The following is a 121,454-nucleotide window of genomic DNA, read 5'->3' on the forward strand; positions in this document are numbered from 1 at the left end:
TCTACATGTACTAATATTTACACCTCAACTTCCATTCCTGAAATGAACTGCCTTTCGGCAATTGCGTTCATCAATCGATGAACGCAACATCTTCGGATATGTTCGGATCGTAATTCATTGCATAACAATATACATGAAAGCTATTGATCTTGTTATTGGTTGTATTGTGTCTGCAGGTCCCGTAAAATATAGATCAACATTTTTAAAAGTGTTATTTTATTATATTTTAAATGTATTGGTACCAGAAGTGTTTCAATTTTACGTTTTAAAGTGATTTCAAGTGGTTGATCTTTTCCCGCGTTATTGTGACGTCATTTGAAAACTGACAAAATTGTATTTTCTTTCGCTTGCTCGCTCAATTTTCTTTTTGGCAAAAATCCGAAAAACGAACATTAATTTGGTGTGGCCTAAATTCTGTTGTACGTTATATGGAATATCATTGATTTCATAACTTTCGAAAGCTTTAATCAATATACACTCTTTTATTTCTGATACTGTTTGCTTGAGTTGTGAATTATTGAATTCTGGCAGTATGGGTTTTACAACGGTTAGAAAAAATGTCTTTTAATTATCTTGTAAAGAAGGAAAATCCTACTTCTTATGCATTTTGCCTTGTTTATGGGCTGCGATTTATTTTAATTCAAAATTCATCCACAGTCTTTATAGACAGTAAGTTTTAATGAGGATGTTACATGCTATTGCAACATTATGCACAAAATAGTGAAAACAAGATATACGCAAGTCTCTGAGCAAAAGCTGTAAGCTAATTGATGAACAAATGAAACATTTATATACTTTGGGCCGAGTGTGATCCGAATTATTGTTTTTATGCGTATTTAATTCACATTGTTCGTCCTTTAATGGCGGGTAAAGAGGCTTATTTGTGCAATTTGTCAGCAATTATTTTTGACATGATTGATTGTAATTGTCATGATTGATATGCTTTTTATTGAATACGTCTTATTTTATCTGATAAATACATACTAATACTGACAATAACCGACTTAGTATTCTAGATGTATAAAACAATTTAGATCTGTTAAAATTATGAAAAGTCACAATATTGAAATATTGAAGCTGTTATGACCATAACTTTATTCCAATCTAATGTAATGAATTAGTAAATGAAATTAGTTGTTATGATGTATGCATGTATTTTTGAGCAGGGCAGTTAATAAGGATGTTCTTAATATATTTAGAAATAAATGGTGCGTTTTAAAGACAATATTAGCTACTTGCTATAAGTGTGTGTCACTTATTCTTAGATATTGGGCTATTTATTAAGCAAGTCCTCAAAAGGTAAACTCACATTTGTCCAAACAGATTCGCAGGGCACTCAAAAGTGGCTTAACAGCTTTAGTTCAGTTAAGTCACAAATAAAGATGAAAAACGAAAGCAACACAAAGAATTTTTCCAGGGAATATAAGATGAATATTTATTTGGACATTTGACAAGATGGAACCAGAAACTCATTCCAGAGAATTACTTTTAACCTCATTAGATCTTATTGTCACAGGAATAGTAAACATTGAAATATTCGATAACATTACATTCATCCCCCTTCTGTTGCCGATCTTGTTCCTTTAACTGAGTATCCTTTTGATGTAACATTAACAAGTCACATTGACACGAATGTCACTATAACTGATGGCGCACACACAGGGATCGATTCTGTTTCCGAAATTTGATATCCGAAATAAGTCATGTTAAACCGTCATACAATTTCTTTTAAAATATATTTGGCATTTAGATGTATTGGTTCTTCAGATAACGACACGAGGGACTGAATTTTTTTTATTTGAAAGGAACTCTTGTGTGCTAAATTAGGCCGAATAGCTAAATAAATATTATATTGAATCTTGTGAAAGTTGGGGACCTTAAATATATACGTAGTGATGATTGTACTTTCAGAGCAGAACAGACAAATTGCTGAGGCAAATGCTAAGAAGAATTTCCGCCTTATGAAAGCATCATGGCATTATCGAATTATCGATTATTACCAAGATGGCAGCTCCTTTGACCCTAACAGTAAGACAAAGGATAATGCAGCGAAGGCCCTGGCGATGGCACAGAAAAAAATGCGTAGGTTGTGGGCCATGATAACGCATTTTCATTGAATTATTAAAATGAAAAAATACTTCTTTTTGCAAATGATAAAGCGTATAGTTTGATGTTGTTTGATTCCTTTGTGGTAGAAATTCATTAATCACGTACTTTTTGCCCGCGTCCTATTGATGCTGACATCCTTTACACATTATAACACAGAAAATGCTGAAAATTATAACATTCAAAAGGGATTAAGATAGATGCGTTTATCAGAAACATACTTTCAATTTTGATGCTTGCTATCTAGAAATTGAACAATCCGAAGCCACAGCATTCATATGAAATAAACAGAGATATTTTGCTGCCGTTTATAAACATTCGTGGTATTAAAAGTTGTATGACTGCCCCGGCCGTGAAGTAATTGATATTAATGTTTGATAACCTTAATGACATTAACAACATGGACGGAATGAAATGGGAAAAAATAAACCTATTATTCTCTTAATTGCTTTTAATTCCAATTTATCGGAGAAGAAATACATAAAAAGGCAATAACAATATATATGATTAATCACATGACTAGTGTTATCGAAGTCTTCATAGGAATATTTTGGGTTAAAACCAACGAAGTAATATGCTCGGGGTATTCTGCCGCCGGCTAAACAAATAAAAAAAAACATTATCTAGACTTTTAAATGACTCTGTTATGATGGCTTTGATCCATCAATTAATGTCTCTATTGTATTGGTGTTGACACTGATTGAGATGATATTTTTTGAATTTCGCATTTCCGCATAATATATATCCGCATAGGCTTAAAAATAACTTTATTCAATTGTTCACTAATCATTTTCAAGACTTATTAATCTGATAATGAAGTCTGGTCACATTAAAGGAAGCATTTCTCACTTATCTGTTCTTCATTGTAATGGCTTTGGTGTTATCGTCATACGAAAACCTTAATCTTGGTATTGACTGAAAACGTTAATGTAAAATGTAAAACGAATTCGGTGCACGTGTTGCCAGAGACAAAATCCACACGTAGAACAATGCTTATAACTATGGCTTATATAATATTCAGTAATATGCCCAAAGTTTTACTAAACAAATTCATATTTCTTCTGAAGAGACAACTGTTTCATCTTTTCTTGTTTTGTTTTTTTATTTATCAGCACATCATATACTTTTGACCTTTGAAAGCAAACAACAATGCCATTAAACACGATATAAACCGTAATAAATTGCTGTCCAATTCAGATCATTGTAAATAAACAATTTGTGCATTAAAGGATTGTGAAAGATTCTGATTCCGAGCCTAAGACCTCTCCTGGACTGTCCAGTCGTAAACGCAAAAAGAAAATTAATCAAGGTATTGAGTGTTAACAGTTCAAGTAAAACAAAAACATACCATTTTCCCCAAATAAACAATACACTGGGTTGATGCAAAAAGTAGTGTTGTTTTTAATTTTAATGCATTATAAACGCATTTGATTTCGATTATCAAAACCCAAAAAGCATATAAGTTTATTACAGATAAACAAGATAATCTTTATATATGAAGTTTCATTTCTCATTTAATAGCTAGGTGGCCAGCGATTCCACAGTAAAAAATTGCAAATTTACGTAAATAGTTTTATCTGTACCTAAAGCATATGCTTTTTACTTCGATCTTTAAAGTCAAATTAGTTAAGCATAATAGTTTATTAAAATTAAAATAAATGTTCAAACGTTTGATTGAGATCATATTTCTTGTCATCTCTTTAAAATCTGACAATATTCTTCTTCAAACTTTAAAGCTTCATTCAACAAGAAATCTGTAAGATAACGGTTTAATATGAAATAATTAACACAAGATTTAGACCACTTTTGTAATCACATGTTGTTTTTCAGGGACAAAAGTTAAAGTCTTCAAAGAAAAGGAAAAATCACAGGCATGATCGATAGGTTTTGGGAGGTGTGGCTAACGTGACTATGAATAGTACAGACCATGTGACCTTGCTTATTGTAACTTACAGTCGGTTGTGCGATATGTTCACCCACAATTAAGTTGCTAATGAGACTGCAGTTTGATTGTGGATATTTTGTATGATATGAGCAGTCATATGTCGTTTTCCGTTCTGGAACATTAATGGCATTGTCACGTCGTTTTCCGTTTTGGAAGATAAATGACAATGCCATGTCGATTTCCGTTTTGGCAGTTAAATGGCATTGCTATGTCGCTTTCCGTTCTCGAAGATTAATGACATTGTCATGTCGCTTTCCGTTTTGGAAGTTAATTGGCATTTTTGACATGGGGCTTTCCATTTAGAAAGTTTAATGACAATGCCATGTCGCTTTCCAATTCGGAAGTTAAATGGCATTGCCATATGACAATTCCATGTCGCTTTCCGATTTGGAAGTTAAATGCTATTGTCATGTCGCTTTCCAATTTGGAAGTTAAATGACATTGTCATGGCGCTTTCCGATTAGGAAGATAAATTGCATTGTCATGTCGCTTTCCGTTTTGGAAGTTTAATGACATTTTCATGTCGCTTTATTTTCCGTTTAGGAAGTATAATAGCATTGCCATGTCGCATTCCGTTTAGGAAGTTTAATGACATCGTTATACGCTTTTGAAGTTTAATGTTATTGTAATCACATTGTTATGATGTTTCCTGGTTTGGAAGTTTCATGGCATTTCAAATTACATTTGCCGTATAGATATTTCTACGGATACCGTTTATACCCGGTTTATGCACCAACATTACTACAAAGACAATCAATACTCGGGTAGTCTGATTTTCAGTTACGTTGTTTTCAACCAGGAGGGAAACTGTTTAGGTGAAGCTACGCCGTGGGGCGAAAAAGAACTACACTGTTTATTCAATTTAAGTCGTAAATCTTTAAGGACACCTTATGAAACTGCTAATATCTGAGATGAATAACATATAAACATTCATTTTTATTTACTTATTACTAAATTTATGTGTTCATAAACATGTTTTACAACAAACCTTTTATATAGAAAGAAATATAGCTCTCCTGAAGTATGGTTTATGTTGATATTGATTGCATTTAGTTTGCAACCCCATTGTTGATATATTATATTTTCTACGCTATGAAAGAGATTGAACGCGGAAAATAATATGAATCTTTATTGCATGGTTTCCTTTGAAGGTATTTTCATTTGGTGTCTGTGTGTTTTATTTGTTTATTTTTTGTTGAGACAATCATGTCAGAGTTCGGCCATCAATTTTGTTTAGGGGATAACTTTGCAAATGGATCTTAACAAATAAACTTGCCATGTACATGCGAATTGTAAAAACACTCAGGTTACTTAATTTCATTAAGGGAAAAAAGGGGGAAATTACCTGACAAACAGTTGATCACAACCAGGTTTAGGAATGTTAATTCAGGTTTCAATAGCGTTAACTACTAACGCTGTTAATAATTGTTCGGCAAATGAAGCATTTTATGTCTCATTTTAAAATATTTCGTAACACTAAAACTAAAACATTCATTGATTCAACATTTTTTTTCACATTTGAGGTGAAATTATTGATTTGACCTCATAAAAAGTGCATAAGTCAATTTTAAACTCAGAACTTTATACAAGACGTTTGTCGTTATCATCACAAACATATACCATATAGAGAGAAATATGAATTATGTAAAAGGAAATGGGTTAAAGCCGAAAGTATAAATCTGAAATCTTTTCAACATCACAGACTTATTTTTTGCATTGATGTGGACGAAAACGAACCTTAAAAATCAACAACACTTTATATCCCATATGTGACTTGCTCCAACAGTGTTGACAGACAGGGGGCTGCTAATAAGGGAGTCGGGCTTCTGTGAATTTTTAGACTGTTTTACAAGCAAATCTCTTTTAAATGATGTTATGTCATAGCTACTGTTCCCGCAATCTGAGTAAGTGATTTGCACAAGTTGTATAATTTAAGTCACGAGATTTGTGGGTGAAGTAGTGAATTTGTACCTCGTTGGCATGGGTCAAAAGCCATCGTGCGTATAAGTGAATAGTATTGTTTTTATGGACATTATAAGTATTGCATGATTTAACTCCGCTTATTTTTCACCATTCCGCTAAAGTAATTAATGTAAAGGCAAAACGCTCCTAAATAAGATATAATAAAACATTTAAAATTATAACGAAAAAACATATAAATGATAGAACATATGCAGTGAAACAATGAAATCAGTATGGTAGAACATATAAAATGACTGTTTTTCTTTTTCTTTCTTACAACGCTAGTATCATGTCTTTAAATAGTAGAATTTGTATTTTTTAGTTCTAGTCAATCAGACCACAAGCCTAGCAGCAGATCAAAGCCCGACCAGGATCGGTCACAGTCTCGCAGAAGCGACTTTTCGGGCTCTGACAGTAGAACTAGGTCAAGGGATCGTTAGTCTAGAAGCCCGTCCATTTGACGACGTAAGTGCTCGCCAAGCTTAGATAATAAAGATAACTAGGTTCCCCTTGGATGGGATAAGATTAGAGTGATCATGTCAAACATTTTGGTATAAATATGTGGTTTTTCATAATCATATAATGTATAAAATTTAAAAATATTGAGGTCATTTTTAAGGGTATTGGGTTTTAAAGTAATTATTTTATGAAAATATTATAGTGACAACTTATACATCATTTAAAATATTTAAGAATTTGATCGAAAGCTAAGAGGTTATAAAGATCATCTTCTGTAGAAAGAAGTTCAGTATACTAATGTGGTAAGTGCAATGATTTTATGAATAATACATCAAAATACATCATAAATGTATATATCGCAATAGAACGAAACGAATGTTTTATATACGTAAATGGAAAAACATATATGCAGATCCATGAAGTTTATAATATAAGAAATAATCATTGAGTGAAAGAAAATGTTTTGTGTCTTTCAGTAAACAGATGAATTTTGAGTCACATGTAAATCAGCAAATTAACTTGTACTAAGCGATACTTTTAATAGAATCAATGTAGAAATGTTTCTGACAGAAAACGTATTTTCAATCAGTTACGGCAGTTTTATATTGATCAGAAAAAATAACCTTAAATCATAGTACAAAATAATCAATCTTTATACATGTATATTATTGATTGAGAAAATGAAATACAAATAATAAGACACCATTAATGTGCAACTGTTTGCTGTCTTTTTGCAATGAAATCTAATATATCTTGTCAAATTGTCTTATATTGGTGCAATATTTAGGATATATTAACGACAAAACCACTTTTAGGAGCTGCTGGTTAAGGGTACAAACTATTGTCAATCAAGTTTCAAAAGTCTTTCTACAACAACACGTTCCTGTTTATTCGAAAGCTTCTCTATACATTAATAAATATCCATCTTGTGAATGTTCATAATATTCGTGGTAAATTATGATGGGTTACCTGTCTTAAATTAACAGCAATAATTTTCAATAACAATTACAATGCGGTTTGGAGCTAACCTATTCTGTTATGCATTGGACATGCTCTGACGCGTGTGACGTTGTAATGTTTATGGGTGAAAATAGACGGTTATCTTATGCTTTCTTTTTAGAGACTTACACGAGAAAAGATGGGGCAATGTAGCTCAATTTTGTGACCGTGTTGTGCCAATGAACAGGTGATTGAGATACCAATATAATGTTATGATGTGCATGTATTGGCTTGTTAGCTATGGTTATCTTTAATCTACTTGTCTGTTATATTTTGTGTGCATTAAATGTCACAAATAAGAAAATACCTGTCCCTTCACATGGTCTTTTGCTTTATAGCAATTTTGATATGCTATTTGCTATGTTAATAATTTGGGAAACTAAATCCTTCTCTTTACTTGAAAAATAAACCGGAAAAAAAGTTTGCTATATTTTCCGAAGACTGCATAAATCAAAGCACTGAAAGTGCTGATACGGCAATGCTTTGATTATATCAGTTGTTTGTTAACTAAAAGCGAAAGAACATAATTATCTCTTTTGGTCAAATACTGTCTAAGTATCTTAAGAAAGGGACAAAATACAAAAATAACAATGTCGCTAATTACACAAATATTCCTAATATAAATGTTGTATTTGCAACATGTTTTTCAATATGTCATGCAGAGACAAAGCTTGATCCAGATTTTGAAATGTTGTCTGTCGTGCCAGCTCATATTTCATATACCAGAAACAAGAGCGACAAAACGGCCCTATATCGCTCACTTTATAAAAATGACCAACACTTCAGTGGCTATTAAGGATGTTCTTGCTTGCGTAGGAAGTAAGTGGTTGCCGTTAAGTTCATGAATGATATGGTACAATAATTGTATACTTTAAGGAAGAAAGTGGATGCTCGGTCATTTTTTGGCTGCTAAGGAATTCACTTGTTGCTAAGGAAGTCATTTATTGCTTTAAATGTTTGAAAATTGCTTAGATTATTAGTTGTGCATACAGTTATGGTTGCTATTGTAAATGTAGCTGCAATGGAAGCAAGTTGCTCATAAAGTCAGTGGTTTTCAAGTATTTCAATGGTTGCCAAGGAGGCCATCAGATTCTTAAGAAGTTTTAAGTTGCTAAGGAGGTTATTGGTTGCTAGGTTAGAAAGTGGTTGCTGAGGAAATGATTGGTTGCTTAGAAAACCATTGGTTGCTTAATCAGTAAATAATTCATAAGGAAGTGATTGGTTGCTCAGGATTTCATTGGTTACTAGGAAGGTCACTAGCTGCTTAAAAAGAAAGTGATCGCTAAGGAAGTATTTGTTTTTAAAGAAATCATTGAATGCTGTTAAAGTTTGTGGATGGAAAGGTAGTCAATAACTGCTTAGGAAGTCACTGGTTGTTGAGAAACACATGGGCTGCATTGGTTGTAGTTAGTTGCTAAGCAAATCATGAGGCTTTAAACCAATATTTAGGTTTCGGCCTTGTGAATTTAGATGAGATACATTTTGGATCCCTGGGTGGCGTTCATAAAACATATTCAGTCATTCCCACACATATATCATTTCAAAGTTAAGTATATTACTGGTCATAAGATTTTTATGAATACCGGCCCCTTGCCAGGTCAGCTTTGACTCCATGGGCATTATTTGGACAATTTTGGTAAGAGGCTGAACTGGGGATGAAGTTTAAGAAAATATTTTTAAAATAAGACTATAAAAGTATATGGAAAACCTTGTACCACACAGGATCAGTCTGGACAGTAACAACTTAATTTAACAAACTTGGTACAGCACCATTACATAATGTTTCATACCTTATTTCCAGTGTCTGCGCCTTGCGGTTTCAGAATGAAAGTTTTTTTTAATTTTTACTCCAGACGCGAACTGCTGCAACTTAATGTAATACATGCATATAAAATATAATTTATTATTATGTATTTTGACTAATATTTCAGATGCAATTAACAAACTTACAGATTGTTTCACTATGACCCTTGCTTACTACTAATAAACTAATAAACAAAAAGCATATGTGTAGAAATAAAGCATGTGCAATTATTTTGTTAAGTACTAGGGCTAAATATAAAATGGTGATTTAATGTGATCAAAATAAACTGTTTTATTCATTATTTTTAAAAATATACAGAACAAATGCTATACCGACATAAGTTATAGCATACAAACTTGATTATCTTACATTCTGATGATGATAGGTTTTGACATGAGTAATTAAAACTCTTGCTAATTATATATCAGTAGCAAATCTTACGCCCTATGATAATCTTGCAGTGCTCGTAAACGCACCGCTGTACAGCCCCACTTAGCAGTTCCGATCGTAAATATGAACGTCACAATCACCGCCACCGGCATCGCAGTTATTCACGCACCAGTAGTCCCGACACAAGACATCACATGGACACAGCAGCGGACGTCGTCGTCATAGCAGTAACAGCAGTCAGAGTTATAGATGATATGAAATAATGATAAATAAAACGCATCTTTATTTTAACCAAAAAGGGTAGCCAAAAGTATGGGAAATCGTTTTTAGTCTGGTAAATGCTGACAGCTAATTGAGATGTCAAATAAAATAAGTTCGAATGATTGTCATATATCTGAAAATAAATCTGCAGTAAAGGAAAATGTTTTAATCACACTGTCGTTACATGTAGGACACAAATACAGTTATCACCAAAAAAGGCATGTGTTTGGCATTGAAAAACTACACATATTGCCTTACTTGTTAAAGTCTGGGTCATTATTCAACATACGCATTCTTCCCATCGTAAATAATTAATGTCCTGTTGGTGTGTCAGTCAATATTTGTCTCGTGTATTTTGCGGTATCGGGGGACAATGTCAAGCAGAGGAATGGAAGACTCTTTAATTATTTTGGCACAGTACTACTGTATACTATTACGAAGTTGCCTGATTTGAACACAGTATTTTACTTAGTTAAATAATTTCATTAACAATACATTTATTTAATTAAAAATTGAGTGAATTTCATCGGAGGGATATATTTGCAATAACTGCACGTTTTTCATAGTGTTTAGATAAGGTTTTTTCAGTGCATCAATATTTTCAAGCAGCTCTTTTTAATTCAACGTATCAAGGTACTAATTTTGATGTCATTATGAACTTATAAAACCTAAGAATGGCTCTCCATTTTAACAGTGTACATACCTTTTTCTGGTAATTGTGTGTGTTAGCCTTTTATGATTAGCAGAGTAAATAAAAATAATCGTTCATAATGAGTCCTCAGTCTGTATTTGATTTTGTTATAATTGCAGGACTTTATCATTTTAATCTGAGAGACATACTCACTGATCGTTGAACTTGTGTTGGACAGTGTGTGTGTGTGGGGGGGGGGTGTATGGCTGATTAAATCAGCCTCATTGAGCAGAAATAGAACATTAAGAAAAATGGAAGAAATCATTAACCCCGATCCATAATCGCTCATGCATGGAAATGTAGAGTGAATGGGTTTTTTTTATATTGCATTTTTTGTTTAAGTGTGTTTTATATAACATAATATCAGATCTCGTATGAAAAATGTCAACGGTACATGTGGATAGATCGTCAATAACAATTTATGTTTTGAAAAGCTATCATTTGACCTAAAAAAAATGATGAAATAATATTTTTGTAATTATGTGTCTGTACTTCCTTATCAAATGTTGTCATGTTGTGCCTAAAGATGAAAGATATGTTTTTTTGTTTATCACAATTTTTGCAGACATATCCATTTGTACTTTTACAAATAAATTAAATCCAAATCAAGGAGGGAAAACATATGAATAATACAATCTTTGTCGCGTAGAAATGATACAAATTTTAAGCTTTTCAAAACATAGCAGTAATCAGGCTCATTCCTTCGCTACTAGCTTCAAATATTTTTCTTTTCTACTCGACAATGATAAGAAAGCTTTACAAAACCTAGTCGTGCCTCCGACAATGTCACTAGACAGAACCACACTTGATTATTTAGAAGTGCGCTGGCGACCAAAATCCATTAAGAATATTACGACTGCCATCTTTACATTTAGTAACAAAAACAACAGCCATATTTTCATTTAGTCATTGAATGTGTCATTTGGTGAGTTATTTAGAAGCTCCATCATGCATACTATAGAAAGTATAGAGCCATTCCATTTGCGATTGTCACTATTACCGAGTAAATACAGAACTAACACAAATATCCATATGATGCATGTCTAACTAGCATCTAGAAATGGGAGTATTATTCAAATATTGCTGTTATATCTTGCATTTAAGAGACGACAATATATACTTGATGTCCTGTCTTAGTGATAATGTTCATGTACATTCATGCATATATGTTTGTGTAAATGTTTACTTAAAAACTGTACTGTGTTTATTTTTTAAATATTGAGCATATCTGGGTCAGGGGCTGGAGGCCTAAATCACAAAATAAATGTCTTGTCTTGTCTTGTCTAAAGGCATTTTACGCGGAGGAAGTAAGCATTAATTTAGGTATTCTTAATGACTATTCGGTCTTGGGCTGTGTCTGGGCTGACAATTATATCGTTTAGTAAACCAAAAATAAATATTCAATATTAATTTAATTGCTCAGTTTGGGAGACGTTTTAGAAATTCAAAAAGAATACTCAAAGATACAAAAAAGCATTCATTGTTCTGTCTGCCCAAATTTTGAACGTGTCTGACAGACACCAACTCTAGAAATACGAGAAAAATTGAGATGTTCGTGACAACACTCCCAATAAAATGCCTTTTCCAGAAAAAGAGTTGTCATGCAACATAATGTGAGAATGGTGTTTTAATGCGTTTAAATATTGCTTTTCTCTGCTTTTCTGATCCAAGCAATGATATGTGAAATATTTCGTTAGTAGAACATTAAAGCCAAAAAGAATATCAAGCTCGGAAAATAGTTTCGGGATTTTGCTTTTGGACATTGAAAGAAATTCGGAATATAGAAGTATACTGAAGTTTTAGCACTTTCCATATGGATCAATCGAGCATATCGCTTTATGTCATTTAACTAGCAAGATATCTGTCTTTCTAAATGATTAAGTTAGAATGTGTTGATCCCATTAAAGGTGGCATTTTACCATTGGCTCAAAATGACATGATCACTAAATCCTACATTACAGTGTTTTTTACCACCATTTTGGGAATAGTGCTGGGGGAATTTTGTCATTTTGACTAAAAGCTTGTTTCCATCCAAACAAGTCCAGAAAATATGTGAGTAAGCGAGCCTTTGTTATTTTACACATGTGTTATACAGAAAAATAGGGAAAAACACGGAAACAAAGTGTAGCATATGATAAAAACATATAGGTTTCAGCATTCGTACCCAAATCGGTTAGAAAAACAACAACTCCGTTTTATTAAAACAACAAGAAAACACTGTTTGATTAATTGCTCAGACATACATTAATACGAGTTTTACAAGCATATTAAAAGGATTTTGAAAGTGAAATATAAATTCCAAGCTATTGTTTGAAAAACAAAGGTTTAGTATTCAGTTGCTAGGCAGTACATCATTATTATGAAATTATTGTCATGATTTTAATTCAACTACGTCTGCGTTATAACAGCGAAAATAATACATTTCCCTATCTATCTTCACAAATGCGTTTCCATTTAATACTTTGTTTGAAAAACGATTTTGTAAATTAAATATACGTCCTCATCTGGTAAAGTATGTATAGAATTTCACAAAGTGAGAAACGCGTTTTTGGTAGTTCTTGTAAATGGATATTACTTTTATTCCCTGTTGAAATTTTAATGGTTCACCCAAAACTAACCAATCATAATCAGAATAATGCTGATCCTTCTGCTTATGTCCTTCTTATGATAAAAATAATCTGTAGTTTTTCTATCAACATTGTAATCAAATACATGTCTTGATATTTGTCTGTGAAATAAAAAATGCCAGTTGGCGGGGATACATTTCTTTTGAGAAGTGTGCATTTTTCACGAAAGAAAAAGGGAGGTATACTATCAACCACGCGATGTTTGAAGATTTTCCTATGCTCCGCGTTTTTTTCCTTACCGTGGATGTACTCTTAAATATTTTTTAACAATACCCCGCGATGTAAGCATATCACATTCCGCGTTCATAACTATGATTTGGCTCGCATCGAATCAATGCTATACGTATCACTACGAATTTAAATTAACAGGCATTAAGATAGCTCTTTTTAATTATCTGTATGCTATTTTATGAAATATACTTTAACTGTTATATTTCTACTTGTCAATCATACCGCATAAATATTGATGAATACATTACACCAGATACAAGCTTTGTTACTTTTTAAAGATTTTTGGAAAATCTCGATTGAAAGTGACTGGGGTCAAACACGCTTTCATCTTTCACAGCCCATGGCTGAAGGCCTTCCTGCCTCGTTTTCTGTGGAAAAATCAACAGCTTTTGAACCACCAATTGTAAAATTTATACAATTATTCGCTACACTGTTTTGATGACGTCAGAGGACATGGTTCAGAATAGTGAAAAATGTTGGCTGTTTTACGATTATATACAAATGCAATACATCAATGATTCAGTGTTCTTTTTAACATGTCTAGGCAATTTTTATTTGTCATTTACACACACATATACAAATAAATCGCTGGTAAGAAATTCATGCGATTAACAATGTTCTAAAGTATAAAAACAAATATCTTGTGAACAAGAAATAATTATCGGTATCAGCAGATTTGACGCATTGGTACCACTGCTTTGACTACTGCGGAATATTTTCCCGAGATTAACCGCGATAACCAATATCTCGTGCGGCGGCAATTCATGTTTTGAGTAGTGTTACTTGATAATCCGTACTTGATATAAAGCGCGAATAACAATTTTTGTAAACCATGATCTGCAACTAAATTTTATTATGATGCAGTTGCACCTTTTTTAAATTGACTGCAACTTATTGAAATCTGAAAGATTAAAGTCACTTTGTGTAGAAAGTGAGCATGATAGACACAGATGCATTTTTGGAAGATGTCATCATGGTGAAGAGAGAAGGGACTAACATGTAAAATTTAAGGTTTGAATGTAAGTTACTGGCATTAAACACTGATTTCAAAACAACAACCGACATTCCAAACTTACTCACTGTCAACGTTTTTGTTTGAATCTACTGGCGGATTTCCGGCGCCCGTTCAAAGTTCCATCCCTAAAGTCGCACCTTTAACGCCAAATCGTGGATGTGCCGCCTGGAATATATTTGATATTTTCTCGGAATATAATTTCCTTAGTCAAGTTTAGCTTCTAATGTGGCCAAAAGTAAATACTTAAATGCCAGCAGTATTAATTCATATGTCTGAGAAAGTCATCGTCAAGAGAAAATCTAATAAAAGTTGGCCTTGTATTAGAAGAAAGATAGGGGTGTCATGTTAGTAACATTGTAAATACAAGTAAATACAATTACATAAAGCAATCAACAGAACATGGCTATTTTATCCTTGGAGCTAAGGTTTCTACTTCGGAATATTTATTTTTTAATATGTGATCAACTTTGTATTTCAATGTTCAAAACAATTGGGTTTAGAAAATTATCAAGAAATTGCATCTTTGGACCGACATGTTCATGAAATTTTGAAATGAAGTTTATATCTCTCAAACAAACACGTAAAAATAAGTCTTACAGTCATAATGACATTGTCAATTTCAACATTGGCTGAATGAAGCATTTAGGCGACTAATTTTCCGCTTGTTTTCTCAATATCTAAAAAGCAAGTGTTGAAAACTCTAAGGGTTAAATGTTGCTTTCAAATGAAATCAGTTCCAACCTTCCTGCAATTTTTCTGTATTTTCAACGGGACTGTAATAAAAGAGACGAGACTTTACAGCATATATATTCTTGAACCCCTTGTGTGCTGGGTTTGGGGTGGGTGCAAGTGTCAGTGAAAAGGACGAGCAAAAAACAGACCATGGTTGGAACAATTGATACCAATGGTTTTTCACTATGAAATACAGTTATTGCCAAACAGATTTTTCTTAGGTTTATCACACTATCGAAATCGACTGTTTTGATAAGAGATCTAAAGGTACGATTCAAGTGGCAAAAAACATATATATATATATATATATATATATATATATATATATATATATATATATATATATATGGTATATATTATATGGTATATATTTTTCACTAAAACAATTATAGCTAACAGCTACACGGGTAAATACTTCGGCACAAAGACTACCATGGGAAACAGCTATCCGGGTATATATTATGGCATAGAGGCTATTATGGCCAACATCTAACCAGGTATTTATTTTTGCACTACGACTATTATGGTCAACAGCTTAACCAAAGTATATATTTTGGCATAAAACCTGTTATGGACAGTCTCCATGTATATGTTTGGCACACAGATTTGTATAGCAACAGCTTAACCCAAACACTATTATGACCAACAGATATGTTGTTTTGCATAACATTATAATGGCCAAAGCTACCCGTATTTATGTTTCAGCAAAGACACTATTATGGCCAATAGCATATTACTAACAATGCTATCTAACTAAGCATCAGAAAGTTGAGACAATCAAAGGTTTGTGTTGATCTTTGATTACAAGACACAAATATCAATATATTTCACCTTAAACGATTGCCTTAAGAGAAAAGAGAAATTACTTTTACCTAAAGATGTACATTGTAGGTACATTCACTTTGTACAGGCGATTAAATGATTGATGAAGAGTGGAGAAATAGTTCACGACCACCAGTCATTAGAATATTTATCACGGACGGTTTTAAGCCAGTGAAGCTGTATTGACTTTGGAAATTGGTATATCCAGAGGGTTGAAAAGAATTACTTTTGAAAAAACAGGCTAGATTTCTTCTTGTTTTTTGTTTTTTCCTAAGAAAATGTTTGCTTTCATTTTTTTGCGCATTTTCTTGCATATAAGATTTTATTACGTTAAACTTTCTAAGAAACCTGCTGTTTCGCAAAACATACTCGACAGCGCAGCCACAACTTTAGAGCGTCATCACTAGATCAACAGCGCCAGAACTTTTATAAATATGTGCATATTTCCTTTTCAAGAAGTGCTTATAAGTGTTTTTGTGTTCCCGCGTAAGTACTGTACATAACATTTATATCTATATTCTTACTGTGTTAGAAAGCAATAAAGTGTACTTGAAACGCTAGCAGATCTCAATATATGCTCCGGCTCGGGAGAAAAGGGTCTGGCACCACATTTCGCACACTATTGAAACGAAATTATAGACAACCTGCAGAAAAAGTGTTCTAACACGGTACCACTTTTTCAAATTTTCGAAATATGTCCATTTAATAAATTTATCAAATAAAATATAAATCATACTCCCGTAACGACAGCTCAATATCTTTCCACCACCGATAAGTGTTGGAGCTGGTGTTTATTGGCTGTGAAGTTATTGTAGAGAGAGTAATATATAGAAGCGATGTTTCTCATTGTGAAACAAGGAGATGATTGTATGTCAATTAGCGTCTTCAGAATTGAATTAGCTTTGTAATAAAGTAACTTTATTAGGTTGTAATAGAGATTAACTGAGTCAATTCGACTATAAACAGCTGTAAATCAGAACGTTGCTTAGAAGAAGTCACAGTGGAACTCTCCTCATTTACTCCAAAGTCATTGACCACAGGTTTCCTCCGGGGTTAAAACTGTTTCCCTTGCAGTTTCTCGGCGTCGCTTCTTTACTGAGTTAAATATGAAGGGTAGCGTTGGAAATTGTCCGATTTTATTACCCCGCGTCTGATGAGATTGGCAAGATATATTCCATATCAATTAAAACTGGACAATTTGCCATTCTAGACCGATTCACCACGGACAGATTTCAGTGACAGAAAGTGGTTCCATAATTTGTCTGAAATTTGTTCTTTTTTCAGTCCAAAACGGCTAATTCAGTAAATATTGCATTAAACAACCCTGGTTTGTCATTCTACAATACTTATTCAAACAAACAAAAAATGAGCGCAGATTCTTATTAAGTGTCAGAGAAAATTTGCGGAGTTAACACCTTCAAGGAACGCAAGGTTATTAACTCTGCTGTCGACTGATCACTCTCCGAGGGCCAAAAATCCAAACTGTTAAAAACGCCGACAGTCGACAAATTCATTTTGTTGGGTGCGATAGAAAGGAATCTGAGAGTGAGTCTAACTCGTTGAGTGGACTGTATATTCCCTTTTCTCTATTAGTTTGCATTGTCCCTTACTAATTATATTGTAACATTTGTGCAGGTATATTTTTTAAGCGGGATTGGCTTTACATCTTCGTTTTTTACAATTCCAGGTCAACTGGTCCTACATGATCCTTATTCTTATATTTGGCAATATAAGGAAACCGCTAATAGAGAAACCGCTCGAAACAAAGAGACAATATTACAGTTACTGTGCAATTGACATTTATTGTGTAACAGTGCAGTAATGTTTGCTTTATGTCTGGAAGAAAAAAGTTGGGTATTTCTATTTGAAAATACCTTACTATTTTTGCCAAATGTTTGATGTTTAATAGAAAAGAACGAGTGCTGAAAGGGTTTTCCTCACACTAATTCTGTCTCATTTTATGTCTCAATTTATTTTCCTTATTGGGGCAATATTCTACCTAGAGCACCGGCTTTCCAATATGTTGATGGCTTGAAGCAGTGAAATAAGTTAGGATTTTGTTTGGATATTGATACTCTCGTGTGACGGTTACATGTCTTTAATTAGTTCAAAATATATTGTGTATTCATCGTTCGGAACGGATGGTTGTCGCAGTTGTCGTATGAATGATGTCTACATTTATTGTGCATTAAGTGTTTTCAGATTGTTTACTTTTTATTTTCATTGACTTGTTCTTAACAGAATCTTATATCATTTTCTCAGATAACTTTGTAGCTCTATTGTGTTATGCATGTATAAAACATTTTCAATTCCTTATTAATGATCTGTTTCTTTTTAAAATAAATATTGGCAGTATATAAAATACTAGAAGAACTCACACTCTGAACTAATTCGTCGCCAAGATTTTAAATACAGATTCTCTAGAGAGGTTTTTGATTCAGAAATTCATTATTGGGATAAACTTGAACTCCAGAGTGACGCCTCTTTTAAATTGAAATACAGTTGGTTTATTTTTTGATTGAGAACAATCATGTCAAAATAAAAAGTTTTAACCTTTCAATACAATATTGCATCATTTACATTACAATTGGTATCTTATTTGGTTTGACAATGATCAAAGTTCAGGCGACTTGTCCAAATCTGCTTAAATATAGTACGGGGTTTCCAAAAAAGTTGAGAGATTGTTAAACTGATAACTTTTTTGTTGTACGTATTGTCATCATGGAAAATCTAACCATTGCGATATCTCAAAAAATTCTAATTCATCACACTAATTAATGTTACCAGGGCATATGTATAGCAAGCCTCATAACTCTGGATTTAATTGCTGTAAAGTTAAGCCTTTTAATCCACTATGGAAAAGAAAATAAGATTATTGGAATCCACTTTCGATGCCCTTGCTATAGACAATCTGACAATATTATACAATTACATCCTTGTTGAACCAGACATTATGTTCTTCATCTGCTCTGTCATTTAAGATAAAATCAAGTAACATAAGAAATATTGCTGCTAATTTGTCGATTAAATTTGGGCATTTTCGTCGTCCATTTACCTAGGACATTGTCAATTATCCTGGGAAGTGTCGTAGTGAATAAATATTCCTGGTGCCATACAGCTTTCCTAGGAGTCATTAGGTGAAAGATCAATTGGCAAGATCCTGAAATGCATTTTTTCTGTGTCTTAGTAATTGTCAAAGGCATCAGTTTGTTCGATTATATTCATTTCATTTTGCTCATTTTGAAATGTTAGCGTGCTCTAGCAATATTATTTTGTGGTGTTCAGATTTTTATATAGGGTATGCTTCTGTAAAATTTGCTGATGTGCCATACAGTTTTGTTGTGAGTCATTCAGCAGCATGAAGGAGTGCTCAGACCGTGTAAAGGAATTTGTTTGAGGTTTCGGTTGCATTTATGATAAATTGACCAGTCTATTTGGTGAATGATCAAGTACCAAGATATTAAATGGCATTTTCATTGTGGCTTAGTACTTGGCTTAGGCATCAGTTTGTTTGATTATTTTCAAGTTTTGCCCTTTTAAACTTTTAGCGTGCTCTTGCAATATATATTATTTTGTTGCATTCAGATTATCATATATGTCATGCTTTTGTTAAATTTGCTGATGTTATCAGTGAAGTACAAATAATATGTATACGATCGTAGACGTTATTACACCGTGAAGTGCGAAAACCTTTACCTTGGCTGGAAAAATGTTTTAAATTCATACATTCTGTGATGTTCAGATTTAGATGAATTTGGTGCTGACGTTTTAACAATGGAGGACCAATACTATTTGTTAACTTTTCAGCATTGTCCTCGTAATTCAAAATATCAAAACGGCCATAAAAAGATGGTAAACTTGATACACAAGTTTCCAGACGAATGCACGTGTACAACAAAGCTTGAATAACTCTGGCAGTAATAACGCGATGCCCCTAAAAGATCAGTGCTGGTGTTCTTGTTATTATTTGTGTGACTTCTATAGGACACATATTAGGAATTGTACACATTCACCAGGTGAAATCATTTTTACCATATCCATTATGTGTCTGCTAAAATCATTGAATTCATTCTCGGTCCTCTTGAAGGAATAGTCATGTTATCATTACATCTATCTGTTTAATGAATATTACTTCTAAATGGTCATTCAATGACTTAGGAGAAGACTGTGGGTACAGCTTTGGCCCATGTTTTCCCCAAATCAGCTCTGGTCATGCAGCTCTCTCTACTAGGGTTCCTGTACCTCTCTGCACTGACAGCATTTTATAGGTATTGAAAGTCTCTGCTACAAGTAGATACGCCAGTTATGGTATCTGCGAGGTTTTCGTTAGCTTAGTATGAGACTTCTTATAATAAAGCTGAAATCCCGATCACCATTGTTGGTTTCTACATTAAGATGCTTATTGCAGGTTTCCCTAACATATGTGTGACCTTTGGTTATGTCTAAAATGTGTTTATACGCTTTATAAAACAAGTCTTTTATGCTAACTTTTTGGTGCCACTGGCTTTAGCTTCAGCATTCACAAATCTTTAACATTGACTGTAATTGAAACACTGTTCCAAGATATTCATATATAACTGTGTGTCCTTGTTGGGAACAGCTGCTGATAGTGTTTTACAAGGCATAAACATTTAATAGTAATAAAGAACATGTGACTTTTTCAGGGGTAATGTTAAATAAGAGTGATCCATTTCTTTGTTACAAATTCCAGCGACAAAAAACTAGTCGACATCAAATTGAATAGAAGTGTCTGAAAAAATGCTTTGCATTTTGATGAATTTAATGACTGCCGTTTCCCCCCAAAATTGACATTTGCCATTTTACAACAAAAAACTACCACAGAAGCAGCATGAGGGTGCTGTTTACCATTTACTATCCACTTATGCCTCATAAATATTTCACATGGCTGCATTCCATTTATTACCAGTTTGTAACATGCATTTTGGGTCTCTGCGACAAACGCAATTAGAAACCATTTCACAACAGGAATTCAGATCCAAATTGTTGATAAGAATGTGATTTGTACTTAATTTTCGGATAGTTCTTTTTAAGGTGGCCCATCTTTAGAATTTCTCAGGATGCAAAACCAGCTAATGGTTTATTGAAACGTGGTCGTTATAAACTGCCATGAATCAATGCAGCATGCAAATATGCTTCATTGTTTTAAGTTCTTGCGAACATGATGCTGTTTTAGGCAGTTGCTAATATTCTCTAATGTGTTAAGCTTTATTTGTACAGAGTTTAGCCTAAGGTAAAACAAATAAATTACTTGACATAAAAATCTGAAGCCTAAAATCTGACGTAAGATTTAGATTTTCTTGTAAGCATGACGGAGACAAATTAAATTATTTGAATTGTGGATGGATAGCAAAAACTGTCTAAATAATGTTTTTAATTTCTATTTGAATGTCCCTGGAAGTTTTAAAACTATGTCCAACTTTTACGGACATATCTTGTTTGTTTTTTCTTTGAGCTGTTTCATTTACAACTTAATGCTTGCGAAGACATATTAATTTTAGTTTCTGATGCCTTGTCCCAGAGCCTTTAAGTTTTGAGTTATGAATTGTTGCTTATGAAAAACGGTTTGACAAGAAGTTAAATTGCTTTTACTACCGAACCGTTTCTGTTATTTTTCTTGTTGAAGACAACAAATACTTTTTGTAATATTTTTTATGATGATGTTTATGGTTATGTTTACGTGTGGACTACTTTTTGTGTTTCAAGTCCAGAATGACCTCTACGATAGCACGGGGAAAGGATTTACGCGAGTATCTCTGAGCTTACAAGTGCACGCTTAAAGGCACATTTCGAAAAAGGCTTTCAAGTTAAACTGCAACTGTAACATTTAAGTGAAGTGACACTTACAAAGTGCCTTTCGCCCACTATCGAATAACTAAATTTCAGTATTGAAGTCGAAATTCAGACGAACATTTACAACGTCATGATGTGCTTTGTTTCATGATAGAAAGTATTACCATCATTTCGTGATTATATCTTTGAAATTGAAGTTTTATGAGAGGATTTACTTCTGTAGATTATGTAGGAAGAGAATGATGAGTTTTGAATCCAATCCTGATAAATAAATGAAATATCTGATTAAACAGTTTAATTGCATCTCTTCTTTGTTAATGAGACTTTGATCGATTATAATTATTCTGTTGATGATTGGTATATGATTCAAAAGAGAAATATCTCTTTAAATCTCACTAATTGAAATAAAACAAACTATGCAGAATTCTTAATGTTTGAAATATATTTTGAAAATGTATGTTAGTCTATGCTCTTACTGCATTAAGGCCCATGTGAAACTAAATGTAAGTGCTTGTATATTTAACATTCATAATTTGGAGAAGAAAATCATTTCGCAGAAATGTGAGCTATGTTTAACAATAAGACAAAACCATGCGACAGTTATGGAGTACTAATTCTAGAAAAGGTGTCCTCCTTGTTAGCCAATGGCTCTGCCCGTTGCTTGCAATCACATGATCATCATGTTACTCTAATTATAAAAAGAAATAGATATATAAGACAAAGACAGCAAAGATATCAATGCACAGGTAAGAGGTCCATCTTTGACATAGTTTGGGAAAAGTTCAATGCTCCTTTGGATAAAAAATGGTAGCTATATTTTTTAGCCATTTTGAACAGCTCATCTCAGGGAGAAACACTCTATCTAGCTGCAGCAGCAGAGTTATGGAGAATTGTGGCAATGCTGCCGAGAAGTGGAACCAATCAAAAAGGTGGGAAGTCCCCCTTGAATGTTTCAACGTATACTTGTAAGTAATAGTGAAAGAAATTTCAACTTTGCTATTGTGACAATGGTTTTACAATGCAATAAATTCCTTATTCATAAAAAGTAAGAAACTTGTGTAGAATAGGCCAATTTCAACTATAACTCCACCCCAACTGTCCTGTTTGTTATTGTCACTTGTTTGTCCATGTGATTCTCATGTTTATGTAAATGAGTGTATGAGGTTATGTATGAAAGTGGTCAAACGGGTATATTTATATTTAACTAACAGTTTCATTGGCTCTCCTATTTTTATCCCACCGCCCTTACTAATTTTCTAGGTTTCTCTAATCATTCCCAACCTAAACGCACAACTGCAAAGTTGTCCGTATATAGTTTTTATACATTCGGTTTCAACATAACTGTCTGAATCTTATTTAAACGATTGTATCGTTTCACAGCCTGGTGAGTTATTATATATAATTACATAGATTACTATTAGTCGTTCGTTTGTATTAATTAATATCTAAATAATAATTAAACCCGTTTTGTATTTGCTTCTATTTTGTTCAAACACGTGGCCATTGTATCGTACCTTGTATAATGTATTTTAAACATTTGCTTATTGTATTATATTATATTTTCGTATATATTATATTTATAGGTTCTTTCTACATACTGGTTTCTTTCTACATACTGGTTATTTATACATACTGGTAATAAACAGTAGAACCCTGAGAAGAGTTGAGTATACCACCACCTTCTACAAATGGCTCCCCGACGCGGACCAGTAAGCCAGGCTGCTGTCAATCCGAGACATGGTGTAGTGGGAAAGTTGTAAGGCTCTGTCCGCCAGAAGAGCAGCCAGACGTCGTCCAACGCCGCGCGGCACTCCACCATTATTGGAGCGGTATACCCCCATTCAAATCCCCCACCCTGCCCAGCCCTTGTGTATTTTATAACTATATTTGCTCTAGAGCGCCCATTTTCACCCTTTAGGTCTTCGTCGTAGTGAGCGTAATTATCCCGCCCACAAATTAGAATTCCTCGCGCTCAAGTGGGCAGTGACCGACAAGTTTCACGACTATTTGTACGGAAACAAATTTGAAGTCACGACTGACAACAACCCCTTGACCTACATATTGTCATCTGCAAAGTTAGACGCTACAGGTCATCGTTGGGTTGCAGCTTTGTCTGCATATGATTTTGATATTGTATATAAGTCAGGCAAACTTAATTCAGATTGTGACGGACTAAGCCGTAAGCCCCATCTGTTCTCAGAAGAGATCAAAGCTGTTTGTCTTGGCGTTTCTGTTTCAGTTTCTCCGGTTGAATGTTTGTCTGGTGTAACGGCTCCTCACCTGGCCAGTGAAGATGTTGTTCCTCCTGTTCCAGCAATCAATCCTGTAGATTGGAAGGCAGAACAGTCCAACGATCCTGACATTTCCAAGGTCATTTCCATCCTACATTCCGGTTCTCGTCCGAGGGGGGAGGAGACGTCGAAAGATGTCAAATCCCTACTTCGTGACTTGTCGCGTCTTTCGCTAGATAATGGTGTCTTATTTAGAACCGCCTCTTTGGATGGTGATGAAGTCCAGCAGCTTGTCATTCCTTCTTTTCACAGAACTTTAGCTTTTCGTGGTGTTCACGATGACGTTGGTCATCCTGGCAAGGAGAAATCTCTTTGGCTCGCTCGTCAGCGTTTCTACTGGCCTGGCATGGAGTCTGATTTCGACCGTCGTATTTCTTCCTGTCGTGCATGTGTTTGTCGTAAGACCCCAGTTGTTCCGAGGGCTAACCTTGTTCCCATTGAAACCTCGAGACCGATGCAGCTTGTCTGTATTGACTTTCTAAAGCTGGATAGGTCGAAAGGTGGATATGAAGATGTTCTGGTCATTACCGATCACTTTACTCGGTATGCCAAAGCTATTCCCTGCAAAAACCAGAAAGCTGTCACCACTGCGCGGGCTCTTTACGAGCAATTCATTGTCCATTACTCTTTTCCCGAACAGCTACATTCAGATCAAGGTCGCAATTTCGAGAGCCGGGTCATCAAAGAGCTGTGTCGCATCGCAGGTGTCCGGAAGACCCGTACTACTCCCTTTCATCCCATCGGTAATCCATCTGCGGAACGCTTTAACCGCACGCTCATGCGGATGCTAGGGACACTGAGTGATGATCATAAGGGTAATTGGAAGGAGTTTGTTCCCGCTTTGGTTCAGGCATACAACGCCACCAAATCCAGTTCTACGGGCTATTCCCCTCACTTTCTCATGTTTGGGTGGCATCCCCGTCTTTCTGTCGATGCTTTTCTAGGTACTTCTCCTGGCAATGAAGGTGCCAAGTCCCATACGTCATATGTTTCTCGCCTCCAAGAGCGTCTCCAATACGCCTACCGTGTTGCTGGTGAAGCGGCGAAGAAACGTGCCAATCAGAACAAGGTCCAGTATGACAAGCGAGTTCGGGAGAATAAACTTTCTGTCGGTGATGTAGTTCTTGTCCGGAAAGTCAATTTGCAAGGTCGCCAGAAGTTGGCAGACAAATGGGAGAAGGATCCATACTCCATAATTGCGATCCCCTTTCCAGATCAGCCGATCTTCAAGGTCCAGTTGGAAACCGGAAAAGGTCCCATACGTACCCTACATCGAAACATGTTGTTGCCGTTTATCTCCATTCCGGAACCGGAAGACGTCACCGTCACTCCTGTCCCCAAGAAGCGGACTAGAACATCCCGTCCTCCACCGTCACCATCATCTGAGTATGACGCAGATTCCAGCTCATCTGAGACTTCCGTCTACATCATTCCACAACGAAGAGGCCATCAACCCGCTCCTGAACCACCCACAAGCGTCAGTTATGGCAATACCCCATCTTCTGCTTCTTTTCCATCACGTCGCTCCATTCAATCCCCCATAAACTCACTAAATAGTCCCAATGCCCCCTCTCTTGTCCCCTCTTCTATTTCAGTGACCCCGCCGGTGCCTACTCCCAGGCCGAGGCGTACCAGGCGTCCTCCAGAGCGGTACGGAGAGTGGGTATCTTCACAGATAGCGGAAGACGTAGTTATATATATTTAGTGTTTTCTACTATTCTAATTCTGAACACAGTGGTATGTTTTGTTGCAGTGCTGAAGCCATTGATATTTCATTGCTGCAATTGTGTTTATTTCGTTTTTATACTGTTTTTATCTTTCTTGCTTTGTGCTAAGTTACATATGGTTTTCACATATATATGTATTTCTTGGCAGATACTGGGCAGTGGTGCTGATCGTAGGCCTGACAACCCTACGATGGGATCAGTATCATTTATTATGTTTTGTATGTGTTTATTGTTGCAAAATAATTTTCACCTATACATCTTTTTCAGTGAGGAATGATTTTCTCATTATCGTTTTCATATATTTTTCACTTGACGTGATTTCCCTTTCATGTCATATTAGATGTTCATCTTTTAGAAATATTATGTTTAACATTGATAGATTATTTTTTCAGTGTGAAGCCCTTTTTATGAATTTTCAGGTAACACCAGGTTCATCAACTTTTATCTTTATGTTAACACTCCTCTTAATAAAATTTTTCATTTAGGAATGTCGGAGACATTTTCAACTAAGAGGGGAGTGTGTAGAATAGGCCAATTTCAATTATAACTCCACCCCAACTGTCCTGTTTGTTATTGTCACTTGTTTGTCCATGTGAGTCTCATGTTTATGTAAATGAGTGTATGAGGTTATGTATGAAAGTGGTCAAACGGGTATATTTATATTTAACTAACAGTTTCATTGGCTCTCCTATTTTTATCCCACCGCCCTTACTAATTTTCTAGGTTTCTCTAACCATTCCCAACCTAAACGCACAACTGCAAAGTTGTCCGTATATAGTTTTTATACATTCGGTTTCAACATAACTGTCTGAATCTTATTTAAACGATTGTATCGTTTCACAGCCTGGTGAGTTATTATATATAATTACATAGATTACTATTAGTCGTTCGTTTGTATTAATTAATATCTAAATAATAATTAAACCCGTTTTGTATTTGCTTCTATTTTGTTCAAACACGTGGCCATTGTATCGTACCTTGTATAATGTATTTTAAACATTTGCTTATTGTATTATATTATATTTTCGTATATATTATATTTATAGGTTCTTTCTACATACTGGTTTCTTTCTACATACTGGTTATTTATACATACTGGTAATAAACAGTAGAACCCTGAGAAGAGTTGAGTATACCACCACCTTCTACACTTGCATAAACATATATAAAATTAAAGCAATGCCAACAGATAGTTAGTCAATTAATTGTTATCAGCATTTTTAGTGGGCCTTTATCGTCCTCAATACCAGCCATTTGTTTTATGCTATATATTTTAGTTAGATCATGAATAGCCCTCATATGATGTTGCATAGATTGGTTATAAGTAAATTCCGGCCAGGAAAAAGTATGACAGAAAATGTCTGATTAATGCTTTTTTCTCTTAGTTTGTGTGATTTTCTCTGAAGATATGTACATAAATGGTTAAAAAAGATAGGTGTAATATACTGGGTCAAATTATTCATTATGTTACCACCATTCGAGACACGGAAGAATATCCAAAATAGGAACAATGTACTCTTTATAGATGTACTCTACATATAATGTACAAGTAGATGTCAGATGACTCATTTCTACATTAATGTACTAGGCGATGTTTTTACAAATATGTACTAGTATATGTTTCTACATAGATGTACTAGTATATGTTTCTACATAGATGTATAAGTATATGTTTATACATAGATGTATAAGTATATGTTTCTACATAGATGTACTAGTTTATGTTTCTACATAGATGTATAAGTATATGTTTCTACATATATGTATATGTATATGTTTCTACATAGATGTACTAGTATATGTTTATACATAGATGTATATGTATATGTTTCTACATAGATGTACTAGTATATGTTTCTACATAGATGTATAAGTATATGTTTCTACATAGATGTACTAGTATATGTTTATACATAGATGTATAAGTATATGTTTCTACATAGATGTACTAGTATATGTTTCTACATAGATGTATAAGTATATGTTTATACATATATGTATAAGTATATGTTCTACATAGATATACTAGTTTATGTTTCTACATAGATGTATAAGTATATGTTTCTACATATATGAACTGGTATATGTTTCTACATGTATGTACTTATGTACTTGTTTATGTTTCTACAATGATATACAAGTACATGTTTATACATAGATGTATAAATTTAAGTTCATACACAGATGTACTAGTATATGTTTCTACAACGATGTACTAGTAAATGTTTCCATAAAGATATACTAGTACATGTGTCTACATATATGTACTACATGTACTCTACGTAGACATGTTCTCTACATAACTGTACTCAATGCACTCTACATAAATGTACTACATTCACTCTTTATAGGTGTACTACATGCAGGCTATACATATGTACTACAGGTACTCTTTATAGATGTACTACATGCACTTTATATAGATGTACTACATGTACTACATTTACTCTACATTAGGTATACTGTATGTGTTCTACATATATGTATTAAATGAACCCTGCATTATTGATGTTCTACATGCACTCTACATATATTGTGTCCGGATAGCTTAGTGGTTAGCGCATTTCTCTATTAGCATCTCTCCAAACCAACCCGGGTCCGATTCCCTCCTGGGCACATGTGAATTTGGATAGTGGTCACCAAGTCACACACGTGGGTCTTCTCCGGGTACTCCGGTTTTTCCCCTACACCACAAGAACATAACCTCGCGCAAAATCGTACCAACGAGAGTGACCTTGTATCAGTTATTATAACTTTCTGAACAATCAATGTAAAATATATAATATTTAAACTACATAGATGTACTGTATGTACTCTATATATATGTTCTAAATATACTCTACATAGATGTATTACATGCAATTTACAAAGATGTTCTACATGTTCTCTACATAGATGTTCTACATGTTTTCTACATACTTGTACTACATGTACTCTACATAGATTTACTACATGCACTGTAAATATATGTTCTACATGTTATATTAGACGTAGTATATGTACTTCAAAGATATATAGTACATGTACCCTACATAGATGTACTAGATGCACTGTACATAGATGTATTACATTTACTTTACATTAGATGTAATATTTGTACTTCACATAGATGCTGTAAGTGTATTTCACGTAGATGTACTGTATGTACTCTTCATAAATGTACCACATGTATGTTGCATAGTTGTACTACATGTACTCTACATTAGATTTACTACCTGTACTCAACGTTAGAATGCCATTTCAACTCTACCCTACCTGCACAATAAATCCAAGGATACGGTTTTCATATTGTGTGTAATTTGAGCATTTCCATACTGTTCTTATTTAATTGGCCAAAAAGGACACACATCTAAAGAGAGAGAATTTGCCAATTTGGCAAACAGACTGATTCCTGTTTCATTAAAGGATTGTAGTTGATTTCATGTGAAAATAGAAAACAGAAAGATGATGAAATAAAACACAATTAGCGTTTTGCGCTGTGTAAAGTTTATACAGATTTAAGGTTATTGAAGTTTGACTAAGAGCCATTAACGAGATAGTTGAAGCATTGATGGAGAAAAGCCTCCATTGCACCGTCAGACCCTTTTATCTCCTTATTGTATCATTGTAAAGAAGGTTGTAGGTTTTATGGAATGTCATGCAAACAGCCTTTCGATAGCAATAATGTGTTTACACTCGTTTGTACCTTATGATGTTTTCTGGAGTTGTGAATAATTTAATCCTGGCGGTATGGATTTTGCAACGGTTAGAACAAATGTATTGAATCTACATTGAAAGGAAGGCGAATCCTACTTCTTGCGTGTCATGGTTTGTTTATGGCCTGCGATTTCAATTTAAAATTCATCCATAATCTTTATAGATAGTGAGTTTTAATGGGGATGATACATGCGATTGCAACATTATGCCCAAAATAGGGAGAAATCATACTAGTTTCTTAGCCGAAACTGTAAGCTAAGAGATAAACTTAAAATTGAAACACATATACTTTGCGCCAAATGTGATCGTAAATATTGTTTTAAGTGCGAACGTATGTAGATATTGCTCATTTAATGGCAAATAAAGAGGCTTATTTGTCCAATTTGTCAGCAAAAGTTGTTGTCATGATTGGTTGTAATTGTCATGATTGTTTGGTTTTTATTGAACACATCCGTAATTGCTTTACTGTCCTAGTGTAAGTACCTTTCTGACACTAATTTAGATCATATAATTGTGCATATAGTGTAAAAGTGTGAAGAGAGTCAATAAAAACCATCTGTTGTTACTGTTGATTTTTTCAAATATTACTGCTAACGAAATATTTGGATTCCAATCAACACTTTTTTCCAGCATTTTCGTTATTTGATAAGGCAAAATGATTTTTATATTAATCAAGCCATTAAGTTTTTAATAATGCGTGTTAATTATTTTTAAATAGTGGGTTATTTATGACAAGTCCTTAAAAAGTAATATCGTAATTGTCCAAACAGACTGCGCATTACACTTAAAAGTTGGTTTGTCAACAGGTTTAGTTCAGTCAAGTCAAAAATTAAGATACAAAAAATATACAAAAGCAACACAAATCTATTTCTCAAGGGCATATAAGATGAATATGTCTTTGGAAATAGTGACAAGACTGAACCAAATACTCTTTCAAGAGAATGACTTTTAACTTTATTAGATGTGATTGTCACGGGAATAGTTAACAACAATGCCCTGAAATAGTCGATAACATTGCTTACATTTCCTCCTACTGTTGCCGATCATGTTCCTTAAACTCATTATCCTTCGATGTAACATTAACATGTCACATTAAAACGCATGTCCATTAAACTCATGGCAAACTGACAGGGTTTTAAGATGGCAGCTCCTTTGACCCCAACAGAAAGACAAAGGAAGAAGCAGCACAGGCCCTGGCAAGGACACAGAAAAATATGCGTAAGTTAACGGCATTTATAGTGTATTTCCATTGAATTATTAAAATGAAAATAATTTCTGTTGCAAATGATTTAAGTGTATAGTTTGATACCTTTTTTTTTACATTTTTGTTTATAATTTTTATTTTCAAAGGGACAAGATTGATGGATTTAGTTATTTCGGCAGTGTAAAATCGTGTACACATATCATTACTCGGGTGAGTCTGAATAAACAAAGTTTCATCATTCAAAAGTTTCGTTATTGTACGATAGATTGAAGTTAGTACAATTGTCAAATGGCATAATTGTGCACTGCCAATGTTTGAAGGTGTGAAGAACCTTTTCTATCTTACATGTTATAGCACGTGTTTGTAATACCTGAAGATTATAATCTAAAATTGATTGATAGGACCTGATAACGGCGACAATCGATTTTATTTGGTCATAATCGATCATCGATTCATCCGCAAGGTTGTTTTTCATCTTTCCTCTTGTCATTTGCGTTCGGCTTATGTGTACCACTTTTCCCCTTTGGATTCATTATCTTATACATTGGAAGTCTTCAGGTGTTATCGTTAACATTATGGCCGGAAGCAACAACAGCACAAAATCACTCCACACATACACATCAAATAAGCATAGTTAACAATTATTATTTTTTGTAAAAGAACAAAAATAAAATTAAGATATTGTTGTTATCCGATTGTACAATCGATAATCTGTTATTTACCGATTATAGATAGTCAAACTTGAACCTTTATCCAACACTAATATTTTATAACCTTTGCCATTTTCACGATTCAATAAAATTACTCAGAACAAATAAGGTGTCTGCTTGTTATGACTTTTTTCACTGAGTCATATCGATGTTTTTTTACCCGTTTCTTTTCACGTATGTTTTCGCCTGCGTCCTATATATGCTAACGTCCAATACACAGTATAATACTTTTCTTAAAAACTGCTTAAGATATTGAGATTCAAAACTGATTAAGACAGTTATCAGAAAAAAAAACATTTAATATTGATACCTGTTGACTAGAAATTGACAGATCCGAAGCCACAATATTCACGTCAAACTAACAGAAATATCTTCTTGCAATTTATTAGCACTTTTGGCATAAAAGTAGTGTGACAGCCCCGGTTGTGAAGAAACTTATATTAATGTCTGATAACCATAATGACACTAACAACATGGACGGACTAAAATGGGGAAAAATAAACGCTTTTAATTCCAATTTATCGGAGAAATTTCATGAAAAGATAATAACAATATGTATGATTAATCACATGACTAGTATTATCGAAGTCTTCATGGGAATAATTTGGGTTAAAAACAGTGAAGTAATATGCTCGGGGTATTCTGTCGCCGGCTAAACAAATAAAAACAATCCTCATCTGTGCTTCTCATGCCTTCGGGTCATTATTGAAAAAAAATTTCTGGTCTCTTCGTTCAGTAATGCGAAGTTTGAAAATAACGATTGTTTCATTTGTGGCCTGTTTGACCCATAGTATTTTGATATTTTTGGAGACTGATATATTTGACCCGTAGATATAAAGAATACTATAATTTGGCAAATTCTTAAAATGATTTAGTTTTTCAATGTGTCTGTAATAATGGCTTTGAACCATAAATTAATATCTTGACATCTGATTGAGATTGAGATGAGTGTTATTTGGAATATGGCATTGTCGCAGAGTATATACATTGTGTCAGTCTGCTCCATATATCTTGATCTCCTCATATGTTTGGAAATGACTGTATTGAAATGTTCACTTATCATTTTTAAGACAAGATTAAATTGATGATGAGGTCTAGTCACACTACAGAAATCATGTTTAACTTGTTTATTCTTCATTGTAATTGCTATGGTGTCATTGTCGTGCAAAAACGTTAATCTTAGCATTAATTAATTAATGAATTAATTAAATGGGATTGGCATGATGCTTTTTGTTTTGGAAATTTAATGACCATTGTAATGTCACTTTCCGTTTTGAAAGTATAATCGCATTGCCATGTCGCGCTCAATTTTAGAAGTTTAATGGCATTGTCATGTCACTTTCCGTTTTGGATGTATAAACGCATTGGCATGTCGCTTTCCATTTTGGACATTTAATGTGATGGTTACCACATTGTCATGTCGCTTCTCGGTTTAAAAGTTATATAGCTTGTTAAATAGCATTTATCTGGCCTATTACCATTTTTGTGGATACGGGTTTAGCCGGATTAAGCAGCAAAATCACCAAAGACTATCTGTTTTCGGATAAGGAGATGTCCAGGTGAAACTATGCAGTGTAAGATGTGACAAAAGGCGGCATCAGCGAAAAAGAACTATACTTTGTTTATTCTTTTTCAAATATTCAGTCATAAATCTTTACAGACACCTTATGGAAATGCTCATTTTTTAGATTAGTTACTATTACCATTCATTCTCTATTTGCATCTATAAAAATGTGTTCATAAACCATGTTTTACAACAAACCTTTTATAAAGAAAAAAATACAGTACTCCTGTAGTATGGTTTACGTTAATATTGATTGCAGTTGGTTTGCACGCCCATTGTTAATATATCAGTTTTTCTAGGCTATAAATGAGATTTGACGCGGCACATAGTCTGAACGTGTATATTAAGTCATTTTAATTTGGTGTGTGTTTGTTTTATTTGTTTGTTTTCTTAGTAAAGAAGAAAACATTTCAGGGTTTAAGTTTCAATTTTGTTATTGGATAACTTTGCAAACGGAAATGGGAATATAAATCAATAATGATTTTTGCATGGATCGTAACAAATAAGCTGCACTATATACACGTGCATTAGAATAAATCTGAGGTACATGTATGCATTATGATAAAGGCCAAAACAATGCAGAAAATGCTACACACAAAATTTCTAATTAGGCATGTGCATAATGTGTATTCTGTTTTCCGAAAAAAAAGGTTCAAATATAAATATCGCTTGTCACTATAAAAGCCTTTCTGATGTCCGTATCTTTCAAAAGTATTAACCTTGACCAGTCCTCTAAAGCCGTTCAATATATGGACATGAAACTATAAACGCGTGTTGCAAAAAATAATGTGCATCTGTGTAGCAAGGCCAATTACTCTAGCTTTTATGCTTGCTACGCCTTTTATCGCCTGCAAAACATAATTATGATCATTGACATCCCCTTGTGGTTTTCTTGCAAACACTTCAACATTCAGAATATAGAATATTCTTTTTTATGAATAAATGAATAAGTAAATATGTCATCCATACACTTTTACTTTCTGCATTTATTAAACATTATGAGTTGCGATAAAACTTTATGTTGTGTTTAGGTTAGTTTGCAATAATTTGTCCAATAATTATTACAAGCTTGTCATTGGCGAAGGGCCGGATTTTCATTATCGATTATCGGACAAACAGAACGATGGACTAAATAATCGCCAATCACGACAATTTTTCAGAATTATCAAATTAATACATTTTGTATTATTTTGCATCTAGTTACATGGTACTGGGTGAGTACCTAAATCGGAACAGTACCTAAATATGGAACACCCATTAAAAAGGTGTTTTTTTTCTGATTTAGATCAGTTTATTTACTATTTTAATCAATAAAGACGTTTGCCTTAGATACAAATTCCAAAGAACACAATTCTCCTGTAAGTATTTCAAATACTGCTAACATTTAAAGTTTTTCATGTTCAAATGTCAATACATAGCACGCGGGGGAAAGACTTCATTCTTGCCACAATCACAGCATACTGGTACAGCCTGTATTTTACTGAAATCATCAAATTTTACTGACAAAAAAAACAAGCTGGATATAACATAAATTATTAATTTACTTGAACAAATCATGCAGCAATAATTTTAAAAGAATACATAAAAATAAATAACAAATTAAAACTGTTCAATATTTAGGTACTCCGATGACGAAAATGGCAGTCCTTAATTGTGCGGTTAATAACATACTTTTCATGCAGATTGGTAGTATCTTGAAAAATGCCATTTATATCAACCAATTTGTCTTGAATCCTAGTATGCTGATGGAAATATTTGCTGTTGTAGTGCAAGTCTAACTAAAGATATTTCAAAAATAGTGCCGAAAGTGTCCCGATTTAGGTACTCACCCAGTACTGTTAAATAAAATAACACTTGGCATGGCTTAAGAATGAAATACAATAAAAAAAAAGGAACTGTTTATGGAGTTTATAATCTTGTATTTTTTTCAATAGATATCAAGCATATTAATCTCAGATTGTCAACAAAACAATAAAAAAAACATTATTCAATTAATTTATTTCAGGCAAAACGTCGTTGCTCTTTGCACTCAGTGACGATTTATTGACTACCGCTGTTAAACGACCCATGACTGCTATTGGCATATGAAAATATTTATATGTGCATATTATCCAAAAAATAACCAGTTGATAACTTATCCTCTTTTATATAATTGGCTTTATGATTTAAATGAAGTTATCCATAATAGTTTGATTAACATTAATCTAACCAAACAGTTGTTTTGATATTATTGTCCAAAAATAACACATTGGAACACTTTTCCAGTTTTATACCATTTTCCGCTGATAGTTTGTTTTGCAGTAAAAATAATAAAAGTAATAGATTTGACAGAAATTGATCATAACTTTACCTGGCCCAACATTACAAGGTCTAAAAATGTTCATGAACTCGATCACATATTTTAGTTTGTAGTTAATGAACAAACACCAAACAGCAGGTGGCAGATTCTCATTTGAATTGGATTTTGTAAATCCAAGTTTAAAACGAGTCAATAGCGTCAACTTATAACTCTTATTATAAACTTTTGGACAAATGAAGCATTCTCTGTCTCATTTAAGAATATTTATCAACATTAGAACTCAAATTATTCTTGATTCAATAATTTTTTCACATTTGAGATGAATTTATATTTTTTGATTGTTATAAAGTGAACCAGTCAATTTTAAACTCAAAACTTTATACCAGACGTTTGTCCTTACATACATGCATTACACAGCTCATGCATTATCCTGTACATATTCTGTATCATTCCATTCATTCGTTATTTAATTTTCTTGGAAGTACAAGACATGAATATGTTTTTTTTAAAAACAACAACATTATTTTCTAAAAAGGTGTTTAAGGATGTCTGAAGGAGGAAGGTAAGTTTTAATATATAATATATTCACTGTTAAAGTCTGCAGAGCTTATTGATTTTTCTTATATTAGTTAAAGATAGTTATGCTTAATATTACTAGAACAAAGCTTAACTTTTGTTAAAAAATAAATACTTTTTATATATCATTTTGTTTTACTCATATTTTTGGTAGTTCGAATTTTCTTAACAAATGTGACGAGTTTAAGTCAACAGATTTTGACTGTAATTGAATAATAACAGAATCCTGTTTTCATCTTCATTGATAATTTATGTGCACTTAACCAATATTCCTGTTATCACATTATGTTCTTTTCGTGCTAATGTCATTTGGGTGGCTCAAATAAAAAGGTAACTTATACTTTCATTGTGTCAATGAATTAGCCCATTTAAGAAATGGTAAATCTTTTACTAGTATCTGTAACCACTGACAGAATAGTTTTCATTGACATCAATGTTCTGAAAATATAATCAAATTCTAGTTCTGAATGTGAAGCATTTTGTTTTAGATCTATATCAAAAATATGTTTTTATCATGAGTCTAGACTAGTTTTTGTCTTGTTTGATTCAAAAACACATTCTCTTTTAATGTTCAATATACTGTCAGTCACATTTTCTTAAAACATATCCTGGAATAAAATTGGCTTATTGCCAAAGATGGGGTTTTTGTTCCTGTAGGGAAATTACTTTGAAATTGATAAGAGAACCAATACCAGGCCTTGTTCAAAATAACAGAAGTATTTTGACAATATCCCCTAGGACATGACAGTCGTAAATTGATGGAAAAGCTATGGAGTATTTGATTACTATAATTTGCGTTTCTGTATTTTTATGAATACTTTCTTTACTTTTACATCATTAAAGTCTTTGGCTTTTGTAATGGTGAAATGTAAAATTCGACCGCTTTTGTAATGTTGAAATGTAACATCCGACCGCTTTTGTAATGGTAAAATGTAAAATTCGACCACTTTTGCAGTGGTAAAATGTAAAATTCGACCGCTTTTGTAATGCTGAAATGTAAAATTCGACCGCTTTTGTAATGGTGAAATGTAAATTTTACCGCTTTTGTAGTGGTGGAATTCAGAGTTTGACCGTTTTGTAAATGGTGGAAATGTAGAATTTAACTGCTTTTATTACGGTGAAAACTGCCCATTTTAATTAACAATGAATGTATCCAACGAAGTTCCAATATTTATTAAAAAAATAATACAGAAACAAGCCCAGTAGCCAAAATTTAAAACATAGACAGCGTTTAATGGCACAGGGTTAATGCAAAAGACATAGAAGACAAAAACAAACTTCACTTTATTTGTCGGAAGCATAAACATATGAAAAGGTTATTTTCTTCTCATGATTGATTTTAGAATATGTATTTATATAGCGCATTTTGGTGATAGAGCATTAGATTGTCGAACATAATATTTTTTTTTACAAAATATGCAACGTGTATGATTTTAATTTATATATATATGCTTATCAAACTATACAAACTATAAAGATATTAATATTCTTTGTTGTTTAACAAATATGATACTGATGATAATGTGACTAAAATATAATTACTTTTGCTGGCTTTTCTTATTTCTGGGTTACTTTTAGAGAGAAATATCAATAATGTTTTGTGCCCGAAGTATTCACTTAAAGCTTGTTGACATAACAGCATTAGTGTTTGCATGTATGTAGACGAAAAACGAACTAAAAATGATAATAAGGGGGGGGCTTCTGTACAGCTGTATATTCATATTTCATATTTCATATTTTAGCTGCGAGTTTCCAGACTAATTTACAAGTATAGCCCTCTGAACTTTGTTAAAATATAGCTACTGCTCCCGCTATCCGAGTTAGCGTGTTGCACAAGTTGTATTATTGAAATCAAGAGGGTTGCTGGTGAAGTAGCGGTTTTGTACCTTGTTGCAAACGAAAATGTTCAAAACTAGTGTGGATATAAGTGAATAGTCTTGTTATTTATCCACACTATATATATTGCACGGTTATGCTCTGCTTATGTGTTACCATTCCGCTCTAGTAATTAATGTATAATTAAAAAGATAGAAAACACTCCCCAAAATAATACAATTAAATATTTAAAATTATCACGATAGATCATATAAAGTGACTATAGTAGAACATATGTCCATTGTTGAAAAAATGACTACTATAGAACATAATAAATTACTATGGTAATTTTTCTCTTATTTAACAGGAAGATCATGTTTTGAAATAATATACTTATGATGAAAATATCACATTACCAAGCTACTACTTATATTCTTCAGTTCTTACAAATCAGACCACGAGCCCAGCAGCAGATCAAAGCCGGACCGGGATCGGTCACAGTCTCGCAGAAGCTACTCTCGGTCCAAATCACCTAGTTATAAGAAAAGAACTAAAAAAAGAGGATTGTCCAAATAGCGCAGTGCTTGGGGTTTTAGCTTCTTACTAAAGCGACTCAGTGTTGATTCCGGACGTGGATGTGAGTATGGTTTATTGTTACCAAGTCGGACAAGTTGGTTTTCTTCGGATTCTCCGGTTTCCCTCACAACACAAAATCACACTCTCATTTAACTTTGTGCATGTTCACAAAGCTTTCTTCTCAATCATTGTAAACAAAATAAACTAAAGATAGGGTAATCCTGAGTCCTGTCTGTAAGTATTTAGCTTGGTTCTAATGCATGTATTAGCTGCATGCACACATTATACATGTTTTTCATTTGTTTTTTGCGTGTTTCTATTGGTGTGTTTTGGTTTTATTAGGGAAAAGGAAAGTAGTTTTTTAGTGTTATTGAATAAAAATTTGATAGACGTAAGTGTTTTTTTCTCTGCGGAATATCGGGTTATGCAGCTACTTTATAATTTTAAGAGAAAATATGCTATACCGACACTGGTTGTTATTTCATTCTGGTGATAATAGGATTTGAGTAATTGTAGACGCTTGCTTGTCATATGTCAGTCACACATTTTATAAAATATTATAATCTTACAGTGTTCGTAAACGCCCTGCACCATACCATCGCCCTACACCCCCACCAAGCTGTTCCGATAGCGAAGATGAACGTCACAATCACCGCCACCGACATCGCAGTCATTCACGTGTCAGTAGTACCCGACAAAAGACATCATATCGACACGGCAGCCGACAGCGTAATCATAACAGTAAAATCAGTCACAGTAATAGATGAGATTAAATCAAAACAAAATGATAGGACACTCATTGAGGAGGTTATAACATCCATTATGTATAATAGAACTGCATTGGTCCATATAAAAGGTGAAAATCTACTCCAAAACTGGCTCACATAGTATGCATCAGGTAAAATAATATTCATTTGCTATACATTCTGAGGTTTTAGAATATATATGTATATTAAATTAATTTTAAAACTGAACATCATGACATGTATGAATAAATGAAACGAAATACCAACTAGCAAATATAACGGTTCAAGAAAACAATGTGCTCGAAATAGTTTAAAATCGTAAGAGACTAGTAAAAATATTATTATATAATTGAGTGTTTTGATTAAGAGAAACGACAAAATATAAATGTGATGGTCTAGTCATTTTAAAAAGATTGTGATATCGTGCTTGTTGGAAAGGCTTGGCCTTGGATTGTTAGCATTTTTGACAAACACTTGTTTTGTTTCTTATCTAATAAAATAATGTATGTGTTCGGATTGGGAAACTTTTCTAGTGTTGATAGATTTTTAAGTATATATTGAGGCCTTGCAAATTCGACATTCTGCTATGAGGGCAATAAAGCTCAATGTGTTAAATTGTCAGTCCAACCTTTTGATGGTAACACATAATACCATTGTAGTTTCAAGATTTAAATCAGTTATGTTTATATAGATACATACATTGTTTCGTTAATATTGTCTGTTTTTATCTTGTTACATTTTTATTTTTTTTAAGTTTATTTTTTGTATTAGTAAATTTTAACAGGTTGTTAATCCACAATACAACTCTCCAAATATTGACGACACACATCAGTAATGAAAACTCTTAGTTTAAAGTTCGCAGCTTGATCAACTAGCGAAAAAAACACAAATTTTATAGTCTTGTTAAATTGAAGCAACTTGATCGATTCACGAAAAATCACAAATATCACAAACTTGTAAATTTAACGCAGTGATAAATATTTCATCTTCCAACACATTTTATGGTCTAGCGCTTTAAATAAGCCAATCACAGCCAAGTATCTTGTGCACTGTGTTTTGGCTATTGGGGAACGTGACTGAGACGATTCATTTATAAGGTTGTGACGTCACACTGACCTGAGTTTAAACAATAAACTTAAATTTGGTATAGTTCATGCTTTTAAAAACAAATCCAGCAGTCGCTTTCGCTCTCTTCGAATATTTGTTTTATTATGTTATACATTAAAGAAAACCCGTATTTTGAAGTAATATAACTGAGGATTTTGTAAATAATGCTGTGAATTTATAAATCTATGCATATTTATGGAATGCAATTAAACAAAATGTCCTTGTATAGTTTTGTATGTATTTTGTTCAATGCAGTGACGATAAAGATGAGCACATGCTGTGTTTGTACATATAGCTGTTATCAGTGCATCATTATTACCATAAATAATATTATCTGCAACCCATTTGAGAATATACATTGGACAACTATGGATGCATTATTAATGTGGTAGTACTAGATATAAATTTCCATTACATTACATCTTTTTGATGTTATGTGTTGCTAAGAATATGTATTTGATGCGATGCAAATAAATATCTTCCTAAAGAATATTACTCATTATTTCACAGACTTTCATCTACAGACATAAGGGGAAACAGTTCAATGTCTTTTGATTTGGCTTCAAGATCCATCATTTATATTAGACATCACATCACCCACGGGGAAACAATAACCTGTATCTGGCCAGGCTCTGATTCGAACCAGTCTTGATTGTTTGTATGATTGTAACTTAAACAGCATCTGACAGTGAAATACATTGCCTTAAGTGAGAGCACTATTTCAGAACCGACATTTTTTTTTTTTTAATTTGATGCAAACTGTTTCAATGCCTAATATGACTAACATTCTTATAGGAATACCTAAGATGAAAATTTCAGAAACAAGCTCAGTAACCAAAACACTCGCCGAATAGGCCTTGCCATGCTCGAGTATAAACTTATTCACCCTCGTTTGTTTAAAAACAAAACGTCAAAATGTTGTCAAAATCTGATATCACCGCCTAATTATAATTAAAGTATATGGAATAATAAAGGTGTACAATAAATAAAGTATTTAGCATTGTTCTGTATTGCACAGAACATATTTAGACTCGTGCAAAGCTGGGAAATCCATGGTGTACTCCAATATGTTGCTTATTCCAGTGTGTACTTATCAAAATATATCTTCATATTGTACAGAACTATGCTAAGTATCTTAATAGTATTCCATTGTGCAAATATATAGAGGATATTTGTCGATTTCATTGTTAGATCGTAGTTTTATTTCATAGAAAATCATTTTTTTCATCATTGGCGAATAATAACAATGACAATAAATGCGGCTCCAAATTCTACAGTACCGCCCGGATAGCTGAATGGTAGAGTTTTGGCTTCGGGAGCGAAATGTCGGGGGTTTAAACCCCGGCCGTGTAAACAGGAAATACGTCATAACACCAGTAGCTCCCTTGCTGAGCGCTCGGCATTTAAATTATAGTACTAGGAGATGGTATACTCGGTACTTGTTACACCCAGTCAACTTGTATCCTGTGTATCGGTGCTATACAACGAGCACGTTAAGAACTAAAAGATAACATCGCAGAGAGCTAGGGTATCACACCTGAATTTCTTGTATTTCACTCTGTTTCTTCAAGTGTTCTTATATATGGATTTGACTGGAAAATGCTATCGATCACAAGCCACTTATGACTTATAAACACAATGTAGATCATGGTGATGAGGTCAAGCCATACTGCAACCAATGGGCGAGGGCAGACCTTGATTAACTCGAATAAACAATTAAATTCGAAATAATTTATTTACGAAATACAGTTCGTTCCTTAATAAAATAACATGTATCAATAGCACTCAACACATGCCACTATTCTGATCTATAACACAGCCTTTTGTTGGGAATAAGGCATAAATGAAAACGAGTTTTAGGAAGCCTTAAAGGAGTTTAAAAGTGAAAGAGGAAACCTGAGTATTTAGATTATGAAATTAGTGTCATGGTTTTAAGTCTACTATGTCTGCATTATCAGAGAAGAAATATCATAATGATACCCATCTATCTTCTTGCAAATGCGTTTCATTTACTAAAGCTTGACAATAATAAAGTAAATTGAATTGATGCCCTCATCTGATATATCATGTATTATAATTTCTCATTGTGTCATTTGCTATTTCTTCTTAATGGATATGTCTTTCATTTCCTGTTTGAACATTTAACCGGTTTAGCCCGAAACTAACCAATCATCATAGAACTATTCTGCCACATTTGCTTGTGTTCTTGTTATGATAAAAAAAATCTGTGGTATTTCTTTCGAACATTGTAATCAAATTTATGTCATCTTGAAATTTCTGTGAAATTAAAAAGAAAATTGAAACAGAAATTGTAAGCGGAGATAAATTTCTTTCTTATGAGAAAGGAGTTTTGGAAGAGGTTATAGAGAAGAGAGAAGGGACCAGCATATAATATTTAACGTTTGAAGTCGCTGACAGCATTTAACACTGATTTCAAAACAACACCTGTCATTCCCAACTATCCAACTCATTCTATTTTATTTTGTGTGAATGTACTGGCGGAATTCCGGAGCTCGTCCAAAGTTCCATCCATAAAGTCGCGCCCCTTTAATGCCATCTTATATATTTTCCAGGAATGTAATTTTCCAAATGCCATCGTCAAGAGAAAATTAAATAAAAGTTGCCTTGCATTAGAAGAAAGATAGAAATGTTATGTTAGTATCACTTTATTTTAATGTGAACAAAATTATATGAACCAATCAATATTATACGGCTATTTTAATCGTAAGGCCTGCGGTTTTCTACTAAGGAATCTTCTTTTTAACATATGGGAACAACATTGTATTTTAATATCTAATAAATGGGTATTGAAAAGACTGATTTAGGAAAATCCAGCCGTTGTAGCTTTGGACTGACATCGTCATGAAATTAGGTTCATGTCACTCAAACAAACGTGTAAAAAATAAGCCGAACAGTCATTATAAGATTGCCAATGTCAACATTGGTTGAATAAAGCATTTAGGCGATCAATTTTCCGCTTGTTTTTTTTTTAAACATTTGAAAGGCGAGTGTTGAAAACTCAAGAGTTTATTGTTGCCTTCAAATGAAATATTCCATCCTTTTCTGCAATTATTCTGCTTTTTTTAAATATTTTGATATAAATAAAACAAGGCTTTGGAGCATTTATATTCTTAAACCCGTTGTGGTGGATGCAAGTGACAGTTAAAAAACAACAAATAACAGACCATGATTTGGAAACGATAGACACCAATGGTCTTTCACTTACGAATACAGTTATTGCCATGTTGGATACCATCAGGGATCATAGCCGGAATTAAGACGTTTAGAGGTACTGTATTATTTGGATTACTCATACTATCGAAATAAGTTTGTTTGACTAAGAAAGGATAAGCCAAGAGGCAAGAAACATCATTGAGATAGTTGTTTGGCAAACCAACAGCTGGTTTGTGTTCATAGCGCATATTGACCATCAGCTTCCTACCAGTATGTGTTTATTGGGCTCCAAGACCACAGTTTCAACAGGTGTCATCAAGAACATACGGCTTACAGCTACCTCTGTGTATTTTTTGAACGGAGACTATTATGGCTAACAGCTACTTAGGTGTTTTGGCAAAATAACCTTAGGTCAACAGCTACATAGGAGCATATATTGGCTCCAAGACTTATGGCTTACAGCTACGTCGAACAAGATTTTGGCACAAAGCCCATTATGACTAACAGCTACCTAGGTGTTTATTTTGGCACAAAGACCATTATGACCTAACCCAGAATACAATGGCCAACAGCTACCAAGGTATACATTTAGGCACAAACACTATTATGGCCAACAGCCTAACCAATGTTCTTATTTTGGCACAAACACTATTATGGCCAACATCATAACCCAGGTATATATTTTGGCACAAACACTATTATTGTCAATAGCTACCTAGGTATATATTAGACACAAATACTATTATGACCAACAGCTACCCATGTATATGTTTGGCAAAAACACGACTATGGCCAACAGCTACCCAAGTATATATTTGGTATAAACACTTTTATGGCCGACAGATTCCGAGGTATAAATTTTGGCACAAACACTATTATGACCAACAGCTTAACCCAGGTATATGTTATGGCACAGACACTATTATGGCCAACAGCTTAACCCAGAAAATTGTTGTGGCACAAACACTAATCTGGCCAACAAGTTAGCCAATGTATAAGTTATGGCAAAACCACTGTTATTGCCAAAGGATCCCCAGGTATATGTTTGGCACAGACACTATTATGGCAACAGCTTAATCCAGGTATATGTAATGGCTAAAACACTATTATGGCCAACAGCTCCCCAGGAACATGTTTGGCACAAATAATATTATGGCCAAAACTTACCTAGATATATGTTTGGCAAAAGCAAAATCAGGCCAACGGCTACCTAGATATATGTTTTGGCACATACACTATTATGGCCAACAACTATCCAGATATATGTTTGGGCACAAACACTATTATGGCCAACAGCTACCTAGATATATGTTTTGGCACACACACTATTCTGACCATCAGCTACCCAGATATATGTTTTGGCACATACATAATTATGGCCAACAGTTACCTAGATATACGTTTTGGCACAGACACTATCATGGCCAACAGCTACCCAGATATTTGTTTTGACACAGACACTATTATGGTCAACAGCAACCAAGATATATGTTTGGCACAAACACTATTTTGGCCAACAGCTACCTAAATGTATGTTTTGGCACTGAACTTTTTTTTGACAACAGCTACCTAAATGTATGTTTTGGCACAGACACATTTATTGCCAACAGCAACCAAGATATATGTTTGGCACAAACACTATTATGACCAACAGCTTCCCATGTATATGTTTTGCAAAAACACTATTATGGCCAACAGCTTCCCATGTGAATATTCGGCACAATCAATGTTATGTTCTACAGCTACCCAGATATATGTTTTGGCACAGTCGGCTCTATTTTGGCGACTAGTATATTACTAGCAAAGCTACCAAATCAAGCATCAGAAATGTTGAAAATTCAATATTTATTTTCCAACACTGGTTGAAAATGGAAGTAAGATGTCTCTAGTATTATTTTCTAAGTTTGAGATAATCAAAGGTGTGTGTTGATCTTTGCTTACAAGAAAACAAATCATAATTTCATCCTATACAATTGCCTTAAGAGAAAATTTAAGAGTAATTACTTTTACCCTAAGATGTTCATTGTAGATACTTAGTTATGAACAACAGTCTTCATTTCTTATGGGTTGTATTTTGCCTTTTCCCAAGAAAATTTTTGCTTTCATTTCAGCTTCTCTCTTCTTGCATATTTGCTTTTACTATGCCATTCAACACTTTCTAAGGAACCTGTTGTTGTTTTTTTAATTTAAAATGTTTTTCAACGGTTTGTCATTGGTAAGACAGGTGTTTTTGTATACCTTTTGATCTAGAAATCATGGGTTCAAAATCAAATGAACATTCCAAAAAACTGACCAATTAATGTTTTAGTTTCCAAACAGATATATTTATCTCTGCTCAGAAATATATTTTTTCCAAAAAGTCATAGTACGATTTTTGCCACACTTTGTTTACCACTGCGGTTTCTACTAAGTAATTGGACTCAAAAGGGATTCAGCATTTAGAAACAGGTAGAGAAGTCAACGCTTTGGGGTCACTGGCCAGCTATATCTGTCACCTCTAGCCGATTGCATAAAAAGGTGTCCACTTGCTTTTTTTAGGCGTATAAGTTTGCACAACGAAATTGTAACCAGCAATAATAAAACAACTTTAATAGATATAGCCAGGAATTCACATAACTGGGTTTTCCCATGCTGGTATAAATAAAAAGTTGTATAAAAGTATTAAAGTGACACTCTTATTCAAAATCAGTACATACATATGTATAGCAATATGCATTTTGACTGAAAAACCTTTAACTACTTACTAAATAATGCATATATGGAAAATATTACCTGGTGATAACAATATTGTAACCTTGAATTTAATTAGGAAAGCGCTAAAATATTAAATGATTGATGAATGCTAATAGATATACTTTGGTCTACTATAGTTTTATAAGGTAGAAATACCGTGTTTTATGCTCATTTCTTTCAAATTAAATTCGATATTTTTCAAAATAATCATTTTTTTTCTGACATTTATTAATGCTTTTTGGAATTTTATAACAATACTATTAATTGTATCTTATAAATCTTATTTGGGAGAAAGAGTGCATCTTTAAATACATATTATAGATCAATGATTCTATTGTTTTTGAATCAACATGAAAACAGAAAACCTAACTGTATACACTGTCGACTTAACTGTTGGTTCTCAGTTTCCTATGTCTGCTGGTATAATTGACCTTAGAACAGATTTCTGGATATTTGTTTTCTTGTGTTTCACAGTATTAGCCATCAAACACAACAGACTAGAAACTCACTCAGACACCACCTATAGCGCTTCTAGAAACATATACAAGCTCAGTTTTTACCATTTTACCACTTGTTTATATTTTAAGGTCAAGGTCAGGCTAAAGGTTCAAATGCACATGTTGTCCTAAAATTATTTTCAATCCTTAGAATTAGTTATTGTTCATTTTAAAATGCTTAACAAGTTCCCTGCTTTTCCTGTTGAAATTTTATAGTACATTTTGCAAGTTATTGTAGAGACAAAGAAGAAGTGATGTTTCTCATTGTGAAACAAGGAGAGGGTTGTATGTTAATTTACGTCTTTTGAATTGAATTAGGTTTGGAATAAAGTAAACTTTATTGGGTTTTGATGGAGATTTACTGATCAAATTTGACTACAGCTGTGAATCAGAATGCTGATAAGAAGCAGATACTGTGGAACTATGTTAAGTAATTTTTGAACTTTGGAACTGTATTTATATGGGTATTTACTATACATTGTTCACAACTCTCTCAGTCGTTATGCAGTTATTGATTTCTTGCTTCGCCAGGGCACACGCATGGATAAAGACACATTGCAAATTTTGTTTGTTATATCAAAACCTTGCAGAGTTTTCTAAAGTTTTTGGATTGGATGCGTACCATGCAATAAAAAAAACAATTGAAAAAGCAATCTGGTCTAGTACTTTTCCTGAAAGGGCCTGTCTTAAGTCAATTTTACAGTTTACGAGTAGGACCCACTTTTCTTGCTTACTCCAATGCAGATGATCACAGGTTTACTTCGAGGTTAAAACTGTTTCCCTCGCTGAAAATCCTCCGAGTTTCTTAGCGATGCTTGTTTTTAGTGTTCAATATGAACGGTAGCGTTGAAAATTGTGAGATTATTGTATAACCCCGCTACCGTACTCCGCATCTGATAAGGAACATCAAAAACCGACAACTGGCCGGTCTGGACCGATCCTATCCACTCCGGATGGTTTTCCCAAAAAAACTCATTAAAAACTGAAATGCATGTGCAAAAACAAATGCATTTCTTGTTGTAAACTTACTTCATGCAAATATAATTGTTGATAATTTATCAAATATTTTCTCGGAAATGAATCTGATAAGTAAAAAATAAGTTAAAAGGGCGGAGGAAAAACAATAACTGCAATCTACTGTATCCATAATAATCGATTGAAATAATTCATTGTGCTGTGTGCGATAGAAGGGAAACTGAGAGTGAATCAAACTCACTGAGTGTAATGCATATGCCCCCTCCCTCCATTGTTGAGTTTTGTACATTTCTCATCGGATTGTAAGAGTTGTGCAGTTATCGGAGTTCGTATGGGGCATGGGCTTTACATCTTCATTTTCACAATTCTGGTACATTTGGTCATACATGATCCTTATTCCTACAATTGGCAGCATAAGGAAACCACTGGTAGAAAAAAACGCTCGAAACAAGAATATAATAAAAGAAAAGAAGACAATATTGCATTTTCCTTACTGTGCAATCGACATTGAGTGTGATACAACAGTCCAGTTATGTCCAGTTATTTAATGTCTGCAAGAAAATGTGGATATTCCTATTTAAGCACGGTAACTTAACTTTATTTGCCAAATGTTCGCTGTTTAATATGTAAGTGCGATTGCTCGAAGGAATTTCCCCTATTAGTTCTGCCACATTTTCTGTCTCGATTTATTTTCATTATTGGGGCAATATTCTACCTAGAGCACCAGCATTCCAATATGTTCTGTTGATGTCTTGCAACAGTGAGAGAAGCATGTTAGGAATTATTGGATACTGTTTGGGACTTTATATATTTGTGTGACTGTTACATGTGTTAAATAAGTTAAAACTAACTTGTGAATTCATTGTTCAGAACCGATGGTCATCACAGCTGTCGTATGAATATTGTCTAATATATTGTGTATTGAGTGTTTTCAGAATGTATACTTTCTATTTTTATTGACTTGCTTAGAACAGACCTTAATATGATTTTGTCAGATAACCATATAGCTTTATTTTGTTATGAACTTCTAAACTTCTAAAATATTTTAAGTTCATTTCTAAATATTTTTTTTCTTTTTAAATTGAATGTTGATAGTATAAAGAAATCGTAGAAATTTAAATACTACAAGAACTCACTCTATGAATTATATTGCTGCCAAGATTTTAAATAAAGATTCTCTAGTGCGATTCTTGATTTAGAAATACTTATGCTGGCATCAGTTTAAGACTGTGAGTGTTTATATTTATAAGTAATATATATGTGAAACCGCTAAAAGAAAACTATTTGTGCTCAAAAATATTTAATAGGATTCTTCTTAAACATTATTTCTAGAACTTTCAACATAGACCCTAAGGGTATATGAATAATTTAAATTGCAGAAAATTTATGCTTTCAGATAACTTACATGATTTTAACATGCCCATTGTTGTAACCTCTAAGGTCGACATAACGTGTAGGTTTAAGTGGCTGTGGCGTTGGATAAACCTTGTGGGGAAAATAACTTATGCCTCTTAAAATTGAAATACAGTCGATTTATTTCTTAATCACACCGCTTAGTGTTACAAGGGCATATGCATAGTAAGGCCCATAACTCTGGATTTTATAACTGCTAAATTAATCCCCTTAATCAGCTATGAAAAACAGATAAGATTATTGGGTCCACTTCCAATGCTCTTACTATAGACAGTCTGATGATATTATAAAATCACGTGCAAGTTAAACCAGTCAAATTATCATCTTTACCTGCTCTATCATCTTAAATTAAATCAAGTAAATCAAACAGTTCTGCTGCTAATGCAATTTGTCGAAGAAATTTGGTCACCATCGTTGTCATTTTACCTAGGACATTGTCAATTATCCTGGAAAGTGTCGTTGTGAATAAATAGTCCTGATGATATACAGCTTTTCTGGGAGTCATTAGGTAAATGATCAATTGGCAAGATATTGAAATGCATTTCTATTGTGTCTTTGTAATTGTCTAAGGCACCAGGTTGTTTGATTATTTTCATGTCAGTTTTTACTATTTTGAAATTCGTGCGTGCTATTGCATTATATGTTATTTTGCGGTATTCAATTTATTATATAGTTCATGCGTTAAATTTGCTGATGCTATCAATGAAGCACTATTTATAAGATATTGGGCATTGTCACTCCTTGCCGTGCGAAAACTTAAACCTTGGCCGGGAAAAATTGTTTTAAAATCATACATTTTGTGGTGTTCAGATTTTGATTTATTTGGTGCTGGTGTTATCAATTGAGGACCAATAACATGTGTTTAACGTGCCAGCATTGTCCTCGTTATTTAAAAACAACGGCCATAACTCATAACTGGTAAACTTGATACACATGTTACCAGACGAACGCACATGTACAGAAAAGCTTAAATAATTGTGGCAATAGCTTGATGGCCTTGAAAACAGATAAGGTTGGTGTTCTTGTAAGAATAATTGATGTGTGACTTATCAAATCAAAGGCTTTGATTTAATACATTCAACAGGTGGAATCATTTTTAGATAAAAATCCTTTCCATTATGTGTCTGCTCAATCCATTTAAGTCATCCTTGATCCTCTTGCAGGAATAGTCATATGATCGTTACATTCATCTGTTTAGTGTACATTAATTCTAAAAAGCCATTCCTTGACTTTAAAAAGACCAGGATACAGTTTTTGCCCCATGTCTTCCCAAAATCAGCTCTGATCATGCAACTTTGTCTGCTAGAGTTCCTGTGCCTTTCTGAACTGATGGCATCTTATTAGGTATGGGGAGTTCTTCTACGAGTAGATATGTCAGTAATGGTACCTGTGGGTTTATCCTTAGTATGAGATTTCATATAGTGAAGCTCAGAAACCGATCGCCATTGTTGGTTTGAACATTAAGATGCTTGTTATCGGAAAAAGGCCTATACAAAAAATAAGTGATGATGACTTGATTGTGCCAAAAGTCATTTAGGGTTTACCTAGCATTTGAGTGACCGCTTGGTTTGTCAAAATATTGTGTTTTTTAGCTTGTCAAAGAAAGAGTCGTACGCTTTCTTTGGTGATGTTGTTGCCGATGGCTTTAGCATCAGTTCGAACAAATCTTTAACCTTTGCCATAATTCAAAAACTGTTCCAAGATATTCATATGATACTTTGTTCACATGTTACAAGGGACAATGTGCGCATCATAAACAAGGTCAATAACTCTGGATTTAACTTAAGTTCTGTTATGCCCCTTGTTTGACTAAACAAAAAGAAACTTTATTTTTGTTTTCTTGTCAGGAACAGCTATTGAGAGTGTTTCAGGAGGCATGAACAATTCAGTAATTCATTTCTTTGTTTCAATTTCCAACGACAACCAGTCAACAGAAAATTGAAAGTAACGTCTGTAATAAATGTTTAATTAAGGCCACTGATTTTTTATTCTACGTTTTACAAACCTACTGCTTGGAAAATCACCGATCTGAAAAAATATAAAGATTGAAAAATCTATATTTTTATATTTCCTCCGCTGTGATTTGGTATCATATCGTAAAACAAAGCAAAGTCTCTTTTTAATGTATCCCCTGGTATTTGTATTATGTTTTGTGGGTTTTTACTTACCTACCTGAGCATTAAATATCCAAGAGGTTTTGTTTTTGAAATTGTTTCATCTTATGTCAGGAGAAATGTGTTATAGAATACTTAATTACATGAGCTAGCAGGGACCCCCTGGCCTTAGCGACAGGTTTTGTTTTATTCAAGTAATTTAAAAGATAAAATTGTCAACATTTCACTAAAATAGACACACACGTTACAGTAGGTGAGGCTACATGTGAATATCCACAATCCTCATTTAAAATAAATGAAAAATGTAAATCAAATGATAATGTCACTGTTTTCCCTGATTTTACCCGTTCCTTTTAAAATATACTAAAATAAACGCTGCAACACCACAGAAAAAGTGAAGTGCAATAAAAAGGCGACGCCTGCTCCGGCGAAAAAAATGAAAAGCTGATTTCAAGTTTTGATTTTATTTTTTCCATCCTCCGACGACAATTGTAGTACCTTGGGGTTCATTAAATTGACATTTGCCATTTTGCAACAATAAAACTACCATAGAAGCAACATGAGGATTCTCTTTTACCATTTATAATACACAGATGCCTCATAAATTTCACACAGCTGCACTCTCTTTATTTTCAGTTTCCCACATTCATTTTTGGTCTCGGAGTCAAAAGCAATTAGAAATCATTTCACAACAGGAGATCAGATCTAAATTGTTCATAATAATGTGATGGTACTTTTTTGCAGTTTTCTCCTTAAGGTTGCCCATTTTTAGAATTTCTCGGGATGCAAAATCGGCTAGTTGATTATTGAAACGAGGAAGTTCTTGCGAACATGAAAATGGTTTAGGCAGTTGTTAAAATTATCTAATGTTTAAAGCTATATTTTACACAGAGTTTGGCCTTAAGCAAAACAAAATAAACTTTGCATTAAAATCTGAACACTAAAATTTGACGTTAGAATTTTTTTCAAAGCATGAAGGATTTAAATAAATCCCTTGAATTGTGGATGGATAGAGAAACACTGTCTTAATAATGTTGGTAATTTCTATTTCAATGTTCCTGAAGGTTTAAAAACTATGCACTACTTTTTACGGACAGATCTTGTTATTTCTTTGAGCTGTTTCAGTTAGAACTTAATGTTTGCGAAGCCATATTGATTTAAGATTCTGAAGCCTTTTCCCGGTGGACGTACTTGAAATTTTGAATGATGAGTTGTTGCTTATAAAAAAAATGGTTTGACATGAAGTTAAATTGTTGTTGTTTTTTCTATCCTGCTTCTTCTATTTTGTTCTTGTTGAAAGCAACAAATACTTTTCGTTTATGTTTTATTATGAATATTCAAATAGTTTATTGGAGAGCCTTCGTCTTCAAAATGAAATTTACCCTTATAAGGTATCATATAGAGGGGAAGCAAAAACTACTTGAATGGTAAAGTTGGCGTGTGGACTACTTTTTGCGCACTCTATTATACAGTAATGTGTTTATTGGACAAAGCTATAATGACCTCAATAATAGCATAAGGAAAGGATTTACGCGGGTATCAGCGAACTTATAAGTGCAGACGAACATTTACAACGTCATGATGTGCTCTTGTTTCATGATAGAAAGTATTATCAGAATTCCGTGATGAATTTATATCTTTAAAGTTCAAATTTTATGAGAGGATTTTCTTTTGTAGATTATGTAGTAAGAGAATGATGAGTTTTTAATCATGATAGATAAATGAAATATCTCCTTTGAACAGTTTAATTGCATCTCTACTTTGTTAATGAGACTTTGATTGATTTTAATTATTCTGTTGGTGATTGTTTTTTAAATCAAAAGAGAAATTTCTCTTTAAATCTCACTGATTGAAATAAAACGAACTATGCAGATTTCTTAATGTTTAAAATACATTTGAAAACGTATGTTAGTCTATGCTCTTACTGCATTAAGGGCCATGCGAGACTAGATGTAAGTGATTATATACTAAATTTTCATAATTTAGAGAACGAAATCATTGAACAGAAGTGTGAGCTATGTTTAACAATAAGACAATACCCTGTGACAGCCATGGGGTTCTTATTCTGGAAAAATTGTTCTGGTCAGGCAATGGCTGTGCCTCTTGTCTTCAATCAGATGATCATCATGTGTCTCTAAATAGGTCATGTGACCAAAGAATTATAAAAAGAAATGGATATTTACGACACAGACAGCAAAATTATCAACGCCCAGAAAAGAGGTCCATCTTTGACATATTTTGGGAAAAATTTAATGCTCCTTTGGGATCAGAAAATCACTTAAATGATATACATGTATGTGAGAGTGTGACAGGAAATGGCAGCCATATTGGCAACCTCATCTCTAGGGAAAATACTCTAACTGACTGCAGTAGCAGAGTTGTAGAGAATTGTTGCCATGCTGCTGAACATTGGAACCAATCAAACGGGTTGGGAGTTCCCCTTGGATGTTTCAACGTGTACTTGTAAGTGAAAGTGAAAGCAATTTCAACTTTGCTGTTGTGACAATGGTTTTAAAATACAGTAAATTCATTATTCATAAAAGTAAGAAATTTAAGAAGATGCATAAACATAAATATGATTAAAGCATGCCAACAGATAGTTAGTCAATTAATTGTTATCAGGACCGTCTTATGTTGTGTCATATAAAGGATATAAGTAAATGTCAGCCAGGAAATAGAACGACAGCTAATGTCTGATGAATGTTTCTTTGTGTGATTTTCTGTACAGAAATGGTTACAAAAGGATAGGTGTAATATAATAGGTCAAATTATCCATTATTTTGCCACCATTCCAGACTCGGACGATAACCCAAAATGTGAACAATATACTGTACATAGATGTACTCTACATATTATGTAGTAGGAGATGTCTCTACATTAGATGTTCTAGTACCTGTTTCTACATAGATGTACTAGTATATGTTTATACATATTCAGATCTACTAGTGCATGTTTCTAGATGTACTACATGAACTCTTTATAGATGTAATACATGTACTTTACATGTATGTACTACATGTACTCTACGTATATGTACTACATGGACTTTACATATTTGTACTACATTAGATCTACATATATGTTCTACATGTAGTCTACATATATGTACTACATGAACACTACATATATGTACTTAATGTACTCTACATGTATGTACTACATGTTCTCTACATATATGTACTACATGTACTCTACATATATGTACTACATGAGCACTCTTCATAAATTTACTACATGCACTTTTTAATATATGTTCTACATGTACTCTACATACATTAAAATTATGTTGGTGATATAGTTTCGTAATTCTTTTTGCTCAATATTTGTGTGAATTGAACTTTACTATGAAAAACAAACACAAAGATGGGGAAATAAAATGCAATCAGCGTTTTGCGCTTTGTGAAGTTTATACAGATTAAAGTAATTGAAATGAAACAGGCCCTTAGTAAAGTAGTTGAAGCTCTGCTTGATAAAAACCGCAATTGCAGGTGAGACTTTTTTATCTCCTTAGTGTATCTATAATTTAATTATTTTACACTCCTTTATTTCTTATAAAGTTTTTTTGGAGTTGTGAATTATTTAATCCTGGCTGTATGGGTTTTGCAACGGTTAGAAAAATGTGTTGTTTTTACCGAGAAAGGAAGAAGAATCCTACTTCTTGCGTGTCATGGTTTGTTTATGGCCTGCTATTTTATTTGAAAATTCACAAGTAATGTTCATAGAAAGTAAGTTTTGGTGGAGATGATACATGCTAATGGCTGCGAATCGTTCTCTTTCCATTTTCCATTAATGTGTACCATAAAGTGGCCCCTTACTGACACTCAAAAGGTAAAACATAGAGACAAGAAATTAAATCCTGCGTACTATTACAAATGGAAGGAAACGATGAGAAGTGACTTTGTGAATACTTTCGGTGACTTATTTCGTGTTTTCGAACGTACTTCATCATTATTAAACATAAATCAAAGTCTAATTGATTTTATACATGTATATGAAGAAGCTGGGGCACTTATGAAAAGGCAACAATGCAAAAGTTATCGTACAAAAGTAAATGAACAACCTGAATGGTGGGACGTTGATTGTTCACAGTTGAAATATGATAAATATAGCAGGCTGTGAAAGTTTCGTATTACAAATAACCAAGCGGATTTTGAGCAATATATAATAGCAAAAAATGCTTTTAAAGCTGTATGTAGATCAAAACAATATGAACTTCAAAAAAGGCGCCGAAACATCCGAGTATCAATTGTATATCGGTCAGTGAATGGTTCGAATACTTCAAACAGTTATTTTGCGATAATCGATCAGTTTTTGATGATATTACACGACCTGTAAACGGTGACATATTGAATGAAGTAATAACAAAAAGTAAAGTACGGGATAGTATAGCACACTTACGAGGGAACTGTTCACCCGGAACTGATGGCATTGTATCGAAATGTTTAAAAGTACCTCCCAATTGATTACCCCGTATATGACTGATCTATTTAATAACATATTTAACACGGGTAACTTTCCATCGGGATGGAGTGAAAATGTTATCACCCCTATTCACAAAAAGGGCCCATTAAAGGATACCAATAATTATAGAGCAATTTCGCATAGTATAAGCAAAATATTTGTTAATATAATGACAAAGCGTCTTACTGAATGGTGTGAAGAAAATGGGATCATAGATGAGGCCCAGGCAGGGTTTAGAAGTAAATACTCTACAATAGACAATATATTTACGTTACGATCATTGATTCAAAAACATATCTCACGCCAACGAGGGATATGTTACGTCTTTTACGTGGACTTTAAAAAGGCGTTTGATAGCTGTCAACATAAAAAAACTATGGAAATATCTGTACAGAAATGGAGTCCGTGGTAAATTTCTAGTGATATTACATGTATATGTACGAACAATTAAAATCTTGCGTGAAAATACCAGGTTCCAACGTCCAGGCTCGTATACCTACCGATGATATCCGATCCACAGCAACAGGCGGTTTTACGGACTACTTCCGGTGCTCCATTGGAACAAAGCAGGGCTGTGTGTCATCCCCAGTAATATTCTCGTTGTTTATGAATGACTTAGTTCACTATCTTACGGCTAATTCTACGAATGGGATATTTGTAACCGACAAAATAGGTAATTTATACGCTCTAATGTTTGCCGACGATGTATCGAGTTTCGCAGACACAGCTATAAACTTACAAAGACAAATTACCCTTATTGAATCATTCTGTGCAGATACTGGTATGGAGCTTAATACTGACAAATCGAAGGTAATGGTTTTCCGAAACGGTGGTATTCTAAGACACTATGAAAAATGGTACTATCGTGGTACTCAATTGGAAGTTGTATCCCAGTATAAATACTTAGGAGCGTTTTTCACTCCAAAGCTCTCATGGACACTGACTAGGGAAACACTAGCGAAACAGGCGACAAAAGCCATAACAAACATATTAAGATATCAAAAACATTTTGGTTATTTACACCCGAAAGTCGATTTTAAATTGTTTGACACAATTGTACAACCTATTTTGGGTTATTGTGCCGATATATGGGGATACCGTTATTCTGAATGTACGGAGAAAGTCCATATTGACTTCTGTAAACGGATTTGTAGTTTGAACCAGTCTGTTGCTAACTTTTTTGCATTAAGTGAGTGTGGAAGAAACCCTATGTCCATACAATATACAATATACGTTGCATTAAGTACTGGTTAAAACTGATACACATGCCAGAAAACCGTTATCCACGACAGAGTTATCTTATGCTTAAATCACTGGATGAATCAGGTCGTACAACATGGGCAACAAGTGTGAAGAAATTATTATTTGAGAACGGCTTTGCTTATGCGTGGATTTCAGAAGAGATTGGAAACCAAGAACATTTCTCAAGGCTATTTATTGAAAGACTCAAAGGTTGTGCTGTGCAACAACTGTATTGATATATAGAGGCTTCACCTAAGGCAGTCCATTATAAACATTTCAAAACTGCTCTTGATCCTGAACGATATTTATCATGTGATCTATCATATATATTGAAAAGACACTTGTCGAACTTTAGGTGCTCAAGTCACCTCCTGATGATTGAAAAGGGTCGACACCTGAATATTGAGCGAGAATTTAGATTTTGCCCATATTGTTTGTCCGAACATATATATTTCATTGAAGACGAATTCCACATGTTCATGATTTGTCCGTTGTATGCAAACTTGCGAAATGAATATTTCAAACCTAACTGGATTTTGTCTATTCCCACGCAAGCAGTTTTCTACAACATTATGTCAGAAGTGTCAAAAAATTGTATTGTACTGATTTCAAAATATATTCACAACGCTTTTATAACAAGAGAAACATTTCTTAAACGTAATGATAACTCGCTATAGTGTTATTCACCTGTGCCTTATTATTTTATATGCATCTTATTCTTATACCGGAAGCTTATGAATGCAATATTGATGTACAAGCATGTTGATTCTTTGCATTTTGAAACATTTGTTTAAAACAGTTTTCAAGAATATTATTGATATATCATTGCTTTAAAATATGTCTTGTTCATTATTGTATTATATCTATGTTGTTAAAAGTATATGTATGAATAACTGTATTATGGGCCGGAGGCCTTAGATTACAATAAACTATATGTTATGTTTTGTTATGTTATGTTATGTTATGTTATGTTATTGCAACCTTATGCCCTATATAGGAAAAAAATCATGCATAAGTCTCTTAGCCAAAGCTGTAAGCTGAGTGATAAACATCAAATTGAAACACGTATATACTTTGTGCCGAGTGTGATCGGAAATATTGTTTGAATGCAAACTTATTTACATTAGCTCATTTAATGGCGAGAAAAGAGGCTTATTTGTCAGCAAAATTTGTTATCATGATAGGTTGTAATTGTCATCTTTAACATGTTTTTATTGAATACGTCTTTTATTGTCCTAGTATAATTACCTTTCTGGCACAAAATTAGAACATTTTATTGTGCATTTAGGTTAGGAATTTGAAGACAGTTCACAAAAACATGATGGGTTTTTTTTTCAAATGAAACGGCTTACGAAATATTTGGTTTCCAGTCATCACTTTTTTGCAGCATTTTCCAAATGGAATTAGGGAAAGAGATATGTATATTAATGAAGACATGCTGTTGTATTTTGTAAAAGCATTATTTTAATTAATTTACGCAGGGGTTTAGTGTTTTTAGTATGCATTTATGAAATTGAATATTGTGAGGCTCGGCGCGGCTTATTTGATCTGATAAATACATACTAAGACTGACATCAACCAACTTAGTGTTCAAGATGTTTAAAACAATTTAGAAATGTCAAAATTATGAATAGTCACAACAATGGAATTAAGAAGATATTATGGCCATTAAATTATCCCCATCTAATGTAATGAATTGATTAATGAAATAGTCGATAATATGTATGCATGTATGTTTTGTGCAGGACAGCTAATGATTATGTTATGAATACATTTAGTAATAAATGGTGCGTTTTGAATCAATATCGGCTACAAGTTATCAATGTTTGTCAATTATGTTTTTCCTCAAAAAGTAAAATCGTGTTTATCCAAACAGATGCACAGGGCAATTATCAAGTGGCTTGTCAACAGTTTTAGTTCAGTAAAGTCAAACATTAAGATAAAAAACGGAAGCAACACAAAGCTATTTTTCCAGGGGATATAAGATGAATATTTATTTGGAAATATTGACAAGATGGAACTAAATATTCTGACTGTTAACTTGATTAGATCTTTTTGTCACGGGAATAGTTAACATCAATGGCCTGAAATGTTCGATAACATTGCTCACATCTCCCCCTTCTGTTGCCGATCCTGTTCCTTGAACTCATTATCCCTTGATAAACATAAACAAGTCACACTGACACGCGTGTCCCTTATACTGATGGCACACTGACAGGGATTGTTTCTGTTGCCTAAATTTGATACCTGGAAGATGTTATATTAAAATGTAATATATTTTTTTTTAAATCAATTTGGCATTAAGATGTATTGGTTCTGATGTTTTGATTTGCATGTGTGCTAAACGAAGACGAATAGGTAAAACGTTGTGGTGTTTAATGGTAGTTAAAGTGAGAAAGCTTATATATATTGTACTTTTATACTTTCAGAGCGAAACAGACACATCAAATTGCTGAAGCGACTGCCGAGAATAATGCCCGCCTCAAGGAAGCTTTTGGCATCAGCGATTATTACCGAGATGGCAGCTCCTTTGACCCCAACAGAAAGACAAAGGAAGATGCAACGAAGGCCCTGGCAATGGCACAGAAAAAATATACGTAAGTTGTGGGCACTGATGCATTTGCATTGGATTATTAAAATCAAAATAAGTTATTTTGGCAAATACTTAAAGTGTATAATTTGATGTATTTTGATTCTTTTGTTGGAGAAAATTCATTTTTAAATAGTTAGTTTGTCGCAAAAAATGTTGGGGAATCATTATCGCCTATAAATGGCAGCATTTGGAAAAATTGAAAGAGGCCGTAACCTATTATACTGTGTATAGGATGCACTTTTTTGCCCCGTAATTCCATGAAAAACAATGCCTGTGCCCTATCTATAGTATAAGCCTTCTGTCATATTTTTCCGAAGACCATTTCTGGCCGACTTTGCCTTTAGATAAAAGAGAAATAAAACTAAGAAAATGGGTTTGTTTACATTTTAAACTTCAAAGGGACGTAGCTCGCAACAATTGATGGATTCAGTTATTCGGCAGTATAAAATCGGGTGTAGATAGCAATACTTGGTGGGTCTTAATAAATGAAGTTTCGTTTTTGTACGATAGATTGTGCTTAGTATAATTGTGAATTGGCATAATTGTGCACTGCCAATGTGTGAAGGTGTGAAAAACTCCCTCTGTCTTACACATTATACCACGTGTTTGTAATATCTGAAGGTCTTGACAAGTTGATAACATTTGTGTACAAAATACGGCTGTTGCTTTTACAATTCATGTCGACCGAGAGCAACATCAATACTATTTAATAGAGATGTTCCGATGATCGATTACAATCTAAAATTGAATGGTTGGGCCTGAAAACGGAAGGTTGGTTTTCAACTTTCCTCTTGTTATTTACGTTCGGTTTATCCTTTGGGTTCATTATTTATACATCGAAAGTATTCAGGTGTTATCGTTAACAATATGGCCGGAAGCAACAACAACGCAAAATTACTGCAAACATACACATCAAATCAGCGTTTTTAAATTTTTATTATTTTTTGTACAAGAACAAAAATAAAATTAAGATATTGATAGAATCAGATTGTACGATCGTCAATCGGTTATTTAGTCAGAACAAAAATGGTGTCTGCTTGTTTTGACTTTTTGTCACTGTATCCTATCTATGGTATTAGGTTTTTTTACCCAATTGTTCACCTTTTTTCTCGCCTGCGTCCTATTTATGCTAACGTCCTATATACAGTATAATACGTTACTTAGAAACTGCGTAAGGTATTGACATTCAACGCTGATTAAGATAGATACAGTTATCAGAAAAAAATACTTTCAATAGTGATGCCTGCTGACTGGAAATTGAAAGATCCAAGGCCACAACATTTACATCAAATTAACAGACATTTTTTCTTGCAATTTATTAGCACTCGTGGCCTAAAAGTAATGTGACAGCCCCGGTTATGAAGGAATTGATATAAATGTATAAAAACCCTAATGGCATTAACAAAATGGACGGAATGAAATGGCGAAACACCCTTAATTGCTTTTAATTCCAATTTATCGGAGAAGAAATACCATGAAAAAGCAATAATAATATGAATGATTAATCACAAGACTAGTATTATAGAAGCCTTCATGGGAATAATTTGGGATAAAAACAGTGAAGTAATGTGCTCGGGGCATTCTGTCGCCGGGTAAACAAATAAAAACAATCATCATCTGTGCTTCTAATGCCTACGGGTCATTATGGAAATTTATTTCCTGGCTACTTTGTTTACAAATGCGAAGTTTGTAAATAACAATTGTTTCATTTGTGGCCTTTTTGTAAGTGAATGAATACTGTTCTTGGTAAGATTTCTGAATATTTATGATCCATTTTTTTTATTTTGAATTTCCTTTTTAAAACTGATATATTTGACCCGTAGATATAAAATATGCTACACTATGGCGAATTATAAAAATAATCTAGTTTTTCAACGTCTCTGTAATACTGGCTTTGATCCATCAATTAATATCGTTATTGCATTGGTGATGACATTAATTGAGATGGTATTATTTGGAATATTGCATTGTCGCAGAGTATATATATATGTAAGATTTATGTTTAAAATTTTGGCTACTGAGCTTGTTTCTGTAGCTTTTCATATAAATATTGTTATTTTTATTCCTTTTTAATCGCAATGGGAACATGAAACAATGATTGTATTTCTGATATGAACATGTGCTCGCAAGCTGTTTAAAAGAATCGATTATAGTATATATTATATGTTTAAAATGGCTTACTGATATTTAAGGTCCGTAAGTCGAAAAAGCAAGAAACGCAAGCATAAACATAAGAAAAGGTAATTTTCCACTATTGATATGCGGATAATACTTATTATGTATACAGGAATTAGACTTTCATGCATTATAACATAATGTCTTATTGACAAAATATAAAATTTAAAAGTGAATGTATTTAAAAAGTTTTTCCAATTTTACAAATATTAAGATATTTATGTTGCTTGTTGGCATTACATACTTTATGCGTGCATGCATGTAGACGGGAAAATAACAAAAAATCAACATTTTGATCTCCTTTAGTGACTCTCCGTTCAAGAAGAGGAACCACAGAAGACGATCGGTCAGCTCTAGTTCATGCTCCAGCAGTGATGATAAGTAGGCGGCTGTTAATAAGGGATAGGGGGCTTCTGTACAGCTGGATATTCATTATAAAACTGAGAGTTTCCAGACTGTTTTACAAGAATATTTCCTTAAAACTACATTATGTTACATGCTATATGATTAAGTGCGTTGCACAAAGTGGTATGATTGAAGTCATGAGGGTTGTGAATGGTAACGGTTTTGAATATTGTTATCAAGGACATTGTTGAAAACTTACGTGAATATGAGTGAATAGTGTTATTGTCTATCCACTCTCTAAAGATTGCGAGGTTAAGCTTTGCTTATTTGTTACCATTCCGCTATGGTAACAAATGTTTACTCAAAATGACTCCCCAAATGGATACAACAAATTATTTAAAATAATTAAGATAAAGTGACTGTTGTAGAACATATGAAGTGACCATGTTAAAAACATTAAATGACTGGTAGAACATATAAAATGATTGGTAATTGTTTCTATCATTTCGGGAGTATCATATTTTAAAATAATACACTAATGATAAAAATTCCGCTTGACAAACTTCCGACTTGTATTCCTCAGTTCTAACGAATCAGACCACGAGCCCAGCAGCAGATCAAAGCCGGACCAGCATCGGTCACAGTCTCGCAGAAGCCCCTCTCGGTCCAAATCACCCGCAGAAAGGTATAAAGCTTTTGAACATTGATTTAGTTCAGTTTGTGTAGTAGTTCCGATTTATAAAAACAATATGTATGGTGTTTGTCGTCATTTTTTACAATATTTGGCCACATGAGTCTGAAAACTCCTGGGTAATAAATGATCTGTTCTGTTCATATAAGATTGGTTCCAGAAAGTCTCCATCCAGTAAACAAAAATACCTCTTGAATAATTTCCGTTTATGAACTGAGAACAAAAGAAGTATGTGGCATTGCTGAATGTGTACGAAGGAAATGTATTCAACAATAAAAATTCACTGTTGAAAAAATAGGCACAAAATCACTCGTACGGTTCATGACAAAATAGTTGCCAGCTGTTTTAGAAAAAAATAATAGCCTTCAAAAACAAATCTACTTTCGTGTAAAAATTGTTAATTTTCAAATTGTTTTCATTAAAGCATTGTTGCTTGAGGTTCAAGACATTTGTTCATTAGCATATATTCATCATACCCGTAACAATTCAATATGGGAGTTTGAAAATCTTTCATGCATTAATAGTTAAGGATTTTTGCTTTTCAAGTCTTATGTGGTCTTTAATATTGAGTCAAAAGCATAGATTCGCATTGAACAGAAATGTACAGATAAAAAAAATCGAACATACTTTGGTAAAAAATGTAAATCAAGTTTGTCTCCAAAAACTTTTGATGTGAACTTTTCATTTAATAAACTTCGTCATACAATATGGCGTAACAAGACATATTGAACCGTACAGTACTTAGTCAGATTTGTAATTAATTTTTCCATTTTCATCGCATTGAGAACATGAAAAAAGGATTTTACTTCTTGTAGATACATGAACTCGCATGATGTTTATATGAATACAGATTCGATTATGTTTAACACTGCTTATTGATATCCACTGTCCGAGAGTCGAAAATGCAAGAAACGCAAGCATAAACATTTAATATTGTAATTTCCTACTCATGATTATTATGCGTAGAATATTTATTTATATAGAACATTTTTGCAGAAATTAGATTTTCATGCAGTCTTACATAATGTCTTATTGACCAAATATACAAAGTGAATGTGTCAAAGTTATGAGAAGTTCTAATAGTTATGCCTATCGAACTAGACATAATATAAAGATATTTATGTTCTTTGCTGTCTAACAATTTTGCAACTTTGATATTGATGATAACATGACCATAATAAAATTACTTTTGCTGGCTTGTCTCATTTTCTTGGTAATTATTAGAGAAAAAATATCAAATATGTGAAAGGAAATGGTTCAACTTTTTGTGCCAGAAGTATAAGCCATAAGCTTGTTGACAATACAGACTTCATGTTTGCATGTATGTAAACAAAAAACGAACTAAAAAGTCAACAACATTTTATCTCCACTTAGTGACTCTCCGTCCAAGAAAAGGAAGCAAAGACGTCGATCGGCCAGCTCTAGTTCATGTTCCAGTAATGACAGGTAGACGGTTGCTAATAGGTGATAGGGGGCTTCTGTACAGCTGTATATTCATTATTCAACTGAGAGGTTCATGACTGTTTTACAAGTACATTTCCATTTAACTATAGTATGTTATAGCTACTGCTTCCGCTATCTGAGTAATTGCGTTACACATAGTCGTATGATTTAAGTCATGATGGTTGTGGATGAAGAAGCGGTTTTGTACCTCGTTGTCAAGGACAGTGTTTAAAAACTAGCGTGAATATAAGTAAATAGTGTTATTATTTATCCGCACTCTAAAGATTGCACGGTTAAGCTCCGCTTATTTGTTACCTTTCCGTTATGGCAATTAATGTTTCCAAAAAATAGAAAACAATCCCCAAAATGATACAATAAACATATGAAGTGACCATGGTAAAAAAAAGACTATGGTGGCACATATAAAATGACTAGGTCCAAATCACCTACAGAAAGAAATAAAGTTTTTGAACATTGATTTAATTAATTTTGTTTAGTATCTTCGATATATGACAATATGTATGGTGTTTGTAATTGTCGTCATTTTATACAATATTTGGCCACATGAGTCTATTAACTTCTGGTTAATAAACGTTCTATTCTGTTCTGTTCATAAAAGGTTGGTTAGGTTTTCAAAATGACAAGTGCATAACGCCATGAAGAAAGTCTTCATCTAGATGACAAAAGTATTTCGTGAATAACTTCCGTTTGTAAACTGTGAATAAAATATGTATGTGGTATTGCTGAATGGAGCAACAATTTGAACATTCAGGCGACCCCGGCAGGAGGTTCGACACCGCAGTGAGTCACTGTCTTCGCTGAGCCCGTCACAATCACCAGGGCGAGGGCGATCCCCCTCACCTTCAGACAAGCGTTCATCTCGGAGGTCAGATTCACCCAGCAGAGGGAGTAGCAGACATGACAGGGAGTCACTATCTCCCCAACAACATAGGTTAAGGCTTAATATTAGTTAGGGAAACAATGGAGTCATGATCTCCCGAACAACTTAGGTACAGGCCTAATAGGATTTAGAGAAACAATCGAGTCACGATCTTCCAAACATCATAGTTACAGGCTTGATATGATTTATGAAAACAATGGTGTCACGAAATCCCAAGATGTAAAAACATTCACCTTGGGTCTAATTCAAAACCATTCAAGATATGAAACTTGGTGTGCATGTTGGTAGGGAGGATATTTACATGTGCAGCTTGGTCAATAACTCTGGCTTAAATAATGGGTGAGAATGGCTTTAGTGTTATTGAAAAAAAAACTACAGACGAGGGTTGGCATTGGCTCTGCGGCACTTTTGTTTTCCTTATAGGGCATTATTCATTTCTTTGGTTCGATGAATTAGGTTTAAGATTTTGGGGTACAGTGGATTAGGTATCATTAATAAATTTGGTCGATTTATTTCTTGATTCCAGGTTCAGGTGCCTCTTTCTTTGATTGGTGTTCACTAATTCAGATATGGGTATTGAGTTTCAATTGCAGATCAAACCAGTTGTGGGCAAGATGCTTATCAGAGGTTGGAATTAGCGGATCTATTATAGGTCCGGAAAAATACCAGAAAATTTGACCCCAGGCGTTCTGAAAATTCCTCCTAAGCCTAAAAGTATAATAAAAAGCTAACAGAAATTAAATCCCACTTAATTCTCCACAGATCCAGATCAGACTCGCGAGCAAGAAGGTCTCCAAGGCGTGACCGTTTGGGCTCTGACAGTAGAAGTAAGTCAAGGGATCGTGAGTCTAGGAGCCCTTCCATTAGACGACGTAAGGGCTCTCCAAGCCACCTGGATAGAAGAAGGATAACTAGGTATTCCTTGGTTGGGATAAGCTAGAAGTCATATTGTTAAATTTTGTGGTATAAATGGCGTAATGTTTTGATTTTTTTTCTAATCAAATATGTATAAAATGTCAAAATATTGCAGTCGTTTTATAAGTATTTGTAAATAATGTTGAGGTAATAATTTGTTTTACATTTAACGTAATTTCATAAAAAGATGTAACAAATAGATTACGATGTAATGTTTTAATAGTAAAATATGTATTGTATAGTACATGTAATATTTATTTAGGTGTATTCTTTACATGCTTTATTTGTCACTCAATTTCAGTTGTGGTGACTAGAACATTTATTTTTCCACCATCGTTATTCAATTACCTGGCGAACATTGTAATTAATTGGGTCATTTCATCAACGCACGCATCGATGATCACTATATGGAATTAATATTCTTTAGTAGTTTTACTATTTATTTTGAAACTGTGACCTTTATTGGACAGTTGAGAAAATGTTTAGTTTGTTTGGAAAGTAAAATTTTGTGACAACCACTACATATTAAACTTAAAATCTTCATACCACTGTTATCATTATTCAGGGAATAGAATTATATAAATCCTTAATTCAACTTTAACCTAAAGGCCTTTTTCAAATACTTGCAAATAAATGTTGCTATGTAAAAGCCATTATAATAAAAAGTTAAATAACGGACTTTAAATAAATCGTAAAATGTTATGATATTTTTCCAAAAGCTTATTGATAAGATCTTATTTCTTATAAGATCTATATCTTTTTTGTGTTCACATTCTGTTGATTTTCATCTTTTTATGTTCTTGCTATTTATCTCTTCACTTGAAGGTCAAGGTCGCCAGAGTTAAAGAAGTCAAGGTCAGATAGAAATCGGTCGCAAAGGAGATCACCTTCACCCCCTCCACGATCCATTAATAGATACTGATCCCCACAATCAGCTGGTATTATCATGCTCTAAAGATTTGTCAAGTTTGCAGTTTGTGCATAAACCTGCATTATAGAGGAATTTGAACTTACTTGGGAGCAGCGATTGACTTACCATACTAACAGCCATGAATGAATTAGAACTTCCGTAATACTTACATTGCTCTTTGGCTTTGATATAAACCTGGATAGCAGGAAAGACCATACGAAACAGACAATGACTCTTGTAAATCTGATTTTGAGATTTGAGAATTACGCTCAAGACCCTTTTGATAACCTTGATATATAAGTTTTTAAATTGCATCAAACTTGCAATCTTTTGCAAAAGTCCCACACATTCATACTTCACTTCAACAGATGTTCGACCAGTCTATTGAAAACTGGAAATTTCTCTTACTAGAAAGTAATTGCTTAAAAATATATATCTTCCCCCCAGAAAATTATTATTAATGAAAAGTATATATAGTGCCACTTTGAACAATATACATTACCTTGACTGGAATGTAGTTTTAGATGTAACATTTACTTACAACGTGCATGTTTAAAACATTCTCCTGAGAATTGATTTTACGAACAATTATAGGAATTCATATTAGCATGATACATAGTTATAAGAGGAATGTCCAAATAGCGAAGTGGTAAGGGTACTACTTTCTTACATTAGGGACTCCTCAGTGAGTTTGGTTTATGTTCACCAAGCCGGACTTTTTGGTTTTCTCCGGATTCATCGGTTTCCCTCACAGCAGATCACACTCTTATGCAACATTGTGCTACGTGAATATCACTTTCCTCTCAATCATTATAAAGACATAAACGTTAAACTAAAGAAAGGGTAATCCTGGGTTCTGTTTTTAAGAATTTAGCATGTATTAGCTGCATGTACACATTATTCATGTTTGATTTTTTCATTTTGTTTATTCGTGTTTCTTAGTGTTTATGTTGGTTTTATTAGGGAAAAAAATAAGTTTTATTTGGTTTTATTTGAATAGACTTCTGTGTTCTTGTTTGTGGATTACCGGGTTATGCAGCTACTAGATGAAATACACTTATTTAAAAATAATATGTACTTTGACTAATATTGAAGAAACAAGTAATTAAGTACAGATTGTTGCACTTTGACACTTGCTTATTACATGTATTAATAAATTGATCAACAAAAAGCATACGTGTAGAAAAAAAAGCCAGTATAATTATTTTGTAAAATAATTGGATAAAATATCAAAAAGCTGATTAAAATAAAGTATCGTACATATATATATATATATATATTTATTTTAAAAACAAGCTTAAATTTGTTAAACAGAACATGGTCTAAACCGACACTGGATGTTCTTTCATTCTGATGATAAAAGGATTTGGCGTGAGTAATTGTAGGCGTCTGCTTGTAATATCTCAGTCAGACATCTTGCAAAATACAATGTATTATCCTGTCACCTGCATACAAATCGGTCCAATAACAAGGTGCCGTGTAAACTTTAGTTTATTAGGATAGTAGACCACGTGATGTTTATCTACAGTCAGGTGGTCATGTGACCGCGAAAACGAACTTCTTTTATATATTCTGCAATGTCAGAAGAAAAGCAGAACTGCCGTTTCAGTATCTTATCAATGGACCACTAACAGCCGACCTCAGCAATCACTCGCCCATAAAGTCCCATCATTATGCAAAATAATGACACTGGCAAAACAATCGACCTGAAATCTTCATGAGATGTGAAAATCTTACCCCACCCGCAAATGCTGGAAACTGTGAAACAGCATTCAACGATACTCGTCGATAGTTTATTCCATTTCTGTGGTGAATGACAAAATCTCACTTACAACAGAAATGAATGATCTCTTTGCCGGTGCAGTTATGATCATTCAACACTATCAACATCATTTAAATCTATTTAATATGTTGCGATTGTTTGTAAACACTCGTGATCTTTAATTTTGACCTGTGTACTGTACTCTGACTTGCGGAATAATTGTTACATCATCAGATAATGTTCAGAGACTGATCCATGCTTATGCACGTTTAAAAGTATTTTTATGTTTTGAATTGATATTGACGTATTAAAATGCAATGACTTTGAATATAAACGTACTAAAAAAGTTGAACAGTTTTACGAACTATTTTGGGGGCGATTTAAACATGGATACCGAGTGTGATGACGTCAACAGGGAAAAACAGTTGTCCCCCTTACTTTTAAAGATTCTTATTAATTTTAAGGTTTTATAGCGTTTAATTAAACAAAGTAACAGGATAAATAGAATACTAGGTTAGTGCCGTGGGTGGAGAAAGTTTATCTGGCTCGGCTGCGGATTTTATCGGGTTCGCCTTCGGCTCACCCGATAAATTCCTCCGCCTTGCCAGATAAACTTCCTCCATCCACGGCACTAACCTAGTATTCTCTATTTATAATCTTGTAGTGCTCGTAAACGCCCTGTTCCATACCAACGCCCTACACCCCCACCCAGCAGTTCCGATAGTGAAGATGAACGTCACTGTCACCGCCCTCGACATCGCTGTCATTTACGCACCAGTAGTTTCCGACACAAGACATCACATCGACACGGCAGCCGACGGCGTAGTCATAGCAGTAACAGCAGTCACAGTTATAGATGAGATTAAAAAAAATGATAGGACTCTCATTGAGAAGGTTGTAATATCCATTATGTAAGAGAATTGTATTGGTCCATATAGAAGGTGAAAATCTAATATGCGTGACATTTCTTTTCATTCGCCATACATTCTGAGGTTCAAGAAAATATTACATTGATGCAAATATGATAAGTTTTCGGAGTTATATTTCACTTTTTCAGATCATTAATCTTGACTTTTTTATTTTATGTTCAAGGAAACAATGTGCTCGGAATATTTTAAAATCGTATGGGACTAGATAAGATAGTATTTGATCGTTGAGTGTTTTGATAAATGACAAAATGTAATTGTAATGGTCTAGTCAATTAAAAGAGATTGTGAAGGCGTGGCCTTGATTTGTTAGCATTATTGCACGAACACTTGTTTTAGTTTCAAAAATAATAAAATACTGAATGTGTGGGGTGGTGAAACATTTCTGATGATGATAGTATTTTATGTATATGTTGAGGCTTTGCGAAAATCGACATTCTGTTTTTGAATAATGAGTGCAATAGATCTCAATGTCTTTAAAAACGCAGGTCAAACCCATTAATGGAAACACATAATATCACTGTAGTTTTAGGTTTTTAAACATTTCTGTTTGTATAGAAATGTAAATTGTTTCTTTAAAACTGTCTGTTTTTATATTGCAACAATTTCTTTTCAAGTGTTTTTTTATATATATAAGCCAATTTTAATTCACAACACAGTTGTCTAAACATTGATGACAAACATCAGTAAATTAAAATTCTGGTTTCAAACTCGCGATTGATAAGTGAAAAATCACAAATATAACACCCTCGTGAATTTAAGCATCTTGATTAACTCGCAAAAAAAATCACAAAACGGTTGGAATATTTAAGTTATATACCTAACTTGGTAATATCACGTGATAACATCGACTAGCCAATCACGCGTAAGGAATGAATTATACTAGGTAGACATATCTAGTAATCTTTTTAATGGAAAAATACGAAAACACTGCGAAAAATAAATCCATGGTAAACTATGTGGTACTTCAGTAAGTAAGTTTCAATGCATTGTACACATCGGTACCAAGTTTATGTCAGTTTTCGACAATTTTCTTTTTTACTCGCTATTTCTTCATACGGAGTACAGCCCCTTAAAAAAGCCAATCATATAGGCGTACATGACTGAGACGATTTATGTATTGGACTGTGACGTCACACATAATGATCTACGGACCTAAGTTCCAACAATAAACTAAAATCGTTTTAGTTTATGCATTTAAAAAAGCAGTCCTTCTATTTGTTTTAATATGAAATACATTAACGGAAACCAATATTTTAACTAATGATTGTGTATATATTGCTGTGGATTTATAAATCTATGCATATCTATGGAATGTAATTCAAAAAATGTCATTGTATATTTTTGTATGCACTTTGTTCAAAGCAGAGAAGATTAAGATGAGCACATGTTTTGTTTGCACTTGAAGCGATTATCAATGTATTACTTATACCATAGATATTTTATCTGAAAACACCCCTGAGAAAATACATTAAGCAACTATGGATGGACAATGCGTTAGTTCCACAAGTATAACATTTTGTATCTGAGACACCTAAGAGAATAAAGCTATAGATAACTCACTAAGTTGAGCATTTATTATACATTAAGAACGTGTTTGATTTGCATTTCTATATTTTTCCAATACCATTGATTTTTTGATGTTATGAGTTGCTAAAAATATGTATTTGCAATGTAAATAATCATCTTTCCTAGAAATATTACTAATCGTTATTTCACAGACGTTCATCTACAGACATAGGGAGAAATAGTTCAATGTTACGGTAGACATCACATCGTTCACAGGGAAACAATAACCTGTATCAGGTCAGGTCCTTATTCATTCAAGTCTTGAATGTTTGTATCTACACAGCATCTGACGGTGAAAGGCATTGCCTTAAGTGAGAGCACTATTTTAGAACTGACATTTCTTTCTTTAATTTTATCATAACTGTTTCAAAGCCTAACATACCTAATAATTAACACCTACAATCTTATCGGAGCCCTCGAATGGGCCTTGCCTTGCCCGAGTGCTAGTATAAATAAACTTATTTACCCTCGTTTGTTTACAAACAAAACGTCAAAGTGTCAAAAGCTGATATCACCGCCATTATAATTAAACTATTTGGTATAATGAAGGTATAATAAATTAGTTATTTAACGTTGTTCCAAACAATACGGGATACATTTTGACCAGTACACAGCTTGGAAAACCACATTGTACACCAATATGGTTTTCCCAGTTGTGAACTTCTCCGAATTAAACAGGAAACATTTTGAAAACTTATTTCACTGTGCAAATATACAGAGGATATTTGTTGATCGTATTTTATTTCACGGGAGTCATAGATCATCATATGTTCAAGAGTGCCGAATACTATTTATAACACAACATATGGCGCCAATCACTACAGTACCGCCCCGATAGCTCAATGGTAGAGCTTTGATTCCGGGTGCGGAATGTTGGGGGTTTGAAGCCCGGACGCGTCAACCCGAAATACGTTAAAATACCTGAAGCTCCCTTTTAAAATGTAGTACTGGAAAATTGGTGTTCCCGGTACAAGTTAAATCCAGTCAAGATATATCCTGTGTTTCGGTGCTATACACCGAGCACGTTAGAGAAATAAGAAGTCACTTCGCAAAGAGCTAGGGTACCACACCCGGATCTCTTGTATTTCACTCTTTTTCTTCAAGTCTTCTATATATCTGAATTTGACAGGGAATTACAGTTACTTTATTATATCTTAAGGTATTTATGGCATGTAAATACAATATAAATATTGCCATACTGCAACCAACAGGCGTGGGCAGACCTTGATAAACTCCAATAAACAAACAAAATCAATCGAATTTATTTATGAAATACAGTTCGTTCCTGAAATAAAATGTTACTGCAACATTCAACACACGCTACTATGCTGATCAATACCACAGTCTTTAGGTGGGAATGAACTCCTGCTTTTGTGGCATATGACCTATTAACAGTTTTGTTACATCTAGCGTAAAAGTATTTATTTTTCCCCAGATTAAAGGTGTTTTTACAATCTTGAATTATATAACAATGAATTACTGCAGGGATGTCATAAAATCTCGATATCTCGTATTATTCGAATTTCGTCCCAAAGTTGATCGGAATGAAATCACTCTTTATTGATAAAAAAGGAAACAAGATGGCTCGGACGTACGTTAAAATGATTTTAAGGAAGCCTTATAGGATTTTGAAAGTGAAACAGAACGCCTGATGACTTAGTTTCAAGGCAATACATCATTATTATGAAATTATTGTCATGGTTTTAAGTCAACTTGTCTGCCTGGTAAAAGAAGAAATCATAATTATACCCATCTATCATCGCAAATGCATTTCCATTTACTTTGAAGAATAATTTAGTAAATTGAATTTATGACCACATCTGATATAGCATACTAAACTTTATTTTTTTATTGTGAAAAAATGTTTTTGGTAGTTCTGGTAAATGGATAATACTTTCATTCCCTGTTCGAACATTTCACTAGTTTAGCCCAAAACTAACCAATCGTCATAAGAACCATTTTGACACTTCTGCGTGTGTCCTTGTTATGACAAAAACAGTCTGTAATTTTACTTTCGAACATTGTAATCGAAGCCTTGTCTTAAAATTTCTGTGAAATAAAAAAGCCTAACAGAAATTGTTGGGGAAGATAAATTTCTTTCTTACGAGAAGGTTGTTATTTTCACAACACAAAAAGGAGGTACCTGGATCATCCATACTTGATATTAAATGCAAATTACAAACTTACAGGAATAAGTCTGCAACTAAATGTTCATGTTGAGGATTCTATTTACGGCAACTGATCGAAATTGAAATCTGAAATATCAAACTTTGTTTAGAAAATTAGCATAATAGGCATAAACATTTTGGGAAGAGGTTATATCGAAGAGAGTAAGAACCAGTATTGAATATTTAACGTTTGAAGTAAGCTGACAGGATTACACACTGATTTCGAAACACCACCATTCCTTCCAAACTATCCCACACTGTATTTTTGGCGTAAATGCACTTACACAAAGTTTCACCCCCAAAGTCCCACCCCTTTAATGCCAAATTGTTGATCTGCTCTCTGGAATATCGTTTTTCCAGGAATGTAATTACCGTATGTCAAGTATAGCCTCTCATGCGGCCAAAATAAACACCAAAGTGCCAGCAGTATCAAGTCATTTGTCTGGGAAAGGCCATAGTTAAGAGAAAATCTAATAAAAGTTGCACTTGTATTAGAAGAAAGATAGACGTGTCATGTTAGTATTATAATAAATACAAGAAAATACAATTACATGAAACAATCAACATTATACGGCAATTTTTATCTCGGGGGCTGCAGTTTCTACTTCCGAATACTTTTTGTCTATGTATGTGAACAATTTTGCATATGAATTTTAAAAAACAGTTAGTGTAGAAAATAAACCAGCTATTCTAGCTTTGGACCGTGAAGTTCATATCACTCAAACAATCATGTAAAAAATTAGCTTACCTGTTATTATGTGATTGGCAATTACAACATTGGTTGAATTGAGCATTTAGGCGATAGTTTTCCGTTTGCTTTCTCAATATCTCAAAAGCTCCAATGGGTTCTTGTTGATTTTAAGTGAAATAATTTCCATCCTCCTCTTTCAGCTATCCTGTATATTAAATGAGTCTTGTATAATGAAGACAAGCCTTTACATGATTTATATTCCTTAACCCCCGGCGGGGGAGCAAGTGTCAATAAAACAGCAATCGATAAATAACAGACAATGATTGGAACCATTGACACCAATGTTTTTTCTATATTCTAATAAAGTTATTGCTGTATTCCACAGGGATCAAAGACAGAATTTAGACGGTTAGAGATACTGTAGTATTCAGATTTATCACAATATCGAAATAAGTTTATGTAACTAACAAAGATATAGAGACAAGCCAAGGGGCAAAAACATCCTTGAGGTAGATGTTTGGCTGCTTGAAGACTATTTGGCAAACAAACAGCTGTTTTTAATTTATTTTAAGGGCATATATATTGGCCAACAGCTACCTACCAGTAGGTGTTTTTGGCTTCCCAAACCGCAGTTGTCAATAGGGGCCTCAAAAGCATAAGGCCAACAGTTGCCTACGTAACTTTTGGCAGAGCGACTGTTATGGTCAACAGCTACCTAGGTGTATATTTTGGCACAATGAACATACGGTCAACACCTCTGTAAGTGTATATTACTAACAAAGCTATCAAACTAAGTAACCGAAAAAGGTCCACAGATCCGTGAAAATGGATGCAAGAGGTATCCAGTATTGTTTTTCCATGTGCGATATGTTCAGAAGCGTTGGTTAATCTTTGCTTGCAAGACAAAAAAACATTTTTTACCTTATACGATTGTCTTAAGAAAAAAAATAAGAGAAAATACTAATTGAGCCTAAGATGTACATTGTTGATACATTTGTTTTGTACAGGAAATTTTGTGCTGGTATAAATAAACAGTTATATTAAAGAGGTAAAATTCATATGAGAGATTAATGATTCAATTGTGTCTGAATCAACATGTGTCTATTAAAATGGTACAATGGTGCTGTACCGCAGAATTAGCTAGGGAACACAGTCAACGGGCAACAGAAAATTGAACTGTATACAAAAAAAGATCAGATATAGTATCAGTGTATACCATTTGCTTAAACCCTGAGGCAAAAACTTTGTTTATATTTCAAAGTCAACGTAAGGTTAAAGATCATAAATAATATGTTGTCCTTGACCTGTTTCCAATCATTAGCATTAGTAATTGTTTATTTAAAAAGCTTATCATTCCTTTTAAAAAATTGATTTACGTTTTTCAAGAGATTGTAGAAAGAAAAAGAAGAATGTTGTTTCCCTTTGTGATACAATGATGTTGTTGTATGTCAATTAACGTCTTCAGAATTGAATTAGCTTTGGTATAAAGTTAACTTTATTGGGTTTTGATAGCGATTTACTGAGTCAGTTTGACTAGAAACAGACATACTACAACAAAATGTTGCCAAGAGTCTGGCCTTGTCCTTTTACTGGAAGATATATATGTATGTGTAAACACCGAATCTATATTTTCTTGACTTGTTAATAATAAACATTGAATCATTAATATGCAGTATTGCCTCTGTTTGTGTTTCATCGTAAAACAGCCAACATTTTATATTATTCTGAACTTCTGATGTCATGCGCGTGATCAATACAATGTTTGGGATAATTATTATTGGTGGTGGAAAAATAAAAGCTAGTGACGTTTTGGGGCATTTTCCAAGCAAACAATGCAATATCAGGCTTCAACCATGCGCTGTGCACTTTGAACGCGTGTTTGACCCGACCAGTAACTTTCAATCGTGATGTTACTAAAATGAAATAGTAACATAGCCATTTCTTTTGGTATGCTAACTTTATGCAAAATATAATGTTTTAAAGTTTATCAAATATTTTCTTGGAAGAGGATCTGAATAATAAATCAAAGGGCAGTGGAAAATCAGTAACCGCAATTTACTGTAGCCATCATAACCTAATCGATTGAGATATGTATTTATACAATATTAATTTCAGTGTAGATTATTATCAAGTGTTAGCAGAGTTCGCGGCGTTGATACCTCCAAAGGAACGCTGCGCTCATGATTCTTTTGTCGACTGATCACCCTCCGAGGGCCTAATATGTTAACTTCGCGGAACGCAGAAAGTCGAAAAATTCATTGTGTTGGCTGCAATAGTGCTAATCCGCTGCAGAAGACTGAAAGTGGATCTCAGTCATTGGGTGCACTGTATATCCCTCCCCCTTCATTGTCACTTGCTTATCAGATTGTAACATTTGGGCATTTATTAGAACTTTTAAATCTTCAATTTTCACAATTGTCGAACAATTGGTCCTGCATGATCCTTATTCCTATAATTTGCAGTACAAGGGGTTAACTACTGATAGAAAAAAACGCTCGAAATATGAAGACAATATTACAGTTTCCTTAATGTGCAATTGACCTTTATTGTGATACAGTTATATTTCATATAAACTGTGCATGGCCATGAGTAAAATATATTCCAATCTTACACTGAAATAAACCATTTTCTTTTTTAATATACCTAAACGTGGCACTTAAAGACATTTAAATTGCCTTCTATTAGAAAATTGCTCCCAACATCGTTTGATATTGTGTCTGAACCCTGTGAATGCTGGTGTTTGATTTCGATAGAAGAACAGATTTTCCACTGGGAAATCGCTCTCATCCACTGGAAAGCATACTTAAAATAAATAAAGTTTAACCCTTAAGTGCAGACCGTGGTTATTCAAATTTCGAAGTAAAATGTTTACATCAATTTCTGTCATTGACATATATTTAACTGAAGTTCTTGGATCTTAAAATATTTCGCAGGACCTGATACTTGTAGTAAAGGAAAACTCAGAACTTTAGTTACAATCCTCATAACCAGTCAATTTTCTCATATCCTGTTGATATTTACAGGACCAGTCAATTTTCACAGACTCAGCAAATTTTCACAATCCCGGTCAATTATCACATTTCCAACCCGTCAATTTAAACATAACCAGTCAATTTTCACAGAACCAGTCAATTTTCGTCAATTTTCACAGAACCAGTCAAGAGCTAAACTCAACTCATTTTAAGCTTCCTGAGTTTATACATGCATGAGGATTTAAGCATATAGTTACAGTGAACTAACCATTAAAGTCTGTTATTTATATCATTTAAAAGGTTAGGAACAACGTAAATACACTTCATTCATGACTTACTGCATGGAGTTATATAAATATACATTAAACTATAATTACATGTATTTATTTTATAGAATGGACATATCATCAATAGATTTTCATGTAACTAAACTTAATCTGTTTACCCAATGCTGCTTTTCTACCAAATTAATCTCAGGATTATTAATCAAAACTCGATGTTTGCTTACAGTCATGTACATAAACAAATATTCACCAGCAGTGAGAGGCTGTGAAACTCAGACGTTCCTGTGTTTTGAGCCCCAGAGCAATCCCCCAATTTGGCCATGAAGATTCCATCTGGGTCCAACACAGGTAATATGTGAAAATGGGCCATCGTCAACAGCTGCATGATCACGGAATCTTCCTGTAGGTAGCCTGTCAAAGAAACATGAAAATTAGATAATAGAAAATTTCAGTTCTTAAATATTTCCTTAATCTGTTTTTCAATTAAATGTTTTTAAAGTTCAATTCATAAATTAAAAAAAAAAAACGTCCATATAAGTCTATTTCTAAATAGAATTTTTTAACAGCTTGAACTCTTATTTATAAAAATACAATTGTATAAAAATAAAGTAGTCTTTAAATTTAGAACCATTCACCTAAATATTATAAAGAGATAATTCTGTCAGTTGTTTTTGAAAAAAGAAGCAATCAGAATTTAAGTATATCTATAGATTTAACAACATTTAAATTACCTTGAAAAATATGTCTGATAAGCCTCTTCAACATTTCTATGGTAACTGGGTCATCACCATGGAGACCACCAATCAGAAGCAAGTGTGGTTTATCTTCATCATGATTGGTCAATTGCTTGGACAAACGGACCAATGGAACTGCCCATCCAGCATGTTTTGTGTTAAAATGAAGCTTCAAAATAGGAAAACAAATATGGGTTTTTCTCTAAAATTAAGCTATTTATCAAATTTGCACCAGGTTGCCCTAAAATGTTTCCAACGGAGGATTATCAATGTTTACCACTCAACATAATGGAATATATATTTCAAGTATTTGTTCAAAATCTGACCAATTCAATATTTCCATATATTAACATTTATCGATACTATTGATACATATACTTAAGCATTGAACATAAATATATATCACGCCTCCAACATAAATGACCCAACGCCATTAGTCCAGGACTGGTCACGCAGTGACCCCATATTTTTCCATATTGGGTCGCCAAATTTATATCGTACCAAAATGGCGTTTATTTTTCGATTCCGATGTATAAATGAAACATTTAAACATGTTAACGGGTTGTCGACGTGATATATACGTTTCGCTCTCACCCGCTATGGTTTCCTTTGCCCCATATATCCCATATCGAGTCATCTACTAACCCCGTAACTTATAATACATTTTACTGGCCAACATCTTACGGAAAAGCAAATACACTCATCGCGTCTTTCTCTGGTCAGATGACATGTTAAACTATTTGAGTTTGAATATTGCTCTACAAGCATGATATTTTACTTTGATGATTTTTATGTATTGATTCGTGTAGTACATTTTTTTAATTAATACATCATACAAAATGACTGTGTTTTTTTCTTATAGAGCATTAGTCTTGAAACAACTGATTTTTTAAGTGTAAACATTTAGAATATCTGGACATATATTATTGTTTTTTTGTATATATCTTAGTTGTTCTTAGTAGCTATTGTTCTTAGTAGCTTTAGGAAGCTCTTGTGTAAGTGGTTCTTAGTAGAGCTTAGTAGTTTTAGTAGTGTTTAGTAGTTCTTAGTAACTCTTAGTTGTTCTTGGAAGTTCTTAGTAGTTCTTCGTAACTCTTAGTAGTGCATAGCATTTCTTAGAAACTCTTATTAGTTCTTAAGTAAATCATAGTAGCGTTTAGTAGTTCTTAAGCAGCTCTATTAGTAGCTCTTAGTAGCTCATCTTTAAATAAAATCGTCGGTCGGAGGGAATTTATTTCAATTATGATAAAACCCTTAACAAAGTGAATTTGACTTTAAAGTGAAATTTTATTCTAATTTGTGAACTTGTCACTCGATTTTGATATTTATTGTCAATGTATTAGGTTTTCAAGTAGCTCTGAGTATATCGAAGTAGTTGTAAGTAATTATCCGTGCTTCATAGCATTTAGTACCCTAAATAATTGATATAACTATTTTCTTTTAAACATATGTTGCGCCATTCACATCTTTAACAAAACCTTAATCATTTGAGGTGTTTAGATTCTTATTAACACTCCAAAGTTGATTTCAAGATCAAAGTCGATTTTTTTTTATTGGTCCTTTAACAAAACCCTTTTAAACTTGTTCATATTGATCTATAATCTATCAATGGTTTAAAGTAACTCTTAAAAGTTCTAATAGCTCTTAACAGTTCTTAGATGCTCTTTGTAGTAGTTCTTATGATTCTTTTAGCAGAACCCCAAATATTGTCACAAACGACTTATCAATCCAGTTTAAACATTTCATAAATGATACCTACCGTTAGTATTAAAATATATGATCATATGAGTTACATTTGTATTTACCAAAACTTAAAATTGCAGTCAAATTTTTTTGAAAACTCAAAATATTGGAGAAAAGTGAGGTCAAATTTCTTATAAATAGAGAAATGCCGAGAATACTTAAATATTATGAAAGAACAATGTGTGATTGTTTTAAAAAATGTGATGTACCATGCAATATTAGGTAAAAATTAAAACATTTGATCATAAAACTATAAATGGTATATGCATCATTTTCTCCCATACACTTGACAGGCACCGTATTTTGTAGTTATTTTCCAACTAAAATAATCGTTTGTGTGATATTAGTACCAACATACCAACATTCTAATCAAAGGATAATTTTATCGTTTTACTGTATCAGCGTTCCTGATTGTAAAATACTTCTTAAATCGCCATTTTGATTTGGTATCCGCATTCTCGGATAATAATTAGAATACACGACGGGCACCTGGTTTGCCCATTGGGAGAAAAGAGAATGAGGCTATCAGTAATAAGGATGACATGATTACTAAACAAAGAGAGAATACTAATCCAAAGACTAGTCACAGATCAAGTCACAATATACCATGTATCCCTAAGTGAGGTTGTAACTTCTCCTCATTGTGTACTACATACACCTTGAAATGCTCATCTTTTTCACGTCGCCACTTGCATAACTAGACAATTATTATCAACAGATTTATTGGCCTTTTTTATGCGTGTTCGTATTGTCTCTTGGAACATCTAAAGTTTGAATTGAAAAGAAAAATGATTTCCATATTTTATTTCTGCTTTCTGAAACAACACCACAGCCAAAGCATGGTGATAAAATATCTCAACAATCAACAATAATTTGTATAATTACATGTATTTATAATCATCATTACAATCTTTGCATTACATAGAATGTGCATCAATTACAGGTGAACATCCACACCAATTATCGGTGAAAATCTAACTATGAACTACTTCATTACACATAAATACCCTTATACATAAACAAATAAAGCTTTTTACTACAAAAATATAAGATCAAGTTATGGCAATTCTTCATTTTGTAAGCCCTGTTCAACCACCACCTAACAAGTAAATGGATATTTACAATGCTCAGAAAAAATCATAGAAAGGAATTGGGGTTGCAACAAAACATTTATAAGCCTTCAAACACAGTTAAGAAGGCATCGTAAATTTCATCGAAATAAGCTGGATTTCGAATGATGACAAATAGTGCACTTAGAATCAACACAAGTGCATGGACAGTTTTATGAGGTGAATACTATTTACATGTTAATTGTTTCACAGAACAATTGGGTATTCAAACTAGCTTGAGAACCAACAACTCGTTAACTCAAAATCTAGCACCCTCTAAAGTTATAAATACATTGAACAAATAAAGTATGTCAATATAAAAACTTATCTTTCAGTAACCAATAAGTAACAGTTATGTCAGTTTATATTAAATCAAAATACTGAAAACGTTATATTAAAGTAAGAATAAGCAATTAATAATACCTGCAAATTCTGAAGTTATGAGTTCAAACATGTACAAGGTACTTCAAGATTCAAACAAAAAGCTACAGCAAGATTAAATTTTCTGTCTTATGTTAAATTTTCTGTCTTATGTTTTTAGATTATTTTATTTTTAAAGGCAATCATTTATGAAAGGAAATTATTTTTCATTAACATATTTTGAGATTACCTAATTGAAAAATGTTCATGCCAAAATCAGATCGAGATTGATTTACACATTATAAAAAATTAGAAATACTTATTAAAATCTATTGATAAAAGACGGAAGAACTTCTGTACACGACACATTCTATTAAATATTATTATATATAATACAGGACACATTTGTTGGAAGACAATTGCATCACAATATGTTTTCAAAGTATTCCATTTTCCTTTTCCAAAAAGATTCCAATTAAATAAAGCAAAAACAAGGATAGTGTCACATCAGTAAATGAGCCTTTAAACTATATCCTGCACTCTAGGTTTGAACAAATATTAAGAACCAAAGGAACAAGTAACATGAATAAAGGCCAATCAATCACTCTGTCGATCAATCAATCAATCAATCAATCAATCAATCAATTAAATGTCAGGTTTTAGCATCATATAAGAACAAGTTCACATCTAAAGGATAACAAACAAAAAGGCCTGAAATGAACCGTGACCATACAAACATGTGACAGGCGCAGAACACTATGATGTCATGTTTGCTGCTTATCTAAATTTATTTTAAGACACATTTCCACTTTTATCTAGTTTAGACAGTTCACAAGAAAATAGCATGAAGCAAAAATAGGTTTTAAAATTAATATGAGGAACATTATATCAAAATTTCCTGTCACACACTTTACATTCATTTTCTACAGTTAAATCTTCATTGTATCACTAAGTAGCAAAATAATTTAATATCACATATTCAACAAGAGGTAAACAATAACAGCACAGATAAAAACACAGAAGAAAGAAAACTGAATACGCAACTAGAATTTCACAGATTAGATGTGTTGCCTGTCCATAGCCCAAAGGTCACCACAACTCTGACCTTCTGACCCCAAAATCTATAAGGGTCATCTTATTGCCATGAGCTTTGTGCATATTAAATAAAAATACTATACAACACGTCGTTCAAATGTTATCAATTGTAAACCAAGGCCAACTTTAAAAGCAACTCTAACAGCGCATACAATGCTGACACCAAACAACATAATCCCTTTGTGTTTGCCATAATGCGCACACGATTCAATAAAATGAATAAATGCTTGAGACTAGAAAACGCATAGGTAAAACATACAGGTGTAGGTTCAGGTAGAAAATACATGTACACCTGTTTGACAACATGGAAGCTAACATATATACACATAGAGATGCATAGATTTTGGTTATCTTGAAATGCACTTGAAGCTTGCTTAAAACAATCACAGGAAAACAATATTAAACATCTTGAAATGGTTAGGCTCAATAAGTTAATGCTCCTCCATAGAGGTTAACTATTACTCTATTGTAAAATATGTTGCTGACCAATGTGCACCTACAGTTTTCAATAACGAAATGACTGCAAAAATAGATATGCAATTTTCTAAGGCAACTGTTTTCCTTCATCAATAAAACTGTATTGATTTCTATCACATTATAACAAAATATACATCTAACATAGGAATTTAGCTAAAGAGTCATGGAAGGTTGCTGCACCCTGTCCTTTTTAGGGAGCACTCTTCTGACGTCATGGAGTCCAGAATGTGCACCTTTCTGCCTTTTAACAATTAAATGCTTAAGAATGTCAAATATTAATTTGTTTTGATTAAAACTTACATTATGACAATAATTAATACAAACTTAATGTATATGGCATTTAAAATTTAATATTATTACAAGTAATCATAATTTCAAACAATTTCTGTCAAAATCATAATATTTAATTTCCTGACAGCCTGCTATAGTGCACTATTTATTCATTTAGCAGTCTTATGGAGTACCCTGTCCTTTTTAAAATCTAGCTTTCGGGTTTACGTTATCTTACAGGAATGTTATAGGAACTACATGATAATGTCTCTGCAGCAGTATAAAATCTTCACTTTATACCTCTGGTTTTCCTTAATTTTCTTAAATGCGTTTCCAGTACAATTCGCTAACATCTGGGGTGGGATGCATAGGCGAGACACTTTGAGCTTACTTCACAAAGCACCATACTGTATAAAGTCAATTACCTAAATTTAAAAAAGTGTTCTGCGCTAAATATGTATTCAGTTGAACAATAAAGATGAGTCAGGAAGTTCACCTGGATTTAACAGATCATTTGAAATGAAGATTCTGTATGTATAGCTGTGCAACAAGAAAAGAGCTTTCCCGCAATGAAGGCTAAATCTCACCTCAGATGAATGCAAAAACCTTTAACATATCATAACATTGAATAGTTGCATATATCAAAATGCAACAGAGCAAAATGCTTAAACAACTCAATCCTGTTCCCATTCAAAAATGCTATGTTCTCGCCAATCTGGAATCAAATAACTTATTTTCATGATCCTCCTCTTCAGAATCAGAATAATCTCGGTATTCTTTGGTCCCATTTTTGATAAGAGATTTTTTCTGGATTCCAACCTCACCAAATATTTCATCTTCATCAGAATCGTCAACATTGAGCCGTCGAAATCCTACACTGGAGTATGGCGTTGATTTTCTGTTTCGAAGGCACATGATGGTTGTTATCACTAGGAACAGCAGGAGGACAATTATCGCTGAAAAACAATGGCAAACACATTAATGATAGAGAATTATGATTCATGTACAAGTACCAATCAAGAAGACCACGGGCTTTCGTTGTTTCAAATAATGAGATCTTCCCCCCTAACCCCGAAACCAGATCTTGTGCTACTTACATATTCCTACAACCATAAATGTTCGTGTGTATCCAACAATGACCTCCTCTTTTTCCATGGTCAAGGTCATTTCAACGCTCTCAAAGTCCTTCTCCACGGTAACCGTCTGGAAAGAAGACGTTATATATGGAAAAAAACGGTAACCAGTAATTTGACAGAAATGAAATGAAACAAAAAGAAAAGAGTAAAACTAGAGCTATAAGTTGTGATGAGAAGGGAGCGAGACAAATCGGCCCCTTACCAAATTGGCCTTCTATCAAATCGGACCCTAAGACGTTTCGGCCCAGCCATTTCGTCCATTTAATTTAATTGACTCCAAACATCTCTGTAATCAGGAGCCGAAACATCTACTGGATGGGGCCGATTTGGTAAGGGGCCAAACAGGTAATGGTTTCAACTAGGGGCCGATTTGGTAAGGGGCTGATTTGTCTTGTAGCCGATGAGAATACCCTCAACACCCACCTGTTAATATTTATTGAATGTACACTAAACTGAAAAAAAATCTGCCAACAGCAACATAATGCACCACCAGGTTTAATATTAATCACTCATATGAAGGTTCATTAAGATCTGACAAGGGTTTTGTAGATAAATCAAACACAAGAACATGTTTACAGACAGATGGAGAAGCTGTATAAAGTATACACCGTAGAACTGTTGTGTGTTGTGCCAGGGGGTATAACAATAAGAAAGTTTATAATTCGCGTCCTTCCTGTACAAAACCTAATTATAATGAAGAAAACTTTATAATAGATCTTTGGCAATTAATCTTCGTCTAACACTTCTAAAATCATACAATAACTTGTTAATGTCCACATACTACAGTGTGTGTATACCACGTGATAAATTACGTCATATATGCTATGTCGGAAGGCAAAAATTTGCTAAAAATGAAGACTTAAATCAAAGATAACTTTTCATTTACAACACCATTTTAAATGAAACAACGAGCAGTCTAGGCTGCTTAAAGAGCCCCGCATTTGTTTTATTTCTGAAATTTGATGAGGATATTAGTTTAATCAAACACTTCGAAAAACATGTTTCCAAAATAATGTTTTGACAATGCTCTGTCAGACGGACGTATTGTGAAATGGTTTGTCTAAGTGTTTTAAGAAACTAAACTCGCAATCAAATTCTGATAAATGACCGGAGGTAGGGCTCTGTAAGCTGAGTAGACTGCGCTATGTTTCATTGAAGATGGTGAAGAAATAGTGAAGTTATCTTTGTTTAAAGTCTTTTTTCAAATCAAAATGTTGCCTTCCGACTTAGCATTTGTACTGGTAAGCGAATAGTACCTTAGAAAGAATCTTGTAACCATGACAGTTCACATTGACCTTGTACTGCCCGGGGGCAAGGTAGATCCAAAATCGCCCCTGCTCATCGACGGGGTAAATTTGTGTAGAGCCCTCAATGGTCAGGGAGGCCCGAGACATGGACTCCCGCTGGGTGTTCTTTACAACACCGTGCATACTTCTACTGGCCTGAAAAGTGATGAGAAATTTAAACGTGTGTAAATCATTGATCAAGATTTTATCTCGAGTGGTTTACATACAAGATAACCACTGTAACCACTGTTGTGATGTCAGATAATTTATCACGGCTTCAATTGTGTACTTTGTTTATCAAGTCCTGTAACAAGAGCTGTCCGCCGCTTTTCAATGTAAGGATTGAAGAGTTTTGGCGAATCATGCATGGATCACTGTTAGATTAGATTTCAATGCAATACATGATGTGCTGAGAATAATAAAGGGCCATTATTTGCAAAATACAGTTATCTAACTTTGTTATTCAATTAGGTTGGGTGGTTGAATACCATTGTATAAAGTCTCAATGCAATACATCAAGTAGTTGCTGCGATATTATCCTATGTGTGCTAACATGCAAGACCTTAACCAGAATTTCTAAGTTGCATAAAAATTATATAAAATATATATGAAAGATAGTTATCTTACTTGATTAAATAAGAAGGTTAAATGGTTGGGAGCCTGTGTGCTTGCATGCAAAACCTTAACCAAGGTGTGACGCCAACGCTGACGCTTGGGTGAGTAGTATAGCTCTCCTTATTCTTTGAATAGTCAAGCTAAAAACAGTGTAATTCTAGAATAAAGATGACAATCAGTTTCATGAGAAGCCCTTAGATATCTTGACAGAAATAATATGTGCTTAGAACGTACCATCAACTTGAACAAGAGTACAAAATTTATGTGAATATCAAGTTACGATTTTGGCTGCAAGCCATAGTTAAAGCATGTACAGGACTCCACTGCTTATACTTCTGTCAATATGTAATGCAACTTTTTGTTAAATCAAACTTTTGATGATTTCACACCAAACCCACCATTTCTGTATAGAACGCAGTCATACCTGTTTTAGGACGGTGACCAGAGGTTTCCTATTCTGTTTCCACAAATCAAGGAGCTGGTCCTGCGCAGGGTACTTGCAGCAACTCATATACACAGAGATGGCAGCACTATGCATAGTGTCGTACACATAGTCCATAAGGCTGCCGGAGTGGGTGTGGTATGACGAAGCTTCCAGGATTCCCATCTCAACAGGCATACTCCCTGCAAATGAAAGGTATATTTACATGTAAACTTGTGAGATTTCAACTCAAATGTATCATGATATATCAGAAAGTGTTTGATCTTTCTGAGAAAAACATGAAATGGTTTATCACTGAGAATTTATGAAGAAATGGACATATTTGGTAATACTGGTGGAGACTTATCAGACAATCAGTTTAACAGATTCTCTTTGGTGGTCACAAAATAATTTTTTTAACATTTACCACTACAAACGTAACCCAGTAAGTTATTACCCAATGTCTGGGTGTAAAGTGGTGTACTCAATGGAGATGCCAATATCTATGCATGTATATGGTCTTACCCCTGGATACGTTACACCGGAAGTTGTTATTGCCCATGTCTGGATGTACCGTTGTGTATGCTAGACCTAGGTTAATAAGTCGTTTTTTCTCAACCTCTCCCAAAGGGGCTGAAAGATTACATATTCTGTATTACACATTCTGAAATCTTACAAAATGCACAATTCGTTTTGTGGGGCAGCCATTTTTATTCCATTTTAACAACTGAAAATCATATATATGATGTCACAATGAATAATAGATTTATCTTTGCTGACAGCATTAGACCTAGTATATTTATTTTATTTTAAGGAATAATAATAGCCTCAATGAAACCTAACAGTTTCAGTATGGTGACGATAGAGTACTGTCCTACCCCGTCTTTCTCACTGGAATTTGTGAAGGGATATTGATAGGCTATGGGATTTGTTAGGATGGAGCGCCCTTTGATTCCAGTTTGTTCTTACGTTATTCTGTCATGATGCAATTTGACCTATATTTTAGGCAGAAGCAATGTTTTATGTAAACAGTGATTTATGGTTTAAATTCTGATTGAAGAATCCCATCTGCATGACACAGCAAATGGGCTTGAGATAAATTGATCATATCCTCTCTAACGATAATAACAGTGTCATTTCAAAGACTATCACCTGAACAGACTTAATTAAACGTACCAGTTTTGGTATGGTGAGGGTAGAGGACCATCATATCCCCTCCCCTGATGATCACCGTGACCGTCGGGTTGATGGAGGTCTTCAGCCAATCCAGTAAAGCCACTGTCTCCTTCTCCTGTACGCCTGTCATGTTAACGTCTTGTACTGAAAACAGGCGACAATATGGTCGCTTTATTTGTTGCTGGATATATCTCAACAAATAGTTTAGGAAAAGGAAACATGCATAGAGGTTTCATTGTAACAACAAGCATGTCCTAATTTTAAATGAATGTCCTCAACAGTTTTAGAGAAAGACCCAACACTATTGTTATTGGACTACTGTATTTAGTGAAATATTTTTGTTGGCACAAATTTTGCAAAATTAAACCTTTTCAAGCAAACTTGACTTCGTGATTTTGTATTTCTAATATATATCATTTTTAAACATGAAAAGTGAGATGACAAAAGACAATATGAAATTAAGATAATTGGCCTTACTGAACATATGCATATTTTCTCTGGCGGCAATAGTTCTAAGTTTCATGTAAATGTCATCGCACAGTTTTTTATTTTAAAGCCAAGGTTAAGGGATGTTTTCGCATGATGACAGCAACACCAAGGCGATCACAATATCTCAACACTTTTCATAAAGCAAACAAGCTTAAACTATGAAACATCCCAGGTTAAGTTGTCAAATTTGGGATTTCTGTAAAAAAGTTGAATATCTTTGCAATCGGGATTAGTCAAGACTTTCTGACCTGTGGGCTGCCTTGAAAAGTGCATCAGCTAAATGAGAAAAGAAATATAAACGTAAGCCATAATCCATGTACCCACCTATAAATGTCTGGTCCAGGTCCCTATTGTTGCTATTTGTGTGTCCAGTGGTACTTTTACATTTCCCAGCCTCAGACAACTGAAGGCCGTCAGGGTTCAAGGTCGGGATGATGTGAAGACGCGTGCTCTGGAGCAACTGAAAGACATTGCAATATTGGGAATGAGTATTGCACTCACTGGCAGTAATGACTACAGTTACATATAGCTACAGGTATAAATCAATTGCAATCAAATCAATCCATCAACAATTGAATTCCTTATCACTTCCTCAATATTATTGTTCATTATTATTTTCCTACATTCATGATAAATGTACATGATATTGCCGTAATTCTTGAATCAGAAGTGTCACCTGTAAGAAGTTCACCATTTTTCCATACCTTAACTTTGACCTACTGATCATAAAGTCAGTTGCAGTCCTGCCACATCCATGAACAATATGCAAGTTTAAGACTCGGCAGCAAGTCATTCAATATTATTGATCAGAAGTATAAGAGTGATGACAATATTGATCACAACGCCGGACATCGTAATCCTCATAAGTTTGCCATGCTTCTGTGCTTTACAAAAATTACCTCGCAAAATTAATAAATCTGAAGTATTCTGTCAATATTAGTATTCAAATTTAAAAGCAAACTCACCTCTTTCACCAGGAAATCTTTCTCGGCATTGTCACACAGATGTTCCACAAGCTGAACGCTCATTTCATAACCAACACCTTCGTCACCATGGAGACCACCGACCAATAGGACGCTAGGAACCAACTCATCACCGTCAGGACCAAATTCCATCATCCACAGGTCTTGACCAGATGTCGACTTTCCAAAACTGATAAAAATAATGTATTCATAGAATCAAAAGAATTTCAATCATATATTTGTGTATATTATCCTACCATTGTCTAAGGAACCTTCAAACAATGGGACGTCTTGAACAATTTAATAAAAGGTCCAGGCCGGACATTTATTCTGTTTACTGCATATTTCTTATACTTTGCAGAAAAATACAAGCCTCACTTTTTGGCCGCAAGCCTCTTGCCGCAGACTTGTGTGAGATTCTTGGCAAAGTTCCTAAGATTGTTGTAACTGTGATATTGGAATTTGGACACTTCCTGGTCCAAACGGATCTCTTGCAGATGGGCCACCTTGTTTTTCTCAACCAAGACTCGCTGGGTAAGTGTCTCGTAACCTGAAGTAGAAAATAAATATGTAGGCAAGGTTTTCAATTAAACAATATGTGTTTGACTTTAACAAATCGACTCACCTGTGACCCAAAGTTATTATCCTCTCCAATTAAATTATTATCCAATAGACCTAATTTTTGGTTCGATTTTTTGATTACAGGATTTCAAGGGTACAATATGGAAGTATAAACAAACAAAAACAAAAACATTCCGACCTAGCCTCCCCTAAAGATGTGGGTCAGGTTAGGCCAAATGAAGGGAACAAATAATTATTATTCTAACTAATGATCATACCTGGTGCAGACAGTTCAATGATGTGTGATCCCTCTGTCATGATGAAGAAGAACTCTCCAGTAGGGGAGGTGGGATGAGTGTGCACATGCTGGTCTATCTTTACCTCCGCATTGGAGAGTATTTCACCTTTCCCATTGGTTACTTTTCCATGGGCACCTGTCACGAGACACACATTGTTAATAAATTGGCTTAAAATATAAAAACAACGAAATGAGACATGAAAGTAATGGGGGGGGGGGGTAACTGTTTCTGTTAAGAGGATTCAATCAATTGGACTATTTTCAATTCCTTGCAGAATTATTTCAATAGCTGGATCCCATATGATTATAATAGTTGTCAGAAATATCCCATTTACAGTGGATAAAATAAGCATAACCTCACAAGCCGTGCACTGATAAAATGATTTTGGGCTTGCTCAAATTCTGGATTTTTTATTGCATGACTTGTAAGAAAATGTCTATGCTATAATAAAGCAATTGTGTAAGAAATTGGGTTGTTTTATGGAAAGCCTAATTTTGATGATTGCAATTACAGTAATCCAAGCCACATGTACAATGTACGATACCAGACAAGACAGCAGACAATATGATATCAGTACCTTGCACAGCAGTCTTCATCAAGTTCACCATTGGAGTGAGCGTATTCATCCAGATTTCTGGAAGTTTCTCGCCAGGTGGGTATTTACAACATGACATGTGGATGGAAAGCTGAAAATTGAGAAATGTAAATTGATTGAATCAGTATTTAAGACTAATATTACAAACAATTCATTTTGAAAACAAATAATATCACTTTAAAAACCTACATGGACAGATATTTCTACAAGAATGCAGACTAAAACTTGAAATTTTCAAGTCACACATTATCAGCCTTGGTGTGACAAAATTAAATTCTGCCATATTGAAAAGTAGCTTAAAATTAAAAACCTTCTATCAACCTACCCAAAGTGAATGGTATGTGTTATAAACTTCATCCATCATGACCGCGTTGCTGTCTCCCTTCAACTCTGACCCGTGGACAATTCCACTCGGCAGATCTCTGCTGCATGTATCCTTGGAGTAGATGGTGGGAAGCTCGTCCGCAAAGGCGCGGGCTAAAGTCTGGAAAATGTTCTCATCATCTGTATGGTGGTAGCCATCTGTCGGATTCTCCCACGGTATACTGTAATGTTTAGTTTGAAGAGATTGTAAAATTAATCGATATTTAAGGAACAAAAAAAAATATTTTTACAGTTCTGTTAAAAACATGGCATTTACACTAAAAAAATTTATAGTTTTTTTAAACTATAAGGCATTTATCTTATTATGTTATCATTATTGGTTTTATCACTAATGATAGAAATAATTTTGTAATAAGTAATACTGCATTGTTAAAAATCTTTCCTATGTTGAAATCTCCATACCAGTAATTTCCTCTTATAAGACTTACACAATATATTGTCCTCCAGCAGCAAAGCTGGCCACCATGTTGAACTTGTGTTTCTCAAACTCTTCATGTAGGGCACTCAACTTTTCGTGCTGGAAAATAACAGGGCATATTCTTATTAATGGATGAAATTAAAAATCATATTATATACAGGAAATACACAGAATAATTGTTTGTTACAGTGTAAGGTCTTAATATATTTCACTGAGTGAGCACCAAAAGTTATAATTCATAAGCATGGCCGTGAGTAAAATATATTCACATTTGGTGTCCACGAGGTGAAATATATTCTGATCTTACACTGAAACAAACAATTTCCTTTCTTTTATATGCCTAAATGTGGCTTTAAAAGACATTTAAATTGCATTCTATTAGAAAATTGCTCCCAACATCATTTGATATTGTGTCCCGACCCTGTGAATGCTGGTGTTTGATTTCGTTAGCAGAGCCGATTAAAAGTTCATAATGGTGAAAATTATCAAATTGGTATTTTCAGTGTTTTAAACAATGAAATATCCTTTTTTTTCACTGGTAAATCGCTATCAACCACTGGAAAGCATACTTAAAATAAAGTAGATTAGATCTTTAGCGCAGACTGCGGTTATTCAAATTTGGGAGTAAAATGTTTACATCTATTTCTGTCACTGACATATATCTAACTTAAGTTCTTGGATCTTAGAATAATTCACAGGACCTAATACTAGTAGTAAAGGAAAACTCAAAACTTTAGTAACAATCCTCATAATTAGTCAATTTTCTCATATCTTGTCGATTTTTACAGAACCAGTCAATTTTCTCATATCCTGTCGATTTTTACAGAACCAGTCAATTTTCACACAGTCAATTTTCACAGAACCGGTCAATTTTCAATGAACCAATCAATTTTCATAGAACCAGTCAAAAGCTAAACTCAACTCATTTTAAGCTTCCTGATTTTAAACATGCACGAGAATTGAAGCATATAGTTACAACCAACTATCAAAGTCTTTATTTAAATCTTACCAGTAATCATTTAAAAAGTAAGCAACACCATAAATACTTTTCATTCATGACTTACTGGCATGGAGTTATATAAATATACATTTAACTATAATTACATGTATTTATTTTATAGAATGGACATATCATCAATAGATTTTCATGTAACTAAACTTAATCTGTTGCCCAATGCTGCTTTTCTACCAAATTAATCTCAGGATTAATTAACAAAATTCAATGTTTGCTTTCTGTTTACAGTCATGTATATAAAAAAAAATATTCACCAGCAGTGAGAGGCTGTGAAACTCAGAAGTTCCAGTGTTTTGAGCCCCAGAGCAATCCCCCAATTTAGCCATGAAGATTCCATCTGGGTCCAATACAGGTAATATGTGAATATGGGCCATCGTCAACAGCTGCATGATCTCGGGATCTTCCTGTAGGTAGCCTGTCAAGAAAACATGAACATTAGATGATAGAAAATTTCAGTTCTTAAATATATATGCTAAATCTGTTTTTCAATTTAATATTTTTAAAGTTCAATTCATAAATTAAAAAAAAATCCATACAAGTCTATTTCTTTATAACATTGTTTAACAGCTTGAACTCATATGTTTTAAAATTATACAATTGTATGAAAATAAAGAAATATTTAAATTTAGAACCATACACCTAAATATTATAAAAAGATAATTATGTCAGTTGTTTTTGAAAGAAAGAAGCAATCAAAATTTAAGTATTTCTATAGATTTAAAAACATCTAAATTACCTTGCAAAATATGTCGGATAAGCCTCATCAACATTTCTATGGTAACTGGGTCATCACCATGGAGACCACCAATCAGAAGCAAGTGTGGTTTATCTTCATCATGATTGGTCAATTGCTTGGACAAATGGACCAATGGAACGGCCCATCCAGCAGGGGTCTTATGAATAATTTTATACTCCATAATTTCTGAATTTGGAACAGCCAACATGCGTAGTTCGTCTTGTATCTCCTGGTTATTGAGATATTTCTTGTCAACATTTTCTTTGATGTTAAAATCCTCTTCGTCGGACCAAGTTAGGACTGGGGATTTAGTGAGAGTAAAGTTGACCACAGTGGCAGCATCAAAACTAACATGGACTGCAACAGTCTTGGCTTCATATCTGCAAAAAAGCAATATTTCACTCAAAGGGTATTTAATTTCTGCAAAAATCCAATGACATGTCTCCATGTTACTTAAATCTTAACAAATTAAAGGATGAAATCAACTGAAGACATTCCAGGCAATATTTATAACTGAACTACATACTGATTACTACATGTTGTTTATTAGATATATTGATAACTGTAAACAAAATACTAGATTTATGATTACTACTGATTGTTAACTTGGTTACTACATATTGATAACAAGTTCACTACATATTGACTTATAGTTTACAAGGTTACAACATATTGGTCACTATCAAGCTGATAAAATCATATGTCAGCTGATTCTTCACTAAGCATGTAGGTTGTCCAATTCACTCAGATTAATAAAGTTACATTTTCATAATGATACTACCATAAACTAGAACTCCGCGAGTCGGATGTGTCGCCTGATGAATTATTTACTGTCGACATTATAGATGTTAGATTGGCATTTTATTCATTTATAGAAAATGATGTTGCCATTTAACTTACAAGTGTAGGTGGCATTTGAACTGAAGGTAACAACGTTAAGCCAGGAGCAAGCAATTGGTTTTATAAGCAAAAATGAGCACAATAAATACTGAAGTCAACTGCGATTCCCTTCAATAAGATCTATCTATCTATAAAGTTTCAATTTGATAACTCTTTTAGTCGAGAAATGCCCCGGACAAAATTTAAGCTTGAAAATTAACAAAGGGCAATAACTCTAAACATATAGATGCAAGAGTTACGGTTTTTGTGCACTGCACTTTCCCTCAATCAGATATACCTACGGAATAAGTTTCAGGTTGATACCTTCTATAGTTTACGAGATATGCCACGGACAAACCCTAAGCATGAAAATTAACAAAGGGCAATAACTCTAAAAATATGGCAGCAAGAGTTACGATTCTTGTGCACTGCACTTGCCCTCAATGAAATCTATCTAGCTATGAAGTTTCAAGTTGATACCTCTTATATTCTTCAAGATATGCACCGGACAAAACTTTAAGCATGAAAATTAACAAAGGGCAATAACTCTAAACATATATATGCAAGAGTTACTGTTATTGTGCGCTGCACTTTCCCTCAATCAGATATACCTACGGAATAAGTTTCAGCTTGATACCTCCTATAGTTTACGAGAAATGCCACGGACAAAACGTAAGCAAGAAAATTAACAAAGGGCAATAACTTTAAAACTAAAAAAGCAAGAGTTACGATTCTTGTGCACTGCACTTGCCCTCAATGAGATCTATTTAGCTATGAAGTTTCAAGTTGATACCTCTAATATTCTTCAAGATATGCCCCGGACAAAACTTTAAGCATGAAAATTAACAAAGGGCAATAACTTTAAAACTAAGAAAGCAAGAGTTACTGTTATTGTGCACTGCACTTGCCCTCCATGAGATCTATCTACATATGAAGTTTCAAGTTGATACCTCTTATATTCTTCAAGATATGCCCCGGACAAAACTTTAAGCATGAAAATTAACAAAGAGCAATAACTCTAAACATATAGATGCAAGAGTTACGGTTTTTGTGCACTGCACTTGCCCTCAATTAGATCTATCTACATATGAAATTTCAAGTTGATACCACTAAAAGTTTAGGAGATATACCCCGGACAAGCGAAAATGGGACGCGGATGTCGCCGCTGCCACCACCGACGCCGCCACAGACGCCGCTGCCGCCGACAAAAGTAACCCCTATATGTCGTCTTTTCAGGCGACACAATAAAATGAGCTCTAATTATATACAGCATGTGCACTACAGGTCACAAAATTTCCATTTCTGCTGAATATTTCTACAAATAATTAAGCCTTAAAAGAAGTTAAAAACTGATAATACATCAGCTATACATACCCAGGTCCTGAGGCCTTAAGATTATAGTCCCCAGGGGCAAGTAATCTCCAGTAGTCTCCACCACTGGCCGTGTATACCGTGTGATCAATGCCTTCCACTTCAATACTTGCATTAGCGATAGGGGACTTTGTAGCAGCATCGACCACAAACCCACGAACACCCTTATGAACCTGTAAGGTAATTATGTGATTATATATCAGTATGCCAAATTGAGTTTTGCTTTCGTTGATTAATTAACTGCTAATGTTTTTTACCCTGTTTTCTGTTATTGCATTGTTCATATGAGTTGTATAATGGTATAAATAATTTCATTTGCCTTGTATAAATTGTTCTGAAATTATTTGTGAAAATACATAACAATCTTTAACATGCCGACCTACATTATTATAGTATTATACAATATAGCCTTTTCTTCAAAACCAGAGCGTACAATAACTTTCAATATATTGTTCTCATTAAGGAAAATAATAACCAGACTAGGCTATACATTTTTATCAATTATTTCATTTAGCTTGTTCATAAAGCCACTGATACTTGAACCCCAAGTAACACTACACCAGGTAATCAGGTGTCCAGACTAGGCTATACATTTTTATCAATTATTTCATTTAGCTTGTTCATAAAGCCACTGATACTTGAACCCCAAGTAACACTACACCAGGTAATCAGGTGTTCATTTTTATCTGGTGACTTTATACTTCCTGGTTGGAAGTTAATTGCGTGGAGGTTTATGGGATAGTAAATCATTATCACCATGGCAAATCGGATCAATATTCACTGACAAGTATTGAAATAACTTACTAAACTAAAGGTGTTAAATTTTTTAAAGGACCATTCTCAAACAGGGATACTTAGTGTAACAATATGGCTTCAAAACACAAGACCTATTTAAAGGACACAGTGGTAAATGCCTCTGATTTAATTTATGACTTCTCCTGCTCTTTGTGTAAAGAAGACACTCTCAACACTGAGGCCAAGTATTTCTGTGGGGACTGCTCTAAATACTACTGTGACAAGTGCTTGACATTCCATGCAAAAGTCCACAAAGATCATGTTGTGTTGGGCCGTAAGGATGTGGACAAGTGGGTGGGGCAAGGGGAAGCCCTTGTAAAATGTGACCTTCACCCTCAGACTGTCATGGAGCTGCTGTGTGAGGATCACGATGAGCTGTGTTGTCAAATTTGTGTGACACTAAATCATAGGTAATTACTAAATACTTAATATTTGATAATTCATTCAAGCAAACTTCAAAAATTCACACAAGTCATGCTTATTTTCTTTCAATTGTTTTGTAACAAACCAAAAACCTTCTATTTAATGTTACCAAATTTTAATGTGCAATAAAAATCTTTCCAATTGGGCAATTAGGCATTGTATTGCCATTATAAGGGAAAATATTTTATATGCATTTCAATATCCAAAATAAGCATTTGTTAACTAGTCTTTTCACCCACACAGGTCATGCCGAAGCACAAGACTGATATCTGACCTGGCCAGGGGCATACACAAGATGGCTGTCTTCAAACAGCTGCCCGCAAATGTAACCATGGTAACAACCAACCTGACCCAGGTGAGAGACGCCAGACAGAAGAACCAGAACTCCCTGAAGGCTTCAGGCAAGTCCATGCTGACAAAGGTCAAGGCCCTGAGGACATCACTGAACCAGCTGCTTGATGAGCTTGAGAAGAGGACAGTTAAAGAGATGAACAGTGTCCTGGCTGACCTAGATGGCCCATTACAGAAGGACATTAATGCCTGCACACACATACATAACCAGCTTAAGGCCCTCTTGGACACCATCCAAGCCCAGGACGAGGATAGTGAGTCCACCTCCTACATTGGTTATAGAAAATGCCAGGACAAGATGACAGAGGCCAACATGCTGCTCCAGGAGATATCCACAAAACCAGAAGTTACTGTCAATTTTCAGCTTGACACCCATGCTGAACAATTCCTGTCTGACTTGAAGACATTGGGAAACATCCTGGTGTATCCAGGAAATCAGGGCCAACCTTATCAGTCTGGCATGCCTACTACTAGACCAGTCAACCAAATCTTTGATAAGTCAAAGGTGTTCAAGCTGATAGGAAATAAATCATTCCCAGCAAAATTAAAAACAGACAAAGAGAACTGTATAATTGCTGGAATCACAGAACTTCCAGGTGGTGAGATTGTTCTTGTAGACAATACTAATTGCAAAGCGAAGGTGTTGGACAGCAAGTTTAAGGTCATAGCCCATTGTGATCTCCCACAACTTCCACAAGACATCTGCCACATCTCAGGCCAAGAAGTGGCTGTCACTGTTGACTGCAGAGGTGGCAATGTTACACAGAAGGTTCTCTTTCTCACTGTGTCAGCTGACACCATTAAAATGACCAGGATGTTCACAGTTGACCATGACTGTTTCTCTATCAGTCACCATGGGGGCCAGCTCTATGTGGGCTCCCTTACTGCCCTGTACCTCTACACCACAGCTGGCAGGCTTGTGAAGAAAATACACGAAGATACTTCTAAGGACACCACAGTGAACCAATTCGCCTTTAGCACAGATGGCAGGAAGATCTTTAATCCAGCCTCTGATCATAACTTGCTTGTCACCATGGACAATCAGGGCAATATTCTAGCCACACTGCAGGATCCTGACTTTAACTGGCCTTGTTGTGTACATGTGAGTGAGAGTGGACACGTGTTTGTGTGTTCATATGACTCCCACACAGTGGTGCAGGTTGACCAGGAAGGCAGGAAGAAGCTGGCTACCCTGGTCAGGAAGGGAGATGGCATCAACCATCCACAGACAGTCTGGTACAGCACCCGTACTGGCAGGCTTATTGTGGGTGGATGGCAAGATGACATTTTGGTGGTCGAACTTCAATAGTGAACTTCCAATCAGTGAAAAAAGAAAGGAAGCACACATACCCAGTGGAGAAAAAAATAATGTGATGGTTACTTAAGATGATGTGAAAATTGAAAGTAATGATGCAATACTTTCACAATTGGTGCAATCACGAGTGAAAACATGTGATTTTGAGTGAAATAGATTTTGATCTTACACATTCAAATTTGTCAAATTTTCTGACAATTAAATTTGTGTTAATTGGAATTTTGCAGTTTAAATATCAAAATTGATATTTTCACTACAGTGTAGGCCATAATAGTGCAAATACCAGTAGAAAAAAAATCACGATATTTTGCTAAAAGCAGAACGGAAACTTGATTAAATTTAATGTTACTGATGTAAAATAAAAAATATGATTTCATAAATTCATATAGTTAAAGTGTGTGTTTATTATAGTATCACTCCTCTCAATTTAGGGCCAGTCCGCTGTACTTGTGTTATCAGCCACCATGATTGATAAACATCTTTACTCTCAATTCCCACCCTACAGTACACTCAACGAGTATGACCCACTTTCCGTTTTCGTCCGCAGATTTTCGCTGTCGCGGCCAACGCAACAAATTTATCGTCTGTCTGCATGCCTTGGAGTTGGAATTTAAGGCCCTCGAAGGGTGATCAGTCGGCCAAAGAATGAAGAACGCGGCGTTCCTCTGAGGGGTAACCTCCGAGAAACTCTGCCGACACTTGATAAGAATCTACCCTAAAGTTAATTTTTTTATTAAAAATTTCCATCGATAATGACGGCTTCAGTAAATTGCTATTATTCTTTTTCCTCTGCCCGTTTGACATGAAGTTAGCTAACCACAAGAATGCAGTCGTATTTCACTATTTGCAAATGCATCTTATAAACTTGTTTTTTACTAATGACTGAATACATTGATAAACACATTTCACCCGAAAAAGGCTAGGTTACTTATTACACATTTTCGGAAAATCAGGAGGTCAAACACGCGTTCAAAGTTCACAGCGCATGGTTGAAGCCTTCTTGCCTCGTTTCTGTGGAAAAATTCCCTAAAACGTCATAGCTATTTTTAACCACCAATATTGAAAGGATATTCTATATAATGTATTGATCACGCGCGTGACAGTCAGAGGTCATGGTTCAGAATCGTGTAAAATGTCGGCTGTTTTATGATGCAATACACTTAGTGGCAATTTATCAATGATTCAGTGTTTACTATCAACAAGTCATGACAATATTCAATTGGCGTTTTCAACATAAATACAAATTAAACGCTGACCAGTAAGAATCTTGTACGATTAATAATGTACATAAGCATAAAAAAAACAACTTCCGAACAAGAGTGATTTCTTGCTTATCTGATTAGACACGGAGTTCCGCCGAGGGGTCATAAAATCGGACGATTTTCAACGCTAACGTTCATATTAAACTCGGCGGTAAACCAGCCACTCGGAGGAACTCGGGGGGATTTTAGCGAGGGCAACAGTTTAACCCTCGCAGGAAGTCCGCGATCATCGACTTTATCCCTCGGAATGAGCGAGTAAAGTGGGTCTAACTCGTTGAGTGTACTGTATATGCCGGGTGCCAGGCAGGATGGCAATCAATACCCATTTTTTTAACTAGCTGCTGGGTCAGCAACCCGCAATATCAGAACAAGCCCCGTGTTGGCTTTGACCCTTTGACCTTCTGCTCATTTACAATGTACATGTCATTTTACTTATTTTCACATCTAGTTACTAAGTAATGTACAAGAAAAATTGATATTAAATCCATTTCTGTAACCAAAAATCTCATTTTATTGCTACAGTAACTAAATATTCCCACCAACTTCCTTTACCTTTCAAAATCAATATAATCTATAAGAAATGATCATGAACATGGTCAGGGCAACCAACCACTATTTTAGTTCAAACTGTTCATGAATTAAAGTCTAAACAAAGTTTTCGAAAGAATGTTGACAGTGACTTTGACCTTAACACCAATCCGAGCTGAACAACTTCTAATGCTTATCAATTAAGCTTCATAGACATGACACAATATTTGGCTTTCCATTTTTCAACAAGTCAAAAGCTGTTACTCTGGTCTTATTGAATGGGTAACATAAAAAAAACCTGGAGAACAACTTAACATGCTGAACAACTTTCCTCTAATGTTTCAGAAGTATAGGTCAAATACTTAAGGTGACACTTATTTATGCATGCTACCAGGGCTTCTTAAAGTTTGGAACCTAAATCGGTCCGGACCTGGCGACCCCCCCCAAAAAAACCTGTTCAAAAGTCCAATTAAATAGAAATGTCACACATTTTCGCAATGTGTATTCTGTCAATATTTTTTTCACACATTGCGTAAGAGGGCTCTAGAACCATTATAGCTGTATTAGATAGTAATAGATACAAACTTAATTTCAAATGAGATTCTCATCGAGTTCGGTGGAGTTTCTAACAAGAAACGCTGCGATCGTAATTAACAGCGGCCGGCGGGAAGCAGTCAGACGACAAAAATTGACACAGTGTTATGATTTATTTGCTTAATGCTACCACAGTGGTCAACATTCACTTGATGATCTTGAATAATCGCTGTTGTTATACTCTAGGACTAGGTTAATTAATTCGAAATTTTAATGCTTTTGCCGATTAACAATGACAATTGTGTTTATCTTTAAAACTGTTTTTAACCAGCAATGCTACTTTGTTACAATTCAAATTTAACAGTTTGGTAATCAACAAACGGATATATCATGTAATGATCGACGACAAAGCAGATTGTGAAAATATGGACTGATTTTAACACCTAATCAGGATAGCTGCAAGCACATAATTAACACAAATTTGTTTAATTGTGTCTTTTGCGACTTACCACTACACGTGATTGGACCGATTGCAAGCGTCGGCTAATATTAACAGATATCGAGTGTTCAGCGTAGTGGAAAGAGCAGCTGGTCTCATTGGTCTAATGGTAACCAGGACACTTTTATTGGGGGTAATTTTAAATGTGTGAATGACCCAGGAATGTTTGTGTATTACAATTTCTACTGACTTAATTGTTTTGGACCGAAATTATAAAAAAAATGGAAAAATTTCGGACCGATTTTTTCGACACTTTTTAAAACTAAAATATTGCCGGTATTTAGAAGCCCTGCATGCTACATGCTCATTTTATAATGTGTTAGGGTCATAACTCTTGTCTCTACTAAATGGAATCAATGTATGGCCTAATCATTACATGCTGAACAGTGAACAACAATCCTCTAATGCTTCAGAAGTATAGGTCAAATACTTAAGGTGACACTTACTAAGTCTTATGCATGCTACATGCTCATTTTCTAATGTGTCAAGGGCCATAACTCTTGTCTCTACTGAATGGAATCAACATATGGCCTAATCATTACATGCTGTACAACAATCCTCTAATGCTTCAGAAGTACAGGTCAAATACTTAAGGTATTAGCCATGTAATAAAACTCGGGTAACATCGACATATATCGCCACTCGCCGTAACAGATCGCGACGAACATCGGGCGTATTCGGCCTGTACCGGATGTTGCTATTTTTAGAAACAGAAGGTATTTCCCCGCTATTCATAGGTCAATAATGGAATTTCTACATTGTAGTATTTGGAAACTCTGTGAGGTATTTCTCATGAATATACGTTTAAAATAAATAAACACTTAAAGTGCACGCTGACAGTTGATTACGATACATCTAACAACTTGAGTCATTACAGTAAAACATGGATTATAAGTGAATTATACGCGTAAGAGAAGATTATCTGTCGAAAAAACGAACTGTCAACAATCAGCATGGAACTGGGATATTCAGATATTCGTATCAAAGGGCTATGAATGTAAGTATCCTTGAGCAGTTTTGTACGTTTTTTTTAAAAAATGTTTGTTTTTTAATTTATCTTTGGAATTCTTAAATCATTTTTGTTAGCTAAATGTTTAGACAGCGTGTTCATATTTGTACATGTATTCATGTATATGTTACATATTTTTATATGTACTTATGTATATGTTACATATTTTTATATGTACTTATGTACATTATTTATGTATATGATATGAGTATAAAATCTTTAATTTGATTGTTATATCTTAGAAAAATATTAGACTTAAAATTTTGTTTAAAAATGATGTATTTTGGTACGTTACCTATTTCTAACATATATGTATCAGCTTGTTTATATTTTATTGTGTATATGTTTGGCAGTATAGTTGTCTATACTTATTAATTAGAAAGGCTTTAAAGTACACCTTTTTTCCTTTACAGCACTAAACATTCTGGATGGGTAAAGTACCTGAAGGGGCATGAAAACCAAATCAGCATTGACTCAGCTTTGAGTAGTTATCATCTGTGCTCACACTACAAGTACAAACGCATGGGAACAGACCAAACTTCAAATGTTGAAGAGTGAAGAATTATTGTGAAAAAATCTTAATGTTAGAATACCAATGACAAAATAAGACAGATAGACATCAAATTACTCACAGAGATTGTTTACATGTTAAAATATTAAAAAGACATTAGTTGAGAACTTTCACTCTGACATTTTTGGAGGGGCATTACCGCCCACTAAGTGTTCTTGTTTCTTTAGTTTAAAAGTACACTCATTGTTTTAAACTCTATTTCTGAGTTAGAATCATAATTAAAATCATTTATTTGAAAAAGTACATTTTATGAATAAGTCCATTTAAGCTTTATAAATTTTTACAAGAAAAAGATTGATTTTTAAGTATTTTATTAGCTAGAAAAATGTATAGTTACATGACATTATGTATATTCACTTCAAAACTGGACGGTAAACTACCATAAATTGTCTTCTAAATTGTTCAATAGACATCATAGATAATATTTAAAATGATTTCAGCAACTTGCCTTATATTTCACTATTTTTTATGAATTTTGTAAAACTGCTATATATTTTCAAACATCGAAATACTGCTCTGTTCCGAAGACTCACAATATCAATCAAAATGATTTTTATCCATGTGTATCAATAATTTGTTCGTTTGAACTTAAGTTTTCTGCTAACTGAAGTATTATTTTACCAGAAACTGTTGTGTTTATTTCATTATCTCTGATATGCAATAAAAAAATCAAATATAGACAAAATATCTTCTTGTCGCTCTTTGTAGCCCATGGAGTTTGGGGGTGCTTGTAATGAAACATAAATAACTTTTTTAATTCACGGTAAAAAATCTTCAAACTTTGGATAAAAGTCCCATAGTGTACCATGATTATAACTATGTTGTCGGTTAAAGCTTTTATAAAAGTGTGTATTACGCGGCTAATACCTTAAGGTGACACTTATGGCCTAATCTTTACATGCTGTACAACAATCCTAGATGAAAGTTAGGGATTTTACTCAAATGGTATAGGGGCAGTATCGGCAAAAGGATTCCGGGCAGACATACAGGAGCAAATTAATATGCCCTACCCGATATACTTTATTTGAGCTTTATTGTAAAGACAACTGAACACAGATATATGAATCATTCTCAAGTCTGATAGATATCTGTCCTTTTATAGGTCATGAGAATGTCCCCTGGTGATGCATGAACCCACAACCTCTTGGGTGAGAGGCAGAAACAATTAAACCACTTTAATCCCCCTTCCCCCACCCTTTTTAGAGTTGCATCACAAAAACTATTGCAAACCTACCTGACCAATATAAACCAACAGTGGGTATTTGTTGGCAGCCCAGAACTTGGGTAGTTCCGTGGCCTGTGGGTATTTGACACATCCCACCTCAATGGTGATCTCAAAACAGCTGGTATGAACATAATTGTAGTCCTGCATACCTCCTGAAAAAAAACAACATATTTTTTAATTTCGCATATATATACAGTCAGTTCTTAAGTTTAAAAATATTTTTTTAAGCTTAATTGTGAATTCTTTAAGATGGAATGACTCACACTGGAGAGGTAGAAATCATTACCTAGTGTCACTTTGCAGTGTTTTTTTTTCTGACCAATTTAGCCGCAAAATTCAGCCTAATTCCTTAAACATACCTTGTCTCCAAAGATACATATAAATTTCCCAATTTTAGCTAATATGAGTTTTTTTTTCTTGCCCCATTACCATAATAGTATAAATACAAACCTTCAAGGGAATATGAGTCTTTTTTATGTGTATGCAGTATCTTATATCTGGTCTTAAATACCGTGCCTTGAATCGCTCAAAAATTATAATAGTATTCTATGATGGTACATTTCGGACCACGAGGTGGTTAAGCACCCATACAGGGTGTAAATCAAAATGTAATAATCTAATTGAGAAAATAACCACTGACCTGAGACGCTGTACCAGTGAGCTCCGTTTGTGATGCCATCTTGGAAATACTCGTTGGAGATGTTCGGACATGGGTGACCATCGTGCATTGTGGAATGGGCCTGGGGAAATGGAAGATCAATTATTATTGGCTGATAAATATCTTGCAATATTATACCTTGTAAACATAAATGTGTCCCTTCTTTGTATATATAAAGTTGATCGGTCCGTATATCACTGTATTTTGATAAAAATCCAGTTTTATGACAGCGGTCCATATCATATATTTGGACGGTCCGGACCTCGCCAAAATGTAATATGGACCGCTGACATCATACAACTGGTAAGTGTGGCTTGCTTTTTTCACACCGGCAAAAATTGTCGCAAGCTATGTTCAATAAAACATATCGAAAGTGCTTCAAAATTATTGAAATGTAATATACACACCACTTCACGCCATATGGCATTATAAGGACCTGTCAGTCAGCTTTCGAACGCCTCGGTCAATATACACCTTCGGAGGCTGACAGGCCGGTCCTTTTAATGTCATATAACCTTCAGTGGTGTGCAATATTTATTAATTATAATTCCATTAATGATGATAATGGAAATGTGTTGAAATTGAATTTGACAGCTTGAGCATGTTTGAGGTACAACAGTGGTCGATAATTAGCACCGGTCTGCAAGTCGGGTAGTAGTAAATTCTTTCCCCCACTCAAATTCTGGATTTCATATATGACACATACAGGATAAACAAATATAATGAATACAAGAATTGTAAGAATAGAGAACTTGTTCATTCAAAGGTCTAATTTCAATGACTGTCACATTATCATCAAAAGTGTATAAAGAAAGAGCATTTAAATATATACATGTAGTATGTAAAGAAATTCAAATATATATATATTAAGTGCCATCTTTAGTTAGTAAACATGTACAGTACACTCCACGCGGAACTACCACTTTCCTCGGTGACTCGGAGGCGTTTTTAATTTATCGCGGATTTCCGCCGAGTACGCAACCTTTTTCCTCGCTAAATTTCGCCGAGTTGCACCGAGTTAATCGTTTTCTATGGAGGGTTTTATTGCCGGTAGCGCCGGTGATCGTATCGATTTATTGACCTAATCGCAGAACTCGGCGTTTTGTGCATAGCTACTACAGTACATTGCTCTGTTAAAACAGTATTAAATAATTATTTTTTTCAAAGTACAGTCAGTTTCTTTTGTAACGTGCCGGGGCCAACTTTCAAATGGTTATATATAAGATTTTCCTCTTTGGCTACTTTGCCAAATAATTTGCACTAATGATTATTTAAAATGATTGGATCGTGAAAATAATTATCGTTCAATCAATGATAAATCAACAAAGATTGGAATATTTACAGTTTTCATAGACGCACATATTAAATTATCTAACTTTTCCTATATCCCTAGCTTTTCACTTAAAAACTGTACTTAATAGTATTATGTCAATGTATGGTAAGGACTTTTTAGTTTACTTTCATTACTTCTATTGTTAAGGAGGCGCTTTTCTATTTAATACTCTCTGGTTCACAGTTTATACCATACTTATATCTATATTAATATAGATAGTTCGGTATAAACCCCTAGGGAATTAACATGTATATTTGCCGCTAGGACAAATAGTGTTTAACCCCTATTAGAGACAATAAATATAGTACACCTTGTCTTATCAAGTTGTTGCTCTCGCAGAAGCCAGCACAAGAATGAATAAAACCCGCTGGTTTGCTGTATTTATACCCACGATATCACGTGACCACATTGGACGGTCCTAACCAGTTGGAATAGTCCATTTTCAACGTTAAGTCTTTTTCATAGGGGGTTTCGCCTTATATTTTCATATTTTCAGAAAACAACATTATTATAATAAATCGCTGTTCGCATCATGATTATTATTATTCAACCATCACATTTCAATTTACGACCATGTTGTATCAATAGCTGTTGTTTTTATTGAGTAATTCACTCTCTAAACTAGTTTATACCCCGTATCAAAAGTTAAGCATTAAGCGCATATTAAAGATATCCAAATAGTAATCCAAATAATAGTTGTTAATGAATATTTACTATTTACTATTCCCTCTTGTTCTTTTAAAGAATACTTGCTACAGAAATATATTACTTTTATAACAATTGAAAAACAGCGGTTTTCTAACTATTCAAACAAAAGTGAAAGTTTACAATTGCAAAAATATATACCTTACTGTAAAAGCAGCAGACAACAGTTTAACAATGTATCGCTCGGCCCAAATTTGCTACACTTTTTAAAAACAATTGTATACATGCATTGAAATGAATAACACATTCTATCGGCTTCAGATCAAACAGTCTCACTGTGTGACGTCACATAACTCACAGTTTTACCCACGAGGATCTCATGGAGAGCATGTATATTGTTATGCAGGATTAATGTGTCTGAGTGGTGTTTTCGAATGTAACTTAAGTATTGCATTTCCAACTTTATTTCATCACATTAATTAGTTACCTATAAATCATTGAATGTGTTGTCTTTAATTGATGATTCAATAAGTATAACTGTACATAATTGCTTCTTACAGTCTACAAGTGTGGCACACGTTTTAAAGTTTATTGGCAGATCGTTTTACAAAAATGTCATGTCTTTGTTTTCTTAATCCCATGATTGCCCTTGCTGTTTATTTAATTCTCCAATAAATATTTCACACTTTCTCTTTCTACATGCAATACATTATTTACTAATTAACTTGTCAACAGTTGCGTATACGGTTAGGTAGATAATCTTAGTCTGTGAAACTTGGTAAGTGTGAAAGTTATGATTGATGTCCTTTGGATGTCCGAAAATTAGGTACGCGAAATAAATTATTTTTATAAATAATTACGGGTGTAGCAAAAAATATCAAATAAATTAAACAAAATTAGATACAGTGGGAGATTCTTATCGGTTTTCCTCCGAGTTTCGCGGTGTTTTTACCTCCGAGTAACGCGGCGATTGTAAATATACGGTCCACTGATCAGCCTCGGTGGGTGAACGAGTAAAAACGCCGAGGAAAGAGGATTATGATCAATTGGATGTCGTGTCCGCGATGACCAAAATCCGCCGAGGAAAACGGAAAGTGGTAGTTCCGCGTGGAGTGTACTGTACTACTGTTTGCAAATGAATTTAGCAATGCTCACTCTTCAATTGGTTGATAAAATTATGTTCAAAAAGTCATTTTGCAACAACAGTCAATTTTTAAAGCCCAAAACTGCATTTCAAAGAGATTCATTTGTAACTGAGCCTACCAGTGTGAGTATAATTTAAAGCTATATTGTAGTTGGTCGGTTGATGTAAAATGAATGCAGGCTGAACATGTATTGATGCTTTGTGGGGAAATGTGCCTGCCTCTTTAAAAGTCCACAGTGATAAGTCAATGTATATGCAGTCAATTTCCTTTGATGAGGGAAGGTAATAGCCAGCCCATAAATCTTGCTCTTGAAATGAACTTGGATTAGGGCAGACTTAAAACCTTGATTTTGTTTATTTTCAAAAAGAAGTATTAGAACAGAAAACATATCTCAATATTATTTTTATTATATTCATACATATCAGACTAAATAAAGTCTATAAGAGTTGAATTTTAGTCTAAGTAATTTCCAGAATTTCAAAAAATATGATTTTTAATAATAACTGAACATCATTCTGAAATCTAAAAAAAAAATTTCTATTCTAACTTACCAAAGAGTAGGCTTCAGACAGCTGAATAAACGTAGTATCATCTGGCGACTTGCTGAAACTGGCTGTACCCTTTAAACCGTCGTCAAATGGATAATTTGCAACAAGGGAACCTCCGTGTAGGTTAGCAGACAACACAAACGGATATTCCTCGAGCCATTTCATGACAGCTAGGGTTTCCTTCTCTTGATGTGAGTTTATTTGGGTCGTCTCATAAAGGTCGGGGAAGTTGCGATTCAGATCAATGCTATGTGCGTTCGCTCGGCCTGCAGTTCCCCAAACATCACCTAGTTGAAAAATATAATAGGCTTGAATAATAATTAACACGAGCGCCATTAAAAAAATATGTAAACCTTCATTTTTAATTTATCAAGATTTTGACTTCTTTTTATTATATTTGGCGAGGATATTTACTAACATTTTCTTTTAAAGAAACTGCAATTACAATTAACAAAATGCTGTATGTTTTGAATAATTATTTTCTATTTAATTAAAAAAAGAGTAGAAATGAATAGTATACATTGCACATACATGTATATCCAATGTGAAATGTAATTTTGATGCAATAAAATCTATCATGGGCATTTTTTTTTAGAAATAAACTGTACTTTACATTACATTACACCTCATTGCCGAATACATACACATCTAATGTGCATAAACAAGAGCACCACCAATGCAAGTCTGTTTTTCTCATTCAGCTAAGGGGCATCACTTAACAAACATTTCAGCCAGAGTGACGGGCCATGCCAAGCACACACATATTTCCCGATGGACACGTGTGTACTCTGTTTCATGTGAATATCTTACGCCGTTTTGAGCTATGTCCTGATTAAAGTTATTGGACTACTTTGCCACAGCTATTAAAATGACACCAAAACTACAGCAATACCTTGATGAATTAATATTGTTCTTCAGAAATTAGACAAACTTTTACATATATTTTCTTACCAAGAACGCCCTTAGCGTATCCATCAGGGTTCATTGTAGGCATGATGTGTATTCTCGTGTGGTTAACAAGACCGGCGATGAACTCATTACTCGCGTAGTTCTTACACAGAAGATCGATCAGCATAATCAACATCTCGCGGCCAACAACCTCATTTCCATGCATGTTCCCGATGTATTTGAATTCCGGCTCACCTGCAAAATAAAGCAAATCATGGAGTATGTATTTTCTTTGTTAATGTCACAAGAACATAAAGTTAGTCTGTTTAAATAAAAAATGATCAAGTAAAGAATATTTCTCTGACATAAAAAGAAAGTAGCAGATTTTTCACTTTGTTGAGCAAATAATTCAGAAAGTAGAAGATTTTTCTCTTTGTTGAGCAAATAATTCAGAAAGTAGAAGATTTTTCACTTTGTTGAGCAAATAATTCAGAAAGTAGAAGATTTTTCTCTTTGTTGAGCAAATAATTCAGAAAGTAGAAGATTTTTCTCTTTGTTGAGCAAATAATTCAGAAAGTAGAAGATTTTTCTCTTTGTTGAGCAAATAATTCAGAAAGTAGAAGATTTTTCTCTTTGTTGAGCAAATAATTCAGAAAGTAGCAGATTTTTCACTTTGTTGAGCAAATAATTTAGAAAGTAGAAGATTTTTCTCTTTGTTGAGCAAATAATTCAGAAAGTAGAAGATTTTTCTCTTTGTTGAGCAAATAATTCACATTGGCCAGAAGCAGCACATCCAAGGTCTTCTAAATAATGAAATCAGAATTTGTTTGGAAATTCTTTGGTAGACCTAAGTAAGTGCAAACACTTAATATCATTGAAAAGTGAACAAAAATACGTTAATTGTAGTTTTATTCTTGTACAATAACAGGTTATTCTAAACAACAATGCTTGTGTAATATGTGTATGATTGAAGTTATTTAGTGTTGTTACTTTCGACCAATATATATATATATATATATATATATATATATATATATATATATGTATATATATATATTGTTAACAATAACAACTGAACACTTCCGAATGTGTTTAAATGAGCTCAACGAAGAAAATTGGCAGAAATTAAAGGAAAGCAAATGACGAGAGAAGAAAGAAAAACAACTCACCAATAGAATTGATGACCAAATACAATCCATTAACAGGGATTTCAGACCCAACAAATAAATTTTTGATTATATTAGATCATTGGAACATAGCTAGCTATTAACATAGAAATTATTAGAAATTAATATTTAGTTAAACCATACCAGTTGATTACAATTAATTAGGAAATAATGCCATACCCAGCTCATGTTTGCCAGGATTGTCCGAGATCTCGAGAACCCATAGAGTCCGCCCCTCGACGGAGCTGCCGATATCATATAGCCGTGTAATGTGTGGGAACTCTTCACTGTAATGGTGAAGGAGATACTCTAGCTCCTGCTGATTGTGATGCTTGAAGGCTGCAGGTTCTGTGAATGTCATAGTTTCACGATGGGCAGAGTCTCGTAAACGGTTGATCTGGCTGACCAGCATGTCAAGGGTGTATACTGCATTGGAAGCTGTGGGCTTGCTGAAATTAGTTTAGCTAAAATAAACTTCAAGTCTTAAGAAATGAACATATAATGGGATTTGAGGGCTAATTGAAATGAAAATATTATTGTAAGTTGAGAATCAGTAATGTAAGTGTCTAACTGTAAATTTGGGAGTTAAGTAATATCTCAAACCAATGTGTCTTTTTTAATATCTGAGTTCAAAGACTGATTACCAAAAAGAGACTAGGTGGAACCTTTTTAAATTAAAAAGCCAAGTTTGACTATTACACATACTTATTATATCTGCTAGAATGCAATAGCTAAGAAAAGGGTTGATATGGGCTCTTTTTACTCCACTTATCTTCACGAAATTTACTCATGTTACAAAAATGACACTGGATGGAACACTTGTACACTTATAAGACCATAATGATGTTAAAAAAAAATCTGTCCACAAGAGGACTTTGAGCATTTTACAGTTCAACCTTTCATCACAAAACATACCTGTCCGCTAGCTTCTTCATCTCCACTTTGACAGTGAAGCCATCACCCATTGGCACTCGAATTTCTTCACTCTCATAATTTTCATACCTAAAAAAAGCAAACATTTTTAATAAGATCAACTAGAGCTGTCACAGGAGTGACGAATACCCCCAAATGCCGCCTGGACACAGGAATGGCAAACCATTCCTTTGAAAAGAGGCCATAACTCCAAGGTTACTGCACACTGCATCTTCTTTTATCATGCATGTATTGTTTTATTTAAATCTGTTGAGTAATTTAGAAGTTACACTGCTCACAAGAAAAACTAGCCTTTCATGAGTAATCGTCCGGAAACCATTTTTCTATTTTTAGTAACAGTGACCTTGACCCCACCAGCCCCAATATCGAGCTTGACCTGTATCTTCTGATGTTACACCTGTGTACCAAATTTTTTTTCAATCTGTCAAGCCTTTCATGAGTTATCATCCGGAAACCGTTTTTCTATTTTTAGTAACAGTGACCTTGGCCCCACCAGCCCAAATATCGAACTTGACCTGTATCTTCTGATGTTACACCTGTGTACAAAATTTTTTCAAATCTGTCTAGCCTTTCATGAGTTATCGTCCGGAAACCATGAAAACCGACAGACCGACCGACAGACAGACCGACCGACAAGCTCACTCCTATATACCCCCTCAAACTTCGTTTGTGGGGGTATAATTAAGATCAATATGTCCAGTACCTACATAGTTTATTATTCACAGGGATGTGATTGACCTGGCAGCTGAAGGGCTGAAACCATTCTAGCAAGGGGTCTGGTGGCCATTTCAGGCCTCCATTAGGGAGAAGCACCCTGCCACGAAGCAAAACTGGCTTTTAGAAGCTCTTTTGAAGCTCTCCTTGCTTCAAATTTGAATTTCATGAGCCAATACTACATCAAATGAAGTAATAACCAACAGCAATCACATCCCTGAAGTATATTGCTTTAATACAGCATCTTACTCTGGTAATGATCATGTCAAAAAGCTAACAGTTAGTGATATAAACAAGATGAAGCAAAAAGCTCAGTGGAAGAGTCTGCTTCTGACTAGGATGATGGATCTGATATCAGGAGTTCTTAAAAGAGCAAAATAACATCAAAGATCCGTGGTTCTAAGTAAAAATGTTCAGGTTATTGTCATTAACTTTTTATAAGACTGTTGACCATGACCTTGACCTTTGACCTACTGACCTCATAATCAAAAGGAGTCATCTGCTGGTAGGTGGCAACCTATCACTGAGAGTTCATGAAAACAGATCTAACAGTCCTTAAGTTATTGTACAGACAAGTTTTCATAAGGCTGTTGTCCAATTGTGGCCTTTAACCTATTAACCTCGAAAGCAATAGGCTATCCTAGATCACAAGATATGAAAAAATGCGCAGCTGAGTGTATAACGGTTGTCTGTTCTTATTTTCAGTCAAACCCATAACTCAATAAGTAGCAGGGATAATTCTAGTAAGCGATTTCCGCGATTTCTCGCATAAAAATCGCTGAAATCGCATAAATGTGATATATTCTCGCACTTGATCGCAGTTTGTGTATGTTGTGCCTTTTTCCCCTTTTGTTGATTAACAAAATAAAGCATCGTAGTCGCGGATGGCTTCTCGTTTATGTTCTTTGAATTACTGTCGAATTGTCTCCCCTACTTTGAATGCATTTGTCTTTTCAAATATTTTGATCGATATTGTCCACACACTTGTTTTCAAGCATTTTTGCGACCCGGAATAATTTTGTTTTTGCGGGTTACCACTGCATTTTAAAGGCGTCTACAATATCGGAAGCGTCAAAATGTCAAATCAGAAAACGTTGTTTGCATTCCTTGAAATAAAGCCTCTGGATCAAAATAATTTAACAACTTCAGATGAAAACAACAATGGAAAGCCTTCATCTCCCCCAAAAAAAGTCAAGCACCTTTCAGCAAACATGGTTAAATCCTATTTTTTGCTCAAGTATGATGAGAATGAATGTTCATGTTGTCTGAACTGTTAAAAAGTGTTCCCTTCAAACAAGTGTATATATTATATCTATTTATCTATATATTGTAAATTTGCTAATATATTGATATTCATGCATATATTGTTATGCATTGTTTTATCACTGCGTTATCCATGTTTTATAAAAAATCTCACTGAAATTAAAATTCTCTCACCAATTTTGGACAAGTGGGAGCAATTCTCTCACTGAAAATCTGACATAGAATTATCCCTGAAGTAGTCATTATACATTATACATGTGTGTATCGAATCTAGCAACATGTGTATCAAGTCGTGGCCAAAGTTTAAGTTTTGGCACAAAAACTCATTTAAACCAAAAAAATGTGACCCTAAATATGAAATTCAAATACAGAAACTGCTACCTACCCCTCTTTGACCACTTGGAATCTGTACTGTCCCTCCACAAGCAATCTCCAGAAGTAGCCATGTTTGTCTGCGGTAATATTATGGTTGATGTTAACCACAGAGATGACTGCACCAGGAATAGCCTCCCCTGTTTCTGCATCCACCACTTGTCCATTAATGCCTGTGTGAATCTGAAATACACAGACGGTAACATCATTATTAGGACTGAGTCTCATATCAAATTATACACAGATATATAAGGTTATGTTGATATATCGCATCGGAAATTTATGTATCTGTCAAAATATTGATCAAATAAAAGCTTGAATTAATTTTTTCTTTGTTTATTTTGTGTCATTTTCATCCATGGTCACAACCATATTGGTTTTCAAAAATGTAGTGTCGTACTGATGTTTTACAGAATGATACTGCTGGCGCTTTTATCACTTGATACGTTTATGTAAATAAAAGTTTACTGAACCTCAGCTTAGGAACTACACAACACAGTTACACTAGTGCATTTAAAAGTCAGAAGTGATTTGGTTTTTTAACTTTTAATCCCTATTCATTGGTTAATATTTATTTACAAAACCTGTCTGACTTCAATCAAAATGGTGAAAATTAAATTACTAAAAGTTGTTACAAACAAGTACATGTACTACAACACCCAAACATAACATGTTTAAACATAAAAGGGGGCATAACTCTGATCAAATTTGACATTTATAATGAAACAAATACAGTAACCAAGAGACATTTCTATCAGATTATACATGTACATATACTTAAAAAAAAGTTATTACCACTTATTTAATTCTTTTTTTATTATTTGCCAAGACTTACCTGCTCCATGTAGGCCAAGAGGGCATTTTTTGTTATTGTTCCATTCAGTTGCTAGCTCATTACGATGAGGATATTTGCAGCAGGATAGTTCCACAGTGATCTCAAAACAGTTGCTGTGAATATAGTTGTAATCCTGCATCCCACCTAAATAGTAGTGAATAAGTTTTATTAGAATATATGTATTAGATCAATAATTTCTAAAAAAAGTAATAACTGATACAGATGTTTGCATGTTTATTTATAGTTTTGCAGAAATAGTAAGTAGTATTTGTTAACATGCAAACCATAATCAGTAAACAAATGAAATAATCTAATGCAATTCAATTTAACCAAGAACAAACTGTGTATTCGCTAATGGTATGCTGACTAACTTTATAAACAAATATATTTAGTAACTAAATGTAGATGTAAAAATTACCCTTATGCACCTAGGCAAAAGGCCAGATAAGATCTCCCAGCCAATAGCCAACTTACTGATAAGCAGTTCTTATTTGTATAGGCCCTTTTTAGGAATATTGGAAAAGTGCAAATTTATATACCATTATGACCTCCTGATCAATTTTACTCACAATAATGGTGGCCAATCTTTTCTTAAGAAAAACATTACAACATATTATTACAGATAATTAAATTCTCTTATGAATGGTTTCAATGAATGATAAAATATTAAATTATCTGAATTCAACTGTAAATGCAAAAAAAAAATTGAAGATGGACTGTAGCATAACTTGTGCTGGAATTGATTAAATCTTTACTTTTATTAGTTTTAAGACTTTAGAAAATTTCCATTCTTGGCCTCCTGCTATTTGAGTCACAGTGAAAATTATACCTATTACTTGCAGTATAAATAAACACCTTCTAATTTTATTCGGCCATATTTCCAACAAAAATTCTATACCCATAATACTTTACTTTTATAAACATCAGGAATATTGTTTGCAAAAAAAAGTTGCAAATTGAAATATTAAAATGTCTCATTTGAAATGCTGTCAATACGTTTACATCCAGTAGTCTATAAGACTCGGCCACATGTAGTATTGGACAGAGCTGCCAAAACTCATTTACATGAGCTAAAGGGATATAGGTATATTAATTTTTCCTAATGTATTTTAACTAATACCTGTCATCGAAATAAGGTTTTTGGATGAGCAAGTAGGAAATTAGTCAATATTAATAAAGTATATAAAATTGTTAAACTAGCCCGGCTTTATAAAATCAAGACATTGAGCATGTCTGGAAAGCATTTTGACTGTTCAGGGCTATGGGGCTTGCTCTAATTTCAACTGTTGTTATATCCTGAGAGCATCATTCCTGATTTGAACGTTAATGAGATATAATACTGTACCTGGCACATCGTACCAATCAGCACCATTTGTAATTCCATCATGAAATGCATCACCACACCTTTTCCCAGGTTTATGCATGGTAAGATGATTGAAGGAGTATGTTTTTGCCAGATTCTGAAACACAGCATCATCTGGAGCAGCACTATAATCTGTAAGAGAAATATTGTAATGTGTTCTCAAAAATCTCATTAAATCTTCATGTAGGTAAAATTTACTTTCATACATAAATTACAAATTTTCAAGTACAATGTCAACACATTTTTACACAGATATATAATTAGGAAAAAAGTATTTCTAAAGCTGGAGAAAAAAAATATGTCAAATAATAAACAGATACAAATTTTCAAGTACAATGTCCACACATTTTTACACAGATATATTTTTAAATAGGAAAAAAGTATTTCTAAAGCTGGAGAAAAAAATATGTCAAATAATACACAGATTGGTCCAAAACCATACATGTTACAAAAGTCAGAAGAATAGATCTATAAAAAACCTAGTATTTATTTGAACTTGCCTGATTGATGATTTGGAGAGTCATCCCATGGATATGAGGCAACAACAGAACCACCATGCAGATTGGCTGACAGTATAAAATTAGTCCCTTCAATCCAATCAATGAGAGTCTGTGTTTCTGGTTGAATATTCTTGCCCGAAAATTGGTCAAATTGATCCGGGAAGTTTCGATTCAAGTCTATATTGTTTGCATTTGCTCTCCCTGTAACACCATCACACTGTCCCTCAACAGCCCTCTCAAATCCATCAGGATTCATAGATGGCATGATAAAGATGTCAACACTATTAACTAACTTTGTAACCCTTTCGTCTTTGTTGTAATTTTCCAACAGATATTGGATAAGGTATATCAGCACTTGTCGGCTTATCACCTCATTACCATGCATGTTTCCAACATATTTGAATTTAGGTTCACCAACTTCCTCTGTACTGACATTATCGGATATCTCAATGGCCCATAAATCTCTATTCTGAACACTTTTACCAATCGAATGAAGCTTTGCAATTTGAGGATGCAAAGATACCATGTTTTGCATGAAGGATGTCAGTCGAGTATAATTGTAATAAAAACTAGTGTCTATATCTCTCTCAATCCGTAAACTTGAAACTGCAACACATTTTCCCCAAAACGCCAAGTAAAACATGAAAACAAACATTTTGTAGCTAACATACGTGTAAATTTGTTTACATGCAGACATATTTCGTGACTTCCGTGTTGTATTTGACGAGTTATTACTTTTTAATTTGTATTGGTGGGTTCTCTTTGCCAAAATACTAACCAGTCAACAAGTCAACCGAATCACAACTGAACGAAAATTGTATGTGAAGGTTACAGATAAGTCGATCTCATTAAAATCAGATTCCCAATACATGTTTTAAGGACTATATCTACAATGACTAGTTTTATTCATCATAATTTAATATAAATAAGACGAAATTACATTTCGAGTAAGTTTGCAAAAAATGAATAAAACAACAAACCAACAGCAGCATATATAAACTTGACAAAGGGTTACATGCGCAACGGACTATATATTGTACGGTGCAATCGGACTTGTAGTCACTGCATGTATGAAAATCTGAGGGCTTGTTCTTTTACCTTTTCAAGTTTCTTGGTCTGCACCTCGCAACAAAAATGCCAAATTAACGTACAGAAATTAAAGTTTGAAAGTTAATTAAGTAGTATATGTTTAATTTGCAAAGTCTACACAAGTTGTGGCCATTTAGCTGTCTTGAGGCGTTCTTGCAAATATTTGATATATGTACACCAAATTCCAATTTAAAACTTATTGTGGCACCTAAAAGGTAAACATTGTCATCAGTTTCGATATTTACATAATTCAGGTTAAGAGTGATATTTAGGTCCTTATTTTTTTTTTTTCAACTGACAATGGCTTGGAATCTTTCAGGGTTCGCCTTCATTTGATTATCTAAGAACCTTAATAACTATTTTATATGCAGTTATTGAGTTATTGCACTAAAGTGACGCAGTGTATGAATTTATTACTATAATAATCCAAAGTATAAACGGATTTTGTATGTTTGTGTAGCTGTATGAGGGGGTTTTGTCTTCTGCATGATTATATACAGACCGCTTTGATGTATAAAGTCAAATATATCAATTATAAATAAATTTTACAGCCTTCGATAGGTCCTTATGGAACTCCATTGACTATGATTTGAGCGCGCGCGTATACAAAAATCAAAAGAGTTTTTACACAAGTGCTCATGTGTAAGTAGTTGAACGTGAAGGCATTTTTTTTAAAGAAGTGGTAAATAGCCTCTTCTATGCGGTTGTGGTGTTGATGATGTTCCGATGTCGTCAACAACCGATATAATAATAACACGTAGTGAAGCGGTTGATATGTTCATACTTAACATCCCCGATGGTATAGCACAAGAGCCGGCGTACAGGCTAGTGTATGTAAGACATGACTAATCCAAATAAAAGTGATGACTGGCACGTTGGCATTATCATGGTAAAGTACAAGGTAAACGAGCAAGAAATTGAAAACACCTTTAAAGATAAACCAAGGTACCATTAGTGGCACTTTTTAAAAACGTGAATTAAGATTCGTTGATTCTGACAACAATGGACAAACATTATTGGTTAACTCTGGCCTATCAGTCGTTGACAACAAAACAATAACGAAATAACAGAACATGCAACAGAAAAATATCATCTTGTCTTAGCAGATTTTAAAGCAAGATGTGACCGAAATTTTACAGGGGGTACACGATACTAAGCTACATGGCGTGATCAGTCTTCCAAGAAACCACTCATGCACTGATTAAAAACATAAAAGCCATGCAATGTTTAAATGGAAGATAAACCGACCTATGTCTCTGTTTATAATTTGGATTTTAATAAAACGACTTTATAACTACACTATTTACAGAAAAAACGAACCAAACTTGAAAGTTATATCCTGGGTAATTAAAAAAACGTTTCAAGAAGTAAATAAATCATTACAGGTCATTGTTTTGGAATTTGTAAATGATATTTCTTCTATTAAAAGGATGTGTCGACGGTGACTATTCATTACACATTGTCCATGAAGCCCAGTATTTTAAACATTAGTTCTCAGACTTTCTGCCCATTTCGGATAAAATATATGTAAGACATGCATGTCGTGGGGAAGCTTCTTCTTACTGGTCTCGAAAATTACGCCAGTCATTTGCGATTACTACAGTGAGGAGCTTGGACGATCTTGTAAACAGTGCCGAGGGCGTCCTTCATGTTATGGTGGGATTCGGACCTAATTATCTGTTTCATTTAGGTGTTCATAAGCCTCATATAAGAACAACAATTTTGCTCCGTTCAAAAATCTAATGCTGTCGTGGAATGTTAAAGAGTATAGGTGCGCAGGTTGCGTCAAAGTAATTGAATATCTTCTCAACTGTAAATGTCCATTCCATGGTGTTACCGGTTTCTTCTTTCAACATAACCTTAATTTGAGTTGTTTTTCGGACGGGTGGGAACTCGCGCGTTTGGAGTGCCCATGCCGCTGGTTTACTTTATAATGAACAATTATTATGCCCCCATCGAAAAAGAGGGGTATATTGCTTTGCACATGTCGGTCGGTCGGTCGGTAGACCAAAGCTTGTCCGAGTGATAACTCAACAATTCCCGGACGTATGGTCATCAAACATGACATGAAGGTTCGGTCTGACCAGTAGATGACCACTATTGATTTAAGGGCTCATCGGGTCAAAGGTCAAGGTCACAGTGACCTTTATTGGTATAATAATTTTAAAGTTTGTCCGAGTGATAACTCAACAATGCCTAGACCTATGGTCATCGAACTTGATATGAAAGTTTGGCCTGACCCGTAGATGACTGCTATAGTTTTTTGGGGTCATACGGTCAAAGGACAATGTCACAGTGACATTGAATGGTAAACGGTTGTCAGAGTGATAACTCAGCAATGCCTGCACCCATGGCCCTCATTCTTGACTTGGAAGTTGGGCCTGACCAGTAGATGACCCCTATTGTTTTGGGGGGTGATCGGGCCAAAGGTCAATGTCACAGTGACCTTGAATAGTAAAAGGTTGTCCGTGTGATAACTCGGCAATGCCTGCACCCATGGCCCTCATACTTAATTTGGAGGTTTGGCCTGACCAGTAGATGACCCCTATTGTTTTGGGGGGTCATCGGGTCAAAGGTCAACGTCACAGTGACCTTGAATGGTTAAAGGTTGCCCGAGTGATAGCTCGACAATGCCTGCACCCATGGCCCTCAAACTTGACATGGAGGTAGAGTCTGACCAGTGGATGACCCCTATTGATTTTAGGGGTCAAAGGTGGTCAAGGTCACAGTGACCTTGAAAGCAAACTCGACAATTCCTGGACCTATGGTCATCAATCTTGACATTCAGGTTGGGCATCACCAGTAGATAACCCCTCTTGACTTTGGGGATCATCGGGCCATGGTCAAGGTCACAGTAACCTTTAAGGCAATATAGTTAACAAATCTTCTCCCAGTGATACATCAACAATGCCTGAACCTATGATCATCAAACTTGACATGGAAGTTGGGCCTGACTAGTAGATGACCCTTATTGATTTAAGGATGCATCGGTCAAAGGTCAAGTTCACAGTGACCTTGAATTCGAAAATGTTTCAAGTGGTAACTCGACAACGCCTGCACCAATAGTCCTCAAACTTGACTTGGAGTTGCGTCTGACCTGTAGATGATCCCTTATGATTTTAGGGGTCACCGGGTCAAAGGTTAAAGTCACAGTGATCTTGAACGAAAAAAAGCTTATCTGTGTGATAACTTGTCAATGCCTGCATCCATGGCCCTCAAACTTGACATTTAGATTTTTGGTGACCAGCTGATGACTCCTTTTGATTTTGAGGTCATAAAGTCAAAGGTCATGGTCATAACACATAACACATATCCTCACACTTTGATTGGTCATAATCTTAAAACTGCCTCAACGTCATCCAATGTCAGGGACAATTCAGCTGTCATTTCGGTCCACGCATATTTCATTCAATTGTCCATATAATCCTGACAACATGGCGCTCGGGGGGGGGGGGGGGGGGGGCATAATGTTTGACAAACATCTCTTGTTTTTAATGTGTTTATTTTGAATCTGTCTTGCCGTGTCATTTTATTCCACTTATTGGCTGTTATACATCTGTTGTTCATAAACTTAATGTCAAACAAAGGTTGGCTAAAATCGCTCTGCGAGCTTATTTTTTTGGTGTATCTTGACTCTCTGAATATAATTGAAATTATGTTATCATATTAGTTTTAGTGTTCCTCGTCGGGAGCGCTACCAGGCCGTATCGCACGATTTTTGGCCTTTGGGCTGATTATAACAAATGAAATATTAATGAATTAAAGTCCCCAAAATATTGAGTTGTTCCGCAATGTGTATATATATTTCCTCCATGATTGTTTCTTAAAATGATTTTTATTGGAAAATCTTTTCTTTAAATAATTATTTCAATAACTTCTTTATCGACTTCATTCATAGTGTATGTTTTAAACGGCTTAATTGTTTAAAATTAACAAAATGAATTATCAAACTTTTTATTTATGTTATAAAGACTTCAGTTTAAAGCAAATTGCAATATTATAACCATTGCCAATCAATATTAATGTCATTTACGAGTAAACGTATTTAGATATAAGGTAGTATGGATTCGAAACATAGATATAACATTTTGACTATATTGGTAAAAGATAATAGACTTGGTTGTCATCATGTATGTCTATATGCTCAATTTAATCGCGCGATGAGGCTCAGTTATCATTATATTACTATATAATGGTTATATAAACGTGTATATAATGGTGTGCTAGGTTGCAAAGGTC

The 121,454-nt window shown here is 34.1% G+C and overlaps 3 protein-coding genes across 3 annotated transcripts; 2 read left to right on the top strand and 1 right to left on the bottom strand.

Annotated features, from left to right (window-relative positions):
* The first annotated feature begins 1,895 nt into the window (after positions 1–1,895).
* On the top strand, positions 1,896–69,425 carry LOC128229702 (uncharacterized). Its single transcript, XM_052941504.1, has 8 exons — positions 1,896–2,082; positions 22,680–22,820; positions 23,774–25,805; positions 59,205–59,372; positions 62,472–62,573; positions 64,795–64,974; positions 65,686–65,750; positions 69,175–69,425. Exons 1-8 carry the CDS (start codon positions 1,896–1,898, stop codon positions 69,423–69,425), a joined length of 3,126 nt encoding a protein of 1,041 aa, XP_052797464.1.
* A 10,960-nt stretch (positions 69,426–80,385) lies between these two features.
* LOC128231174 (carboxypeptidase D-like) lies at positions 80,386–116,900 on the bottom strand. The gene is given in 27 exon segments (XM_052943656.1): positions 80,386–83,864; positions 84,006–84,111; positions 85,301–85,486; positions 86,370–86,569; positions 86,892–86,999; positions 87,543–87,686; positions 88,356–88,491; positions 88,997–89,183; positions 89,372–89,543; positions 89,833–89,988; positions 90,431–90,539; positions 90,774–90,993; positions 91,261–91,349; positions 92,520–92,680; positions 93,002–93,381; positions 95,255–95,424; positions 103,773–103,915; positions 104,404–104,503; positions 108,096–108,379; positions 109,044–109,235; positions 110,327–110,595; positions 111,062–111,148; positions 113,442–113,611; positions 114,264–114,287; positions 114,289–114,407; positions 115,609–115,758; positions 116,127–116,900. Coding segments are annotated over 27 exon segments (5,016 nt in total). The 5' UTR covers positions 116,824–116,900; the 3' UTR covers positions 80,386–83,607.
* LOC128231175 (uncharacterized) lies at positions 95,952–98,529 on the top strand. Its single transcript, XM_052943657.1, has 2 exons — positions 95,952–96,456; positions 96,713–98,529. The coding sequence occupies exons 1-2, from the start codon at positions 96,119–96,121 to the stop codon at positions 98,127–98,129; spliced, it is 1,755 nt and encodes a 584-aa protein (XP_052799617.1). The 5' UTR covers positions 95,952–96,118; the 3' UTR covers positions 98,130–98,529.
* Positions 116,901–121,454: the final 4,554 nt, after the last annotated feature.

This window comes from Mya arenaria, chromosome 4, assembly GCF_026914265.1.
Source record: "Mya arenaria isolate MELC-2E11 chromosome 4, ASM2691426v1".
Lineage (NCBI taxonomy): Eukaryota > Metazoa > Mollusca > Bivalvia > Myida > Myidae > Mya > Mya arenaria.

Coding starts and splice junctions, on each gene's coding strand:
- LOC128229702 (XM_052941504.1), top strand. CDS start 1,896: ATGATTGTACTTTCAGAGCAGAACAGACAAATTGCTGAGGCAAATGCT. Junction 62,574..64,794: donor TCCAAATCACCCGCAGAAAG/GTATAAAGCTTT, acceptor TTGAACATTCAG/GCGACCCCGGCAGGAGGTTC. Junction 65,751..69,174: donor TTTGGGCTCTGACAGTAGAA/GTAAGTCAAGGG, acceptor ATAATCTTGTAG/TGCTCGTAAACGCCCTGTTC.
- LOC128231175 (XM_052943657.1), top strand. CDS start 96,119: ATGGCTTCAAAACACAAGACCTATTTAAAGGACACAGTGGTAAATGCC. Junction 96,457..96,712: donor TGTGTGACACTAAATCATAG/GTAATTACTAAA, acceptor TCACCCACACAG/GTCATGCCGAAGCACAAGAC.